General features: G+C 37.6%; 3 protein-coding genes and 2 long non-coding RNA genes across 14 annotated transcripts; 2 read left to right on the top strand and 3 right to left on the bottom strand.

Moving 5' to 3' along the window:
- Positions 1–909: 909 nt before the first annotated feature.
- LOC6556163 (splicing factor 45) lies at positions 910–3,017 on the bottom strand. The gene is made up of 3 exons (XM_001982980.3): positions 2,999–3,017; positions 1,115–1,948; positions 910–1,057 (listed from the first exon to the last, which is right to left on the bottom strand). Exons 1-3 carry the CDS (start codon positions 3,015–3,017, stop codon positions 963–965), a joined length of 948 nt encoding a protein of 315 aa, XP_001983016.2. The 3' UTR covers positions 910–962.
- An 18,724-nt stretch (positions 3,018–21,741) lies between these two features.
- Positions 21,742–23,486, bottom strand: LOC6549207 (splicing factor 45). Of its 4 annotated transcripts, none has more exons than XM_001973831.3 (4): positions 23,385–23,486; positions 23,024–23,296; positions 21,947–22,967; positions 21,742–21,889 (listed from the first exon to the last, which is right to left on the bottom strand). In XM_001973831.3, the coding sequence occupies exons 2-4, from the start codon at positions 23,138–23,140 to the stop codon at positions 21,795–21,797; spliced, it is 1,233 nt and encodes a 410-aa protein (XP_001973867.3). In that variant the 5' UTR covers positions 23,141–23,296; positions 23,385–23,486; the 3' UTR covers positions 21,742–21,794. The 4 variants fall into 4 exon arrangements, with proteins under 4 accessions (XP_001973867.3, XP_026838663.1, XP_026838664.1 ...); XM_026982862.1 differs by having other exon boundaries at positions 23,024–23,169; positions 23,385–23,485; XM_026982863.1 differs by having other exon boundaries at positions 23,024–23,166; positions 23,385–23,477.
- A 2,420-nt stretch (positions 23,487–25,906) lies between these two features.
- Positions 25,907–117,334, top strand: LOC6549208 (nipped-B protein). Of its 5 annotated transcripts, XM_001973832.3 has the most exons (24): positions 25,927–26,365; positions 26,474–26,598; positions 26,681–26,852; positions 26,912–27,027; positions 27,079–27,238; positions 27,298–27,871; positions 27,944–28,184; positions 28,246–28,410; positions 45,629–45,807; positions 57,851–58,291; positions 69,388–70,062; positions 70,121–70,352; positions 87,586–87,907; positions 87,975–88,203; positions 88,257–88,451; positions 89,797–89,889; positions 89,950–90,443; positions 111,696–111,844; positions 111,894–112,181; positions 115,518–115,753; positions 115,808–115,965; positions 116,019–116,673; positions 116,723–116,890; positions 116,964–117,238. In XM_001973832.3, exons 2-24 carry the CDS (start codon positions 26,532–26,534, stop codon positions 117,114–117,116), a joined length of 6,162 nt encoding a protein of 2,053 aa, XP_001973868.3. In that variant the 5' UTR covers positions 25,927–26,365; positions 26,474–26,531; the 3' UTR covers positions 117,117–117,238. The 5 variants fall into 5 exon arrangements, with proteins under 5 accessions (XP_026838709.1, XP_026838708.1, XP_026838707.1 ...); XM_026982908.1 differs by having other exon boundaries at positions 25,907–26,128; positions 26,461–26,598; positions 27,298–28,184; positions 116,964–117,334; XM_026982907.1 differs by having other exon boundaries at positions 25,909–26,128; positions 27,298–28,184; positions 116,964–117,334.
- Positions 40,867–41,309, top strand: LOC113564622. Of its 2 annotated transcripts, none has more exons than XR_003408151.1 (2): positions 40,867–41,105; positions 41,203–41,309. It is a non-coding gene; the product is annotated as an uncharacterized LOC113564622 (long non-coding RNA). The 2 variants fall into 2 exon arrangements; XR_003408150.1 differs by having other exon boundaries at positions 41,104–41,136.
- Positions 117,335–119,403: 2,069 nt separating the features above from the next.
- LOC113564612 lies at positions 119,404–120,444 on the bottom strand. 2 transcript variants are annotated; one of them, XR_003408133.1, is made up of 2 exons: positions 119,879–120,444; positions 119,404–119,781 (listed from the first exon to the last, which is right to left on the bottom strand). It is a non-coding gene; the product is annotated as an uncharacterized LOC113564612 (long non-coding RNA). The 2 variants fall into 2 exon arrangements; XR_003408132.1 differs by having other exon boundaries at positions 119,848–119,880.
- Positions 120,445–136,148: the final 15,704 nt, after the last annotated feature.

The raw sequence follows: 136,148 nt of genomic DNA, 5'->3' as shown, positions 1-136,148 counted from the left end.
GCGCGATAAGAACCAGACTGTCATATGAATCCTCAAGATAAGGTTGAATGGAATAAACACACAGGATGTACCTGAAACAAATCACCCACTAGTAGACTAAAAATATATTTCCTAATCTAAACATTTCTTCTCTAAACCCTCACACAATTGTCATGTTCCCACGCTCAAATTTCGGGCTCGCAAACTCGAAGACAGAATTTTTAGATTTCAATAAAATCGTAAGAATCGTGCCTATAATCAGTAGCGAATGCACTTGAATCCAAGAGAAATGCAAAAACACTCAGAATTAGTAACTCCAAAGCTCTCTCTAAACCCTAAAATCCGAAGTCCATATTTTAAAAGCTCGAGACCGAGGCTTGAACGTCAATTACTTTAGTTCAGTTTGAGACCTAAATTAAGAAAAATAAAAATTATATTTTTTTAACTTATGAATATTGCAAGCTTATAATTATGTATATTCTTGATCGAAATGCTTAAATGTCCACGCCCACTGTGACCACACTTTTGGAAAATGTTTTATGAATGAATGGACGTTTTATAAACTTCATTTTCATATCAGCCATTGATAGTGCCTCTGTCACAGGCATTACCCAATTGGACGTTTCGGACGATAAGACTAATCTGGAAATCTCATTAAATGTCATTTAGAAAATGCCGAAATACTAGACGTCCTAAAAGCTGATTACTAGCAAGATTCTTTCTCTATATCCTCAGATGACTGATCATGTCTGGACACCCTTTAACGCAATGATGCAGTATCCATGGCTTATAACACCGTTTACTCGCTCTTAGAAAAAATGATCCAGTAACTAATCTTCAATCCTCGAATACCTCATCATAATCATATCGTTATTTGAAAATTATTGAGTTCAAATTGTTCAAGCGCTACAGTAAAACAGGATTGCAATCTGATTTCTGTTACACAGTCAGAACGCCGCTTCTTAATTGTACGAATATAAGTGCTAATACAATTGAAAACGTTTAAATTTATCATAGTTGTAAAACCCCGCTCGTACTTGACGTCCTCCAAAAAAGCGCCCGTTCAGGTCCACTACAGCTGCAAAGTAAAATATAAGCTAATTATTTACCATACAAAGCATATATGTATAACAACCTTTAATGGCACTTTCGATACGTCTAAACTCCACGAATATTTTAACCGCATCTTCTGGCACAGTTCCGAACGATTCGTGAATAATGACGCTGTTTACTTCGCCGTACTTTGTGTTGCATTCGTCTTTTACCTCGGGTTCCAATTCTTCGTCAACGTCCCCAGGTCCTACCATATTACGTAGAAGAACAACCTTGCTTGGTGATTTCATAATCTCCGTGATGCTGGATCCGGTCTCGCCACTCTCAGCCGCCTTGCCTGCCACCTGGGGAAGAAGCATGGCCTTATGACTGGGACTTGGTCCTATTTGAAAGCCCATCGAAGGTGGCGACAATGCCAGAGGTGGCAAAAAAGAGTCTTTTTCGTGTATGATCCGTCCACCACGTTTCGAGGTTTTCTCTACTTGAAGGGCTATGGCCATACCTTGCTCCGATTTTCCGAGGCCTTGACCATCCTTAAAGCCATATTTAGCCATAATTTTGGCGGCTACCGAACTGGCAGAATACGGCATTGTATTAGAGACTTCGCAGCCACTATCAATTGATATTTCTTGGAGGGACGGAGGGGGAGCGATTGTGGCTCCTCCCTGCTTAGCTACAGATCCCGCGGATGGCAAGTATATGTCATCATCATTTTGGCGCTGTCCAAACCCGCTGAATTTCAAATTAGGAGCTAAGACATCGTCTCTGTGAACTTCTCGACGACCGACACGTCCACGTTTCCTATCTTTTTCCTTGTCATTATCTCTATCTTCTCGATCACATCCATCTGCGCCGACACCAACAAAAGACCGAGTTTTGTCACTGCCATTAGTTTTCTCCTTGAGTCTATAGAAGACTCCAACGCTCCAGTAAATTATTACAATTAATTGGTTTTTATTTTGTAGATCACAAGCGACCGTTTATTGTAATTGTTCGTTTGAAACTGAAACTAGGATACAAAATATTTCCCTAAGTCCCTAGCAATCAAGTGTGGGCGTCGCAGCAGGCGTCGGCAGCGAAGCAGTGGTCGTCAGCGGCCACGCGGCGGAGAAGTGCAGATGATCGAACTTTTAGCTGGTTGTTGACACCGGAAGGAATGCAGACCTTTGGTCAGCATTTTGGGCACTTGTGTTTACCCAGAAATGTTGTTGAAATTTAAGATGTGGGACAATAACTTATAGGGCAATAACTTATACAGATAGTATGAACGAAAAGGGAAAATAGGGAAAATAAATATTCTACCAAATTAAAAATTTGTATACATACCCTGGATACTTTTTCACAGTATCCTATATCCATAGTGACATATCCATAAGTCCCTTAGACTTAAGAACATGCCTACTTATTTACACACAACCAACAAGCATACCCCATACTACCCTTTATGTACTCAGCCCATAGATAAGAATAAAACTTTCACCAAATCCCAGAACCAAGGCCAAGTAGAAAAAACCCCAAGTCATACGAATACAGGATCTTATTTAGACAAATCACCCAATGGTAGACTAAACATTCTTTGCCAAAACCCCAAATAATTGTCACGTTCCCACGTTCAAAGTTCGGACTCGCAAACTCGAAAACAAAAGTTTTAAATTTCAAATAAACAAAATCTTAAGAATCCAAGAGCGAATGCACTTGAATCCAAGAGAAAAGCAGATAACTCCAAAGTTCTCTAAAATTCTAAAATCCAAAGTCCATATTTGAAAAGCTCGAACCCGAGGCTTGAACGTCAATCAATCTAGATTAATAAGTTGAGTTCAGTTTGAGACCTAATGCACATCGGTCGGTGTTCTTCACTAAACAATCGTAATACTTAGGTCAAATAAAATTATATTTTTTTGACATACGAATATTATGAACGTGTAATTATATATATATTCCTACATTTTTATATACATATACATACCCTGGATACCCTTCTTCATAATAACCATATATTTATTCTCTCGAAAACATAAACCGTATTCTTATATCACATAACCCACTCTGGTTTATATGTAAATATATAATCGAATGCGCAAATCACGGGTAAATCCCTAAAATCTCCAGAATCCTAAAATTCCTTAAGAGAAAAAAAAAAAAACAAAAGGAAAAACCTACGAACAAATTTCATACGAACAAACAGCACTTATACTTTCGCGAACTCGGGAAATTATATAATCCTCACTGGCAAATAAAAATCTTTCCGGTTAGCAATCTTACAAATGTCAAAAAAAAATAATCGTTGACAAGACAAGGTCCAGGCTAGGTCTTAGGAGCAGTAGTAGCTTACCAGAGATAAGGGAAGAAGAAATAGTAAGAATGGATAGGACTACTAGCCCTTCGCCCAATGCAAACAACATGGCCAACGCTAGTACCCTACCGAACACGTCCAGAGTTCGGGCTAGTTCGTTTGGAATAATAATATATATCTATAAACACAACACTACTGAAAGATCTCCGGCGGATATAATTTAGTATGCAGGAAGTCCAGACTTTAATGTCCAAAAGAATAAAATTTACAAAGTCAACAAACACGAAATATAGACAGACCCCACTTGTAAAAATCAAGGTAACAAATCCATTCAAGAAAACAGGACGAATTGAACAATTGGATGAAAAACATTTTGAAGAGACAAATCGCGGTATAAAAATCGTACACTTCAAATTTAAAAAGCATAAGAAAATTATTAAAAGTAAATACAATAATTCCAGACCAGACCAAGAGAGTTAAGCGATGTCACATACTTCCCAAATTACTTATCTCATACAGATAAGTAATATGGGAAGTATGACCATATGTCACCAATGTCCAATGAAGTAAATATTGAAGTAAACCTACTCAGTGCTAAGAATACCTTATACTCTAAAGAGGAACAATGGAAATACCGATAAGCTACGAATGTCATTATTTAAGTATAAATATAACAAGAACAATGATTATGTTCGATAACCTGTAGAAGTAGCAAACAATTTTCCCGATGTATCCCAAATTCAATATTTAGTTGAGAAATTAAAGCGGGAAATTAATGGATTGAGAATTAATAAACTAGTAAACTAGGTTAAAATTAAAAAAATTAAATTTTTAAAGTTAAAGTTAAATTTTAAAATTAAAAATTTAAAAGTTAAATGTAGTAGGAAAGTCATAAATATTTATTTGGCACCTTATAACTATACTATCAAGACGATAGGATTGATTTGGAAGAAAACATTAATAAATCTTCAAAAAGTTCCGTGGAAAACAACGACGTAAACATGGTTATAACGTAATCAGTAAATACGTAATCAGTTAATAACAAGCTCAGGAGAAAGAATAGAACAGATCGCGATTTTGATATTCAATTTACAACAATTCACATTATGTATAGAGGATATCAAATTGGGTATGCAGTTAACTAAGCTAGATATCTTTAACCAGAAACTGTTAAAACAAGATTACTTGAAACAAGTAAACTCGGAGAAAATGTTATGGATAAAAACATCAACTTGGCTCAAAACAGAAACGAACGAAATTTTAATTATTTCCATTTTCCAAGCGAAATCACAAAAGTTCCGATTAAGTTCAAGTAATTCCTTACCCAGATGAACATGGATTCTAACTGAGGAAATATTTGATAAGTCAATAATCATTTGATTTTCAATAATCAAGTATACCATAAGGATACATAAAATGGAATATTTGACAAGTTTAGAGTTGGATTAATCAAGCAGGAGCAAACTCAGTGTAAATACACTATAATTCAAAAAATGTTCAAATCAATTACATAGAACCGAATATACTTATTAGCTGGAATCTACCAGAAACAGTTATAAATCAAAATTGCACTAATAACAAAATTGTAATATCAGGAAATAACATAGTAGGGATTAAAAATTGTGCAATCCGAATTGATGAATTCATAACTTCAAAAAATCTAGCGGATTTTACACAAACGATTTATATTACTAATAATGTTACAAGTTAACAAACAAATAAGATAAACTCTCATGTAAAGCACTACAGCACTATTGCATTCCAAATTATTTGCGTTGATATATTCGTTATTATGATTATCAGCTTAACCAAAGACACTAGAATAATAAGATGCGTAACGCCATACGATTTTTTTTGTACACGATTTTTTTGTGCTGGATCCAGAGCTGGCTCCAGACTCTCGAATTTTTGTTCAAGAGCCAGATAGAGAGCGCTCTAGAGCCAGCAGCTCTCTTGTACGCATACAGCGACAGTCGATCACTGTATGTGTGCACACGTATGCTCATGTATCGTAAATTTGACAAAATATGCCCTTCACTTCAGAAGTTTATGGACTTTCAACCTATATTATTTGTAATCGATTGCTACCATGTAAAAACTCAAATTTAACATAATTATTTAAATAGATCATAAGAAGAGTAATAGGTGAATAAATGTATATAATAATACCTAATTAATTTAATTATTTTATTACTTTATACAAGAAAATGTGTCGCTAGAGTATTCAGCTTGCGACGTGGAAAATATATTTGTAGTTAGTGATTAATAGGTGCGCTGGTCCTGGCTCAAGAATTCAATTTTGCAATAAACAGGTTGCTTATGAAGTTTTTTAACTCTTTAGTATAGTTATTAGTACAAATTAATAGTATACAAGTAAAAAAATATGCATACTTGTGCAATTTTCAGTATTTAAAATGAAATTATGTAATTTAGGGTGGGTGGCGCGCCAAATTTATTGTTTCTTCTTTTAATTCCTCCTAATCCGTTCGCCTAAAGCTGACAAATACATAGAGCTCATCGTTTGCTAAGTTTTTTTTTCAAATTTTAATAATACGTAAATCCGCATTTGCATATATTCAATAAAAGTTGATATGTAAAGTTCTAACGAAAACTAACGAGTGTAACAAAATAATAGTCACGGCATAAATTTTTAAATAATACTTTATTAGATCATATTACAACGAAATTGACCAAAACAATAATCAAATTCGTTTCGTTGATTTCGGACCGAAAATCGTCTTCTAGCACAACTACGCACACATGCACACTTTTTTGCTTACTGTTTTTATTAACACAAGCAAGTGATTTCTTTTTTTAGATTTTTATGGTATCGATTTGATGCGAGCGGGGAGAGAGCAATTATTGCCGCCACCAAAAAAAAAGGTTTATGGCCGTTACGCATCTTATTATTCTAGTGTCTTTGGCTTAACCCTGTATCTAGCATATAAGTTCAAGAATATTCCTAAGAATATTATTGTAAAATATTCTAAACAAAATGAAGAACATTCGAACCTAAATAGCAATGTAAAGGATCACATTCAACCCGAAAACAATATGATGATATAACCAAATTTAACGACCTGAGGACAAGCCAAAGTCAATGGTTGGGGAGTGACATATCCACAAGTCCCTTAGACTTAAGCATATGCCTACTTAGCATAAACACAATTGTAACCAACACACCCTACACTACCTTTATGTACCCAATCAATGCGCGATAAGAACCAGACTGTCATATGAATCCTCAAGATAAGGTTGAATGGAATAAGCACACAGGATGTACCTGAAACAAATCACCCACTAGTAGACTAAAAATATATTGCCTAATCTAAACATTTCTTCTCTAAACCCTCACACAATTGTCATGTTCCCACGCTCAAATTTCGGGCTCGCAAACTCGAAGACAGAAGTTTTAGATTTCAATAAAATCGTAAGAATCGTGCCTATAATCAGTAGCGAATGCACTTGAATCCAAGAGAAATGCAAAAACAATCAGAATTAGTAACTCCAAAGCTCTCTCTAAACCCTAAAATCCGAAGTCCATATTTTAAAAGCTCGAGACCGAGGCTTGAACGTCAATTACTTTAGTTCAGTTTGAGACCTAAATTAAGAAAAATAAAAATTATATTTTTTTAACTTATGAATATTGCAAGCTTATAATTATGTATATTCTTGATCGAAATGCTTAAATGTCCACGCCCACTGTGACCACACTTTTGGAAAATGTTTTATGAATGAATGGACGTTTTATAAACTTCATTTTCATATCAGCCATTGATAGTGCCTCTGTCACAGGCATTACCCAATTGGACGTTTCGGACGATAAGACTAATCTGGAAATCTCATTAAATGTCATTTAGAAAATGCCGAAATACTAGACGTCCTAAAAGCTGATTACTAGCAAGATTCTTTCTCTATATCCTCAGATGACTGATCATGTCTGGACACCCTTTAACGCAATGATGCAGTATCCATGGCTTATAACACCGTTTACTCGCTCTTAGAAAAAATGATCCAGTAACTAATCTTCAATCCTCGAATACCTCATCATAATCATATCGTTATTTGAAAATTATTGAGTTCAAATTGTTCAAGCGCTACAGTAAAACAGGATTGCAATCTGATTTCTGTTACACAGTCAGAACGCCGCTTCTTAATTGTACGAATATAAGTGCTAATACAATTGAAAACGTTTAAATTTATCATAGTTGTAAAACCCCGCTCGTACTTGACGTCCTCCAAAAAAGCGCCCGTTCAGGTCCACTACAGCTGCAAAGTAAAATATAAGCTAATTATTTACCATACAAAGCATATATGTATAACAACCTTTAATGGCACTTTCGATGCGTCTAAACTCCACGAATATTTTAACCGCATCTTCTGGCACAGTTCCGAACGATTCGTGAATAATGACGCTTTTTACTTCGTCGTACTTTGTCTTGCATTCGTCTTTTACCTCGGGTTCCAATTCTTCGTCAACGTCCCCAGGTCCTACCATATTACGTAGAAGAACAACCTTGCTTGGTGATTTCATAATCTCCGTGATGCTGGATCCGGTCTCGCCACTCTCAGCCGCCTTGCCTGCCACCTGGGGAAGAAGCATGGCCTTATGACTGGGACTTGGTCCTATTTGAAAGCCCATCGAAGGTGGCGACAATGCCAGAGGTGGCAAAAAAGAGTCTTTTTCGTGTATGATCCGTCCACCACGTTTCGAGGTTTTCTCTACTTGAAGGGCTATGGCCATACCTTGCTCCGATTTTCCGAGGCCTTGACCATCCTTAAAGCCATATTTAGCCATAATTTTGGCGGCTACCGAACTGGCAGAATACGGCATTGTATTAGAGACTTCGCAGCCACTATCAATTGATATTTCTTGGAGGGACGGAGGGGGAGCGATTGTGGCTCCTCCCTGCTTAGCTACAGATCCCGCGGATGGCAAGTATATGTCATCATCATTTTGGCGCTGTCCAAACCCGCTGAATTTCAAATTAGGAGCTAAGACATCGTCTCTGTGAACTTCTCGACGACCGACACGTCCACGTTTCCTATCTTTTTCCTTGTCATTATCTCTATCTTCTCGATCACATCCATCTGCGCCGACACCAACAAAAGACCGAGTTTTGTCACTGCCATTAGTTTTCTCCTTGAGTCTATAGAAGACTCCAACGCTCCAGTAAATTATTACAATTAATTGGTTTTTATTTTGTAGATCACAAGCGACCGTTTATTGTAATTGTTCGTTTGAAACTGAAACTAGGATACAAAATATTTCCCTAAGTCCCTAGCAATCAAGTGTGGGCGTCGCAGCAGGCGTCGGCAGCGAAGCAGTGGTCGTCAGCGGCCACGCGGCGGAGAAGTGCAGATGATCGAACTTTTAGCTGGTTGTTGACAGCGGAAGGAATGCAGACCTTTGGTCAGCATTTTGGGCACTTGTGTTTACCCAGAAATGTTGTTGAAATTTAAGATGTGGGACAATAACTTATAGGGCAATAACTTATACAGATAGTATGAACGAAAAGGGAAAATAGGGAAAATAAATATTCTACCAAATTAAAAATTTGTATACATACCCTGGATACTTTTTCACAGTATCCTATATCCATAGTGACATATCCATAAGTCCCTTAGACTTAAGAACATGCCTACTTATTTACACACAACCAACAAGCATACCCCATACTACCCTTTATGTACTCAGCCCATAGATAAGAATAAAACTTTCACCAAATCCCAGAACCAAGGCCAAGTAGAAAAAACCCCAAGTCATACGAATACAGGATCTTATTTAGACAAATCACCCACTGGTAGACTAAACATTCTTTGCCAAAACCCCAAATAATTGTCACGTTCCCACGTTCAAAGTTCGAAAACAAAAGTTTTAAATTTCAAATAAACAAAATCTTAAGAATCCAAGAGCGAATGCACTTGAATCCAAGAGAAAAGCAGATAACTCCAAAGTTCTCTAAAATTCTAAAATCCAAAGTCCATATTTGAAAAGCTCGAACCCGAGGCTTGAACGTCAATCAATCTAAATTAATAAGTTGAGTTCAGTTTGAGACCTAATACACATCGGTCGGTGTTCTTCACTAAACAATCGTAATACTTAGGTCAAATAAAATTATATTTTTTTGACATACGAATATTATGAACGTGTAATTATATATATATTCCTACATTTTTATATACATATACATACCCTGGATACCCTTCTTCATAATAACCATATATTTATTCTCTCGAAAACATAAACCGTATTCTTATATCACATAACCCACTCTGGTTTATATGTAAATATATAATCGAATGCGCAAATCACGGGTAAATCCCTAAAATCTCCAGAATCCTAAAATTCCTTAAGAGAAAAAAAAAAACAAAAGGAAAAACCTACGAACAAATTTCATACGAACAAACAGCACTTATACTTTCGCGAACTCGGGAAATTATATAATCCTCACTGGCAAATAAAAATCTTTCCGGTTAGCAATCTTACAAATGTCAAAAAAAAATAATCGTTGACAAGACAAGGTCCAGGCTAGGTCTTAGGAGCAGTAGTAGCTTACCAGAGATAAGGGAAGAAGAAATAGTAAGAATGGATAGGACTACTAGCCCTTCGCCCAATGCAAACAACATGGCCAACGCTAGTACCCTACCGAACACGTCCAGAGTTCGGGCTAGTTCGTTTGGAATAATAATATAAGTTAACTAAGTTAACCGGACTGATCGTCCGCACACCAGCACCGGTCAAATTGCTGACCAAGCATTTGGCCGGAAGCTCATGCATAGCCGGCAGAAGCTCTGCGCATTGGCAGAGGCCGCTATGAAGTTTTTCCTTTGTTAGCTTATAAGCAGTTCGTTTTTGACATTCAAAGAATAAAGAGCAATTGCTCATAAAACTTACTCCGGCAACTGTCGTTATCATTATAAATTACCATAGCTATCTGAGTCCCTAGGCCAGAAGCCAAAAGGAAGACAGTCATCTTCCCAACATAATCAGCATAACTCTTCAAGTGAACTTACTACCTCCTACTCCCGTACGAGGAGCACCTGAAGATAATCAGCCAACCGGCAACATACCAGTGACAGCGGCGAGGGATCCCCTCTACGGCTCTTCACACTTACCTTGACTTACCAGTGACCCAGTGACTGCGGCGAGGGATCCCCTCTGCGGCACCCCACACTTATATTAATTGGCACCCAACTCCAGGAACCCACACCACTACCCTGAATCATGTAAGTGGGATTCTCAACTTAAACACTACTCCAAACTGCGTCTAGAGTTTTAAAATATTTAAAATATTTGTGCGAGTTACATAAATAAATTAAGAAAATCGGCATTTCCACTACAATAAACGTTTATATGTGTTGCGAATTAAAATTATGTTACTGTTATGAAGTTTAAATATCGAATTTTAATTTGTGGTTGACTTTGCAATTCATATTGTGTGCATTTCGTTCCGCCTTCGCACATCCGCGGGACACTGTCGTTTCATTCGAAATTTAATTCGCTACATTGGCTTCACAGCCCTTTCAAGCTTTGTTGTTGTTGCCCACTCCACTTTGTGCGCATTTCGTTCCATTTTTGTACATCAGCGGGACACTGTCGTTTCATTTAAACTCAAGCTCACTACATTGGCTCCGCAGCCCTCCCAAGCTTTGTTGTTTTTGACCCACTCCACTTCGCTACCCGATACCGGCGCATACATTGCTGTGACAATTTTGTGCCTTTTATTTATCTCTTTGTCTTTGCTGTGGCAATTTTTGTCTTTGAATATTTGTTTGCCTTATTGGAGACCCGCTCCCCGCAGGCCCTTCACCTTATCGTTACTTAGCTAGGCAGTGGCTCTGCTCATTGAGTCTTCGTCCAATGCCTTCAAAGCGGCGACTCAGCCCCCGCGACCCCCTTGCCGTACTGTTTGGCCCCACGGGCACAACGGCCTGAGTATTCACATACATAGCTACCCATGAGCGAGTCATTCCGACAGTATAGGAATTCTAAAAAGTGCGCTAGCGACTCAGAGTCCGAAAGCGACGATTCGACAAAAAACTCTGTACGTAAAAACACCCCAACTAACGCATTTACTGCATATAAAATGTCTCTCGAAACAGAACAAATTAAAGCTCTCATAAGGGCATTACAAGAGCAAGCCTTAGAGAGTCAACGCAGGGAGGCTGACTTGCGTAAAACAATTCAAGATCTGGCCGGCCAGGTCGCGGCCATACAGATTGCCCCTGCCCAGGCAGAAGCTCCCCCAATTAAGGTTTACAAACCAGTAGAAATCACCGGACTGGTCCCTTGTGGGGAAACATTGGATGCCGTTAAATGTCTTCCAGACTTTATGGGGACACAGGAGACATACGTCTCCTGGCGGCAAGCGGCAAATGCCGCTTACCATATGTTCAGAAAATATGAGGATAGTTCGCGGCACTATCAAGCTGTGGTCATCATCAGGAGCAAAGTTAAAGGCCCTGCTGATGCAGTTCTGTCGTCCTTTGGGACTATACTGAATTTCGATGCGATCATAAGTCGCCTCGATTTCACGTACAGTGACAAACGCCCGATACACGTTATCGAGCAGGAGCTAGGCACCCTCAGACAGGGAAGCCTGACGCTCCTCCAGTATTATGATGAGGTCGAGAAAAAACTCACCTTACTCACCAATAAGGCGACTATGTCTTATGAAGCGTCGGCAGCAACGGTGCTGTGTGAGAAGTTCCGAGATGATGCTTTGAGAGTTTTTGTCTCGGGGCTCAGGCGCAACCTCACGGACGTGCTATTCGCGGCAAAGCCTAAGGACATGCCGTCAGCGCTCGCCCTGGCGCAAGAAGTAGAGTCCAATCATGAGCACGAAGCCAAGAGGATAGGGACCGCAAGCAATATCCCAAAGTGCAGGAGCGCCAACAGGCCCCCCCACAAGCCGGCTCGCAGGGAAGTGCTGGGAAGAACCCGCACTTTACTATGCAGCATAGAGCACAGGTGCACTCCGCTCCACGTAGCGACCGAATGGCCCGAGGGAACACGCCAGAACCCATGGACGTTGACCCGTCGTTGTCCAGGATGCAGCCATCTCACGCCCCGGCTTACCCGAAATCGAAGCCGGCCGCGTCTGGCCGTTCGGTCCCACCAAAAAGGCAAAGGGTCAACCATGTTGCCCAGGCCTCTGATGATTCGGACAAGGTTTATGACACCGCAGCCTCCAGTGCAGCAGCTAAAGTCGACGACGATTCCATCCTAGAGTATGACTCGGATACCATTAATTTTTTAGGGGAAAGTCCCTGCTACCCGTCATCAGACGAAGAGTAGCGGGGATCGACATGAAACTACTGGTTGATACGGGCGCGGCAAGAAATTTTATCCGACCATTTAAGGGGTTGAAAGGCGTCCGCCCGGTGGAGTCCCCATTTACAATCCATTCGATTCATGGTGTGACTACAATAACTAAGAAATGTTTTGTGTCCATTTTTAATCTTAAAGCTACCTTTTTTTTATTACCAGACTTGACCTCCTTTGACGCGATCGTTGGCCTAGACCTGTTAAAACAGGCCGGCGCGTCGCTTTGCCTAGCTTCCGGCCAGCTCAAATGGGGCTCCGGAGCAGAGCAAATTGACTTTCATACTTGCCCCGATGTCAATTTCACCAAAGTAGATTGCTCGGACGCACCGCCCTTAATTAAGGGTGCTTTTTTAAAAATGCTCGGGAATAGGAAAAAAGCTTTTGCTGATCCTAATGAGGCTCTTCCTTATAATACGTCGGTGGTAGCAACCATCCGGACGGTTGACGAGGAGCCCATTTATGCCAAATTATACCCATATCCCATGGGAGCAGCTGACTTCGTCAACGGCGAAATTCAGGAACTGCTTAAAAATGGCATAATCCAAAAGTCAAAGTCCCCCTACAATAACCCAATATAGGTCGTAGACAAAAAGGGCACTGACGATGCGGGCAATAAAAAAATGCGCTTGGTACTGGACTTTCGAAAACTTAACGAAAGGACGGTACCAGACAGATACCCCATGCCAAATATCTCTATGATATTGGGGAATCTCGGCAAGGCCAAATACTTCACGACCCTCGATCTGAAGTCTGGCTACCACCAAATCACGCTCGCAGAACGCGACCGTGAAAAGACATCGTTCTCAGTAAACGGAGGGAAGTATGAGTTCCGAAGGCTGCCATTCGGACTCAGGAATGCTGCAAGCATCTTCCAAAGAACAATTGACGATATTCTGCGAGAGCAGATCGGAAAGTTCTGCTACGTTTACGTCGATGACGTCATCATCTTTTCGGAAGATGAAAACGCCCATGTCAAGCATGTAGATTGGGTTCTGAAGAGCCTGTACGATGCTAACATAAGAATATCGGCAGAAAAGTCACGTTTTTTTAAGAAAAGCGTGAGCTTCCTGGGGTTCATCGTCACCAACAATGGGGCGGCGACTGACCCAGAAAAGGTTAAGGCCATAAAGGAATTTCCGGAACCCAAAAACGTATTTGAGGTAAGGTCATTCTTGGGCTTAGCCAGCTATTATCGTTGCTTTATCAAAGACTTCGCATCAATAGCTAGGCCCATTTCAGACATACTGAGGGGCGAGAACGGTAGTGTTAGCCGACACAGGTCCAGGAGTATCCAGGTAGAATTTTCCGAAGCTCAACAACGTGCCTTCGAAAAGCTACGCAATATCCTGGCGTCTGAGGACGTCATCCTGAGATACCCTGATTACAAAAAAGCGTTTGATCTAACGACAGACGCTTCGGCCTACGGCATTGGCGCAGTTCTGTCCCAAGAGGGACGTCCCATTACAATGATCTCAAGGACATTGTCTGACAGAGAGGTTAACTATGCTACCAACGAAAGGGAGCTGTTAGCCATAGTCTGGGCACTGGCTAAGTTGCGGCACTACCTGTATGCGGTTAAAGAGATAAACATCTTTACCGATCACCAACCTCTGACATTCGCGGTATCGGAGTCCAATCCGAACGCCAAAATTAAGAGATGGAAAGCACGCATCGATGAGTCCGGCGCACGAATTTTTTACAAGGCTGGGAAAAACAACCTCGTTGCAGATGCCCTCTCGAGACAACAACTCAACGTTGTTGAAGAGCAAGAACCGGAGTCGTGCGCGGCCACGATTCACAGCGAACTTTCGCTTACGCACACGATCGAGTCCACGGACAAACCCGTGAATTGCTTCCAGAACCAGATAATTTTGGAAGAGGCGCGCTCCCATTGGAAACGCACTTTTATATTATTTGGGAATAAGAGGCGGCACTCGATCAATTTCTCGTGCAAACAAGCTTTGCTGGAGGAACTCGCCAACATCATTATCCCTAATGGTGTAAACGCCTTCCACTGTGATCTTCACACGCTGGCGCTAATCCAGGACGACGTGGTTCGACAATTTCCAGCCACGAAGTTCTGGCATTGTAAGAATAGGGTCACCGACATTTTCGCGATGCAGGAGAGAAAAGAAATCCTCACCGTCGAGCACAACAGAGCTCACAGGTCGGCCCAAGAAAACGTGAAACAAGTACTCTCCGAGTACTACTTCCCGAAAATGACCAAATTGGCGAGCGAAATAGCAGCCAATTGCAAAACTTGCGCAAAGGCGAAGTATGACAGACATCCGAAGAAGCAGGAGCTCGGTGAGACACCAGTCGCGACCCATGTAGGAGAAACATTGCACATCGATATTTTCTCAACGGATAAAAAATACTTTCTCACCTGCGTTGACAAGTTTTCTAAATTCGCCATGGTACAGCCGATTCTGTCTAGAACCATAGAGGATTTGAAAGCACCCCTTTTACAACTTATGAATGTTTTCCCCAAAGCCAAAACCATCTACTGCGACAATGAACCATCATTGAAATCGCAGACAATAGTGGCTATGCTGGAAAACCATTTTGGCGTCAGCATTTCGAATGCACCGCCCCTACATAGCGTCTCAAACGGACAGGTGGAACGATTCCACAGCACGTTAATTGAGCTCGCCAGATGCCTAAAAATCGACAAAGGCATAAGTGACACAGTGGAATTGATCTTGCTGGCCACAGCCAGATATAACAAGTCCATCCACTCTGTCATCAATAAAAAACCGGCCGAAGTCATGCGGGCAGATCCGGACGATCCACATACCGATGTCCAAGAAAAAATCAAAAACGCCCAGATTTTGACAAGAAAACGAGAGAACGCTTCTCGGCAGAACAGAGTGTTCCAGGTCGGCGACAAAGTCCTAGTAAAGTCAAACAGACGATTAGGCAACAAACTTACTCCTTTATGTGAGGAGAAGACCATCGAGGCAGACTTGGGGACCACAGTCCTTATTAAAGGGAGGGTGGTCCATAAAGACAACCTCAAGTGACCCAAGCAGAGCCTAGCCGCGGCTCCCTCGGAGGCACACTTTTATTCTTCCAATTTGTAGCCACTCGGCATAAGTTTTTCATTGTTTTTATAGCCGCTTGGCATAAGTTTTTTATTTGTAGCCACTTGGCATATTTTTTATATATTTTCGCTATTATTGGTGGTGGGCAACTCCATTCCGAACAAGTATTAATTTATCACACACGTTACAGGTCGCTCCCAACGCTTCTTCTTTGTTTCCTGGCCACGACATCGGCCCACATTACTGACTATTCCCGAGCGAATTACATTCCCGTCATTGACGGTAAAGTCTTAGTCTGGGAGGAATTCGCCTATGTCAGACACTCGGCTAACCTCTCCGAGTATAGGCGGGTAATTGACGAAACCGACAGCATGCTCGGTATGTTCCCCCAGTCCCATATGAAGAAGCTCCTGAGCGTTGATATCGCTCACCTCCGTGACATGCTTGATTCTTTGAGCATCCATCACAGAGTGGCAAGGAGCCTAGACTTCTTGGGAACTGCGTTAAAGGTTGTCGCAGGGTCACCTGACGCGGAAGACTTCGAGAAAGTCAAGTTCACTGAAGCGCGGCTTGTTGATGCACACAATAGCCAAATCGAAATAAACACCAAAACACAAATTCGAATTAACGAACTCACTGATACCATAAATAAACTTTTAAAAATTTCCAAAAGCGCTCAGATTGATACATGTCACCTGTATGAAACGCTTTCTACTCGCAACAGAATCATTGTAATGGAATTGCAAAACTTAATGCTCACTATAACCCTCGCTAAAATTAACGTAGTGAGTCCAAACTTCTTGGACCACGCAGATCTGGAGAGTGTTTGGGGCGAGGAGCCCACCAACACCCCCATAAGGGAGATTTTGTCCGTTGCGTCTGTAAAAGTCCTACAATCCCTTAATTATTTACACTTTATTATTAAATTCCCCAAGATTATTATGGCGTGCAACAAAGTCACTATCCTTCCAGTGGTACACCACGATACGGTGTTAAGGCTGAAAGATAATGTGGTAGCAGAGTGCAACAGAGAAATACGCACAGTAAAGAATTTCTCCATAACACCAGGGGCAACATTTTGCCAGTTATCTTCAGTGAGCTCGTGTGCCCAGGAGCTCCACGCTGGGGTCGTAGCACATTGCGACACACAGCAGAGTGATCTACATCCGATCACCTACGTCGACGAAGGAATAATCGTCATCAATGACAGACCAGCACTCGTGCGTGTGGACAATGGAACGGCCATCCACATTAGAGGCACGCACCTCATAACATTCATTGAGAGTGCCATGGTCAACGAGACCGTCTTCTTTAATCATGACATGGTCCAGAATAGGGCGCCGGGAGTGGCTAATTCCCCAGTCCTTAATATCTCGATGAAACACGAGATCCTGAGCCTCCCATACCTTCACCGTTTAAGTGAAAAGAACTTGGAGCAAATCAGGAACTTCGAGAAAGACGTCGACGGATACCGACTAAGTCAGATAGCGCTAGTTGCAGGAGCAATTTTCTGCGCTCTTATCTGCATCGGTTTAACCTGGCAGCGAACCACTAGGGCCAAGAAATCTACAGCCCAACTGAAGGAAGTTCTCGCCCAAATAGGGTCAGCCGAGGGCGGCCTTAATCTTGAGGAGGGAATAGTTAACTAAGTTAACCGGACTGATCGTCCGCACACCAGCACCGGTCAAATTGCTGACCAAGCATTTGGCCGGAAGCTCATGCATAGCCGGCAGAAGCTCTGCGCATTGGCAGAGGCCGCTATGAAGTTTTTCCTTTGTTAGCTTATAAGCAGTTCGTTTTTGACATTCAAAGAATAAAGAGCAATTGCTCATAAAACTTACTCCGGCAACTGTCGTTATCATTATAAATTACCATAGCTATCTGAGTCCCTAGGCCAGAAGCCAAAAGGAAGACAGTCATCTTCCCAACATAATCAGCATAACTCTTCAAGTGAACTTACTACCTCCTACTCCCGTACGAGGAGCACCTGAAGATAATCAGCCAACCGGCAACATACCAGTGACAGCGGCGAGGGATCCCCTCTACGGCTCTTCACACTTACCTTGACTTACCAGTGACCCAGTGACTGCGGCGAGGGATCCCCTCTGCGGCACCCCACACTTATATTAATTTATATATCTATAAACACAACACTACTGAAAGATCTCCGGCGGATATAATTTAGTATGCAGGAAGTCCAGACTTTAATGTCCAAAAGAATAAAATTTACAAAGTCAACAAACACGAAATATAGACAGACCCCACTTGTAAAAATCAAGGTAACAAATCCATTCAAGAAAACAGGACGAATTGAACAATTGGATGAAAAACATTTTGAAGAGACAAATCGCGGTATAAAAATCGTACACTTCAAATTTAAAAAGCATAAGAAAATTATTAAAAGTAAATACAATAATTCCAGACCAGACCAAGAGAGTTCCCAAATTACTTATCTCATACAGATAAGTAATATGGGAAGTATGACCATATGTCACCAATGTCCAATGAAGTAAATATAGAAGTAAACCTACTCAGTGCTAAGAATACCTTATACTCTAAAGAGGAACAATGGAAATACCGATAAGCTACGAATGTCATTATTTAAGTATAAATATAACAAGAACAATGATTATGTTCGATAACCTGTAGAAGTAGCAAACGATTTTCCCGATGTATCCCAAATTCAATATTTAGTTGAGAAATTAAAGCGGGAAATTAATGGATTGAGAATTAGTAAACTAGTAAACTAGGTTAAAATTAAAAAAGAATTAAATTTTTAAAGTTAAAGTTAAATTTTAAAATTAAAAATTTAAAAGTTAAATGTAGTAGGAAAGTCATAAATATTTATTTGGCACCTTATAACTATACTATCAAGACGATAGGATTGATTTGGAAGAAAACATTAATAAATCTTCAAAAAGTTCCGTGGAAAACAACGACGTAAACATGGTTATAACGTAATCAGTAAATACGTAATCAGTTAATAACAAGCTCAGGAGAAAGAATAGAACAGATCGCGATTTTGATATTCAATTTACAACAATTCACATTATGTATAGAGGATATCAAATTGGGTATGCAGTTAACTAAGCTAGATATCTTTAACCAGAAACTGTTAAAACAAGATTACTTGAAACAAGTAAACTCGGAGAAAATGTTATGGATAAAAACATCAACTTGGCTCAAAACAGAAACGAACGAAATTTTAATTATTTCCATTTTCCAAGCGAAATCACAAAAGTTCCGATTAAGTTCAAGTAATTCCTTACCCAGATGAACATGGATTCTAACTGAGGAAATATTTGATAAGTCAATAATCATTTGATTTTCAATAATCAAGTATACCATAAGGATACATAAAATGGAATATTTGACAAGTTTAGAGTTGGATTAATCAAGCAGGAGCAAACTCAGTGTAAATACACTATAATTCAAAAAATGTTCAAATCAATTACATAGAACCGAATATACTTATTAGCTGGAATCTACCAGAAACAGTTATAAATCAAAATTGCACTAATAACAAAATTGTAATATCAGGAAATAACATAGTAGGGATTAAAAATTGTGCAATCCGAATTGATGAATTCATAACTTCAAAAAATCTAGCGGATTTTACACAAACGATTTATATTACTAATAATGTTACAAGTTAACAAACAAATAAGATAAACTCTCATGTAAAGCACTACAGCACTATTGCATTCCAAATTATTTGCGTTGATATATTCGTTATTATGATTATCAGCTTAACCAAAGACACTAGAATAATAAGATGCGTAACGCCATACGATTTTTTTTGTACACGATTTTTTTGTGCTGGATCCAGAGCTGGCTCCAGACTCTCGAATTTTTGTTCAAGAGCCAGATAGAGAGCGCTCTAGAGCCAGCAGCTCTCTTGTACGCATACAGCGACAGTCGATCACTGTATGTGTGCACACGTATGCTCATGTATCGTAAATTTGACAAAATATGCCCTTCACTTCAGAAGTTTATGGACTTTCAACCTATATTATTTGTAATCGATTGCTACCATGTAAAAACTCAAATTTAACATAATTATTTAAATAGATCATAAGAAGAGTAATAGGTGAATAAATGTATATAATAATACCTAATTAATTTAATTATTTTATTACTTTATACAAGAAAATGTGTCGCTAGAGTATTCAGCTTGCGACGTGGAAAATATATTTGTAGTTAGTGATTAATAGGTGCGCTGGTCCTGGCTCAAGAATTCAATTTTGCAATAAACAGGTTGCTTATGAAGTTTTTTAACTCTTTAGTATAGTTATTAGTACAAATTAATAGTATACAAGTAAAAAAATATGCATACTTGTGCAATTTTCAGTATTTAAAATGAAATTATGTAATTTAGGGTGGGTGGCGCGCCAAATTTATTGTTTCTTCTTTTAATTCCTCCTAATCCGTTCGCCTAAAGCTGACAAATACATAGAGCTCATCGTTTGCTAAGTTTTTTTTTCAAATTTTAATAATACGTAAATCCGCATTTGCATATATTCAATAAAAGTTGATATGTAAAGTTCTAACGAAAACTAACGAGTGTAACAAAATAATAGTCACAGCATAAATTTTTAAATAATACTTTATTAGATCATATTACAACGAAATTGACCAAAACAATAATCAAATTCGTGTCGTTGATTTCGGACCGAAAATCGTCTTCTAGCACAACTACGCACACATGCACACTTTTTTGCTTACTGTTTTTATTAACACAAGCAAGTGATTTCTTTTTTTAGATTTTTATGGTATCAATTTGATGCGAGCGGGGAGAGAGCAATTATTGCCGCCACCAAAAAAAAAGGTTTATGGCCGTTACGCATCTTATTATTCTAGTGTCTTTGGCTTAACCCTGTATCTAGCATATAAGTTCAAGAATATTCCTAAGAATATTATTGTAAAATATTCTAAACAAAATGAAGAACATTCGAACCTAAATAGCAATGTAAAGGATCACATTCAACCCGAAAACAATATGATGATATAACCAAATTTAACGACCTGAGGACAAGCCAAAGTCAATGGTTGGGGAGTGACATATCCACAAGTCCCTTAGACTTAAGCATATGCCTACTTAGCATAAACACAATTGTAACCAACACACCCTACACTACCTTTATGTACCCAATCAATGCGCGATAAGAACCAGACTGTCATATGAATCCTCAAGATAAGGTTGAATGGAATAAACACACAGGATGTACCTGAAACAAATCACCCACTAGTAGACTAAAAATATATTGCCTAATCTAAACATTTCTTCTCTAAACCCTCACACAATTGTCATGTTCCCACGCTCAAATTTCGGGCTCGCAAACTCGAAGACAGAAGTTTTAGATTTCAATAAAATCGTAAGAATCGTGCCTATAATCAGTAGCGAATGCACTTGAATCCAAGAGAAATGCAAAAACAATCAGAATTAGTAACTCCAAAGCTCTCTCTAAACCCTAAAATCCGAAGTCCATATTTTAAAAGCTCGAGACCGAGGCTTGAACGTCAATTACTTTAGTTCAGTTTGAGACCTAAATTAAGAAAAATAAAAATTATATTTTTTTAACTTATGAATATTGCAAGCTTATAATTATGTATATTCTTGATCGAAATGCTTAAATGTCCACGCCCACTGTGACCACACTTTTGGAAAATGTTTTATGAATGAATGGACGTTTTATAAACTTCATTTTCATATCAGCCATTGATAGTGCCTCTGTCACAGGCATTACCCAATTGGACGTTTCGGACGATAAGACTAATCTGGAAATCTCATTAAATGTCATTTAGAAAATGCCGAAATACTAGACGTCCTAAAAGCTGATTACTAGCAAGATTCTTTCTCTATATCCTCAGATGACTGATCATGTCTGGACACCCTTTAACGCAATGATGCAGTATCCATGGCTTATAACACCGTTTACTCGCTCTTAGAAAAAATGATCCAGTAACTAATCTTCATATCGTTATTTGAAAATTATTGAGTTCAAATTGTTCAAGCGCTACAGTAAAACAGGATTGCAATCTGATTTCTGTTACACAGTCAGAACGCCGCTTCTTAATTGTACGAATATAAGTGCTAATACAATTGAAAACGTTTAAATTTATCATAGTTGTAAAACCCCGCTCGTACTTGACGTCCTCCAAAAAAGCGCCCGTTCAGGTCCACTACAGCTGCAAAGTAAAATATAAGCTAATTATTTACCATACAAAGCATATATGTATAACAACCTTTAATGGCACTTTCGATACGTCTAAACTCCACGAATATTTTAACCGCATCTTCTGGCACAGTTCCGAACGATTCGTGAATAATGACGCTGTTTACTTCGCCGTACTTTGTGTTGCATTCGTCTTTTACCTCGGGTTCCAATTCTTCGTCAACGTCCCCAGGTCCTACCATATTACGTAGAAGAACAACCTTGCTTGGTGATTTCATAATCTCCGTGATGCTGGTTCCGGTCTCGCCACTCTCAGCCGCCTTGCCTGCCACCTGGGGAAGAAGCATGGCCTTATGACTGGGACTTGGTCCTATTTGAAAGCCCATCGAAGGTGGCGACAATGCCAGAGGTGGCAAAAAAGAGTCTTTTTCGTGTATGATCCGTCCACCACGTTTCGAGGTTTTCTCTACTTGAAGGGCTATGGCCATACCTTGCTCCGATTTTCCGAGGCCTTGACCATCCTTAAAGCCATATTTAGCCATAATTTTGGCGGCTACCGAACTGGCAGAATACGGCATTGTATTAGAGACTTCGCAGCCACTATCAATTGATATTTCTTGGAGGGACGGAGGGGGAGCGATTGTGGCTCCTCCCTGCTTAGCTACAGATCCCGCGGATGGCAAGTATATGTCATCATCATTTTGGCGCTGTCCAAACCCGCTGAATTTCAAATTAGGAGCTAAGACATCGTCTCTGTGAACTTCTCGACGACCGACACGTCCACGTTTCCTATCTTTTTCCTTGTCATTATCTCTATCTTCTCGATCACATCCATCTGCGCCGACACCAACAAAAGACCGAGTTTTGTCACTGCCATTAGTTTTCTCCTTGAGTTTTTCGTATTCATTTGGCCATTGCGGGTCGTATTCATCAGTAACGTCCCAGTCGCCATTGTTTACTCTTTCCAGTATGGGCGGAAGAGCTTTGCCAGTTAATAAAGTCTTGGATACAACCGTAGTCATTGGAGCTAAACATGTAACTTCTGGATCTGCGAGGCGTTTGGCTCTTAGATTGACTACTGGCGTCATGAGCTGAATAGAGTGTATTCATAAAAGTATGATTTATATCAACCGATGCTATTACTCACTGGTTTTTTTACAGCCATTTTTACTGCCAGTTGGGTCTGCAACATTTTTATTCCCGAAGACCATCCATCGATCTGGCTTGAACGCGCCCTCGTATCAATGCCGTCATACAGATCCATTTACAAAAGTATCAGCAACGGTAGCTCTACTTTAAAACAATGATGACAACAAGCTTCAGTAATGTTTTTAATTTATTTTCAAAGGCCGATAAATTTCATGACTATCAACTGTGTCTGTCTTTTTGTGTGTTGTCTTTTCAGGCAAAAACAGATAATCTACAACAAAATACAAAAAAAACAAATACACTGTTCACTTAAGCAAATGTGCCATTTTGCAAATGTATTTAAAAATATTTCAATATACCTGAAAATTACAGTTGTGTGTTTTATGTTAGTACTAGGGATGTGAAAAGTATATCAATATAACGATATTTTTGGAAAAAACTAAATAAATATCGTGATATTTTTTCACGATATATCGATTAAAGCGTTTTTGTAATTTCCTATTGGTCCCACTAATGAAAGTGATAGGAGACTTAAGGGAAACGGAAGGAAAAGGAAGCGGCAGTACATCCAACCTCTTATCACAATTGGAAAAATAAGCATCAATATGCCTACTAAAAGTAAGTGCGAACATTCAAAATAGCATTACCCGCAAAATGTTTAGCTTAAGATTAAATTAAAATACATGTTAAAAATTTGTTTCATTAGATACTTAAACCGAGAATAAAAATTAAAACAGTCTAAAGCGATGGTTTCTATAAAATTTCTGGAAATTTAAAAAACTATGTTCAAGATAAGATAGTTGTAATTAATTTATTTTTATAAGTACAATAAAAATAAATCTTAAGCTCTAACCCAAACGCGCTATTGACGGAGTGGGAAACAATAACATAATTATTTTAAAAATATCAATACTCAATATTTAGATTTTTCTGATGATAAATATTTTATCATATAGACAATTATTTTAAAAAGTTTTCACAATATTTTTACAAAAAATGTTCACAATAATTTTCTAAAATGTATTGCGAATTTTGGATGTCAATCCATTTACTAATAACATGGAGTATATATCAGAAGACAGCTTTAATCGCTACTAAACAGTCACGATATTAAAGGCACCGATTAAAAACTTCGTTTTGCTCCAATCGAAGACATGAAAAATGTAAATCCCAGTTAAACAGACCCTTACGCATTGTGCAGCCGAAATAAATACCACCAGGTATTACCTGAACGCTAAACATTTGCAGAGCTCATCACCGAGCTTATTAGTTCGAAAAAACTAATGGGTTTCCTTAGAAGTGCATATTGAAAAAGGTTAACTCAGTTCTGATTGATGTGTTTTACGCACTCAAATTATAGGATGTCAAGCCAATAAATTGGCTGGCTTGGCTTGATAATCGTAAAAGCTTCTAACAGTTGCGCTGTCAAACCTTTTTTTTTGATTTAAGTTCGAGAACTTAAGATCAATTTCTTAAAAACACCATCAGCATTTTACCACCATTAATTTTTAGAAAAAATTATGCTCGAGATAGTTGGTTAGAGCGTCGGCTGTTTAGACGAAGCAGTCGGTTATTTGGCGATATTTCTGATTAAATGCTGTCGGATTGCCTTGGAATTCATTTTTGAATATCGTACCAGGTGGCCCTTTCAGCATATGGAGTAATGCAGTAGAACATTTTTCGGGTTTTTCAGTTGGGGTTCGGATCATTGCATCTGAAAATATAATATTAAAAAAGAGAAAATATGTCACATTTTTCAAAAGTGTGGCCGTGACAGTTTTGGGCGTTGGAGTGGGTGTGGCAAAAAAGTTTTTGGCAAATCTATAGAAATTTACAAGAAAAATATGAAAAAAATTAAATGTGGCCGTGATAGTTTTGTGCGGTTTGTGAGCGTTAGAGTGGGCGTGGCAACATTTGGAAACAAACTCGCGCTGCGTCTTTGTAACTTGAAGCTGCATTGTTAATCTTAACAGCTTTTGTAGTTCACGATATGATATGATATTTTTGGTCATTAGAAAAAACTGGCAAAAATGCCAAAATCATAGAATATTAAAACCGTGACAGTTTTGTGAGACTTCTTTCATATAAGAAAGGCAATTATATTTTCCAATACGCCAATTTGTTGTAATATTACGAATAATAACAAAACATGGCTGTCTCTTTTCTTACACTTCAACGCAATCAAATTAAGTGAGTGCCTGATTCATTGCAGAAAAGCCAACATTGTAAGATAAATAGAAGCCCTTTTAGTATCGTGTTAAAGCAAAGACATGGAATAATAAGATGCATAGCGTCCATACATTGGTTTTGCACTATGCAGAAACTTTTTTGGTGGCGGTAATAATTGCTCTCTCTGCTTGCGTAAAATTGGGAGCATAAGAATCTAAAAATAGAATTCACTTGCTTGTGTGAGTGAAAACAGTAAGCAAAAAAGTGTGCATGTTGTGCTAGAAGACGATTTTCGGTCCGAAATCAATTTTGATCTAAGAAACGAATTTGATTAATTAGTCATTTACATAAGTTTGCATATTTTTTTTACTTGTATACTAATAGTTTGTACTAATAAATATACTAAATAGTTAAAAAACTTCATATGCAACCCGTTTATTGCAAAATTGAATTGTTGATTTCTAAGAATCACTAAGATCAAATATATTTTCCACATCGCAAGATGAATACTCTAACGACATATATTTATAAAGTAATTTAATTCCTAATTAATTTCATTTAATTCTGATAGTCGTTTTTTGAGCTTTTCCTGTATTGCACAATACTTTTTCTCGTGTAGGCGGGATTTCCATATCATTTTCCATAATGAAAAACTGAATTTTAGAAATTAAGCCATGTTTACACAATTAATAATTACTGTTGTAATCGGGACGGCAGAAGTAGCTTCAACTCGATACTTCCCTAATATGCAATTATTTCGCTTTTATGTGTATCTTTCAAGCCTATGATATTTCTACTGTTGTTTGGCCTTCTTTGAAAACAACGTTGATCATAACATAGTGTGATAAGGCACTTAAACTAAATATGTATTGTTAACGTTATGGTCTGAATAGGAAATTTTTTTTTAATTCAGCGCGGCCACACTATCTTGCAGGTCGGCCATATTCTTCGAACTCGCTATTTCTCAAACCTATTATATTAAAACTATTAAAGTAAATGCATAACGTGCTATTTAATTGTAAAGCAAAGAAGCACTGGAGTAATTTCATTTTATTATTCCAATTCGTAAATTATATTTGCTTGTAATAGGTTAATGGTACATGGTAATGTACCTTACCATGTACCATGGTAATTATAAATTAAAAAAAACGGATATATTTTTACTACAAAAGTGAGCTACTAAATCTAGTATATACAGTGTCTCATAAAACCGCTATTCTATATGTTCATGTAAACATTGTTTAACATGTTTATGTTCTATAAAAGATATTTTTTATAGTCCTTAGAATCGGAGTTCGGAAAAAAATACATTCTGTCGGTTTATACTTTCATTTAAAATGGGGGACCGTGACAACCCAACCGTACCTGTAACAACATTAGCTGGTTTAACCAGCACTTCTGATTGTAAGTAATTTCTGTGAAAAATATTATAACACGTATGTAAATGATTAAAAATTTATATTTATTTTCCTCATTTAAATCCAAGTGCTAAGCGAGCTACCAGTGGCGGATTCTTTGCAGAGTGCAGCGTCCTTAAATAAATCTTTATTGTTCCACGCTTTGGTAGCTAACGAAGCAAACAATTTACTTTCTATGCGGAATGAAAATCTAGTTCGACAATTGGTAACTGCCATTGAAAGAACAAACTCTGATAATATGTTAGTTTGTTTAATTGGTTGTATATTTCGCTTTATTAAAAAAAAAACATGTATTTTAGAGAGTTAATAAATTGCCCAGTTGAAGAAGCAACAACTAACTGTAGTACTTATCCCGAGCTTCTACAGGGAATATATCATTTTCGACCTGCGGTTTTTAACACTTCCATAAAAATAGGTATGTTTTAATAAAACAATCATTTGTGTATTACATAAATTTTATCCACAGGCTCTCCGAATCAACATCCTGCTAATCTCCGATTCGAAGCAAAGAAAATGCAAATTGATTCCTATTCAATACCGGAATGTTATAAATCACCAACAAATTTGTCGATTTCAAATGAAGATCGTTTGCAAAGCTCTCAAGCATGTATCAATCATCTTAATAGGTGGGGTCTATACTTTGTTATAATACAAGTTTAATGTTTAATGCATTTTTCTATTTTAGTATGACCTCAAAAGAAATCTTAGAAGAATTTTCACAAATAAATTTTCCAACAGAGAAAAATAAAATTGATGACGAAATTCAAAACTCAGATTTAAATGTGACTAAGATACTTACACCAAATACTCCAAAAAAAAAGTCTAATACACCAGAAAGAAGTACGATGCAATCAATACAAGAACAATTTTGTATTCATCAACAAGAAACCAATTTTAATTTAAAACATGATTTCAATCAAGTATCAGCAAATGTTGGTAAAAGTCAAAATATTTATCCTACTTTTCCCCATGTCTTAGACCCGTCAAATTTTAATTTAAATTCTGTAAATATTCCAAACGTGTTATATGTACAAAGTCCGCCTTTCACTGAAACAGAAACCACTCAAACACACAACTCTTCAATTGAATATTTAAAAAAAAAAACGCAAACTCATGACGTCAGCATTTTAAATCCGCAACATTTGTTAGAAAGTACCAACTTACACATGATTAATAAAAGTTCAACGTACCAAACAAACCCAAATGTATCAACAACTACATCGACATCTACATCCTCAAGTGGCAAGTCCCAGGTCCGGGTATGTATAAATCGCCTTAGTATTGAGGATTCTCGCCTTATGCAACAGAGTATTAAAAAGTTTGTACAAAAGTCACCAGAATTGGCTAGAAGTATGGGGTTACTACAAGAAACGTGTCAGCAGCAACATGAAAACTTGAGTAGTCTGCCTATGACTGCGGAAGAATGTGTATCATTGAGGTGTGCTTCCACTACAAATAATACAGTCAAAATCCCTATTGATACATTTTCTACTATAAAAGCCGATGAAAAACGATTCTCTGCGAAAAGAAAACTTGCCATATCAATTGGTGACATCCCACCAGAACAAATATGTAAGTAATAATTCTTAAATAATATCTATAAATACGAAATTATCAAAATTGTATAATGTAGTTTCAAAGCCAAAAATGCGTCGCGTCGAAAGAATAACACCTCATTCGAACACAAAGTGTGTGAAGGAAGAAGTCACTCGATCGCAAACATATCAACAATTTATTCGAAACATGGATCATATTATTGAAATATTAGACGATAGTGAATCTCCTAACTTCGACTCAGGTATGTAAAATTTCTGTGTTAAAACTGGAAAATGTTTATTAAACTGTAAGACTGTAATTATGAATCATTCAGATTTTATTGACCTTTTAAGTTGTTCAATATATGCAAATTAATCATTAAATTATTTTTACCTTTTGTACGTACCCGCTACTCGTAATGTAAAAGGGTTAAAAAGTTAAAGGAGAGTTTCCGTATGTATATATTTTCCTGAACAGGATTACTATTCGAGTCGATGTAGCCATGTTCTTGTGACTGCCTATATGAGCGCCACGAAAGTAAGTTGCAAATTAAATTATTTTGTAATTACATCGCTCACTCCGGCTGTGGTTATTTTTATTTAATGTGTATTGCGTGGGATCGCCTACTCAGCATATTCGTATATATTCGTACAGTACTAGATATGTGAATATGTCACTATATATCTATTCCAATTTAATTCAATTGGTACACCATGGTACAAAATTCATCCATATTTTGGTCAAAGTACCTCTCATTGCCTTGTAAAATTTCTTAAAATGAAATATTCTTGCTTGTTATTTTCCTTTTTTTTTATGGCAAGGCTGATATATACATAATTGAATCGAACTCTATCGAACTCAGCATAACATCATCATCTGATTCGTAATTCGACTTTTGTAAAAATTTAGAATTGTGTTTGGCAATTATTGTATTAAATTCGTTAACTGGAGGATTTCTACAGTTACCACCTTTTGCTCGAACGCACGCAAATATATTTTCAAGGGGATCTTGGTTAACTCTACAAATTAAAAAATAAAAGTGATCTGCGTGGTCCTTAAATACATATATCTTTGACGAATCCAAATGTAGCTTCAGTAGTTTGGATCAAACCATCAAGACAATATATACTATTCATGTGATATTTAATGTTCCTTAGGTATTTTTATTACATGGTGGCAATCGATCAAAAATAATATAGATTGAAAGTCCAAAAACTTTAAGGGCATATTTGTCAAATTTACAATACATGAGCATAAGTGTGCATCCATACAGTGATCGACTGTCGGTGTATGCGTGCAAGAAAGCTGCTGGCTCTAGAGCGCTCTCTCTGGCTTTTGAACACAAATTCGAGAGAGCCAGCTTAGAGCCAGCACAAACAAATCATGGGGAGATATGCGAAGCTATTGCAGTTTTTATCTAGGTTTTATTGTTACGGGGATTAGTATCAGTCCAGTCAACAGGCAGAAGAAAGCGTTTCCTACCATATAAGGTATGTACATATATTCTTCATCAGGATCAATAGACGAGTCGAACTGACCATGTCCGTCTGTCGAGGTCTCAGGAACTATAAAAGCTAGAAGGTTGAGATAAGGCATGAAGATTAGAGAGATAGTCACAGCCCACGTTTATTAATTTATGTTGTTCCGCCTACAAACCACGCAAAACTGCCACGCCTATAATTATGAAAATTGTGTAGATATTTTTGTATTGGTCTTAAAAATTTGTATCGAATTGCCAAAAAAACTTTTTGGCGCGCCCACAAACCGCCCAAAACTGTCACGCCCACTTGGATGGTATTTCGAACTTGCTAACTTTTTTAATCCACTTAATCAATGTCCATAACCGCAATTTTAACTACGCACCTTATTTATCATTCTCCCCAGGAGCTGATATGGTTGTAGATTCTATTCTTTCTCGGTCTCTAACAAGGCTTTTTATTAATGTTTTGATCAGTCCTTAGATTTATAAAAAAAAAGAAATAAAGAAAAAAAGATAAATAAATCGAAATATTCTTAAAAAATGGAAAACTGTTCAAAAGCCAATCATTGGTATTATAAATTAAGCATCTAGCAACAAGATCTCTTCCTCTAAAGTGCCATTATTCCATAATATGATTTGACTTTTTGAAAGCCTTTCCCTTATTAGTTGTCTCAGTCATCGTATTCCTATATTCTCTCATAATAATAAATTCAATTGGGATTCCAAAAATAAGCTTATGCTTGCATCTAAATGGAATAACCGCCCCCGCTAATAAAGGCAGCTTCCGGTGACTTCTACGCTGCACAATTTTTAATCAGATGGTTAGCACGCCAACTCTGCAGTCACGCGCACATTTTGGAAAAATGTGTTAAATGTTATACTAAAAATATTTCCCACTTTATCCGCAAACCAACCAAAACTGTCACGCCCAACTCTTTTTCAAATTATCTAAATTTTTTTTTCAATTTTTTTTCGATGTTCCAGAAAATGTTGATATTTCTCGTTCACAATTCCACTAGCTGATTAATGGTTATCTGTTAGTCGGAGAACTCGACTATAACATTCTATATTGTAACCCTTTTTAGGTACTAACTGTATTCTCGTTTTCCAGCGTTTCTCGTTTCGGCTGTTGCGCACAGGTTGTTGGGGCGATTTCCTACAATATGTTTTGGTGAGGGTAGCGCTGCGATTCCCAATCTATATTATTTAATAACCGCAGACGGCTATGCTGTTTTCCGCACAATTCAGAATGATGTTGTGCTGGGTAGTTTTATTTTCTTACATGCTACATAGGCTGGGCTTAGTATTTTTATACTCGTAGAGTAAAAGGGTAAACTAGATTCGTCAGTTTCCTTCATAGGAAATAAAGGAGCGAGAATATAAGGATAGCGAGTACTGCCTCGGTGAGGAATGAGGCTTGCAGTTATCCGTCCATGTTGGACATCTTCTCCAGGTTTCCCATGCTGGGTGTTGTGTGGCTTAGTACGTCCAGTATTGCCATGAGATGAGATGATGGCCGTCGACTATTATCGTCCTGTTGTCAAATTGTACGATGAAAGTGACCGACCAAGTGATCGTTTCTCGAAATTGTCGTCAGCGTTCCGTTGAAGTTGGTCAGGTAAAGCATTCCATTATCGATTTGCTTAACCATTCGCTGGTTATTTCTTTGATATGAGCAGCCGGCCTGACCGCCTATCAGTAACCGGGGAATGCAACTAGTCTCCTGCAGTTTCTGTAGCTCCTCCTCCCGGCAAACAGTAGTATTGCGAATGGGGAGGCAGTCTCCCAAAATCGCATAAGTCTCACTTTCCTCAGCCAGTCTATTCATCTTTGCAAGGTCAACGAGGTGCGCCATACATCGCCGTGTTGCAAAGGTATTACAGGCGTGATTACGTGGGCTGGAGTGATGCATACAGAAATAGTGTATACAAAAGGACAATTTGTAGAGATTTAATCGTTTGGTTTGTTCTTAGTCTAATATATGTGCACGGTTGTGTCTATTGTTTGTGAATGGTACATTTTACATTTTGTTTTTTTTGTTACTTTTCCTTATACTTTTATGGCCTTGGCCCTTTTTTTTGTTTTTTTTTTTTTGTTTATATTTAATATAATCTTAATATAAGTATTTTATATGTTTTTTGTCTTGAAAGATTTTATTGAATAGGTGAAAGATTTCATTAACCTGCCACTATGTAGGATTGTGCAATGAACTTGTTTTTATTATTATTTTATTTTTTCTTTAACGAAAAGCCATGTCTGAATTCCTCAGATCAAATTTGTGTTCCCTGATCTGGTTTTAATTGTTACATTATTATCCTGCTGCATCTTTTCGTATCTGGTTTCTGCTTTGTTTTTATTTGCTAATTTTATTGCTAATAAGCAACAAAAATTTCATCCCCTAAGTCATAAGATTTGTGCTCGCTCCTAGTTTTATTTCGTGCCGAGTTTGTTTTAACTTGAATGAGACCCCTTATGCCCTCTAAAGTTTGTCGTCGGAAATCCGTCAAACCCTATTAGTTTATTCTCGACGAGCGGTCGAAAAAATTAAGTGTTATAGCGGTCCACTGTTATCGGAACCAGTTCGATGAGTTTGAAGGTGGGGTGCTCACTTTTAAGGCAACGATAAATTTCTAAGAATGTGTAATGGAGTCTCTCGACTTGGCCATTTACTTCGTTTTTGAGTGCAAGTTGAAAAGTTTGGCAAACTTGCGGAATTTGTCTATGCAACTCAAGTAGAGTTTTTTCCAAATGTGAAGATGTCTATGCGTAGGTTGTAAGTTTGGCTTATTAGGGTGTCTCTCATATTTGTAGAGCTTGCAACACTGGCATGGCGCACTTTGCAAACGAATCGTTCTGGAAATCATACTGGGAAGTAATACCTTTCTAGAAGTTGGAGGTGAATGTTCTTTCTCGATTATTTCACAAATTTCTTCTGCGTCAGTCACATCCACCACCAATCGCTGTGTTATTCGAATTTTGTATGAAACAAAGCTCGCTAAGCAAATGGAATGGAAAAGTTGCAAATACGCTTCTGAAATGTTGACACTGTTAATCATTACGGGTCGCAAGTATGATTGTAGGGAGCTGCTTAAATCGGCCAGTGACCCAACTTTGAAAGGAATCAAATGGCGAGTATAGCCTGTGTGCGGGTGTTCGCATAGGTAGTCTGACCTTGTTGTGTCTAAAATTAATTGTTAGGCGAAAAAATGCCTTATTATTCTAAACGAATGTGAGACGGTAGCTTCGGTTTATTTGGTATAAGATTTTATTGTATTTTTATGTTTCTTTTTGTGTTTTTAATTTGTAATGTGTGGCAGGAAGATTAAATGAAATATTTCACTTACCCTGGTATGTTCTTTATGTGTCGACGTTGTTGCAATTTGTACCCTTACAATATGAGAGTTCTGTCGGGATAAGAGAAGAATGCAACTTTAGTATCTTATTGTTTTTTCTTTTTTTATTTATTTTACTTAATTTATTATTAACAAATTTTACTTAGTTTATTTCATTTGTTCAATTTATTTATTTATAAAATGTTATACTGATTTGATATACTGAATTTATTTATTTTCACAATAATTTGTTTAATTTACTTGATTTATTTTTTTTATTTCGTGTGTGTGACGTGACGAGGTGATGTCCGTTGAGGAATTTTTATTTGAAAGAAAAGGAAATTTCCGTTTCACTATTGGCCCGGTATTTGTCACTTTTGGCGTGTGCCTACTAAGGTACGGCACACCATCCACCAAGCAGCTCTTTGATGGATGCCTTTCCTTTGATATAAGCGAACTTTTTGTATATGATTTGTTTTTGTCACGTCTCATTTCGACATAAGCACCCATTGCACTCGCAGATAGACCCACGTGAGTAAGTAAAATGCCGCAGTGTGCAGCTGACATAGTCGCGATATACTTTTTTTGTACTTCATTTTATTTGTGTTCAAATTTTCCTTAGAATACACACGCATCACAACACAACACAACGCTTACCAGTTACTTTTAGTGTCAAAGAGAATACTATACTATATATAAATACTATATTAGTCGAGAGTATGTAACAGGTAAAAGGAAGTGTTTCGACTTACTTATAGGTACAATAAATCATAAATGATAGCTAGCCCTATACCCTACAAATTCTGATCCAGCTTGATTCGTTCAGATTGCCAAATTGAGTCATTCTAGATATAATAGGTCGTTTTTCAAGCCCCTCTTCCAATTTGCTAAGATAGCGGAAGTTTTCCATAGTTGGCTTTTGCAAGTACAGCAAGCTCAATATTTCCTCGTGGTCAGTTATGTTAAGGAGCGTTGATGTAGCTGGCGCTGGAGATGTTGACGGTGTTCTTTAAGTTCCGAAATATCGGATCGTTCGCCTTTATTTCCTCGTCGAATGTAACGTATTGTAACCTGTTACCAGTTGCCCGTAGATTGTAGCCGTTTAATCATTGATGATGATAACGCCGTCGTCCATGACCGTCAAGGGCTCAAGGTGGCTCGGGCGGGTAGTACAGTGTTGTTTGGGGCGATTTCCTTCAATATGTTGTAGTGAGGGTAGCGCTGCAATTTCCAATCGATATAATCTGGCTACCGCAGTCGCATATTTATATGGTTCAGAATTAATAATCCATTTTCTTGTATCCATTTTTGTAATGCTTTGTTTTGTTTTTGCATTTTCCATTAAAATCCTTCCTGTGTTTGCCCAATGCGTTTATTTGTTCTTGGGTCTTTGTGTTAATATTTATCTGTTTGTTTTCCGATTCTTTAGCTCCTTTGAAAAAAATTTCATATTCTCGAAGTTGTCGAAACCGGGGGTACCCGCTACAAATTTTAATGCGGTGCCTAACAAATTTATACTTCTAGAATATCAATGATAAATATTAGTTTGGCAAATATCTCCCTTCCGCCCTTTTGTCTTTTGAATTTCGCGGCTATGTACAAAGCGCTACAGAGCTCGTATCTGGCAATACATACATAATTTGAAAGGTCTTGACATAACCTACAAAACGACGCTTTTTTTTGATTAGTTTGGATATTGCGTTCAACAGTTATAGACGTGTAAACATGGAATTCACTAACGCCGAAATTCGCGCTATTTTAAAGTTTTCCTTCGTTAAAGGCAAATCCGCCAGAGAAACGTTCCGTGAGATTAATGGTGTTTTGGGGTATGGTACTCTATCACTTCGAACCGCGGAGGAATGGTTTCGACGATTCAGAGCCGGTGAAAACGACACCATGGATAAGCCAGTCGGCGGAAGACCTGTTACGACAAATACCGATAAAATCATGGAATACATCGAGTTAGTCCGGCATGTGGCATCTCGTGACATCGCCCAGGAGATGGGAGTTAGTCACCAAACCATTTTAAACCATCTGCAGAAGGCTGGATACAAAAAAAGCTTGATGTTTGGGTGCCGCATGATTTGACGCAAAAAAACCTTCTGGACCGAATCAACGCCTGCGATATGCTGCTGAAACGGAACGAACTCGACCCATTCTTGAAGCGGATGGTGACTGGCGACGAAAAATGGATCACATACGACAATATCAAGCGAAAACGGTCGTGGTCGAAGGCCGGTGAATCGTCCCAAACAGTGGCCAAGCCGGGATTGACGGCCAGGAAGGTTTTGCTGTGTGTTTGGTGGGATTGGAAGGGAATCATCCACTATGAGCTGCTCCCATATGGCCAGACGCTTAATTCTACCATCTACTGCGAACAACTGGACCGCTTGAAGCAGGCGATCGACCAGAAGCGTCCAGAATTGGCCAACAGGAAGGGTGTAGTGTTCCACCAGGACAACGCCAGACCACACACTTCGTTGATGACTCGTCAGAAGCTAAGGGAGCTCGGATGGGAGGTTTTATCGCATCCACCATATAGCCCGGACATAGCGCCAAGTGATTACCACCTGTTCCTGTCCATGGCGAATGCCCTTGGTGGTGTAAAGTTGAACTCAAAAGAGGCTTGTGAAAAGTGGCTGTCCGAGTTCTTCGCAAATAAGGAGGGGGGCTTCTACGAGGGAGGTATTATGAAGTTGCCATCTAGATGGAAACAGATTATCGAACAAAACGGCGCATATTTGAACTAAATCCGATAACTGTAACACTTTTAAAGAGCAAAAAAGCGGAAGGGAGATATTTTCCAACCTATTATTTACTGTTCCTATGAGGGTTTGCATATGTCGCAAGTCCGAGTCTAGTATTTGTCTCATATTGTATGTCGTAGTTGTTCTGTTTCTGCTCCTATTGCAGAGTAAGTAGTAAGGTTTCTTAAGTGTTTTAAATATTGAAAGCCCTTCCAAATAGTTGCGTCACTGTCCATGATCGGTGCTTAGTTCGAACCAGTTAGTCCGTTATTGGTATGGAGAGAAGAAGTATTGTGCAAATCCCGGTGCAATGATAAAGAAAAATAAAGATACAAAATAATAAAAAAAAGATAAAAAATAAAAATAAAAAAAAAAGATAAAGAAATAAAGATAGGTTATACTGTTACCTTAACCTTACCTTACCTTACCACCCCCTTACCCTTACACTGATCGGGCTTGCTATGTATGCAAAGTCTTTACTAAAACACTTATAGAGCTCGCTAAGCCCAGGAGCCGAGCCAGTCTTTCCTTGACCGCAAACTTTAAACTCAATTTTCTGGAAACCATGTTTTTCGCATTTGTGTAAGTGATAATTAAACAACTACTGAACCGTTTTTCATGATTCACTCATTTTAAACAGCGTTTTATATAGACTAAAGATTTTAAAAATAAAAAATTTTAGACTCTTTTTGGCAACAATTTTTGGGGAAAATCCCGAATTTTGTCTTTCGGAGCCGGTTTGACAGGGTTCATTTTTGAATTTAGAAAAAGATCTTAGTTCATCGAGAACAAAAAACCGTCTCAACTAAGAAAAAGGTTGGTTTGTTTATTTCTAACTAAAGTTGTGGCCACCATATGGGTTCTTACAAGATCCTTCTAAAATTTGTTAAAATACAAATTTCACTTTTGTACAAATGTTTTTTTTTTTATTACGTTATCACTCTTAATACATTTTGTATGGACTTAAAAAGAATTATCTTCATTTCACTACAAAGGGCTGCAAAAAATACCTATTTTTCGGCCTCTAAAGGTAGCTCCCTCTAAATAGTGTGTTTGGCTGTTTATAGTTACGATTGCATCTAACATTTTGGGGCATGTTCGTATGCCGCCACGTGAAACTATAAAACCAAATAATTAAACACTTTTTTACAAAAAAAAATCGATTATTCGCGTGAAAACCTTATATTGGCTACATTGTACCTATGACGTATGTTATGTGTTTGATATGATGGCTTTTTGAAAAATACTGGGTGCGTTCTTTAAGCCAAAAGGAAGTCTGCAAAATTCGTAATTGTCATTTTCTACCGAGAATGCCGTTTTCTGTCAGTCGTTTTTACCGTTTTTCACTAGTATCTTGTGAAAATCGATGGACTTAAAATCTATGGTGGTAAAGAATTGTGTCTTGCTTAATATGAAATTGAACACTGAATTGGTATAGGATATTCGTCATCGATTGTTTTTAAATTAAGTTTTCTAAAATCGATTACAAAACGCTTTTTGATATTCTCCTGCTTATCAGTTCCTTTTTTATGTACAACCCAAATGGGGTTGTGATATGGAGATAATTTCCGATAGTTGCCTGTGTTTCTGAGTTTACAAAGTCGTAGACACCCATCGGGTGTCTTTGAATATATGGGGTCCTCGTTTTATGTCCGGTTAGTAGCAATGTCTTTATTATTGTATGGTAGAGCTGGTATGGTATGGTAGAGGATTATCGTTTTTAGATCAAGAGTAACATCGTATTGCTTAAGTAATTCAAGTCCAATTATTTGTGAATTTGGTAATACGAGAAAAGTTTATATGTATTAAAAAGGTTAAACACGCACTGTTTATACCCTTTACTCGTATAGAAAAAAAGGGGAATAGTTGATTCGTTGAAAAGTATGTAACAGGCAGAAGGAAGCGTGCCCGACCTTATAAAGTATATATATTCTTGATCAGGATCAATAGCCGAGCAAACTCCGTCCGTATGAACGTCGCGACTAGACGTCTCAGGAACTAGAAAAGCTAAAACATAAAGATTAGGCATGCAGATTCCAGAGACATAGACGAACATTTTTCAAATGTTGCCACGCCCACTTTAACACACTTTTAAAATTTTTTAAGTTATTTTTCATTTTATTATTTTTTGTTCCCCAATTTCAACCGATATTTCAGAAAATCAGATATTTCTCGTTCGCACTTCCACTAGCTGAGTAACGGGTATCTGATAGAGGGGGAACTCGACTGTAGCATTCTCTCTTGTTTTCTGTTTTAACGTATCAAGTCGAAGATTGTCTTTGGTTAAAACGGTTGAGGGTCTTTCGAACACGTTTGGGCGCCAATTAACAAATTTCGGAGTAGATTTAGTTAGGAGGTTACAACCATCGCGTTTTATTTCCAAAATCAAACTAACTGCTAAGTACAATATATTTTAAAACTATAGCTACTCCTACACCCTAGAACTGCTGATGCAGCGCCTCGTACAGATGACCAAATATCAGATGAGGCGAGAACTGGAAAGAAAGTTGAGCTGGAAACGCGGATGAATAACATGCGCTGACTTAGCATTAGTGGCCCGACGCTTGGAACCCTTTTGGGCAACGTCCGCTGGTTAGGCTGACATTGCATTCGTGGCCCAGAGCGGTGTTGGGCAACGTCTGTGGGTTGTCTCTCATCTACCCGAGTCGATCTAGCTCTGTATTTCTTCTTTGCACTCCTACTCTCAGCTAGTGGTATTGTTGATGGCTTCGCTTCAATGTCCAAGACTATGGTATCATTAATGAGTTTCTCAGCTTGTTTAAGTTCAGGGCTCAAATTTAAGGTCGAATACTTTAATCTTTATAAATACAAACCAAATGTACCCATTATTTGTAGAGGAAATACCTTGAATATTGGAGCTCTCGCTTATAAATTTCTCTACGTTGATATGAAAATATTTGTTTAATGTGCGATCGTCATCTCTTGGGTTTTTTTTTTATAATATATACAAAAAATATAAGCCAAAAAAGTAATGTAGTGAATCATTACTGTGCGACTATAAATTCTAACTATAAATTGCATAGAACGGGAGGCATGTCGGCATCTCTCGATCCAGACCTGACATTCCTTACAATTAACTTTTTTACCCTTTCCTTATTCTTACCCTTCGTTATTAAAAAACAACTGCACTTCGTTTGCGATGGCGAAATTAAGTACTTCTTGTTTAAAAAACTAACCTCCAAGCTTCCATATGTTTGGAACTGAAGGTATTAATCTCCACCAATAACGTCTCCCTTACCGTGCACAACTCCTTAAACTCCATCAACGATTTAAGATTTACCAAAATCTATAATCTTTCAATTAACCTTTCTGGGGTCAATAGCCCAAAGATATTACGAGGTTTTAAATAAATCCAGCTTTACTTGGTATCCGAACCTTTGACACTTGGTTTTCCTCGTCGTCTACTTCATCGCCGTCTCGACCTTTTGGCCGGTGGCTAAAGTAGCGGAAAAGGGATGTCGTCCGTAAGGTTGAGCCAGAGCTCTCCCCAGAAAACAACCGCTGCAGGTCACGCGGACGGCGCACATCTGTTATAGCCGCGTTTGTCACAGCACACAAACAGGGACTCCCCAATCCCGTTTCGCAGCAGTGCCTTGTTGCTTTCTCCTGTGGCATACTAATCGCATAGTGGTTGTTATTCACTGACGTGACTTCTTTACGGTCTTTTTCTTCGGACTGGTCTACTTCACTGTCTTGCCCCGGGGGCTACATATCGACTTTTGGTCCTCACTTTCAGAATCTAAATGCGCCACACGTATTTCGCTTGTTAAAGACGGTCCGTTCGGATCCAACGTTCAACGATGTCTTGTTACTTCAGAGTACGGCCTCCTTGTGCTCATCCAAAGTCCACACACTTACCTCCAGTGCGGCATCGTTATTCCACGTCCAATGCACTTGTCCTTATTAACCATAACTCTAGTTTTAACTAACCCCTCCCCAACCCAAATATAGAAATTATAACTAAATAAAAACAAGTTAGTCGATTTCTTATATACATAAATACATAAAAATTTTTCAAAAATGTATCTTATAAAACTAAAACTTCGCTTAATAATTACCTTAAACACACACAAAAAAAAAATAAAACATTTAAAAAAAATTATTTGCCTCATAATAGTCATCCATACCGCAATTTAATAAAAACTAGCAATGCTATAAAACTAAAACTTCGCTTAATAATCTTTAATACATTTTTTTGTTTAAATTGATTTGCTAAATTATAGTCATCTGTACCGCTCTTTAAAAAAAAAAAAAACAATGCAATTTAAATTTACCAAAAGTATGTAAATAATCTGCGAAAAACCCCCTTATTCATAATTTGCTTCTTTCCCTGATGCATGTGCAGCACATTCTGCACAATGGTGATGTAGCTTTAGAATTTTTGCGATTTTTTTTTTTAATAATGCTTTGAGTTAGGTATACTGATTTATATGAAGTTTTAAAGTACGTTAACACTATTTCTCCTTCGTCTGTTTGCTTTATGTATGTACCATACACACTTAGGTTAAATTTATTGCCTATTATTTATTGCAATTATTATGTAAGTAATTCAGCTCATCAATAAAATATATTTATAGATATACCGATTTATATATCGTTTCAACTGTTACTCCTTCATCTGTTTGCCTTATGGGCTAAAATTACCCCAGAACTCACACAAAAATTAGTGGATTCGATGCCGAAAAGGCTTAAAATGGTTGTTAACAACAAGGGAGGTCACACAAAATTTTTAAAATTTTTTTATAGTTTTAAGTATAAGAAAAAATACTAATTTTACAAACTGGTTGAAATAAACTTTTGGATTGTTTTGAGGTACATTTTCATTATTAATTCTTAAAAAAATACTACAAAAATTATTAAAAATAAAATAAGTTAGTAAATAATATCTTGAAACATATAAGAAATATGTTGCGTTTAAATTTTTTTTTGATAACATTTTTAGTTCGCCTTTAACAGACAGTTGATGACAGATATAGAAGGTGGTTGAAATAAGCTGTGAGCCACTGTATGTACCTTACGTTAAATGGAATCTCTCTGTAATCTATCATACAATGCTCTAAAATTACAATTATATTTTTTGACATTGCTGATTAACTTCATTTAATTGAAATACAGTGGTGGGAAAATTATGGAAACAAGAATCGCTCCTGCATGTAAAACAAAATTACTAATTATGTACGAAGTGTGTGTGGATAAACCGTTAGCACATAAGCCACTCATAAGGGTACTTTATTGTGCTCTTCTTTTTGAGTTGATTTCGCTCTTGTTATTTGCGGTACATAGCGATATTTGAAGTGGTCACGTGTTTGAGCTGGAAAAAATAATAGAAACAAGCTACGATTTTGCGATTTGTTTGAGTTTTTCCCCTGTTAATTTTGTAAGTAAATCAATATATTAAATACTTTCAGGTATGTTTGCCTCATAATAAGTGATTTTGTAAAAAAAAAATGGTTAATTTCGGCTTTTATATTCAGAATGGGGCGCGGAGTGCACTGTTCACCTGTAGAACGAGATATTATAAAAAAACTAAAAAACGAAGGAAAAAAAATAAGGGAAATTGCTGAACTAATGCACTGCTCTGCAAAAATAGTGTTTTCCGCGATTCATTATAAAGATACGAAGGAGAAACGGGGCAGGAAGCGAGCCTCATCCCAAAAGTTCGACGACCTTTTGAACATCCAAAAAAAATCCTTTTATGTCGTCGACGGACCTGAAAAATACATTCCAGACATCAGTGTCAAGTCGAACAATAAGAAATAGACTAATTGGAAAGAATTTGAAGGCACATTCGGCTAGGAAAGTTCCACTGCTTAGTAAAAAAAATATCACTAAAAGACTGTCTTTTGCAAAGCGACACCTAGACCGTAAAAACTGGAATAATATTGTGTGGTCTGATGAAACTAAAATTAATTTGTTCGGATCTGATGGTAAAAATTATGTAAGACGTCCAAAAAATACAGCATTTGATCCAAAGCACACAAAAAAAAAAAACAGTAAAACCTGGTGGAGGTAACATCATGATATGGGGATGCTTTTCCGCGTCTGGAGTTGGTCCGATATTCCGGATAAAAGATAGGATGTGAGCTCCCGACTACTTTAACATATTGGAGAATGTTATGAAACCATATGCTGAGGAGCAAATGCCCTTAAAATGGGAGTTCATGCAGGATAATGATCCGAAACATTCGTCAACCCTGGCTAAGAAATGGTTTCGGGACCAAAACATTAATGTTATGGAGTGGCCTGCCTAATCCCCTGACTTAAACCCCATAGAACATTTATGGGGAATATTAAAAAGAGGAATTGGAGGTTTTAAATCAAAAAATAAGGAAGAGCTGTGGGAAAAAGTTAAGTCAGAGTGGTATGCCATTAACCCCGAAATTTGCGCCAATTTAGTGAATTCAATACCCCGTCGATGCTCAGCAGTTATAAAAAATAAAGGAAATACCACTAAATATTAATATTACAACTATTCTTATAAGATAATTCATAAAAATTACGTTTTTCTTAGTTTTATTATTTTTGCTATTATGGCTATTATTTTTTCCAAGCGCCAAAAATTAAGTTAATTATTTTTAGTTAATATAAAGATGAAAAAAATATTTTTGTTCCTTAATGTGAAATATACTTATATATGAATTTAAAAAAATAAAGATTAAAAAATATTACTTTCGTTCTGAGCACAACATTTAAAATCAATGATTCAACCAACGTGTTTCTATTATTTTTTCCTCCACTGTATATTTTTGAATTCACAATCAATTCTCAGATGCTAACAATTTTATATTAGTAGCAGATGTTAGTAGTTCAAAAAACATATTTATTAATTATTTATTACCAACTTTGGATACACAATAAAGCATTTCGGCACCTCAGCTGTGCGATATTCTTTCCTTACCCACAGAGAACGGCTCGCGCTTTCGGTAACGTTTTAAAGTCGCTTTGCAATTAAGTCGCACATTTTTATCGCTTTCATAACCCATGCATGCCCGCGTCGTTATCAAATTTCTCTCTAACAAATAAAATAATATTCGTTCGATTCAACGATTCTATTCAAAATCGTTCTAAATCGCTACATATAAATTGTCTTTTCATTTCGTAAAAAATATCTAATAAGAAAGATTATAAGCTCAGTAATTATATTAATATTCTTCTCAACATTCCTGGCCGATGCATTTTTTTTTGAATATCTGTCAAAATATGTTGACGTTCGCTGGATGCCTTTCTCCGCAAGTAGGACATAGAAGTTTGATTGGATATTTCCTTATCCTCTTCAATTCTCAACCGCTTTAAAGCCTTAGCTGAAGTCGGATTCTTGATACTTGATATACTATACTTGATCGGTTTTGTAGTTCATCCTGTTTTCCTCCAGTCATTATAATACTGAATGTAATTATGGATCCGTCACAGTTTTGGTAATTTCGATACTATTGTTGAACGAATGACAAGCCACAGATTATTCAATTTTTGTGGTTTTTATACCCGTCTCACGTCTGGAAAGGATTTTATTATTTGTTTTATTGTTTGTTAATTTCTACCGCTAGGCCAAAAACATATTGACCCACAAACCGTTAAAAACGTATGTCCCACTTTTAAGTAATTTTGACTTCTTTGTAGGGAGTATAGTGATATTGCGTTTGAAAAGTAAAAACGGAAACATATACAATATACATATAATATACAATTATATTCGAAAATTGCAATCGGTTACGTATTTTTGTAATGTTGCCAACTAATAGATCTATTTGGCCCATTTGAATGCCTTATTTACTCAATATATTTTTTAGAATATTTTACAACGAAATTGCTGGAGATTTGAATTTCAATGAATTATTTTCTTAGATCTGCTCGCGAGCGAAGAGATAGAGCAATTTTTGCCGGCACCAAAACAGTGGTTTCATAGTGGAAAACCAAAATATGGCCGATGAATGGTCATTTCGTCGTATTTGGCCTTTGCCTCTGTCTGTGTGCAAGTGCATATATGCACTTCATGACCATTTCTACGTTCTTTATAATATTTATAATGACCTCAGTAATGTATTATCCTTTAATGTTTTGTCTTGATCTAACTATAACAAATAATATAACTCTCTGGGTGTAACCATAACAAATGGTAGAACTTCCTGTCCAGTTCTTATTTGTAATATCTTTTTACCTACCATTCAGTAAAAAGTGTCAATGGTTTACCTAATAAATCTTTCTTTTTCGAAGTAATGTATTACTATGCTAAATTTACAAGGAGATCAATACTTGCAAACATTAAATTCCTTTGAGTACTGAGTTGCTTCTACGACTGACACAGCAGTCCAATTTGTTTATGAAATAAGGTCCCTAAAATCAAATTTTAGGATGGAATATCCATCATAATTTCCCACAATTTCTAATCCAAATCGTGTCTGATACGACTCCGAAACTTTACCAAGAACTTTGCAGTGCGTCATCCCATTATATTGTCCAAAAAGCAATCAACTACGTCAGCTCTTATAAAGCACTTACATTAAATGCACGGTCACAGTATCAAAAAACAGTTGTTTATGTTATTCGGAAATGTGTCAGCTGCTATGCGAAGCTTCATAATATTAATTTAACGGATTTTAACGGAATATTTCTGTATAAATCCAATAACCATAACCGACAACGTCATAACAACGTATAAAATAATATATGAGCATTTTATAAGCGTTACAACTAAATCTGTGCACACTGATCTTGAAAATGAACTCTACACAAGCATTTCAACTTGTATTTGTATGTAATTGCAGAGCAACTGATCAATTATTACATCCGAGCTTTGCTGGATGCATTACTAAAACTAAGTGAGAGATTTCACCGACAAACTTGATTCCGACTTGGCAGCCGTTTTTGAAATAGTTGGAACAGAGCTTTCAGTCAATGGCAATGAAAATTGTTGTTGCTATGTGGACTCACTCCTAAAGCAGCCCGGTTGGATAAAGTTAAAAAGGAACCACTTATAACAATGCTTTGATTTTTTTTATTTGTTTTGTAAATTGCAAATAAAAACTTTTTGCCACGCCTACCCTAACACCTACAAACCGTCCAAAATTGCCACGCACAGACTTTTAAACAATGTTTCTTGTTTCTTCTAATGCATCCAAACCCCCCAAAACTGTCACTATTTTTATGTTCCTTGGGAATTTTTATTGATATGCTAATAAGGCATGTCGGTGCTGGAAAGATATTAGGACAGGAATGAATGTACAAGACTGACTTGGAAACGAACTTGCGTATTTGATTCTTTCGTTTTATATCGTTCTAATTGCAATGCTCCCTTTTATTTTATAAGTAAACTAAGGGATGTGCTATGATTTACTTATTATTTAATTTATTAGAAGGATGCTTAAATTCGCTGTTAAAAAAACAACTAGGTTATTATACCCCTAAGTTCGCTGCTAAAAAAACAACAGTTTTGAGCGGTTTGTGGGCGTGGCAAAAAGTTGTTTGGCAATCTATAGAAATTTACAAGATGTATTCAAAAATGAAAAAATATCACATTTTTCAAAATTGTGGGCGTGACAAAAAGTTTTTTGGTAAATCTGTAGAAATTTAGGAAATATATAAAAAAAAAGAAAAAATAGCGCAACATTTTACAATGTGGGCGGTTTGTGGGCGTTAGAGTGAGCGTGGCAGCATTTGCAAACGAACTTGCGCTGTGTCTAAGTCTCTGAAAGCTTAATCTCATCATTTTAGCTTTTGTAGTTCCTGAGATCGAGGCGTTCATAGAGACAGACGGACATGCCCAGATCGACTCGGCTATTGATCCTGATCAAGAATATATATACTTTATATGGTCGGAAACGATCCGAACTATTCGTCTGTTGAATACATATACACATCATCGCTCCCTAAATATTAATATATGCTTACATTTTTTTATTTCAGAGGATGTAGACGAAACTATTGAATGTATTTCTTCAAAACTTTTGAATTCAATGAGCACTGATGTTGCCAAGTTAAAAGCTAAGCAGGCTTTAGACTCCATACCAAAAAATAAGTTAACCCTACTTATTAATTATGCAATGCGCAACGTTTACTTAGCACGGAATTATTTTGCTGGAACGGTAAATATTATGATCACTTGTTTATCCTCTACCCTATCCTTGTTTAAGAAACTACACTGCCTTAACATTGTATTATTATTACCATATATTACCAAAAAAGTTGGTCGTTACAGTACATTTTTCAAATCCGTGGCCGTATGCAAATAAAGCCCTTTTTTGGTGGCGGCAATAATTGCACTCTCCCTGCTCCCGTAAAATTAAAATCATAAATATCTAAAAACAGTAAGCAAGAAAGTAGGTACACGTATGTGTGCGTACTTGTGCTAGAAGACCCTTTTTGGTCTGAAATGAAATTTGATCTAAGGAAAGAATTTGATTAATGTCAATTTCGTTGTAATAATACATATATGTAAGGCATTATAGCCTGTTTATTAATATAGTTATGTTGGATATATCAAGAATTGCAGTATGACAAACAAATGGAAAGGCGACTTCTCGACTCTGCTGACTTGACGACTTGACCTACGATTGACTCTCCGACACACCAATTTCTATGCTCGGACTTGATCCCTCGACGACTTCTTTTACTACTTGACTCTATATTCACGATCCCAATTTACCTCTCTTCCTACTCCTTGCACTCACTATATATTCTTCGATGCTAGTCCCACCTCTTCATTTGTTCTGGTGATGTAACTTCCTTAAAATATCGTATACTATCGCTTAGCAGGCACGTTGATAACTATCGATGCTACTTAACATTCGGTCATCCTGATATTCAGAGTCTAACCCAGACGATGCAGCATCTTCGATTTCCACTACATATTTCCAAAGCTTTATGTTTTAAACGTTGGTAGAAGTATGCGCTGGTTCTTCACCGAATGCTGCCTTTTTTTACATCGTAACGACCATTTCGCTTCACCTTGCTTACTGTGTATGGACCGATAAACGAACAGGCCAATTTTTCCCAGCCACAAATTGAGTTTGCTTAATAACAACCAGGTCACCTTCTTTGTAGAGCCTTTCCATGACTCGGTTCTTGTCGTAGTTCCTCTTGTACGTTTTTCGAGTTTCTTGAATTTGTCTTCGTGCCTCCATTTTCATCTGGTTTCTTTCTTCATCGAAACCATTGGCTATTTCTTCCTCCAGCAACGACAACACATTATCGCAAACTTTGTTGTGCATTTGTACTCCAAATAGTAACGGGAACGGAGTCTTCTTTGTGGAGCAGTAGACATGGCAATTTATAGCTCGTTATATGCTCTTGGAATTGATTTGACGTAAACGCGACTCCTCTATCGCTTATGAGACCAAAGACAGCCAAAGACAGCTGACCATTCGTGCAACTTCTGCTCGACCCCATCGCTTCCAGTGCTTTTGGTTGGGAATAACCACACAAACGTTTTAAATGCATCGGTTGCAAAGATAAACCGATACTGTTTAGAAGTTGCATCAATTGGTCCGAGATGATGAACATGAGGAGAATGCAATGGCTTATCTCCCTTGTCATTACAAAACAACTGACCAATCTTTCTGTCCAATCTATTTGTTCATCAGAATACATTTCACGCATGTGTTGAATGTGATTTGACCTACTTTTTTTCTCCATATGGGGAATAAAAAAATGTTTGTGCAAGGAATACATAGTTTTCTGCAGAGCAAAAAGGCCAATATGTGCTTCTAATATTATATTATTTTATTATTATATTTCGTTCTCCATTGATTTAGGGAGGACTATGACCTCATTACTATCCACTACATTGAAAAGTAATCTTCCTTTTAACTGGTAGTCCTTGTAAGGTTGCGACTTGAGAACTTCGAGAACTGCTGAGATATATTTATCTTTCTGTTGAGCTGCCTTTGGCCGCTTCCATAGCTGAATACCGACTTGGTTGGTGATGAAATGGTTTTATTTGTTCGTCCGGTACGATCCTCATCTGTACAGGACACTCGATTGGAGATTCAGATGTCTTGTAATTGACCAACGTCTGAATTATCGGCTTGAACTGTTCAGAAACGCTTAAGCTATTTTCGGTGTCGGCAATATTGTATATACTTAGCTCATTATGTTCAGCGCTGTCTGGTTGCGCTGACACCTTGGTGAAAGGAAACCCCTCCAAAACCAAGCAGGGCGTCATCTTCAATATTCCTATCCGGAAAAACAACAACAATTTTTTATTTCTACCTCAGCTCCATCGACACACACGGCTCCCGTAAATGTACCCAGCGGCATTGTTTTTACATTTCCTAGGCCTCGCAACACAGTGAAACATTTTTCCTGTTTTACGTCGGTCAGTATCTTAAAAGCTGAGTTGCAAACGATTGACACATCCGCTCCAGTGTCCACCAGACAATTTATTTCAACTCCGTTCACGTTTATCGCTTTATGTCGTTTTGAAGACTGAACCACCTGCACAGATCTGGATACTTGTTAACACTCCCTTGCATTATGTCCCACGCCTTTACATTTAAAGTATTTTGTATCTGTCTTGCAATCCTTTCTCAAGTGCTCAGCTGATTCGTAATTAAAGCAACGAGTATCTCGGTGGCTGGCATTGTATGTGTTTTTCTTGCCACCACTGTACGACTCTTCGTCGATCGATCCCTGTGCTGCTATGTGCTTCATAATCAAAATAAACTCGTGGAAGCTCTCATCTTAATTTTTATTTCGTTGTTTTCAATTGAAATTGTTGCTTTATTCCGCTTTCTGTCAGTGGCTTTGTCCGCTTGAATTTTCAGCGTTAGTAACTGAATTATTTGTTTTTAGTATAAAATAATTTTTATAAATTATTTATGTATTATTGTGTACATATATGCAGCTATTTATATTTCTATGCTGCATTCGAATAATTATCATGCTAAGGGAATGCAACAATTTTTACATGGTGGCCATCGGCTAAAAATAATATAGATTTAAAGTCTATAATTGTAATGTGAAGAAGAGAAAACTTTTGTTTTGTCTTGTATATAAGACAGTACTTGCGATGATGTATGACCAGGGGAAATTTGTTTATTTAGTTAGGTGTTTTGGCACTGCAGATTGTGTTTCTATAGAACCAACTTGCACCGGTAGTCCGGACTCAATATTCCCTTTTGGGGGTAAACTAATCGGGACTGGTAAAATCAGTAGTTGAGAAACCTGTGCAGACACAGCGGTATCTGTAGCAGTCCCAAAGTGGACTTTCTCCACAACGGAGTGATCGGACTGCTCCAAATCCTTTTTAGCTGCCCATCCAAGCAACAGACAGACAGAGCCTGTTGGGCGTTTCCCTTAGGCAGTCTACAACCAGCGGTTTTTTGCGATTTGGGGGCTTCTCTTAGCTTAAGGCTATCAACCTGAAAATCTCGCGCGAAAGCAGATCATTAAGACATTAAAACAAATAAAAATTCAGACCGCAGAAAAAACCGACAGTTCGAAATTCAAAGCAAAGATCGTACAAATTTCCACCAGTCTCCGTTTCGACACTACATCTGCCTTAAATGATTTAGATAGAGCAAACCTATAATTTTTTAAGTCCACCTATAAATCCATAACAACTTCGTAAAACTTCCATAATATTCTTATGCCTGTCATTAGTGAGCAGAAATTTTCAAACCCCTATTTCAATAATGTCGTCTTTCCAAATTTCTATACATTTGCCAAAAAAAATTTTTTGCCACGCCAAATCTAACGCCCACAAATCATCCAAAACTGCCGCTACCGATATTCCAGATATTCCACTTGCTGAGTAACGGTTATAGGATAGTCGGGGAACTCGACTGTCTTGTTTAATAATATGATTAACGAAATTATTGTTATCGATACTATACTTTTCTTCACTAAGAGCATTATAACAAGATATAATGCTATAGTCGACTTCCCCGTCAGATACCTGTTACTGAACTAGTGGAAGTGCAAACGAGAAATTTCAAAATTTTCTGGAATACCCGTAGAAATTAGAAAAAAAAAAATAATTAAAAAAAAAAACTTAAAAATATTTTAAAAGTGTGGGCGTGAGAGTTTTGTGCGATTTTTGGGCGTAAGAGTGGTAGTGGCAAACGTATTTTGCAAATCTATAAAAATTTACAATATATATAAAAAAGAGAAAAAATATCACATGTTTCAAAAATGTGGGCGTGACAGCTTTGGGCGGATTGGTGTTGGAGTGGCGTGGCAAAAAGTTTTTGGCAAATAAATAGAAATTTACAAGATATATAAAAATGAGAAAAAATATCACATTTTTCAAGTGTTTGGGCGTGGCAGTTTTATGCGGTTTGTGGGCGTTAGAATGGTCGTGGCAACATTTAGAAAAAAAATTGCGCTGCGTCTATGTCTCTGGAAGCTGCATCCTTAATCTCAACATTCTAGCTTTTGTAGTTCCTAAGATCAAGGCGTTCATACGGACAGACGGTTATGGACAGTTCAACTTGGCTTTAACTTTGTATAACCAATAGAAATTTTCTTAAGTTATAAGCACAGAAGGTAAGAATGTAATATACACATATAGGAACCCTATAATTAGTTTGTATTACTTTTCAAAATATTTTTTCCACCACTAAGGGCTATAACACACTCAGCAGACCTAATAAAAAATAAACATTACTCCTGCGATGTCATTAAGTTTTCATGAATATATATGTTCAACATGTATGCTTTAAAAATAACATTAACGTTAGGCAGGAGTACGTACGGCACCGTACAAGGAATATAAAATCGGGTCATGCACCTCAGCAGTACTATATGTACATACAAACACAGTATATAAATACATTCATAAATACAGATCATAAATTAAATATAAGGAATATATAACCCTATACCCAATGACTAAACATTAACAGCTAGACGAAGCCATCAACCACAGCTGCATTGTTTATTCCACATCCAATGCACATCTTATATGCACTTATATTCCTGATCAGGGTAATAGCCGAGTCGATCTGGCCATGTCCGTCCGTCCGTCTGTCCGCATGAACGCCTCGATCTCAGGAACTACAAAAGCTAGAATGTTGAGACTAAGCAGTTGTTGCAGCATAGACGCAGCGCAAGTTTGTTTCCAAATGTTGCCACGCCCACCCTAACGCCCACAAACCGCCCAACCGATATTTTTTCTTTTTAATATATGTTCTAAATTTCTAAAGATTTACTAAAAAACTTTTTGTCACTCCCACTCCAACGTCCACACACTGAACAAAACTCTTACGCCCAAACTTTTAAAAATTGTTTAAGTTTATTTTTCATTTTATTATTTTTTCCATAATTTCTACCGATATTCCAGAAAATTTTGAAATTTTTCGGTAGCACTTCCACTAGCTGAGTAAAGCGTATCTGATAGTCGGGGAACTCGACTATAGCATTCTATATTGTTTTTATTAATTACAAACCTGTAGACTTACCTATTTATGCCGTTATTAATAATTAAAACCCTTAAGTAGATTTTTTCGACTATCAGATACCGGATACTAAGCTAGTAAAATAATATTTGTTCCTTATTAGGTCAGAAACGCTTCCTTCCACATGTTGAATATTTTTCAACGAATACTATTCTCTCTTACTCTACGAGTATCTGATTCATCGTGATTCACTCGTGGAGTAGGACCTATAATAGGTCGGTTTTCAAGCCCCTTATCCAATTTGCCAAGATAGCGGAAGCTTTCCATAGTTGGCTTTTGCAAGTACAGCAAGCTCAATATTTCCTCGTGGTCAGTTATGTTAAGGAGCGTTGATGTAGCTGGCGCTGGAGATGTTGACGGTGTTCTTTAAGTTCCGAAATATCGGATCGTTCGCCTTTATTTTCTCGTCGAATGTAACCAGAAAGGTTCCTGTTACCAGTTGCCCGTTGATTATAGTCGTTTCATCATAGATGAAGCCATCATCGATGTCCGTCAAGGGCTCAAGCTGGCTCGGGCGGGTAGTACAGTACGGTGCCTCCTGAGTGCAGCTGTTACGCACAAGTTGACTTCCGCAGTCGGCTATGATGTTGCTGTTTTCCGCACAATTCAGAATGGTGTTGTTGTGCTGGATAGTATTATTTTTGTACATGCTAGGCTGGGCTAAGGCTATTTTATTATGAAATGAAGAAAATTATTGTTTAGTAAAACTTTAATTTGAGCTACTCCTATTAGTTCGGTAATAGTAATTTTTGTAGTGTTCATTAATTATGTTTTGTAAATCGAGTCTAAAATTGCGGAATTTATTATTCCAACTTTGTTAGTGTAGCCGATAACATTAGGACTTTGAGTTTAGAACTAATAATCCAATTTTTTTAAAGTAAGGTTTCGTATTGGTGTTCTGTATTGTTTTTTTGATAATTACTGTGTTTTACAAAGCATTTATTTCTTTGTTTTAATAATAATTGTGTTTTACAAAGCATTTATTTCTTCTTGGGTCTTTGTGTTAATATTTATGTGTTTGTTTTCTGATTCTATTAGCACTTTTGAATGCGGTGCCTAACAAATTGATACTTCTAGAATCTCAACGATTAATATTTACTGTTCCTATGAGGGAGGTGTATATATCGCAAGTCCGAGTCTAGTATTTGTCTCGTATTGTATATCGTAGTTGTTCAGAGTAAGTAGTAAGGTTTCTTGATTGTTCTATATGATTGTTTTATTGTTCTATATTGTTTGATATTAAAAACAAAACGTTTTAGATTTTTTCTGGCAAAATTTTTGTGAAAATCCCGAATTTTGTTTTTCGGAGCCGGTTAATTTTTGAATTTCGAAACAGATTTTAGTTCATCGACGACAAAAACGTATCAACTAGGAAAATGTTTGGTTTGTTTATTTCTGACTAAAGTTGTGGCCACCATATGGGTTCTTACAAGATCCTTCTAAAATTTGTTAAAATACAAATTTCACTTTTGTACAAATGTTTTTTTTTTATTACGTTATCACTCTTAATACATTTTGTATGGACTTAAAAAGAATTATCTTCATTTCACTACAAAGGGCTGCAAAAAATACCTATTTTTCGGCCTCTAAAGGTAGCTCCCTCTAAATAGTGTGTTTGGCTGTTTATAGTTACGATTGCATCTAACATTTTGGGGCATGTTCGTATGCCGCCACGTGAAACTATAAAACCAAATAATAAAAACACTTTCTTTAAAAAAAATAGATTTTTCGCGCGAAACCCTCAATTTGGCTTCGTACATTGTATCCAAGACGCATGTTATGTTATGATCGCTCTTGCTTTCTGAAAAGATAATTAAGTCATCGACGTGATAATTTCCCTATTTGTTCCCTGAGTATATAATATCAAAAGACGTTTGTCGTAATTTCAACGTCTCTATATGTCTCTACCTAAGGTGTGCCGATACTTATACTACCTAACCGTTATTTAATATCTTGAATTTTTTGGTTAAATCGTTGCTCTATGATAACTAGTGCGACTGCGGCCTCAATGAAGGCGTTAAATTGTTTGTTGGTCATTGCCATGTTAAGAGAGCACTGGTTTTCTGAGCTTCTAAGTTTCCTGAATTTATCTAGTAGGTCTTCTAACTCGTTATAAGACATATGTCTTAACACAAAGAAAAAATAATTTTTGCTTCGTTTTTATGTTCGGATTTATCTTTGAACTTTATAAGAACTTTCCCTATGATCATGCTTCTAATATTTGGTTTACACACTATTTTTGGAATATACTTTAAATATTTTTATTCAGAAAGGATTTACATAAAATAATCGAGTGATGAAATTTACAATGAACACTCCACGAACATGATTATAAAATCATGAAATAAATTGCGCTGCTGCCACCGGTTGGTGCTCTTCGTTTTTGGTGGTTTGTTGCTGCCAGTTAATGTATTTAGTTGTTGCTGCCACCGGTTTGTTTTTTTTTGTTGCGCTGTTGCCGCTGTCTCTTATATTGTGTGTTATGCTAAATTCTTTTGCTAGGCCAATAATATATTGGCTCACAAACCGCCTAAAACTTAACCAATGTTTTTAATGTTTTATTTACATCCTTGCAAAGGGTTTTTAAAAAGTAAAAATGCAGACATCTGCGATCATATGAAATATATATTTATTGATCTCTATCAACTGCCGAGTTTTAGCAATGCCCGTCTATCTGTACGTCTTTTCTACTCAAACTTGTCTCTCAGTTTTAAACCTACCAGAGGAAGTGCACCAATGGATTATTTTATAGCAGACGCCTGAAAAGTTTGTGGATGTGTTTTTCAATTTTTGTCATAAATTATTAAATGAAAGTAGTCACAACAAGCAAGAAACCTTATTTGCTTTGGAAGAGATATAATGGAAGTTGAAGAATTATAGGTGATTAAAAATAGGATGACTGATGTGGGGGAATCTTGCGGGATGCCCTTTTTAAAATAAAGCTGTTACATACGTTTCTGTTTGTCATAACACTAGAAAAGTATTTAATTTCCATTCCTGTAGTTGGTGGATAAGGGAATGGGTACCTTTTGAGCTAATCCCATAATATTATTGAAAGGTGGCGTTTTAGAGAGAGATAACTCTAGTGGTTAACGTATAATAGACTGCCTAGATCAAATTTTAAACCCAAACTCATAAATGTGAATGAGTTTGTTTGTTTAATCAAATATCACAAACGTTTGGCAATAATTTTATATAGGACTTTTGTAGAGGGTAGTTTAATGATTTCAATAAAAGTATCTTGTCATTCTGAAATTACTGAACAGCTGTCGTCAGCTTCTTGGGACCATGGGACGCCGATTTTTAATAGAACATATAAATGTATTAAAAAGTCGATCAACCAACTTTAATACGTTGAGTTAAAGATGAAGGAAAATTAACATGTATAAATTAATAAAGTCGGGGTGCCGCAGGTGAAGGTCCAACGCTGCAGTCACTGTCACAATAGCCGGCTGGCTGATGTGGTCTTCACGAAAGTTGGCTGCGTCTAGGCAACTATTCTCCTCTCCAGAGTGTTCCTCGCAGCTGTCTTCTCACAGTGGCGGGGAAAGTGATCCAATAAATCCAATTGTAGATTTATGAAGATTATGATGGCTTCTGGCCTAGGGAGTAATAAAAGATATAACGGCGGATGGCCGGAGTTGTTATATGGAGAATTTGTGGTATTTTTTCTGTGAATATCCAAAACGAACTGAACTTAAAGGCTAAAAAAAACAGCTTTGCAGCGGCCTCTGCAAACTTGCAGAGCTAGCCAGCTGCGCTCGAGCTTCCGACCAGACGCTGTGTCAGCAATTTGGCCGGAGCTGGTCATCAGACGATCGGTCTCTCCCGTCGCTCGGTTAACTTAGTTAACTTATACATTCGCGTTTGTATGGACTACAATCCATTTGAGTAGCAACACTTTGTTGCCCAGACTGAGCTTGCTCGTTCTGTTGAGCAGCAGCCAGTTCAGTTTTCTAAGCATAGCAATATCAAGTACTGTGCATAGGATGTGTTCTCCCAATATGAAATTAAAGTGTTGCAATTCTCTTCCATTTATAGAAATATAAAAGATGTTAGCTATTTCAGATGGACATGAGTTTGTTGTTTGGGTGAGGGTAGTACTGTAAATTAACCTAATCCGCAATCATTTTACGGACCTGTTGACATAGAAAATCCTTGATAACTTCCCAAAATTTCGCCGCAATTACCAACACAAATGGTATACTCCAAAAATCCATTCTTGGTAATAAAAGCTGTAAGTATCTTCATTTCCCCTTATATGTATATTAGGCCGGGCAATGAACAACCACGCCAAACTATACTAAATCCTTGCCATTGAACCGACTGCAAACTCCAGAAACAAACCAGTCTAACGTGCTTTTTGAATTGACGCACACCAGTTCGTAAAAGAGACGCGCGCCAATCAATAGATTTATGCGGTAAAAACGATGATAATCTGGGTCCGAGACCTTAAGATTTTGGGGTTTTTTCATGAAATGTCAATGTTCAATCTGGGGTGACATACTGTAATATTGGAAGTTATAACATCAGTGATGTCGGTGAAGTATTTATACGTTGTAGATTGAAGTAGATTGTGTGTTGAATAGTGTGTGGGGGATTTGTCGTTTAATAGAATAAGGTGTGAATTGTCAAAGAATCTTTGGGTTATTTTTCCAAGTTTTTGGGGAGCCCCAGGACGGGTGCCATCCATTGAAGTCTCCCGTGATTATTGAGGGTGTTTGTTGTATATATTAAATGTGTTTTAGAGTGTCGGTTAGTCATGTTTCTGGTTGGGGAAATGTATGTGGAAAATATGTTTAATTTTAGTTTTAGATTATATATTTATGGCTATTGCTTCGTGATCGTTTGTGATGTTGAGGATAGTGTATTGGACTGACTTATGAACGATGTGTGCTACGCCATAAATCTGTTGGTAGCTATATTTGTTAACAGCTTGTAGTTAATTGGGGTTGGTATGTTTTTGTGTATTGTATGTAGTTTTCTTGAGGGAAATTTTCTGTGGAGAGTATTTTTTAATGAGAATAATGAGTTGGTTGTAGTTGTTTACATATCCTGTTAGATTCCTTTGAATTGAACTAGAGACATTTTTGGTAAATGGGGGCTTAAAACTTGACTTAGAGGAGGTGTTGATGGTTTGGTTTAAGTTTTACGCTTAATTGGGTGCTTTTTTGGGTTCGGCTATTTTTGCATATGACGTGGGTTGATGGGTGTGCCGGGTGATGGTGGCTTCTTTAAAATCCATTCACTCAATGACTTTAAGAGCTGTGATCTCTTTTTGTTTGAGGAAGGCTGGGCATGGTTTGTCTACCGGAATGTGGTTGTGCTGGTCGTTGACATCATTTCTGCAGGTAATGAAGAATTTATTATTTGTGCATTCGCTGTTGTCGGTGCTGTGATCAGCAGTTGGAACAGTTGGAACCAAGTTTTGGGCTTTAACAGGCTTTTGTGATGTGTCCAAGTCAGTGGAAATTACGGCACATAAGAGGTAAGGGGATGTATGGTCCAACCTTAGCACTATCGTAGCCAATTTTCAGGGTCGCTGGGAGGCTTGTGGTATCAAAGGTAAACTTTATCACACCTGTTTCTGATGGTTTGTTGTCAGAAAACCTTGAGTATCTTCTCCACTTTAATGACTTTTTGGGGAGCAAGTTCCTTTAGTATTTCGTCTTCCGGAATGCGCGTGGGTCGTTTGAATAAACTACGCCTTGGGTGGAGTTCAATCTGTTGTGCTGGAATACGTTTACTAAAAAATTATGGAATGTCTTCATGTTCATTAACCTTGCATTTTTACTAGTAATGTCACAGCGCGAGTTTTTTGGCAAGGCACTACATCACTTCCGCATGTAAAGTCTAATACTTTTTTAATCACGAATGGTGAAACTTTGTCAAAACTTTCCCCATCTGTTCTGTATATTACGATCAATTTCGGTTCGTAAATTGTGGGTTGGTTGCACTGTGCCGAGTAGTTCAAGTCCGGCGGTCGATTCATTGCAGCAGTCTCAGGCTCGTTGCGGCCTTCGGAGGTATACTTTTGCAACGGTTTACGTGTAGAATTTGTTTTTGCTTTCTTCTGAAGATTTGTTTTGATTCTTGTTTGCTTTTTAATAAGAAGATTTTGGTTGATGCAGTCACTTGCATCTCCGCGGAGGGTAAACGTCGACTGAGTGAATGAAGGTATTTTGTTTAAGTTCGTTACCTCGATAGTTGAGTATCAATTCACATATGCATAGGTTACGAAATCGAATGACCAGAAATACCCCATAGGTGTCTTTTATAACAAAGGTTAACTGAATTTTAACAAGGAATTATTCTTACTTGTACAGTTTTTGTTTATAATTATTAAGTATCCTTTTTTTTTCTTTAAAATAAATGTTTGGGTAGATTGTGGTTTAAGAGGTAGGCAGCCGTGTTGTTTGGAACGGAGAGACCGTGCTAATTGTACACCGATTTTGCTGTCATGTTAACTATCTTGACAATCGCGATTTACTATATCATTTTTCCACCTTATTCAATTTTTCTCATTTGATAGATTGTTGCCTCCGTCTGCGATATTCCTCAGGGGTTTTTTCTTTTTGCTTTAATAAGGCACCTATAAGAAGAAAAATTTGTTAATTATTTGTAATGTACGATTTAAGTTTTTGTATAAGTATTTTCTATAAGTATTCAGATAGGTATCAATTATACATTATCCATTAGCCTTAATAAATAAAATATTTTATTTTTTCAGGAGGACGAAGAGGAATTTGTAGATGATGAAGTTATTGAAAAATTACTTAACGCAATGGATGCTTGCTTGCTTATATGTAACATTTATTCTACTGTAAGCGATCTTCAGTTTTTACAAGAAGATAACGTATCACACATAATAAAATTTACGCAATTTCAATTGCGTGAAACAATATTTCCTCTTCATGACCCGGTTTACACTGCAAAAAGTGTAAAGAGGACAAATCATCGTAAAAAAATAAAATCACACCAAGCTCAAAGTCGAAGTTTGCAGCTATTCTACTCGAAAACTGTAGAGCTGCTAAAGGTTTTTGTAACACTTTTTGACAAATGTGTATTCGTTGATACTATAGTTTTACCATTGTCAACGCTGGCTATTGAACCATTTTTTGTTGACAACATAGAGACGTTGCAATTTGTATGTTTGGAACTCGTTACCACAGTAAGTAAAAACTATCTAAGTGTTACCACAGAGTCCTTTCTTATTTTAGACCAGAAGTAAGTTTTAATTATTATTATACCCGTTACACGAAAGTAAATAAATTCTTTCTTTTCGCCCTTATGCTAGCTTAATATCGGGTATTCGATAGCCGGGAAATTCGCCAAAACCCTTTTCTTTTTCGTTCTTTCAAGATTTCCAAAGAAAAGTAAAACTGAAAAAACGCTAGCAAGGCTCACCAATTACCAATGCCTACTGGCTATAACTTGTTATTTGTGATCTTGTTGCGTAGGCAAACGATTTCGCTTAGAGCTCGTGATGCAGATGCAAACGTTTTCTTCAATCTTAATTATCAATTCACCAAATCGCAACAGTGCAATTAATAAGAACTATGGCGTCAAACGTTTTTGCGTTTGCCCCTTCACAGTGTTGTGGAAGTAAAAACAAGAGAGAATGCTATAGTTGAGTTCCCCGACTGTCAGAGTACTCGTACTACTCGTATAGTAAAAGGATATACTAGATTCCTTGAAAAGTATGTAACAGGCAGAAGGAAGCATTCCCGACCATATAAAGAATATATATTATAAAAATATAATAAAAATTGACGAGTGTCAAATTTGACACATTTGACAATTTGACACGAAAATTTACCAATCGAAACGTAACGGAAAAACTAAAAGGCAAGCAACTCCGCAAGCTTCAATAAAAAAAGCATGAGAATTAAAAAAAAAATTTAGATAAAGACTGCTAAAAATAATTTTGCTTAAAAAAATTGCTATCTAAACTTTTGTGTGGTGAGGTTCAATCAGCACTAGTTATACCCGTTACTCGTAGAGTAAAATGGTATACTAGATTCGTTGAAAAGTATGGACTACGGTAAAACTGTGGACCTTGGGCCTTGAGACTGGGCACGTCAAGGATGAACGGCTCGGCCAGCGAGAAGCAAAACAGAGGAGAAGAATCGGAACGCAAGTAAAGAACGTGAAGAAAGTAAAAAATAAGGGAGATATGTACGTGAATGCCAGCAAGGAGCTACGTCGACACGTTGGAGACCAAGCATCTCACTGAATTGAGACTCGATTAGCTGAGGTCCTCGAAGATAGAACTAAATTAGATTGAGACGCCTCAGTACAACAGGAATAGAGATCAGACCCTGGAGTTGATCTTCAGAGTCCCATAGTGCTGGAACAGTTAAAAACAATCCCAGCAAGAAGCAGTGTGCGTGGCAGGATTGTGGTGACGACCAGTTCGACTGCTGACTTGATCTTTTACCTAAGACTCCTTCAGCCTTCGTCATTTGATATGCCATTAAAATTGTCGTGCCTTTAATTATCGTGGCGATATTAACATCGGGAATATTGTGTTATATTGAATATCCGATAAGAAATTTATGTTCTAATTTTTTCGCTGAAAGTTTGTAGCTAAAAGAGACAGTTCAGTGGCCAGTGCTATAAACCAAAAAAACTAATTGAATCGCGTGAGGTCGCTAGATGTTTCTGCAAAATAGTTTTCTATTGACTTTAACCGCTTTCAGTTTGAGTCCTCATCCCCCTTAATAATGATGGATATAATATATAATTATAATTATATAATATTATAATAATAATAATGAGTTACTACGTGATTTTGCGAATGTTTTCCGATTGTAGATGCGCCTCGATATGTTTAAAATGCTGCTAGTTGTACATGTTTCCTGTTCAGGGAATTGTGTACACAAGTGGCCAATTTGTGTCCCATGGAAAATGTACTTATAACTTTCCAATAAGGCTTTAAATTATAATAAACTATATTGGTCCATTCCGTTGTAGCAAGCTGACTACTTCCTACTTTCGAAGAATATTCCTGGCTTTAAGTCAAATTGAGTAATAATAGAAGCATTACAATCATTTCTATTGTTAAAGGTGGCATTGTTGATTGTTTTGGCATTTTGGCTTGCCTTTCATTAGTTGTTATGTTACCCTTTATCTTCGGTTAATGGGTGTTTATAGACAGGCTCCTCTTCTGAAAAGAAAGGGGCAAAGTGTTGAATATCTCGCTTGAATATTTTGACTTCCACAACTCCTGCAAAATTGTCTTTTCCCTGGATTGCTTTTAAAACTCGACCCATTGGCCATTGCAGAACTAGGTTGTTATCTTCTTTTATCAGTATCTTTAATATTGGCTGATGACCTTCTCCACTTTTGGCAATGTTGAAGTTGTTAAAGATAATCATTTGACCACTGTGTCCAGAAAGAGTGCTTGAGTTTTAAAACTGATTGCTATCTTCGTCTCAATGATTGTGGATCACTGGTATGGATCACTGTCTGCCAAGCGGTTAGAGTTTCTCCTGGAGTAAGTGCTGTTACGGCAATTGGATTGTTTGACATCGGACTGAGAGGTCGAGAATTCAATATGGCTTCAATATCAACTATTATAGTCCCTAATTCTTCATAGGTAAGATTTTCTGTTGAGATATTTTTAGTAATAAATGCTTAGATGCTTTCCAAAGTCCTTCAAAGTGAGGCGCTCTTAAAGGAATAAACTTAAAGTTTACTCCTTTATTGTAGCACTGTTCAATGATTGAACCGAAAATATAGCATTTTTCAATTTCTGTAATTTGTTCCTGGCTCCAACGAAATTCGTAGCAAACAGTGCAATGTCTGACATTTGTCGAGGACGACGATGAATCGACGAAGCACAGAAAAAATTTCTTCCGTTGTCAGATCGCTAACTAAAAGAATATCGCAATGTAGGCTGAATGTATTCCTTCCACGAATTTTGAAAATGGATTTGAAATGGCCCGCAATAGTCGACACCAGAATTAAGGGACGGTCTGGCTGGCTTGTTTGACACTCTGGTACATTTTACATAATTAAGAACTACATTTCCTGCTATTGTAACTTAACTGGTAGTTGTCCCATTATTTGCTCCATTTATTTTGCGTTAGCTCTGGTACATTTTACATTTTTAAAAACTACATTTCGTGCTATTGTATTTCCTTTTATTGCCCAATATATCTTGCGAGATATTGCCAGCAGAGCTGGCATATTTTCTTTGTGGGATTTTTTAAAAATAATTTTACTATTGAGTAATAGTATTGGATGTTTTGCATCATATGAAAGATCACATGCTTCCAATCTGCCGCCAACTCGAAATGTAGCATCCTGATCTAGAAATAGTGTCAGGGCGCTCAGACTGCTTCCCTTTTCAACGTCTCGGGATTTCTTTAATTCTTCAATATCTGTGCAAAAATTGTTTTGCAAAAGTGTGATAGAATTTACTGGAGCCAAACGTGATTTCAAATTGGGAATTGTGTACACAATTTTTGTGGTTCCCATGAAAAAAGTACTCATATCTTTCCAATAGGGCCTTAAATTATAATAAACTATAATTGTCCATTCCGTTGTAGCAATCTGACTCCTTCCAATTTTTAAGGCATCATTTGATTCGTAGCCAGATATTGCAAGCATTTTGTTTTGTTAAAATTTTAAATTTTCTGAAGGGTCGTTTCTAAATATAATCAATTGGTAATGTTGATCCTTGGGATTTATCCAAATATGTCTGAACATTTTTCCTGATTTTCTAAATTGTGGGTCGGCCATTGACTTTGAATTTTTCAATCCTGAGGATGAATTAGGATAAGTCTGCCGACTATGTGAGGCAACACCATTGCTCCTAACCTTGAGGTAAAATCTCAATATTTTGATTTAATAAGAACATTTACCCTTGCGTTTAAAGTCTGCGCCTTTAAAATGCCCTTAATGTCACCAATGCCTTTAATTTTACAGATTTAATTTGTAGTTTTTAACGAAAGCACTTAAATAGCTCTTTCTCAAATCACATTGATTAATATTGATTGATTGATTGAATATATGGATCCGGGATCAAACAGCGATCCACATTCAGCCGTTTGAACATTATTTCCTTGTGTAATGGCTTGTGACTCAGCACCAGTCAAAGCAAAAAAGTTGCTTCAAAAGTGAGAAATCTTTTTTCCAAAAAAATTTGGAAAATCGTTTAAAGGCTGTATTTACATTGTTTTTTGAAATCATTGTTCATATACCAAGTGCTTTGTCGATCCACTTTTTTTGTTAGAAGATAGAGTAGAAGTGGATCCCATTTATCTGTCTCTATACCAACTATACCAAAATTATTATGCATTGTTTTAATTGATTTGAATTGTGCGTAATGTGGCTGGTTGATCCAAAATGTTTTGAATTAAAGTATTACTCAGTACCGTTTTATTGCTGAAGCGGGCTTCAAACATTTTCCATGATGTTAAATAGTTGCCTTCTGTTAGGAATAAATGGTTTTGATTCTACCGTAACATAGGTTTTTAAATACCACATTTTTTGTATAATGGGTATTTCTTAATTTTTTTTTGTACGCGTGAGTGCTACACTTCGCGCCCAACCGACCGACGAGCGCTGCCGTGTATTCTTGATTCACGAGAAGGTAGACGCTATATAGAAAATATTAAAGTAACGAGGAAATATATCTATAAGTAAATATTAGTAAGATGTAATTATGTGTTAAAAAAGTTAGTACTGATCGCTTTAAGAGCGGCAGAGGGTCAGGATTAGAGATTATAGGATAAAGTCCATTATAGTCAGAACATAATACTCTGTAGGAGTCAATCAACTCATAGTTGGGACTATTAACTTCACCACGAATCAGATTACAAATAAATACTGTTCCAAGCATTGTTTTTACGGTTATCAAGGGAAGGTAAATTAATTAACATTAACATCTCCTGGAATAAGGAGGTAATATAAAGTTGCATCCCAATTTAGTCGTAGTAAGGCATACAGTAAAAAGTTTTTTTTACTGTATTCAATACGGTCCGAGTGAACTCCTTAGTGTGGACTCCAAACAGGAGTATCGGACGGGCTAGGGAAATGAATAAGGTTTTGGTCATGTAAGTTTCATTAAATTCCTTTGACCATATTTTTATAGAACCAAGCACACACAAGCGAGGTAAATGAATAAGGTTTTGGTCATGTAAGTTTCATTAAAATTTCTTTGACCACATTTTTTTAGAACCAAGCACACCCCTGGCCTTATTGACAATAGACGAAATATGGTCGTAAAATTTCAGTTTAGGGTCTAGAAGAACACCAAGATCAGTAACACGTGTTATTTTTTCCAAAGGGTACCCACTTAGAGTGTAAGTCGCGTGTCTTGGGCTGAGACTACAAAAGGTCATAACTTTACATTTAAGCCTTTTAAGTTTAGTACGTTATCACGGGACCATTTTTGAAATCTATTTAGATCGGATTGTAAGTCCGAATGGCGAGAAATGTCCTTATATTGCAGACATAAGGTCTTCGCTTAGTGTAAACGGAACACAAGAGTTAATATCATTTCATTGCGGTATAATAAATATTTATGGCATCCGCCAATATGTTGCAGGAGTAAAGATCGGACCAATTAAAGCCAGATATAAAATTATTTAGCCTCAGAACGTTTTCCTTCCGAAAACAGTGAATTCGTCTGGTTTACTTTTCTGATTTTTCTTTTAGTGCGGTGCCTGTGTCGATTGTCACCTGAAAAGTGGGATGATATGGATCTTCAGGTGGGTAAGGGGTGGTACTCTGAACAGTAACACACTTTCAGGACTTGTTACAAGTCCTTACAAAAGTCCTTAAGTCCATACAATAATCGACCAAGAGAGATTCGAATATAATTAACTTGCGACAACGATAGGTTGAGCAAGCCGTCAATAAAGTCGTTTTGTGCTATAGGAACTACGGACAACGCATAAAAGAGAGTTACAGAACAGAGAGTTACAGATCGAAAGAGATTTACTCGCGAAGCGAACGGAGTTTTAATAATTATGTGTATAAAATATAATTATTAAAGAACTTTTTAAACTTTTTAAGCTCGTTTTGGCAAAACCAAAAAAAAAAAAATTCGGAAAAAAACGACCGTTCGCTTTGAAGTCAAAAGATGGTGTAAAGACGATTCATGAATAATTTGTTTTAAGATATTATGAAATTGCTGCCATTTTAAATAACCTCCATTAAATTTGGGTACTGCAACCTTTGAAAATTGTAACGCGCCATTTATTGGAAAACTATTAGAATTATCCTTCTTTACGTACGTTTCTGTTTGTACTTTAATGACTGCATCTGCAGCCATATAAATGTGCTTTCGTCATATCCAAGTTTTTTTGGTTCCCCGAACTTTTTATAAATTTGGATATGAATATTTTTTATTTTATTCCAATATTGTAAATGGCTTGAGAAAAACATTGTTGAGTTTCAGTTGAGTTTTATGATGCGCTCTAAAATATCAAGCAGCCGCTTTGTTCGCTGAACTTCGATTCTATTCCGATATCTTCTTGTGTTGAGGCATCACCCTCCAGTAAAAATAACTGTGAATTACTAAATAAATAGTAAATAGTAAACAAATTTAGTTAATACTGAATATGTTAATTGATTGAAGAAGTCATTTTTTGAAAAATCGTAATCCAATGTTGATCCTTTTAAAATTTTTGTTTTCGTTATTTTCTCCTGCGTCAAATTAAGTCCACATATCTTTTGAATTGGACAGGCGCTCTTTATAATTGGCTAGCTTGTTTTTTCCTATCTGCAAGATCCTTTTTATAAGTTCTTATGATGGCATGAATTAATGCTTGTTATTGGTGCCATTTTTACATTTAATATTTTATAGAGAGTTTGAGTTTTTACAGTTGTTTTTTATGATGTGCGTCGACTCAGACCGATTATTCATTTATTATATGTTATCACCACCTCTTTTTTATTAGTTTTTTTTCATTCTCCCGCTTTTTTGTTCGACTTGTTGGCCGTTTAAAGACTGCTCGTTTAGCTGTTTATTGCCAACTTGATAGCAGCAATAAAAAAGTGTTCTCCATTTGGTTTCATTTGAAATTGCTATTTCACGCCTAGTTTACCGATAAATAATAATCAAAATCATGTAAATTTTTTTTTTTGTTTTTAATATTTTTGGATTATCCTAAATTGAACAAGGTTGTGTTTTTTTTTTTTTGTTTAAATTGTAGTCCCAGCTTAAACAATGTTGCGGTTCAAAGTCTCCGGTCACCGACTTTTTACCGAAATTGTAGTGCTGAAATATGTTACTTTTTTGCGTGCGCAGGTTCAGAACCAGTGGCAATAGTCGCCGCATAAGTACAGAACGAATTGGGCTGCGGAAAGTAAATACGTCAAGATTTCTTTTCATACGGATTTTAATAGGTATAACTTCGTGTTTATATACATCTATGGGATTAAAAGGGTATTTAATTAGGTTAAAATTCAATGCAATATCTAACATAGGTGATTTATTGGCTTAGGTCAAGTGTTATCAGGCAGATAGTGTGAATAGTGTATCAGTGTTGAATCGTGTCCCACAGCCGGACACTTCTGGTTCGACGGTGCCTGCGTTATCACATGTAGATAGATTGCAGGCAGATCACTATGTCGATATAAGTAGCAGTGGATAACAGAAGTAAACGAATTATCGCTTGGTAAAATTCGTACAGAGCTCATAGCATGAGAACAGTTACGCTACCCTAAGCCCAACAACCAATCTCATCCTCCCCACTCCCACTAAGTGCGCTGCTTTTAGCGGCCGAACAAGCGGCTTACCGTGCCAGAATCCCAGATTAATAGCCGCAGGAACCACCTCGCAAATTCCGGTAACTGATCAACAGGTACCCGTAGCTGTCTATTGCAGAAAACCATTAAAAAGTTGCTCAGATCGGCAGCTAAGAAGGATACAGAGCAATGTCATCAATCAGTGGTGGAGGGAATGCAACTTGGGAGTTTTCCAGTTTTGTCTGCACTGGCTTAACATTTAATCTTTTAATATAACTTTCCCGAACAAGCGATTTTTCAATTTTTTTTTGTATAACAGGGATAGCTTTTATTTCGAATCTGTCTTAGGTGGACAATAATTAAATGTTAACTTAAGGGATAAATTGGTATTTTGGGGGAACATTCATTTGAATGAGAGTGGTGTGTCTTGTTCAGCCTGCGGTGAGTTTAAGTGGGTGTCTAACTTGTTCTGCCGGTATTGAGGTCAAGTTGGTATCTTTATTGTTCAGCCTGTGGTGAGGTCGAGTGCATGTGTTCTTCTCCGGCGTCTGACGGTTCGAATGTTGTTCAGTAGGTTGATTGCCATGTGTTTTTGGGTGGTTTTCCAGCCTGCGTACCTTTCGCTGAGCCTTTTCATCTCATCTAGTACTGGTGGGATGCCTAGTTCCATGCGGATAGTGGTATTCTTGTGATACGGGTGTGCGTCAGAGACAATTCTTAGGCATTTGTTCTGGAACCGCTGTATTTTTAGACGGTTTGAAACACTTACTTAAGAATTTCGTTGTATGCAATTTGGGCCTGGTGATTTGCTGCCCTTTAGTGTTGATATCTCCTGACCCACCTCCTCAGGTTCAACTGGTTGTAACGGGGGACCATGACCACTTGAACTGTTGATGTACTCAAGAGTAGCAGCTCGCTCTTCACTCGCGTTCTTATCGAACGGGATGAATGTGTTTTGCAGATGATCTGCGATAGCTTCTGCTCTCTTGGCTTCTGTACGGCACCGGGAATCATCCTCTTTGCGAACCGGGGAAGCCTATTTTGCAGGTCTCTTAATGTGCCGAGTGACATGCCAGAGAATGTACTATAGGTCAACTGGTTTTAGTTCCTCCAGGAAGCTATAGAAACAGTCCTGCCGAAGAATGCAGAGCCTTTTCTTGAGCTCTTTGGTGGCACGATTAAAGGCTGTTTAGTCCCTGAGGTTGCGTGTGGACATCCATGTTCTCCTAATGCGTCTTTTTTCATCCACGAGGGCCACAACTTCTATAGACCAGATAGTATGGGGTGAAAGATCTCGAAACTAAATTCGAAAAATATGGCAAAAAAGGGCCTGTGGGAATTAAACTGCTCTTAAGTGTTTCCAGGTTTGTACACTATATATAGGCACGAACGTCCCTCCAGAATAGGAGGTGGAGACTTAATTGCAATCACGACAGAGGAGGTAATATTCGATGAGTTCCGTAACATAGAATTCACATACGTAACTTTCACTTTCATATATTTTGTATATCTTTTGGTTTTACATTATGCGTGTTCTAGATTACCAATACACTTGAATTTCTTGTCCGCTATATTTAAAATTTAAATGATTTTAATATACTTGGTTCAAGAAAAATCAAATATCTTTCTCCCTATAGCACAAGATGACTTTATTGTTCGTTAGTTAGTCATTTCTCTTCTCAATTTCCCTTGTTCAATTACTAAACCTATGCTTTGTAACAAATTCTGAAAGTGTGTTTCTGTCCAGAGTAGCACCGCTTACTCAACCTGACACAGGAACCGAAAAATCAGAGAAGTCAATCAAACGCATACATTGTTTTCGCAAGCTATAAAAGGGTATATTAAATTCGTTGAAAAGTATGTAATAGGCAGAAGAAAGCGTTTCCGACCATATAAAGTATATATATTCTGATCAGGATCAATAGTCGAGTCGAACTGGTCATGTCCGTCTGTCCGAATGAACGCCTCGTTCTACAAAAACAGATTTCAGAGACATAGACGCAGCGCAAGTTTGTTTCCAAATGTTGCCACATCCACTCTAACGACCACAAAACGCCCAAAACTGTCACGCCCACACTATTTGAAAAAATTTTTAATTTTTGTTTTATTTGTTTCTTCTATTCGCATTTTTTACCGATATTCCAGAAAATTAAGAATTTTCTGGTTCGCACTTCCACCAGCTGAGTAACTTGTATCTGATAGTAGGGGAACTCGATATAGCATTCTATATTGTTTTTATATGGCAATAATATAATTTGTATACTAGATTCGTTGAAAAGTATGTAACAGGCAGAAGGAAACGTGTCCGACCATATAAAGTATATATATTTTTGATCAGGATCAATAGCCGAGTCGATCTGTCCATGGCCTTGATCTCAGGAACTACAAAAGCTAGAATGTTGAAATTAAGCATGCAGCTTCCAGAGACATAGACGCAGTGCAAGTTTATTTCCAAATATTACCACGCCCACTGTAACGCCTACAAACCCAAAAAAACTGACACGGTCACAATTTTGAAAAATGGTTTGATATTTTTTCATTTTGAATATATCTTGTAAATTTCTCTATAGAAATTCTGTCTTTGGCAAATCTATATTTGCCAAAACAGTTTGTGTCACGCGCACTCTAACGCCCACAAACCGCCAAAATCTGTCACGCCCACACTTGAAAAATTGAATATTTTTTCTTTTTTTTATATGTATGTATATATTGTAAATTTCAATAGATTTGCCAAAAAAAAAAACGTTTTGCCACGCCCACTCCAAGGCCCACAAACCGCCCAAAACTGTTACGCCCAAACTATTGAAAAATGTTCAAGTTATTTTTCATTTAATTATTTTTTTCCCAATTTCTTCCGATATTCCAAAAAATTTTGAAATTTTTCTTTTGCACTTCCACTAGCTGAGTAACGGGTATCTGATAGTCGGGAAACTGGACTATAGCATTCTATCTTGTTTATCTTTTGTGTTTCGAAGTATTATCCGTCTATCTCTAATAAACCTCCGTGGCTTATAACGAGTTATAAAGAAATATAAAGACTTTATATAAAATTTAACGATACCTGTTCTAAGTTTTATTTTTCTAACTGTTTAAGTGCTCGGTTAAATCGTTTATATTATTATTAATTTTTGAAACTACTACGGCAACATCGAATCAGGCAGTAGCTGCTATATTTGCCCAGACAGATGTTATCTACACTGACTTTAGTGAGGCATTTGACTCTGTAAACCATTCACTCTTGGTAAGGAAGCTTAATTTTATGGTTCTCCGCTTGATCATTTATATTAAACTATAAGAGTCCTGCTAAGGGTCCTCTTTAAAAATGTAAAATGGGGTGTAATATGGTTCGTGGTGAAGTGGATAATACCGAAGTTGTAGTCCTGAAGTAGTATATATTCCGATATCGTGTCTATCTTCTCGCGAATCAAGCCGTACGATATACGGCAGTGCCTCTCGGTTGGCAATTCAAAAACCCAAATAATAATGAATTTACTTTAATATCTTTAATGAACACAGTTTTTGTTTTAACAATTATATATTTATATCTTTATTACATTTCAGATTTTTCGCAAGGAAAGATACGATAAAATAAGAAACAGTATCCTAGGAGACATATTGACATCTATTGATCGGTTACCTTCTTCAAAAAAAAACCTTCGCCCATATAAACTTACAAACAGTGGAGGAAATATTCAAATGGTTACAGCCCTTGTGTTGCAGTTAATTCAATGCGCCACCATTTTACCAGATTCCCTATGTGATAATGGAAAATGTAGTAACAAACCGCAAGACGGGAATACTTTTGATGAAGAAGGAAAGAAAATGCTCCAACCTAGTCAGGATCTACTGATTTTACAAAAGTATGATGTAGCTGTCAGCATTGGTGGAAATTTCTTAACAACGTTCCTCAATAAATGCAAATCTCGGTCTAATGAAACTGATTTTCGACCTCTTTTTGAAAATTTTATTCATGACTTACTGGCCACGGTAAATAAACCTGAATGGCCCGCATCTGAATTGTTGCTTTCTCTTTTGGGAACTATGCTGGTTCGCTACGTGTCTGATAAGGGTATAGAACAAAGCATTCGCTTAGTATCGTTGGATTACCTGGGCATAGTCGCTGCTCGATTGCGAAAAGACACAGTACAATCTCGCTGTAGGGTTAACATTATTGATTCAATGATTAAATCCATCAAATTAGAGCAAGAAAAGGAGGGAGATGTAACATCAAACAGTGTAAGTAACAAAATCGTATTTACTGTTTACAAAAATATCTTACATTCGTACATTGCAGGATCAATTTGAACTAGAGCCCGAGGAGCAGCGAACAGATTTTTTACAAAAAATTCTTCTCGATTTTCTAGCTGTAAATGCTCAAGAAGAAAACTTAATCTGGGACTATGCTAGACATTTTTATTTGGCACAATGGTACCGTGATGTCATTTATCAAAGACGTAGGATCAGTGATAGCAAAAAAGGGTTGACTTTCAGGAAGTCTAAAATTCGGAATAATCGGAGGACTAATGGTATGCTAACTAAATATAATGCTTACAATTTTTTAATATGGATCTTTTTAATTATATAAAAAGGTCCATATTTTTTTGTTCATATGCACTAAACCGATGATATAGCATAATATTTTCCAATTATATGTAACAACCTACGACTATCTGGTCACATCCACATTATTGTCTTGTAAGAAATGTATTTTCTTGTACGAAAATAATAGTTTTTTTCTGTTTAAATTTTTAATAGACCAAGCCTGGTCTGCCGCTGTATCCTTTTCCTATTACAAGCTCATAATTAGACATTTTGTTAAAATGCCAATTTTAGCCATTGTTTCGATTCGTAAAGTCACCCAAATTCTTCCCTGATAGTGACGTCTCCATCCATCTCCGGTATTTAGTCTGAACGGCAATCATAAAAAAGATCATAATCAGAATAAAAGTCCCTATCCTCAACCTTAAATACAAAATAGAGCTGTAGAGATTTTATTATTATTCTATAAATAACGTTTTAGTGCTCTTATTTTAAATTGTCTTACTGGGAGGTTTTTTCTTGGTTATGTTTTTGTACTAATATAATTCTCAAACTCTGCTGATCTAGATTGTATCTAGTTAGTTTTTAGTTAGTTCCATTGTATCTAGTTGTATATAGTAGTACAATATATCCATAGTGTAGCTTATATGTTGTTCAATTTGTATCAAGAGTATTAAGAAATCATTCGATCTGACCGTTCGAGGTAATATGTTAAAGGGTGCACTTAAAATTTTCACAGTAAATTATTTATGTGTTAGGAAAAAAGTTTACAATATTTAAAATTGGGGATTTTACATAGCTCTTGATGCGATTGGCTGTACATTTTCAAAACGAAGTATTTTGGGAAAAATAGTCTCGTAAAATCTATTACAGATTTTAAAATTTTTTTGCCAGTTTCCATCGATTTCACAAAACAATGTGGAAATCATTTTCGCAATTTCACTAGCTGTGTAACAGGCATCTGATAGCCGATAGCGTTCTCTCTTGTTAAATGTAAATTGCTAAGGGCTCTTTTGAAAAGTTACTTCATGGATCTAGCGATTTGTTCCATTGTGGGCATATAATATAAATTTCAGTTACATTTATCCGACAGTTAAAAAAGCATTGAAACGGAACCTCACCACAGGGAAATACCCTTATCCCCAGTTGCTATGGAGCAAATGGTTTTTAACGTATTGTCCCGCAGTACAGTGGTGTGCTGTTTAATCCCTGTACAGTATTTTGGTGTGTAGTTTACTTACCGCTATGGGGAATTTGACCTGTTTTGTTGGCATAAAGGAATATCTCGTAAACTATTTAAGATACGATGATAATTTTTTTTCTAGTCTTTATACACCTTAACAATTATTTTGGCAAAGTAGGCGTGTGGCTATCGCACAACACGTCCGCCACCCCCCTCGAAAAAAAATTTTTTTTGTACTCCATATATTTTTTAGTATCTATTTTAACGTTACAAAATAAGTCATTTTTATATATGAAGATCATTCAAACATGCGTATGCATGCTCAAATTCGCACGATAATAATTCTTCTCGGGCCTTCTCGCGGTAGAGGAAGTCGCTTATGTTTTTGAATGCGACTACCGAAATTTAGAGATGATACTATGGGGTCTGAAATTTTCAATCCTCTGTAAAGCACATCAGTAAAGTGAAATTCAACTTTGCTTGAATTTCCAAGTAAGTTCAAGTTAAGATTGCCTTCCGTCCATGCCGGGTATATTTGTGCAACCTTGCATGCTTTCTGTTGCATATTTTCCATTTATGCAATAAATTCACATAAAGTTCACATAATTAATACATTAATTTCAAAAATGCTGTCGTCGATATGCCCACAAATATTTGAATATTGCATTCAGTTTTTCACGAGCTAGCGTGCGCCACACACTTCTACTATGGCCGCATTGCTAATCGAGAGTTTGATACCTAAAAATTGAATTTTTGACGAAAAGGCGCAAAAAGTCGCAAATTATGACTATACAGGGTGCGTTATGAAAGTAATGCGCATGGTTTCATTGTCACGTAACTACCTGTCGTAGCACGCTCGGACCTGTCTGAACATTTGGGGCGGAGTCTCTCCTTTCCAACGCGCTCGGTCTCAGTTCGCTCTGAGCAATAGAAGTGGTAGGACGTGTCATTTTTTCATTTCGAGATCTCAGTGTGGATCTCCTACATAAATTGTTAAGTTTACACGCACAAAATAAGCAACATATTAGTAAAAACACGTTGTACACATTTGAAGAATCAAATTTGACGACTTTAGGCCTAGTGGTTGAAAAGATATACATTTTATGCATGTGCCTTATGTCTGCAACAGCTGTCTTTACAGCTGTTATTTTTTAACATTGGAGTGCTAACCTGGAGTGAAAACCCTTGATCAATTCTAAATCCGTTAAAAATTTTTTTTCACAATTTGCAAAATTTTTAAAAACACATTTTGGCAAACAAATCATGTAAAATTCCCCATTGTGCTTACTGCACAGCAGTGGTGTTTACACAAAAATAATAAAACGGAGCCTTGCATTTGTGTGCACGGCCGTTTGTATAAATTCAGTATTTCAGTATGAATTCCTTGTATTGGAATACTTTAAAGTATTTTAGTATATTAGAGTATTTAAAACATAGTAATTTATTTAAGTTATTATAAAAACAAGAGGGAATGCTATAGTCGAGTTCCCCGACTATCAGATACCCGTTACTCAGCTAGTGGAAGTGCAATCGAAAAATATCAAAATTTTCTGGATAATTGGTAAAATTTGGGAAAGAAATAAAATGAAAAAAAAACTTACATTTTTTAAAAGTATGGGCGTGACACTTTTGGGCGGTTTGTGGGCGTTGGAGTGGAGCAAAAAGTTTTTTATCAAATCTATAGAAATTTACAAAATATATAAAAAAAATGAAAAAATAAACTTTTTTAAACGTGTGGGCGTTGAAGTGGGTGTGTCAAAAAATTATTTGGCATACTTATAAAAAATTAAAATATATCTGTTACGAGGACTGACTGGTTTGACATCCCTTTTTAATCATTAATATCAAATTAGTACAAACGATATTGTATAATTCTTATTTAATTTATTAACGATTTGGTTGGTTATACATACAGCATTAGTTAAGTGCGCTTGGTATGTAAGTGTCGCGAGAGACCGATTAGAACAAAACGAAGAGCGACTTACGACTGACTTGAAGAGTCCAAAGCAAAAGCGTAAGAAGCTGAGCACGCGCAAAAGCTCGTTAAAGAAGAAAGCGATAATAACATATTGAGATAATTGAAAGCTAATATGTGCAAGAAGTGACCGATTACAGTGGGCAAGAAAGATTATTTGAAAATGTGATTTACGTTAAAGTTTAAATTGGCAAAAGTATAAATGTTTTAGAGAAATTAAATAGATCGCTAGTTCTGCTCCCTACATGCTCCCCCCGTTGGAAGAGGCATCCTTTCAACCGAAGTGGTATCGACGGGCAGAACAGCAATCTTGTTGACGGCTCTCTTGATTAGTCCAGTAGAAGTGCGTATTATGGCAACACGCACGCTTCCATCTTCGCCAGGAATGGTTTCTTCAATTCTTCCCAATCGCCATTGAAGTGGAGGAAGGTTGTCTTCTTTGATGACGACAATGTTGTTTGGCTCCAGATTTCGAACGGCCTTGCACCACTTGCCACGCTCTTGAAGAAGAGAGAGGTAATTGGAGCTCCACTTTCGCCAAAAGTTTTGCTGAATTTGGCAGACGCGTTGCCATCGACCAAGACGATTAAGGTCCAAATGCGTGACGTCAGGCTCATCGAAGGTAGCAAAGGTTGACCCAATCAAAAAGTGACCAGGAGTCAAAACATCTAAGTCGCTAGGATTTTCTGTAATTAGACAGAGAGGTCGTGAGTTTAGCATAGCAGAGATCTCACAAACAAGAGTGCGCAGTTCATGAAATGTCAGGATCGTTTTTCCAACAACTCGATAAAAATGAAATTTGGCCGATTTTACAGCCGCCTCCCATAATCCACCAAAGTGAGGAGAGCGAGGTGGGATAAAATGCCATTTTACACCGATTGAGGAAAGGGCGTTGTTGAAATCCTTGGTTTGCGGATCACTGAGGAAGAGTTGACGAAGTTCCTTGAGCTCATTCTTTGCACCAACAAAGTTTGTTGCGTTGTCTGACCAAATTGTATTTGGTTTTCCTCTGATACTAACGAATCGTTTAAGAGCAGCGATGAATGATGACGTAGAGAGGTCTTCAACCACTTCCAAATGTGTTGCCTTAGTGGTGAAGCAAACAAAAATTGAGATGTAGCATTTGGATGCAGGCCTGTTTCTCACTTCAGATTTGCAATAAAATGGGCCACAAAAATCGACTCCTGTGATGAGAAATGGGCGATTTGGCTGCACACGATCGGCTGGCAATGGAGCCATGATATGCTCGCACAACTTTGGCTTCAGACGAAAACATCGTACGCACTTGCTGACAATGGCTGCAACTGTTTTTCGTCCACCGATTGGCCAAAATCTTTGCCGAATCGTAGCAAGAAGACTTTGTGGTCCAGCGTGTAGGAACTTGTGATGGTAGAACAAAATCATTGATGAAGTCACGGCATGTCGTTTTGGAAGCAGTATGGGATGTCGCTCGTTGAAGTCCAAAAGTGAATTTTGCAGTCGACCGCCAACTCGTATTAATCCAGTCTCGTCGATAAATGGATGCAAGGAAAGTAGATCGCTTTTGGATGAGAGTTCCTTTTTCGAGTGCAAAGCCTTAAACTCGTCAGCAAAATGAATCAATTGTATGCCTTTGATGAGTAAATAAGTGCCACTTCGAATGTCTTGAACCGTAAGTTCACCCTTTGAGCGAGGGCGATCTTTGAATCGAAGTTCCAAAAAGCGATGAATGTAAGCGAAGACTCGCTGCAGTTTGCCAAATGAGTTTTGATATTTGCAGCTAAACGATATATCAAGTTGATGAGCTGCAACTAAAACTTGACGACGACGTTCGGGAAGCTCTGCTATAGGTGGCACGATTGCAGGCCAATTGTTTGACTCTGAGCGTAGAAAGGCAGGCCCTTCACACCACTGGCTCGATGTGACTAGCTCAAGAGGCGAACATCCACGAGATAATATGTCGGCTGGGTTCATCTGCGTTGGCACATGTCTCCATGTCATGTTTTTGGTATTATCTTGTATTTGAGCCACCCTGTTAGAAACAAATATGTTGAAATTGGATGGGGCTTCACGAATCCAGGAGAGCGCTATAGTTGAATCCGACCAACAATAAAAGCTGCAAGAAAATGGAACGATTTTAGAGATGTTGTATATGAGGTCAGAAAGTAGGTGTGCTGCAGCCAATTCCAATTTGGGGATTGTGAGTGTTTTTAAAGGAGCAACTCTTGATTTAGCACAAAGTAAATGCGAAGTAATAGATCCTTGACTTTCTGAGCGAACATATATACAGGCACCATAAGCGGATATGCTGGCATCGCAGAATCCATGTATTTCCAAAGACGCAGAAGGAAGCAAGACGAAACGAGGAAATTTGAGATATCTGGCAGTTGAGAATTGCGATTTATGCTCCAACCATGATGTATGAAGATTTAAAGGCAAGCTTTCATCCCAATCGAGCTTGTCTTTATGCAACAACTGCATGAATATTTTGAGTTTTGTAACTATGGGAGATATTAATCCAAGAGGATCATAAAATTTAGCGATGGTTGACAGGATGGATCTTTTTGTTGCTTTTTCGACAGCGAGATCTGCTGAGAAATTAAAGATCAAATGATCGCGACTTGGGTCCCAAACAAGACCAAGAGTTTTTGTAATGTCAGTTCCGTCGTGAAACTGAAGCAGCTTTTCTAAATCCTCTTCAGATTCGCCTTCGAGAGCGGCAGCTTCATTGGAATACCATTTCCTTATTGGGAAGTGACCACGTCGTAACAGCTCTTTGACCTGCATCCGAATTTGTGTTACTTCTTCAACAGAATCGCCTCCCGAAATTAAGTCATCTACATAAAAGTCTCGGCGAATGATATTTGCTGCAAGTGGTAGATCAGCCTCCTCGTCCTGAGCTATTTGCTGCATAGCTCGAATTGCTAAGAAAGCAGCCGGCTTAGTTCCGTAGGTCACCGTATCCAAAGTGTATACCTTGACCTCGTCATCAGGATTGTCGCGCCACAAAATGCACTGCAGATATTGATCAGGATGTGTCATGCGGACACAACGGTACATCTTGCAAATATCGCCACACAAGGCAATCCTGAAAAATCGGAATCGAAGTAACGTGGTGAATAGCTGGGGTTGAATTGATGGTCCAGCCAAAAGAAGATCATTCAATGATTGGTTTGTGGTTGATTTTGCTGACCCATCAAATACAACACGCAATTTTGTTGTTGTACTATCCGTTTTGCGAACGCAGTGATGTGGCAAATAGAATTGAGGCAAAGTAGACTGCTTGTTAGAAAGCGACATGTGTTTCAAATCGAGGTATTCCTTAAGAAAGGCTGAGTATTGCAACTTTAAATCCAAGTCTTTAGCAAATTTGTTTTCGAGAGACTTAAGACGGCGTAATGCACGCTCATAAGAGTCTCCAAGAGAGTTCAAAGGAAATTTAGCTGGCAAACGAACTGAGTATTGTCCAGAGCTGAGTCGAGAATATCCCTTTTGAAATAGCTGCTCACACAGCAAATCATCGTCCGATATGGAAGATGCAGATCCAACGCAATGATCTATCTCCCAAAATCTTTTCAAAATGTTAGGTAAATCTTCAACTTCTGGAGAATGGGATGCTTCTAAGTTTGATACAGCCAATGCTGAAAGGCTTCTTGATGAGGGAGCAACAATTCCACCTACGATCCAACCGAGTCGTGTCTTTTGAAGATAGGGCAAATTTTCTGCAATTTTAATTTGGCCCGCGCAAAGTAATCCATAATATAGACCACCTCCAATTAAAAGGTCTATTCGTTGGCTTTTATTAAAAAGTGGATCCGCAAGATGAATGTTCAGAGGAATATTCCAATCAGAAGATTTAATGTCAAAATGCGGATGATAGCCGGGGATTGTGTTTTGTACGGCAGAAGTAAGCGATGTGTGATACGATGAATCACGAGATTTAAGCTCAACGTCGATTGAACTATTTGATGAGAGAGAAGTTTCTCCAACTCCCGAAATCCGTATGCCAGTTCGATGGGATTTCAGCCGAAGTTGGTTGGCGAGGCGAGTGGTGATTAAATTTAGTTGAGCTGCATTATCTAATAGAGCTCGACAAGGAACAAAAACTCCAGAGCGATTTTTGAGATAAACTACAGCTGTGGCTAGCATCACGTATTCGGTCTGATTTTCATTTTTGGGCTTAGGTGATGCAATCGATGTAGATTTAGATACAAGAATAGAAGATGAATTGGGCTGAGAATCAAGAGGAGATTGCCTAACGACAGTGCTGGTGCTCAAATCCATGTGAAGCAATGAGTGGTGTTTGGATTTGCAATGCTTGCAATGCCCAGACTTGCACTGTTGTAAGCTGTGCCCTTTATGAAGGCAGTTTAGGCAAAGATGAAGACGCTTTGCCTCCTTGTAACGCATCGTTGGAATCAAACTCAAGAATTTAGGGCACTTAAACAAATTATGGTCTTTGGCGTTGCACAATGGGCAAGAGGGGCCAGACGAAGAGATGTGGGCATTTCGATACGGTTTTAATTTTCCCACCTGAGCGCTGGATGTTTGGGTTACCACAGCGTTTTCCAAATTTTCCATCATTCGGCATCTCTTCTCTAAAAACGTTGACATCTCGGTCCATTTCGGAAGCTTGTACGTTGGCAAAGACTCTTCCCATTTTTCGCGTGTAGATGGATCCAATTTTGAAGCGATGAGATGAATGAGCATTCCATCAGCAATTTCCTGCGATGATGCTATTGTGCTCAAAGCCTGTAAATGTGAATTAATTTTGTCGCTCAATTCACGTAGACTGCTTGCAGAACCTCTCTCAACACCTTTGAACCCAAAAATTGACCGTACGTGTGCCTGAAAGTGTAATAATTTGTTATCAAAACGTTTCAATAATAAATCCAATGCGATATCATAATTTTCACTTGTCAGCTCCAGGGATCGTATAGTGTCCAACGCAGCGCCATCTAAGCAAGATCTTAGATGCTGAAATTTCTCCACTTTGCTCAGATCCTCGAGTTTTCCAACTGCGTTCTTGAACATGGAGTAAAAATCTGGCCAATCCATGTAAGAACCGGAGAAACGCGGTAATTTGAATTCAGGGAGTCGAGAGCTGCTAGCTGAACACCGAAAAGTACTTTGATCCTCGATCACATTTCGAATTACCGTGGAATTAGCAATTACGGATTTTTGTAAGCGATTGAGTTCACGATTTAATTTTGATCTGACACTGCAATACACTTGGTTAAATTCGGTTCGCGCGTCAGAAGTCAACTCCAATAAGTCGAGCTTCTCTAGAGCGGTCTGAGATGCGTCAAAGTCTGATTGCATTCGAGCAGAAATTTCAATGCGCACCTCAAGATCCGACTCATCAAAATTATTTAGCTCTTCTTGAGTTAAAAAGTTGTTTAAAGCCACGATTTGCCGAAATATTGAAGACGATTTAGCCTTATAAAAATCAATGTCCCTTGATGCCACAGTAGGGTTAGGAGATCCCGTAATCTCCGAATTCATTTTTATAATTTTTCGAAAAGTCTAAAAACTGCACAAAATGTATATAAGGTCCGAATGTATATACTCTTAAAGGTTAGTGAACCTTTGAAACAGCTATTTGGTCACTTCGAAATATCACGCGATAGAAAAGAACGAAAATGTATGTGTTTGTATGTATATATATGTATGTATGTATGTTATATATATACCGAAAGCGCGGCACTTGAAACTAGCTGTATGGTATGCAAACCAAGCATATGTGATCCACTATGCACTTCTCAAAATTTTGTATTAAACTTTTGAAACACGTGTACAAAAGAATTTTTTAAAAATGTTTTTTGTTCGTTTAGAGCCTTTACACCGAATATGCACAAAGCGTTTTTTAATAATTATTAAAAACGATATTTTAATAATTAACCCAACCGAAAATTAGTGGTGTATCACGTCGGGGTCACCAATGTTACGAGGACTGACTGGTTTGACAGCCCTTTTTAATCATTAATATCAAATTAGTACAAACGATATTGTATAATTCTTATTTAATTTATTAACGATTTGGTTGGTTATACATACAGCATTAGTTAAGTGCGCTTGGTATGTAAGTGTCGCGAGAGACCGATTAGAACAAAACGAAGAGCGACTTACGACTGACTTGAAGAGTCCAAAGCAAAAGCGTAAGAAGCTGAGCATGCGCAAAAGCTCGTTAAAGAGGAAAGCGATAATAACATAGTGAGATAATTGAAAGCTAATATGTGCAAGAAGTGACCGATTACAGTGGGCAAGAAAGATTATTTGAAAATGTGATTTACGTTAAAGTTTAAATTGGCAAAAGTATAAATGTTTTAGAGAAATTAAATAGATCGCTAGTTCTGCTCCCGACAATATCAAATTTTTTAAAAGTGTGGGCGTGAAAGTTTTATATGACTTGTGGGCGTTAGAATGGCGCGGCAACATTTGGAAATAAACTGGCGCTGCGTCTTCGTCTCTGGAAGCTGCATGCTTTATCTCAACATTCTAGCTTTGTAGTTCCTGAGATCGAGGCGTTCATACGGTCAGACGGACATGGACAGATCGACTCGGCTATTGATCCTGATCAAGAATAAATTGATCATGAATAAATATATACTTTATATGGTCGGAAACGCTTCTTTCTGCCTGTTACATACTTTTCAACGGATCTAGTATACCCTTTTACTCTATGAGTAACTGGTATAAAAAGAGTTCAATCAAAATTTATATATATAAATAGAAGTATGTGATTACAGAAATATTTTAGATTTTTATAATTTTATTTATTTATTATTTTAAGCTGAAAATATTTAAATTATTATTATTTGAATAAAACACATTATTTCGGTAACCATATCCTATTGCTGGTAATTTTTCATGGCGCTTCGTTTTCTTGTCCGTCCATGTCCATGTTAACTGCAGTCAATTGTAGAGTTGTAAAAATCATACACTCGTGTTGAAAAATATATAGTGTTCGCACGGACGATACAAGTGGTTGTAGTGTACTCACTCTAAGTAAGAATAGTAAAAATGTTGTGCAATTTTTATATTAAGTGCTTTATATTATGTGTTGGGCAGGTATATTGAATATTTTGTACAGTATAGTACATTCATGCAGAGTTAATCTAAATAGGTCCAAAAATACCCCATCATTAATTTTCTTGTTGTTTGGTTTTGAGTTTAAATCACCTAGTGTATCATAACTTAAGTGGCACACTACATTGTTCCAAAATGTTTGTCGTTTGAAATTTCAGCTTCAGCATTTTTCCACAAATTATTCTTAAATGTATTAAGGATGCTATAAATTAAATGAGGATTTATAATTGCTTGTATTCGAAAAAAAATTCAATTTATATAATTTAATTACTCTCCGGAATCCGTTTGTATTGTGTTTGTTAAGAAATACACCGCTGACTTAGTGCCCAGTGCATTTCTGTATACCTAAGCGACTCAGGTTTTATTTTTCATCCGTTATACTACTGATGGCTTTCGCTCTTCCGATGCTTTTGGGTTATTCTTGATCAGCATAAACAACAATATCGATCGATCCAATTTTAAGTAATCTGGATACGGGGATACGATTCCTGATCACCCTATTGTTGAGTAAAAGGATATGCTATATTTGTTAAATAAGCGGAAAGATCCGACTGCATACACAACAACGTGGAGATCTCGTAAAGCGTACGCAGTGAACGTTTGGTTTGAGTCACAACCATCTTCACGATCATAAAGATAAACGGAACCAAAACTTTTGCCTAGCTCGTGCTGGGTCTTCACAGAAAAAGATATAGGATCCTAGAATAACGTTTTGTTAGTTTGCTCCACCAAAATTTGTAATTTTGAAAAATTCCATAAAACTTTTTTTGTAATAAAGTGTAATTCAGCGCGTATTTTTAACAAACATTTTTGAATTTTCTTACTACTCAACATAGCGAATCCGCTCTCATTTTAGACTTCTTCATACCTACCTTTTTTTCTCCTGAACCATATAATTTTTAAAGTGGTGGACACTAATTTAGCACACTATGTATGGTCGATTTTCTTTTCTTATTTTTCTTTATTTTATATTTCTCTAGCTTTTGTCTTCTTTCTTTGCCATTCGTTTTTATAAAGGCACCCCCAAAATTGGCTGGACACGAATTTAGCACACTTGAGCACTTTGATCTTTATTCTTACAGTTGTTGGAAGCAAGTGAATTTTTTCGATCTTAAATTAATAAATTGTGCTTTATTACTTCGGTAAATACAAAAAACTTCGGTTTAAAATGGCTAAAGGTCGCTGGTGTACTGAAGCAATCAATGTCATCCATTTCAAAGGATCTTGGCTGCTCTCGAAAAATGGTTTATAACGCTTTGAAGCATATTAAAAATAATGGTAATGCAAAAATGCAAAAACAAAGACGGCGATCCCGTAAAACCGCGGCATTATTCAGAAAGCGTCGAGAGCTGATCCCTTCATAAGTGCGATTAGAAATGAAATTTCATTAACCCAAGGAGTAAATGTGTTTTCCAGGATAATAGGAGATGTCTTAATGAAAAAAATCCACGTGGATGTATAGCGTCCGTATGAGCGTTGAGATCTCAGGAACTATAAAAGTTAGAATGTTGAGATTAGGCATGCTTATTCCAGAGTCATAGACTCTGTTAAATTATGTTGTCACGCACATACCTCGTATATAAATTTATTTTCAGTGGTCAATTATTCAAATATTTTTATAATACAATATAATATAATACATACCTCGTATATAAATTTATTTTCAGTGGTTAATTATTCAAATATTTTTTAACATGTAGGCTCATTCATTTATGAGATAGAATGCTGAGCTTAGCTTACTTTTTTTCAGGGGTCAATTATTCAAATATTTTTTAACATGTAGGCTTTATCACAAATTTTGTTCATTTATGAGATAGAATGCTGGGTTTAGCTTGCATTTTTGTCTATCAGCTATCTATTATCAGCTGTCTATTTTGTCTATCACAGTCCACTTGCAATGCTTAAAAGGTAAACTTTTTATAAGTTTGTTTAAGAGATCAATTTTATGCACATATCATTCATTATTTGAGTGAAACCATAATAAGAAATCGCTACTTACATTTGTGCACTTAATGCATTGCTCTGGAACACAGTTTTTTTTTTATTATTTTTAAAAATATTTTCAAAAATGTACGCAAATATATAGATTTTAAAAAGAAATAAATAAATATATTTTATGAAAATAATTCATATTTATAAAATAAATGCAAAGGTCGGTTGGGCGCGAGGTGTAGCACTCACGCGTACAAAAAAAAAATGAAGAAATTGCCATTATACAAAAAATATGGTATTTAAAAACATATGTTACGGGAGAAGCAAAACGTCTAATTCCCCATTTATCCCTAACAGAAGCCAACTATTTAACAGCATGGTAAATGCTTAAAGCACGCCTTAGCAAGGAAAGAGTGCTGAGTAATACTTTAATTCAAAACATTTTGGATCAACCATCCACATTACACACACGAATTCAAATCATTTAAAACAATGCATAATAATGTTAGTATAGTTGATAAGTTGGTATAGAGACAGATAAATGGGATCCACTTCTACTCTGTCTTCTAACAAAAAAAGTGGATCGACAAAGCACTTGTTATATGAACAATGATTTCAAAAAACAATGTAAATACAGCCTTTAAACGATTTTCCAAATTTTGGGAAAAAAGATTTCTCACTTTTGAAGCAACTTTTGTTGAATTCTCGACCTCTCAGTCCGATGTCAAACAATCCAATTGCCGTAACAGCACTTACTCCAGGACATTTTCTCATTGGAGAAACCGCTCAGGCAGACAGTGATCCATACCAGCAACCACAATCATTGAGACGAAGATAGCAATCAGTTTTAAAACTCAAGCACGCTTTCTGGACACAGTGGTCAAATAATTATCTTTAACAACTTCAACATCGCCAAAAATTAAGAAAGTCATCAGCCAATATAATAGATACTGATAAAAGAAGATAACAACCTAGTTCTGCAATGGGTCGAGAATAAAAAGTAAAGACCAGGGAAAAGACAATTTTGCAGGAGTTGTGGAAGTCAAAACAGCTAAAGGAATATTCAAGCGAGATACTCAACACTTTGCCCCTTTGTATTCAGAAGAGGAGCCTGTCTATAAACACCCATTACCCGAAGATAAAGGGTAACATGAAAGGCAAGCCAGTCTATTAACGTTACTCAATTTGACTTAAAGCCGGGAATATTCTTTGAAAGTAGGAAGTAGTCAGCTTGCTACAACGGAATGAACCAATATAGTTTATTATAATTTAAAGCCTTATTGGAAAGTTATAAGTACATTTTCCATGGGACACAAATTGGACACTTGTGTACACAATTCCCTGAAAAGGAAACATGTACAACTAGCAGCATTTCAAACATATCGAGGCGCATCTCATTATTATTATTATAATATTATATAATTATAATTATATATTATATCTCTCATTATTAAGGGGGATGAGGACTCAAACTGAAAGCGGTTAAAGTCAATAGAAAACTATTTTGCAGAAACAACTAGCGACCTCACGCGATTCAATTAGTTTTTTTGGCTTATAACACTGGCCACTGAACTGTCCCTTTTAGCTACAAACTTTCAGCGAATAAAAAATTAGAACATAAATGTCTTGTCGGATATATAACACAATATTCCCGATGTTAATATCGCCACGATAATTAAAGGCACGACAATTTTAATGGCATATCAAATGACGAAGGCTGAAGGAGTCTTAGGTAAAAGATCAAGTCATCATCAATGTAAATTTTCCCTTGGTCTCCACTCAAAGTTTATACATATACAGGCTAAAACCGTTTTCCATTCTTATCTCCATATGGAATTAGTATGTTTAAAAAAAACACGCCGTATATTGGAATAAACAATAATCGAGATGAGTATATTGAATGTCTGAGAGTGAATTAAACTCATGTCAAAAGAAAAGAAAAGACGATCTTATATGAACGATCTTACAAGAAATGTTTTCTTCAGAGACAAGCTCTCAACTGCAAATAATAGGTTGGAAAATATCTCCCTTCCGCTTTTTTGCTCTTTATTCAATGCCTTATAAAAAGTGTTACAGTGATCGGATTTAGTTCAAATATGCGCCGTTTTGTTCGATAATCTGTTTCCATCTAGACGGCAACTTCATAATACCTCCCTCGTAGAAGCCCCCCTCCTTATTTGCGAAGAACTCGGACAGCCACTTTGCACAAGCCAATTTTGAGTTCAACTTTACACCACCAAGGGCATTCGCCATGGACAGGAACAGGTGGTAATCACTTGGCGCTATGTCCGGGCTATATGGTGGATGCGATAAAACCTCCCATCCGAGCTCCCGTAGCTTCTGACGAGTCATCAACAAAGTGTGTGGTCTGGCGTTGTCCTGGTGGAACACCCTTCCTGTTAGCCAATTCTGGACGCTTCTGGTCGATCGCCTGCTTCAAGCGGTCCAGTTGTTCGCAGTAGATGGTAGAATTAAGCGTCTGGCCATATGGGAGCAGCTCATAGTGGATGATTCCCTTCCAATCCCACCAAACACACAGCAAAACCTTCCTGGCCGTCAATCCCGGCTTGGCCACTGTTTGGGACGATTCACCGGCCTTCGACCACGACCGTTTTCGCTGGATATTGTCGTATGTGATCCATTTTTCGTCGCCAGTCACCATCCGCTTCAAGAATGGGTCGAGTTCGTTCCGTTTCAGCAGCATATCGCAGGTTTTGATTCGGTCCAGAAGGTTTTTTTGCGTCAAATCATGCGGCACCCAAACATCAAGCTTTTTTTTGTATCCAGCCTTCTGCAGATGGTTTAAAATGGTTTGGTGACTAACTCCCATCTCCTGGGCGATGTCACGAGATGCCACATGCCGGACTAACTCGATGTATTCCATGATTTGATCGGTATTTGTCGTCACAGGTCTTCCGCCGGCTGGCTTATCCATGGTGTCGTTTTCACCGGCTCTGAATCGTCGAAACCATTCCTCCGCGGTTCGAAGTGATAGAGTACCATCCTCCAAAACACCATTAATCTCACGGAACGTTTCTCTAGCGGATTTGCCTTTAACGAAGGAAAACTTTAAAATAGCGCGAATTTCGGCGTTAGTGAATTCCATGTTTACACGTCTATAACTGTTGAACGCAATATCCAAACTAATCATGCATAGCGTCGTTTTGTAGGTTATGTGAAGACCTTTCAAATTATGTATAGTATTGCCAGATACGAGCTCTGTAGCGCTTTGTACATAGCCGCGAAATTCAAAAGACAAAAAGGTGGATATTTGCCAACCTTATATTTCACAATAAAACGGTTTCTTTATGTAAATTAATAAATACGGAAAGTCCATTTATTTGGTTGCGGACCCATGCCAGAAATTAATGGATTTTTGCAACCAAAACTGCAATTAAACTATCAGCGGTTTGCTTGGATATAACTTCAAATATATTATAATGTTCAAAGGTTCCGGATTGTTGGTTGTAAAATTCTGCAATTCTGGATGCACCATTCGATAATGACCATCACAATTCAAAGTATTATGGAAACAATTCTGCAAGCATCATATGAGCGTTATGGTGATTGCGATTTCAACGAAACCTTATCGAAGATATATAAACAAACAGCTCCAAATGACAATCAAACTTTGAATTCTAACGAGCTATACCAACGGGAAAAAAGGAACTCATAATACGTAATAAATTCAAGTTACCACACAACCCTGAGACCATTAAGCATCATCAAATCGCCATGTATATTGAATTTTTGCTAGGATCATTGGAATTACTTACAATATACTTACAAATTACTTACTTACAATAAACCAATATAATCACTATAATCAATATAATCAATATTATCAATATAATCAATATTATCAATATAATCAATATAATCAATAGTATCAATATAATCAATATAATCATATAATCAATATAATCAATATAATCTTGACGTATTCACTTTTCCGCAGCCCAGTTTGTTTATGCTTATTGCGACGTTCTAAGTAGCTATCGCGCACTCCAGTAGCCAGCGTAGCTGGTTTCTGGGCACTTGCTCAAAGAATTGCTGTTGTAGCCTGACTCAAGGTAGCGAACGCCTCTGTTATCCAGGCTACACAGCTTCTCAGTTTTGACCGTTTACGCCAAGCAATCCCCGAAGCAGTCGAATGCCTTGCTGGCATTCACGTCCATATCTTCCTAATTTTTTTCTTTCTTCACGTTCTTCACTTGCGTTCCGATTCTCGTCCACTGTCCAGCTACTAGCTGGCCGACACTGATTATATAGGCCTCCTTTAACTGTTCATCCTGGACGTGTCCAGTCTCAACGCCCAATGTCCACGGTTTTCCCGTAGTCCAGCTTTGTATCTATGTTTGCTTAATTTCCTTCCTCTTAAGTTTTAAAAATTGTGGGGGACAGTTTTGTTCGGTTTGTGTACGTTAGAGTAGGTGTGGCAACATTTGGAAACAAATTAACATGTATAAAAATGATATGCTTTTTCCATTTTATTTTTTCACCCCCAATTTCTACCGATATTCCAGAAAATGATTAAATTTCTCGTTCGCACTTCCACTAGCTGACTATAGCATTCTCTCTTCTTTTATTTTACATTTTTTTTTTAAGCCAGTGTTATATTTGTGATAACAACTTATCGATTTTTGAAAGAAAAATAAATAAAGCTATATTGTTGAATTTTTTAATTAGTTTAATAAAATATTCCTGAGAACTTGGGACAAGAACAATTAATTTATACGGCGGCGAGGAAAAGGAATGCATGTATTTTTGACGATTTCAATTTTCAACATAACTTCTATTTCACACCATGGCACCATGTTAACAAAGATTGGCGAAGGTGGGGCGAATTCGCAAATAGCGAGAGAGAGCTTTATTATGCCTTCGCCCTAAACTTACTTACACTAGACCTAAAATGTTGTTTCCTTGTTCATACATAGACAAAAAAAACAATAACCAACAAATAGCCAACAATTGTACCACTAGACTACACTAAATTGTTTATTAACAATAAATTAAGCTTATTTTATATATAATTATATTTTTTTTATTTTATTTGTTCAAGGTGAATATCTAGATACGTCGGATTCTGGATCGTGCGATGAAAGTGAAACCGACCCAAAAAAAAAAGGAATTCACTGTATGGAAAGCAATAATTTTGAACTAAATATAAACATTTTTAAGGCTTTAGAAGCAAGAAAGCAATATTTTATCAACAAAATTAAGCCATTTTCAGTTTTTGGCGAGCAAAACCACTCGTCAAATCAGCACATCAAAACATACATAGATTATAATAACGCACAGTTAATAGCGCAATATTTGGCCACCAAGAGGCCCTTCAGTCAATCTTTTGATGGATGCCTCAAGAAAATTATTTTAGTCGTGAAGTGAGTATTTATTGACTGCTGTCCTCTTTTGAAGTTCTACTAATTTTACATTCTTGGTATAACACAGTGAACCGTCAATAGCAGTAAGGACACGTGCAATGAAATGTCTTGCCAACATTGTGGAAGTCGATCCATTGGTCCTAAAACGAAAAGATATGCAAATGGGAGTTAATCAGAAATTCCTAGACACAGCCATTTCGGTACGAGAAGCTGCAGTAGATTTGGTTGGAAAATTTGTTCTTAGTAATCAAGATCTAATCGATCAGTATTACGATATGCTGTCTACTCGTATTTTGGTAATATACGAAAAAAAAGTTTTCATAACGTAAAAAAAAATAATTTCTTCTAGGATACTGGTGTCTCGGTACGAAAAAGGGTCATTAAAATTTTGCGAGACATTTGTTTAGAATATCCAGATTTTGCAAAAATTCCGGAAATTTGCGTTAAAATGATACGACGTGTTCATGACGAAGAAGGTATTCAAAAACTTGTTACTGAAGTTTTTATGAAAATGTGGTTTACACCATGTATTAAAAATGACAAAGTGAGTACCAATATTTACTTTGCACATTCATTTAAATAAATATACTACTTTAACTTCTAAGTATTTGAACAAATGTATTTAACAAAAGAGAACGCTATTACACAGCTAAAGCAAACTGGAAAGCGACTGCTCTAATTTATAGTTCCCGAGATTTTTATATTTATAAAACAGACGGACGTTGGTAAAACGAACCAGATTGTCATTCTCATCAAATTATAAAAGCTCAAAAGGGTCAGAAATGCTAGATCGTACATTTAATTTACTATATCAGTATACCGTTTTAATCTTTACCAGTCTTGGTTTGAATTCGGTGGTATAGTTTTCTTTTTTGCTATGTTAGATATACATAATACACAACATTAAGCGGTTTATTACAAGAAATTCCAAGTTTGAAGTTACATGGCAGGTGCATGAAAGCCCCCACCCACTAAATCGAAAATAAAGAAAATTGAAGGTGAACTAGGCGATATTGCACTCGGTAAAATGGCTTTAGGTAAAACAGTCCTAAGATCAGGAAATTAATTTTTTTTTAAATAAACTTTTCTTATATAAAAAATTAAAATTTAATGTAATTGAGGGCGAACCTTGGATATACCCCTTCACATTATTCAGCAATTTATGTTAATTTAAACTCAAATGGATACGTTAGTTACTTAGTTCTTGAAATGAGCAGCGCAAGTTTTTGTCATACATTTTCAACCCCTAGTAAAGCTATTACTAATTTTTAAATTCTTATATCCGTTACTTGTAGAGTTAAATGGTTCGTTGAAAAGTACGTAACAGATGGATGTAAGCGTTTCCGACCCTATAAAGTATTGTTAGTCCGTATAAACGTCGAGATCTCGGTTGAGAATATGCATACAAATTCTAAAGAAGTAGACGTAGCGCAAGTTTGTTGAGCCATTTGGGCACGCCCACTCTAAAGCCCACCAACCGCCCAGAACGGGCACGGCCACACTTTTGAGAAATATTTTAATATTTTTTCATTTTTTCTTAGTGTTGTAAATTTTCATCTCTATTTCACTCTAACACCCACAAACCGCCTCGCTTTAAAAATGTATCTGTACTTCTTCGTTTTGTCAATTCTTAATCTTGCCAATTTCTACCAGAGTTTTGAGTGGTCTTACCAATTTCTATCGATCTGTCAAAAGCATTCTCAAACTAACTATTTAACTATAGCGTTTGGTCCTGCTTACAGTTATAATACCTTATAATATAAAAGTTCAATCAAGATTATTATTAATTAATCGTTTTAAATAATTCTTACGTAATAACTTGATGTTTAGATTGGAATATTATTAATAAATCATTTTAAATAATTCTTACGTAATAACTTGATGTTTAGATTGGAATACAAAGGAAAATAAATCATATAATTGACGTGGTTAATACTGCGCATGATACTGGAACTACTTGGTTAGAAGGCCTTCTAATGAGTGTAAGTAAAACAAAAAAGAAATCAAAAAACCTCCAATAATTCATATTTACTTTAATATAGATATTTAGGCCAAGAGATAATATGCTAAAGTCGGAAGGATGCACGCAAGAATTTATTAAAAAGAACACAGAGCCACCAATGGATATTGTGATAGCTTGTCAACAATTAGCTGACGGTCTAGTTGACAGACTAATTGAATTGGAAGATACAGATAATTCGCGAATGCTAGGTTGTATTACCACACTTCATTTACTAGCTAAAGTGCGGCCGCAACTGCTTGTTAAGCATGCTATAACAATTGAGCCATATCTCAATATAAAATGTCATTCTGCCACAGCCGCAAAGTTTATATGTGCAGTTGCAGATATTCTCGAAAAAGTAGTTCCTCTGGTTAATAATGCCAGTGAATCCTTTTTAGCATCGTTGGAAGAGCATTTAATGTTATTGGTTGTTTCACGAAATCAAGCTGAAGTCACTAGCTGTGTTTCTTGCTTGGGAGCACTTGTGAATAAGATTACACATAACTTTAAATTAATCCGTGACTGTTTTCAAAAGTACGTATTAATCTTTATAACTTTTTACATTTGATTTTTAAAAATATTTAACTGTGCTTGTCAATCCTATTTTACCCCAAACAGTTGTAAAGCTAGCTAACAATTTTTTGCGGGCCGGGTATTATGAATATAAATTATTACCTCAAAAATGGTTAAAAGAAAACATCACTAGCGTGTCATAACTAAATCTTACTGACCTACGTTCTTAATGCAACCAGTGAGTCCTGGTTGTGAGTCCTGGTTGTATAAAGAACGTAGGTCAATAAGATTTAGTAATGACACCCTAGTGATGTTTTCAACATGAAATGTTGAATGTAGTGAATTTCAACATAATTAAATTAGTATTTCAGCATATACGAATTTCTTTCTTGTGAGAGGCAATGTCTATCACTGTCCATAACGCGTCTCGGCACTAAAAGAGTTATCATAATACGGTAACCTCGAATCCGTTAATCTTTCCTTGGGTAGTAAGCCTTTACAAATGGCTTACCAATAGAAACTATTTTTGTAACAAAATGTTGTATCGGCATTATATCCCCGAAGGAAAGACCGGTAGGTCTTTCTATACATCAATTTATAAACATTTTCTCTATCTCAAAATATTCTATACCCCTGGTTATGGATTACCCCATCCGTCCATCTGTCCGTCCATCCGTCTTGTGACACTTTTTGACGAGATCAGCCGGAATCCCAGCTCAATTCTCACAACCGAATTCACAACCACCCGGTCGTTCAAACAGTTTGGCTATAATATTTTTGGAAACACATTTCATTCCTGAGAAAGACAAAGATAGATTTCTCTCTTTTGGGATCCTCTTGCGCAGTGAAAAACCTGCACTTCCGAGGATTAGATGAAGTTTATTCATGCCTAGAACCGCCTAGAGTGATGGACCTTACATTTCCAACATACAAACATGAAAGTTATTGCCCTATAAATCGTTGTCCCGCATCCCATGTTTCGACATTGCTTCTGGGTAAACACAAGTGCCCAAAATGCTGACCAGAGGTCTGCATTGTTTCCGCTGCCATCAAACGTCAACGACCAGCTAAAGTGCGATTATCAGCACTTCTCCGCCGCGTAGCTGCGGACGCCCACTGCTTCGCTGCCGACGCTCACACTTGATTGCTAGGGACTTAGGGAAATATTTTGTCTCTTAGTTTTAGTTTCAAATAATCAATTCAAGTAAAAGGTCGCTTGCGAACCATCAAAAAGGAAAACATTTAAAGCAAACTGTACAGAGAACAGAATAGAAAGAAATAAATAAAGAAAACGAAAATAATTACAGTTTTTACGCCAGTAAATGGCGCCCGAACAGGGACCAGCGAATAAACGCGAACGAGAGACTAAATTCTAAGTCGCGGAGCAAAATAAAAATTTGCTAGGAAAAAATTCGTTGGTTAAAATAGTGCCGAAGAAACTCCCGAGAGTTAATGAAAAAAATTCGCGGTCGGCAATAAAATAAAAAAAAAAACTGTTTGAAAAGAAAACGATTTTCAGGAAGAGGAAAATACCCAACGGCAAAACATTCCCCATCTGTGGATGGACCTGGATCCCCAGTAACACAAGACAGGCAAAAAGGATGACCTCCACCCGCCCAGGAGGAATGACCACAACAATTTTATTATGAGCTAAGGAAAAAAAAAAAGATAAATATATTTTGCAGAAAATTTTTAATTTTGAAATTTAAAATTTAATACACTTGTACTTTAGCATTTAATCGACCCCAGAACTGGTTCGACATTACATTTTAAAAAAAGATTATAACACATTTCCTTTTGATTAATTGTGGTTGTGATCAAGATAATTCGAGCTCGAATAGTTTGAGTGGTTTCAATCACCAAGACCACAACGCTCGTGCCCTTTTTTGTTTTGTTTGGATTCGTTTTTTGTAAGCGTTGTCCGAGTTAAAAGCAAACATGGCAAACCCCAATAATCTATTAAGACCACCAATTCTGAGTTCAAATGAGAGACCGGTACCTGCGTAGATATGAGTATTAAACAGTTGACAGGCTTAATCGGCCAAACGGTGGCCCAAATTTTTCCTGGACCTGAACAAATTAACAACGACACACTTGACTTCACTGATGTGAGCGATCAGGTCGTCGAGCCTCAATACAGAAACAATTTAGGGGACTTTGACAGGGTACCTGATATCGTAAAATCGATCAGGGAATTATCTGGAAACCCAGCAGAATTTGTCTCTTGGAAAAAAAGCGTTGATAGAATCATGGAGACTTATACCCCATTTGTGGGTACTCCAAAATATTATGGTATATTCATACCATAAGAAACAAAATTGTCGGAAGTGCCGATGTAGCACTCGAGTCCTAGAGCATTCCGCTGGATTGGAATGCCATGTCAAGATGTCGCACTCTGCATTACGCAGATAAACGAGACATAACTACATTAGAATACCAAATGTCAATTTTAGTCCAAGGTCACCAGCAGTCGGTGGAAGACATCCACCAAGACGTTTACAAAAATCTCTCACTTTAAATAAGGTTGGCTGCATGCAAATGAGCCGAGAAACCGAGCATTTCGTTACAAAAATGTATAGAGATAAAGCTCTGGACACTTTTATTAGAGGCCTTCGAGGAGACTTACCTCGCCTCTTGGCTTTAAAGGAGCCAGCCGATCTCCCTTCAGCTTTGCATTATTGCTTAAAACTTGAAAACCAAACATACAGATCCAACCATGCGGCAAATAAGGGGCAACAGTCGAGCTTCAGGGTAAACGAAAAACCCATACCGGCACCCCGCAATTTTCAGCCGTCGAATGCCTTTAGCCATCGACAGGCTCCACCGGTCAAAACCTCATGAGGGGACCACCACAACACTTAGGCCAGCCATTCGCTGCGCCTTAGCGTGTTGTTGTGTGTTGTCTTAACAACACATGCTCAATTTCAGTAATGCACCGTTCGCCGCACCCCGACAAAATTATCAACAACAATGGCAACAATATAATGCCCCACCCCGTCATTCCGCGGCCAAACCGCAACCAAGACCAGAACCAATGGACGTGGACCGCAGTATACAGACGAGAAATGTCAATTATATGAACAGACCACATTTTGACGCCGGCAAACGACCGAGCGGTCATATTTCAGACATACATAAACAAAAGACAAAGAAACTATAACATCCAAACAATGGACATGGGGCAGCCAAGTGTCGAAATAGCTGGGCCCAGTCCAAGCATGACAGACTACCAACGGTCGATGCAAGAATATGAAACCCAGAACGACGTAAATGGCACCATTAACGAATATTGCAACGAATTGACAGACAACTTGAATTACGACGAGTGTATAACAAGTATAACGAGTAATAACAAGTGTTGCATTTTTTAGATTAAAAGACTCCTCACTGCCATACTTCGAATGTAGAGTGAGGAGTGGAAAGGTTCTAAAAGTGTTGATCGACACGGGCTCTAACAAAAACTATATTCAGCCCAAACTGGTGTCGAATGCAATACCAAACAACAAGCCTTTCACAGCTGCTACTCCGCGGGCGGCAATATAAAAATAACACATCATTAGAAAGCAAACCTTTTTGACTGGGAGATAAAATTTTTCCTATTAACATCTCTTACGACATTTTACGGAATTCTCGGTAAAGACACTCTGAAAGAAATGGGAGCACAGATAGATCTGGGAAATTTGACCGTGACACTGGGAAACGGAAGAAGGATTCCTATCAAGGAACAAAGATTCGATGCTGTTAGCACGATCAGCCCCAGAATAGATCACTTGGAACAAGAACAAAGGGAAAGATTGAATCGGGTAATTGATAACTATCCAGGTCTCTTCGCAGACTCAAACCAAAAACTGACCTACACAACAAATGTGAAGGCAGCAATTCGAACCACATCGGATACACCTGTGTATTCGAAATTCTATCAATACCCCATGTCCCTAAAGGATGAGGTAAATAAGCAAATAGCGGAGCTTTTGCGTGACGGTATAATCCGACCATCAAGGTCACCCTACAATTCACCCGCGTGGATTGTGCCAACAAAAATATGACTCCTCTGGTGAAAAGAAATACAGAGTCGTGATCGATTACCGAAAGCTTAATATGGTGACAGTGGCGGATAGGTACCCTATCCCCGATATTAACGAGGTATTAGCCCAACTTGGCGACAACAAAGTTTTCTCAGTGCTTGACCTTAGAAGTGGGTTTCATCAGATTCCACTAAAAGACTCCGATATCGAGAAGACCGCCTTCTCCATAAATCATGGAAAATACGAGTTCACACGACTCCCATTCGGTCTGAAAAATGCATCATCAATATTCCAACGCGCACTCGACGATATTCTTCATGAGCATATTGGCAAAATATGTTTTATTTATATCGACGATATCATCATCTTTAGCAAAGATGATGAAACCCATTAAAAAACCTGGACATGATTCTCAGGACCTTGCAACAAGCCAACATGAAATGTCAGTTGGATAAATGCGAGTTTATGAAGAGGAAGGTAGAATTCCTGGGTTTCGTCGTGTCCGACAAGGGCATAGAAACCAATCCAATTAGAGTACAGGCAATTTCGGACTTTCCAACTCCAAGAACACTCAAAGAACTGAGATCATTCGTGGGATTATCCGGATATTACAGGAGATTTATTCCTAACTACGCTAAGTTAGCAAAATCACTTAGCTCGCTTTTGAGAGGGGAGGATGGACGAATTTCCAAGACATTATCGTCAAAAAAATCCGTCTCCCTTAATAGCGAAGCAATGGAAGCCATCAAGAAATTAAAGAGCAGTTTGATTTCCCCAGACGTGGTACTCCATTACCCGGATTTTAAAAAAGAATTCCACCTAACAACGGACGCTTCCAATTTGGCAGTACTTGTTGTTCTTTCACAAGAAAACAGACCCATCTCATTTTTATCGAGAACACTCTCGAAGGCGGAAGAAAAAACGCCACAAATGAGAAAGAAATGCTAGTCATTATCTGGGCTCTAAAAAAGCTCAAAATTTACCTTTACGGTAAAGCAAAGATGGAAATATTTACGGACCATCAGCCTCTGACGCATTCCCTCAGCAGCTGGAATGGAAATGAGAGGATCAAAAGATGGAAATCATACCTCGAGGAATATGACTATGAGATTCTTTATGATGTGGCCGATGTGTCCAGAGGACCGACAGTCGCGCAAATAAACTCAGTAGCCTCAACAATGCACAGCTCTGACAGTTCGAGCCATGGGTTGATAACTAGCGTTGAAGCCCCAATAAATGCATTTAAAAATCAAATTTTCTTCAGGAAATCTGAGTCAGAGAATTACTCATTTTACTTTCCATTCCAGAGGCATTTAGTGGATCGTAAATTGTTCACACCTGGTAGCCTCTTGTCGGATCTGAAGAAATATCTTAACCCATCCGTGATACTCGTGATACATACAAGTTCTCTACCCCATCCATTTTAAGGTTTTCAAGATTAGATTCTCTCAAACTAAGGTTAAAGACCTTGTTAACGAAACCGAACAGGAAGAAGAAATACTTAGGACACACAACAGAGCACACAGAAATGCTGTGGAAAGTAAAGCTCAGTTGTCCGAAAGAGTATACTTACCTAAAATGAGGAAAAAAGTTTCGGCTATCGTGAGTCAGTGTTTGGTGTGTCAGACCTCTAAATAGGACAGACATCCCACACATCCGGAGATTAAAGAAACTCACTTGCCAGAATACCCCGGATAAATTATCCATATTGACATATACTCGACAGAACGACATCTGGTGCTCACAGCAATCGACAAATTTTCCAAGCTGTCTCTGGGAAGAGTCATTAAATCGAAAGCTGTAGAGGACATTAGGAAACCTCCAAGAAATATCGTATTTTATTATGGAGTGCCTAAACTAATGGTAATGGACAATAAAAAGTCCCTCAACTCAGCCTCTGTCAAATTCATGTTGACAAACCAGCTGGGCATTGAGCTCTATAAAGCACCTCCATACAAGAATGCGGTAAATGGACAGATAGAAAGATTTCACTCCACACTCTCTGAAATAATGAGATGTTTGAAAAGAGATGGAACACATAGAGGCTTCGAAGAACTTCTCGATAGAGCTATTTATGAATATAACTACACTGTCCATTCGGTCACAAAAAAACTACCCCTAGAGGTGTTCTTCGGTAGGGTAGCTACCAGAACAATACGAACAAGCTAGACTGGACAATATAGACCGTCTTAAGAAGAAACAAAAAACTGACATTAAACACTACAACCGGACAAGAAAGCCCATAAAAACCTACATCAAGGGGCAAGAAATTTTCGTTAAGGTTAATACCAGATTATGGTCTAAGCTATCAAATAGATTTTGGAAAGAAATAGGTAAGCAAGATAGAAGTACTACAATACTAACAGAATCAGGAAAAATAGTGCACAAAAGCAACATCAGATCATGATTACTTTCAGGATGCTTGCTGTGGTCGCCTCGACAAACGGACTCATTGAAATAACTAACTACACCGACGCACAGACTGTGACGATTTACAACGGGATAGGACAGATAGAGATAGGAACAACGAGAATTGTCCATATCATTGACTTGGACCACGTACAACTGACCATGGGAAAACTAACAGACTACATCGATCAGGACTTCAACGATGACAAGTCATATCACTTACTGAACTACGAACTGACACAGACGAAGAACTTGCTCGACACTGTGATCCTGGCAAAGACAAGGAAAACTAGATCGATAAATCTTATAGGGACGGCCTGGAAGTATGTTGCCGGTAGCCCGGATCACGATGACCTTGTATCTCTGACCGACGGGATAAACGACTTGACGGATAAGAACAATAGACAGGTAATAATCAATAGACAGCTAGAAAATAGAATGAACCTACTAACTGATGTGACCTCGAAAATACAAAACTCAATCAGAAAAGATTCTACCTTAAAGGATGAGTTGGCCATAAGGCTACAGAACCAGATTAGGCTCGTAAAAGAAGAGATAGTCAACATTAAATTTGCCATTCAATGGGCAAGGCTGGGTGTTATGAACACATTCCTGCTAAACGAGTTCGAGTTGAAAGAGATCGACAGCCTATTGAAAATCAATAATACGCCGACTTCTGCCTTAACGGTCGAAGAAATGTTAAAACTCTCAGACGTTTCCGTTTTGCATAACGGAACTACAATTTTGTATATTATCAAAATCCCAATTTTAAAACCAACTAATTTCCTAAATTACCAAATAAGATCAGTAAAGGAAAACAATAATATTATTAACTTACCAACTAAAGAAAAGTTCAAATTTAAAGACGAAATATACGGAATTAATGCCTTTTGCAAAAGTTCGAACGGTTTAAAAATATGTACAAATAAATTCATTAGTAATTTTAGCAAAGACCATTGTCTACCAGAACTTCTAAATGGAAAGCAGTCAACAGAACAGAACAGAATAGAAAGAAAGAAATAAAGAAAACGAAAATAATTACAGTGATTTACTTGTACAAAGGTACTGAGACAGAAGATATTCTGTTATTGGGATTCTTCGCATCTTATTAGTTATATTTTTAATATTTATATTTTATTTAATTTCGACATACCCGTTATTCGTAGAGTAAAAGGTATACTAGATTCGTTGAAAAGTATGTAAGAGGTAGAAAGAAGCGTTTCCAACTCCATAAAGTAAATATACATTAATTAAAGCCTGAAATCCTATAGATTGGGTATCCAAATCGTTTGATTTCCGGCAGTTCCGAATCATCAGTCCGTTAATAACGAGCCTGGCGATTATGCGGGAGTGGCGACTATGTTTCGCCAAGGGCGCGTTCTTCTTGATTTCACACGCAGCTGTCTTTTCAAGGTACAAATCAAATTGTACAATTAGGATGATTAGGACGACTTCTGGCCTAGAGACTCAGATAGCGTGATAAAAAATTTTTGTAAACAAACTGACTTTAAAGCTTACATAAAGAAGCTTAAAAGCGTCCTCTGCCAACATGCAGAGCTTGCCGGCTATGTAAAAGCTTCCGGTCAAACGCTGTGTCAGCAATTTGGCGGGAGCTGGTCATCGGACGAATAACTTAGTTAACTACTCCACCCTCAGAATTAAGGTCACCCTCGCTATTGGGGCAACCACTTCCTTTAACTGGGCCGCGGAACTTCTGGCCCTTTTGGCTCGCTGGCAGGTTAGGCCGATGCAGATAAGAGCGAATTGCTCCTGCAATTAGCGTCATCTGGCTTACTTACTAGCCGTCGACGTCCTCTTCGAATTTCCTGATTTGCTCCAGATTGCGTTCACACAAGCAGTAAAGATATGGGAGACTCAGGATTTCGTGTTTCATCGAAATATTCAGGACAGGAGAGCTAGCTACTCCCGGTTTTCATGGTTTATAAAGACAGTCTCATTGACCATAGCACTCTCAATAAATGTTATAAGGTGCGTGCCTTTAATGTGGATGTTCGTTCCATCGTTCACACGTACGAGTGCTGTTTATCATTAATTACGATAATTCCTTCGTCGACATAAGTGAATGAGTGAAAATCGCTATGCTGTGTATCGCAATGCGCCATGACTCCAGCGTGGAGTTTTGGGGCGAATATAATTGACAGAAAGGGTGATATGGAGCAGTTCTTGACGGTGCGGACTTCTCCGTTACACTCATCCTCTTACCTTAACACCGTATCATGGTGTGCCACCGGAATAATGGTGATCTTGTGGTAATCTTGATAAATTTTACTACAAAGTGCAACATGTCAGGGGATTGTAAAACCTTTACGGACGCAACGGACAAAATATCCCCAGTGTGGAAGGTGGCACAAGGCCTTCAAGGAGGGTCGAGAGGAGGTCACCGACGATCCACGTTCCGGACGTCCAACAACAGCACGAATTGATGAAAACGTTCGCCGTGTGCGAGAAACTTTGAGTTCAGACCGTCGGTTAAGCATCCGGGCAATCGCTGACATCCTAAGCTTGTCAACATTTGCGGTACATGGAATAGTGACGGAGGATTTGCAAATGCGAAAGGTCTGTGCGAAGCTTGTGCCGAAGGTGTTGACGGAGGAGTAGAAAAACGTTCGAGTTTTGCGCTGTGAAGAATTGTTGGCCTTGTGCCACCTTCCACACTGAGATCTCGAAATTCACTCCTCCTTAAAGGCCTCTCGAAGCATTTGATAAGTTTCCGATGCATTTTTGCCAAGTCGCACATAAAACTTTATGGCGTACCACTGTTCCAGCGAACGCTCCATCGCACCGTGACACAACAGAAAAAATGACTTCGCTCTACGACACGTCCTACCACTTCTATTGCTCAGAGCGAACTGAGACCGAGCGCGTTGGAAAGGAGAGACTCCACCCGAAATTTTCAGACAGGTCCGAGCGTGCTACGACAGGTAGTTACGTGACAATGAAACCATGCGCATTATTTTCATAACGCACCCTGTATTTTGGGCGCTTGTAATTTTTTAATTTTTTTTTAAACCTCTGCCGGTTTTTTATTAATGACAGAGTGGATATATTTGTTATATCTGTCGGTGGCCAGCAAGGACAATTCCACCGTGTCACTTATGCCTTTGTCAATTTTTAGGCATCTAGTAAGTTCAACCAACGTGCTATGGAAACGTTCCACTTGTCCGTTGGAGACGCTGTGGAGGGGCGGTGCATTCGAAATGCTGACGCCAAAATGGTTCTCCAGCATGAATACTTTCGTATGCGATTTCAATGACGGTTCATTGTCGCAATAGGTGACCCTGGCTTTTATGGAAAAAATTAATGAGTTGTAGCAGGGGTGGATTCAGATCCTCTACGGTTCTAGACGAAATCGGCTGTACCAAAACTTGTCAAAAACTTGTCTATGCAGGGAGGAAGTATTTTTTATCCGTTGGGAAAATATCGATATGCAATATTTCCTCTACATGGGGCAGGACTGGTGTCTCACCGAGCTCCTGTTTTCTCGGATGTCTGTCACACTTGACACAAGTTTTGCAATTAGTGCCTATCTCGCTCGCCTATTTTGTCATCTTTTGGATGGCAAAAATGCCGCCATAGCCAATTACCAATGATTACCAATTAATGAGCATTCTGAACTGGTTAGGATAGGACTCGGATGTGGGAAACTTGCGACCTCACCGATCTGGGGCTTCGGTTGAACTGATCCAAGCGCCCGACTCGGCTCATCCATGATGACTTCAACATGGTTTTCACGCCGATTGACCACGTTAATTGTCATTGGCTTACGGCTTGCAGTGGTGCCGATATATAGGCAGATAGATATATATATGGTTGATATATTTGATGGTTGGTTACCTGCCACAGGGGCGTACTTCTTGCGGGGATTGAGGGCAAAATCACAAACTCATTATTGAGACGTTCAGATGCGGCTGACAGTTCAATAATATCGTACCACACTTTGAAAAATGTGAACATAAATTTGTAATTGTATTACACAAATTTAAGGCACAATTTGTTTATCAAATAAATCTCGAGGAGTTAAGGGTCAGAACCAAACACTGATGCCTCTATATTATAGTCTATATACAGATTGGCCATATATAACTCAACTTTAACTAGATCATCATTAAAGTTAACTCAAACTAGCATGTAATATTTTGTATGAAAGCGTTGACAGAAATCCACTCTTTATTGAATATTTACTTGTTAAATTAAATAAAGTGTAATATCAATTTCATGTCACATACTATCATAATGCTGTAATAATATAGGAATATAGCATTGGATTAACAATTGATGCTCTATGGCGTTGCCCTCATAAGTGGTACTCGAAGGGGACCTGCTTTACGTTTTTTTGTTTCCGACCTGGGAGCTCTGTTGTGCTCACCGGTGAGGAATTCATTTTTCTCCTCGGCCGCGAAAATTTCGGTGATCCTATTTTTACAATACCAAAACTTTGTGGCTGAAAATTTTCGAACCACATCGTCCTGGATTAGTGCCAGCGTTTGAGTATCACAGTCGAAGGCATTTAGAAATGACGGTTTGCACGAAAAATTTATAGAATGACGCCTCTTATTTCCAAACAGTATAAAAGTGCGTTTCCAAAGGGAGCGCGCCTATTCTAAAATTATCTGGTTTTAGAGCCAGTTCACGGATTTGTCCGTAGACTCAATCGTGTGAGTGAGCGAAAGCTCGCTGTCTGGCTGCACACGATTATGGTTCCTGGTCTCCAATAACGTTGAGGTCATTTTTGTAAAAAATTCGAGCGGCGGACTCATCGATGCGTGCTCTCCACCTTTTGGTCTTGGCGTTCGGATTGGATTCCGATACCGCAAATGTCAAGATTGGTGGTCGGTAAAAATGTCTCTTTCTTTGACCGCGTAAAGCTAGTGCCCAGACTATGGCTAACAGCTCCATTTCATTGGTAGCATAGTTAACCTCTCTGTCGCTCCATGTCCTAGAGATCATTGTAATTGGACGACAGTTCTGGGAGAGCACGCGCCAATGCCATAGGCCGAAACGTATGTCGTTGAATCGAACGCTTTTCTATAGTCAGGTAATCTAAGGATGACATCCTCAGATGCCAGGATATTACGTAGTTTCTCAAAGGCACTTTGCTGTGCTTCGGAAAATTGAACTTGAATATTCCTGGACATGTGTCTACTGACACTCCCATTTTCGCCCTTCAGAATGTCTGAAATGGACCTTGCTAATGATGCAAAATCTTTGTTGAAGCATCTCTAGTAGCTGGCCAGCCTAAGAATGACCCTACCTAAAATACGTTTTTGGGTTCTGGAAATTCTTTTATGGCCAGGACCTTCTCTGGGTGAGTCGCCGCACCATTGTCGGTGACGATGAACCCTAAGAAGCTCACGCTTTTCTTAAAAAAAGCGTGACTTTTCTGAAGATATCCTCATGTTCGCATCATATACACTGTTTAGAGTCTAACATGGCAATTTTCACCTTCTGAAATCATCGACGTAAACGTAGCAAAACTTGCCGATCTGCTCTCGCAGAATATCGTCAATTGTTCTCTGGAATATGCTTGCAGCATTTCTGAGTCCGAATGGAAGTCTTCGGAACTCATACTTCCCCCGAGAACGAGAACGATGTCTTCTCAAGGTCGCGTTCAGCTAGCGTGATTTGGTGATAGCCAGACTTCAGATTAAGTGTAGTGAAGTATTTGGCATTTCGGAGATTCCGCAATATATTTGAGATATTTGGCATGGGGTATCTGTCGAGTACCGTCCTTTCGTTCAGTTTGCAAATGTCCAGTACTTTCCTTAAGATGTATGTGCTTATTAAAGGCGCATAACAATCTCCTAATCAGGTTAAAAAATCGCTATCACAGTAAAATAAAGATTAACAGATTACACCCTTTTGCCTATATTTTACAGTAACTCAGTATTTTGTATTAATTATTTTATATCTCTATTTAATAATAAATATATTTTACATATTTAAGTAAGATAGTACAGTTGTAAAATTTTTAAAATCTGCAAGTGTTTTAAGGCTTTGGATACCCGATGATAGTTCCTCTATCTGGATAAATAATTAAGATATTGTTACGCCGCCATATTAGTGCCCTTGTCCTGGAATACGACTCAGGCACAGGGAAAGGCATCCAATGTTCAGGCACCAGATTGCAAGCATAACCTCACCATATTTTGGTCGTGGGATCTCAAACATAACAAGAATAAATATAAGATGTGCATGAAAAATAATTATTATCGTACCGTTCGTCAGTCATCAGTCCTCACTGCCCCACAAGCTTATCTGTCGCTTGATTGTGAAACGATCGGCCAATGTTTCGACCACCATATCTCCTATTCACACGCCCGTGTGCCAAATGGATCGCCGCAGGCCGCGTAATACGACCCCCTTCTCCGTCACAAGTTATGACAACATTTTTGACCTACTTTTTGCTTCCCCATCGCCTTGGAAAATGTATTCACCTACTCATATCGTAGTTGCATTCTTATTATATTTTTATTGCTGGCCAGTGCCATTTGCAATAAACAAAATAAGTTTTAATATACAAATGCTACATTAGTTGACAATAATTTGTATAGCGGAGAGTATCGAATTTACCACCGGGAAACAGTTCTGACTATTAACGACTACAAACGTCGATCTGAGGGCTCTTGACTTCGTGCATACAAAAATGTATTATTGAACATTTAATTTTAAATGAGTTAAACTGAATTTCCTGACAGAACTTAAAAATAATATATTTTTAATGGCTAAAGACTTACACAGGTATGTTGTGTGTAAGTAGAAATGAAGTTGGCACGAGAATAGATGTATGTAAACATCAGGGAACTGTGTTCCGTCAAACTTACTCCATTCTAATCCTGTCCGCTAAGACGGCCTTGGGTCCTAGGTATTACTAGATATTAAGTTGAAATTATTCATGCATACATACGTGGTGCAACATATTATAGATAAGAACGTTATAAATAATATAAGGTAAATATTGTGTAACCATATATAGTTGTATGTATTTTATTTGAGTTCAATTGGCCGGTTTATAGTTACGTCACTGCACTGCTTATGTTTATTGAGCGGACTCCGTCTTTTAATGCTGCTTTGATATTAGAGATTTATTGTGGAAGCGCGATGCGGGGTGCTGGACACGATCTTGCTAACACCGCTGTACTGATCTTTTGTACGTCCTCACCAGTTTCAGTCCCCCTAAAAACACCACCACTATGGCGATATAATTAAGAGTGTGCTGCACGCCGTTCTCGTTCTCGTTCTCGTGGTCCACGGTTTTGATCACTTCCACGGGGTTGCACTATTGGGAATTTGACCTGTTTTTTTTGGCATAATTTTTTTTTTTTTTTTTTTTTTAAGTTTATTAATTACTATACATAAACAAAAATTTATAATATAATAACTAATTTAAAGTGCGGAGTAACTAGCTACTGTGGCCATCGACTCGACTACTTAATAGATAGGTAGTTATGTTAGATTAGGTGAATAGATTTACATTTGTTTAAGAAATATATTACAAGGTTAGGAATGTATGATGTTAGGTTTGCTTATAGATTTGATGGCGGCGTAAGACCGAAGAGGTTTGTTCTGAGGTTATGATGTGTTCGGCATGTATCTAGTATGTGTTTGAAATGATATGACATGATTGACGTGATAGTTCGTCCCCGCAGTAAAAGCAGCTCGGTCGCCTTTCGCCGTTGAGGAGGTGCTTATTTGTGAGGTTTATGTGTCCAGTTTTTAATCGAGTAAGGAGGGCGCATTCCCTTTTGTTGCACGTCGCAGGGAAATTGATAACTTTTTTGTCTGGGTTGAATTGTTTGTACCAGTGGTTAAAAGATGACCATTCCTCTAACTTGTTGTCGAGCAATATCTTTTTAATGTTTTTCCAGATGTCCTGTTGTACTCCAGGTATAATTGAATGGCACGAAGCCCGACTGACTAGCTTAGCGGCTTTGTCGGCTAACTCATTTCCATTAATTCCTATATGAGCTTCCTATAATAGCTTAATTTTGCAACTGCTTTTTATGATCAGGTAACGAATTTCGCATAAAAGGTTGTTGTTGTTATAGAAGATTTGGACTCCTTCCAGGGTCACTGCAGATAATATGTCTTCCCTTGACTTCGAGGGCAAATTTAATTGCCTTCATGATCGCTACGGCTTCAGCGGTAAAAACCGAGAAGTGGTGGGGTAGCTGATCCCATGAAACAATTGATCCGCATTCATCTAATCTTCATTCATCTGATCAAATGTGGTTGTTGCGTCGGACTTTGAGCCGTCTGTATACAGCCATTTCCGATCAGCGTATTTATGGCTAGTTTCTTCAAATAGCTGTTTAAACACTGTAGTAGGAGTCCCAGATTATTGAAAATCGTGAAGTGTAGTGTCGATGGCCGTGAAACGTAATTTCCAAGGGGGCGACGGGATGACTTTATTCCAACGATAGGGTGTTTCAATTTTGTAACTCTTCATAAATTGTATGCATCTTCATATCGGGGATTGGATTTTGATTTTTCGACGATGTTTCAAGGCAATTTTAAAGTCTTTCTGAAGGATGGAGTTCGTTGAGCACATGAGTTTTGGTATTAGTTTGATTGTTTGTTTGATAGTTTGGTTGTTTGGGCGACTCTGTCTTTAATGTTTGGTAGTCCTGCTTCAGCCAATAAGCATTTAAATGGGGTCGTTGGGAATGCACCAATGCTGTTTAAATGTGAGTCTCTTATCGATTATTATGCCGAGGATTTTAAGGGAAGGAACGCGTTCTATATCTATGTTATTAAAAGCTAATGGTGGGTATGTACAGCGTTGTTTCTTACAGATATGGAAAATTTTACATTTGTTTATAGCGAGGGTTGCACTGGAAGTGTTGCCCCAGATTTGAATTTCGTTCAGCATTTCTTTAAACTTATTATTTAGTGTTGTAGTGTTCTTACAGTTGCTAAAAATAATGGCATCGTCTGCGTATATTAAGAGTTTCATTTGTTTATATCTTAGAATAATGTTATTAAAGGACTGGAAGGCTGCAAAAGCGAATCAAGAGTGCTATGCTGTTGTTTAAATGCAGTTTGGTGGGGGCTGATAAGTTTATGTTTAGAAATAAACCACGTAAGCCTTTTGGCTAACATTTTTTCAAGTGTTTTGTTTAAACAAGGAAGTAGGGAAATAGGTCTAGAAGATGTAATTTTGTGTGTTGGCATATTAGGTTTTAGAATTGGTATAATAATGGCGGATTTCCACACATGGGGGTAGGAGCCCCGAGGGAGCATTGAAAGGTAGCTGCTTAAGCATTGGATAGGAAATACGGTCAAAACCGGGTGTTTTCCCTTTCGCATACTGAAGGGCATATTCAAGCTCACTAATGGTGAAGTTGCAGTCGAGGTCTACAGCTTCAGCGGACAGCTTAGTGGGATTGTATTCCTGAGACAGGAATTTTTCTTAAGGGTGTGTATTGGTGGGAAAAATTGTCGTCCTTAGAATAGTCCGACCAAAAGTCCCCAAAAGCATCGCCAATGTCTACAGAGTGATGTAGCTCTACATTTTTATACTTCATAGTTCTGAGGGAATTCGAGGAGTTACCTATTAGGCGATTTAGGTCGGCCCAAGTCTTCTTTATAGATGCTTGGGGGCTTATGTTCCTTGTGAATTTTTCGAAGGCTTTCCTTTTAGCTAATTTTGATCTGTTCTTGAATAGGGCATTGGATTTTCTGTAGGAGATCGGAGCAGCGGTGCATCGAGTTTGTTTGTATGCATGCCAAAGGGATTGCTTTTGTTGCCTAAGATCTTGGAGCCTTTGGCTCCACCCAGCAACACTTCTCGGACGTAGAGATTGTTTGGTTTGCGGAATTGCTACATTGGCTGTCGCTTTTATACCTTTTATTATTTTGGCGGCGAACAGATTTAAGTCGTTGGTTGTAGAAAAATTTAAGCTATCTTTACAAAGGGTACGGTACAGATCCCAATCGGCTTTATCCATCTTACATTTTGGTGGTGGGGGTAGGGTTTTACTATTTATTCGCAAATAGATATCTGTAATTATGGGATAGTGATCACTCCCATACAGGGAGTCTTTTACGGACCACGTACAGAAAGGAAGCAGTGATGCGGAGGCAAATGTAAGATCAATAGACGTGAAAGAGTTGTGAGTGGAATGGTGGGTGGCGGAGCCGTCATTGAGGAGAGTTAAGATTGAATTGTTTATGACTTCTTCAATTTGATGCCCTTTAGAGTTATATGAGGGGGACCCCCACATTGGACTCCAGGCATTGAAATCACCAACATATACGATTGGTTTGGTAGTGAGATCCACTATATTAAGAATTTCGCTGGCTGCAACGAATTGAAATGGAGGTATGTATGTATTAAAAATACAGATATTGGGTAGAGCTAGGATTTCAATACCTAAAGAGCATGTACTACCATTTATAGTTATAGGTCTGTGTGGAATGTCTTTACGGACGAGTATGCTGACACCTTGCTTGGCATAGGTATTTGAAATAAAGTTATAGAAATATCCAGTAAATTGCTTAGGGGAAGCTATATTCGTTAGGAAAGCATAAAGATGAGTTTCCTGCAGACAAATATCATCTGGGTTGGTATGGTTAATCAAGAGTTGTAGCTCGTGGTAATTGTTAAAGTAACCATTCATATTCCATTGAACTAGTGTAATGGAGTGTAATGAGCGGGAAGATAAGGCGGATATTATTTTGTTAGACTTGAGGTAATTTGGTAATTTGGTAATTTACGAAATTATGAATCGCTCATGGATTCGTTGAAAGGTTCATTGTTCGGTTTTTGGGTATTTAAAATATTTTTATGCAATGTTGATTTATTTTGAATAGATGTTGATGGGCTGTTTGTATCATGTTCTGCATGAATTTTTTGATATAGTTCAAATGATACAGGGGACAGGTGATATTTGTTTAGACTCGATTGTTTAGATTGGTAGGGGGTACTGGGAATAGCGGACTGGGGAATGGTGGAAGGGGAAGGGGAAAGGGGAATACGGGGCTACGTCGATAGACGCGTTAATAATTTTGTCATTTTTGTTTTGGTTTGCGTTATCGCTGCGTTGATGTGTTGTTTTGGCTAGTGAGTATGAAGCGGTGATAACCGGAGTGTGTGATGTTGTCTTGAATATTGTTTTCGCTTCACGCATAGTGTATTTTTTAACGGTTTTAATTCTTAGAATTTCTTTTGTTCTTGGTACTTTGGGCATTGTCGGGAAGAGGCCGAATGCTCACCAGAACAATTGTTGGAGTGTGTGGTGTGTGGAAGGGAGCAATCCGAGCAGCGGGGAGAATTTTTGCAATGCTTGGCCGTGTTGCCGAGCAATTGGCAAGACTTGCAACGCATAGGGTTTGGTTTATACTCGCGAACTTTAACAGAGTGCCAAGAGATTTGATTTTCGATGGGAGATTATATAGTTCGAAGGTCAGTAGGGTAACTCCACTCGGATTGGACACACCATCGTAAGATTTCATAAATTTGTACACGTCAGTCACTCTTTGTGACTTAAGTTCATTGACAATTTCGTTTTCGGGGATGTCGCAAAGATATGGAGCATAAACAGTCCCTTTTACAAAATTAAGGGCCTCATGAAGGTTGTATTTTATTTTGCAATACCACTAAGGTCGGCGGTGTTAATGAATTTATCGGCATCGGCTTGGGTTTTAAATAGCATTAGTAAATTTCCGTCTCTGAGGTTCGAAATTGACACGATGTTTTCAGAGATAATATTTAAGGCACGATGGACGGCAAAGCATGAAAATTGGGTCTTTTCCATGTTGATGGAGGCAATTATGATATACTTAGGGTTGTCGACTGAGGTTGGTTGAAGGTCAGGAAATGCAATATCCAGATTTTGGGGTTGTCTTCTTTTTTGCGATGGGGGGCTGATGGCAAGCGGTGTAAACCGGTTGTCGCCCAGGTTTGGTGCCCCAGGGGCCAGGTTTGGGGCTTCTGGATTTTTATAACTTTGAGTATTTTTTTACGCAGTGTTTTGAAAAATCAATGCAAAAACTTTAGAAGTAGAGGTATGAAAATTAGGGACCACGTGGGTCAGATAAGAACAGAGACCGATCGCTAACTGCTGTTGGGAGATAAGAGACGTCCGGTCGCAACAAGAGATAGTCGAAGACTGTTTTTGGCATAAATTAATATCTCGTGAACTTTTTATGATATGAAGACTCACACCTTTACAATTATTTTAACAAAGTAGGCGTGTCGGAAGTGTGATTGTCACAAAACGTTGCCTGACGAATCTAAAAGGCGCAAAGGCGTTACTGTCGTTGCAAAAAGGGATGAATCGTCTTCATCTGAATGGCAGTCAGTGTACGCCTGGATGTATTGAGATTGTCTCGTGCAGCCATCAAAACCATAACTTAAAATCAACTTAGCGGATAAGAAATTCGATTGCTGATTTTTCATTGCCATTATAATAGCCTCCTCTTGATAATTTGCTATTCATGCTACTGTATGATCTAAAAGATCTTGTAGGCTTACTTTCGCTACGGTATCTGTAAAATGAATATTGACTGGACGGCAGCATTTTTTTTTCAGCCACTGCCTTATAATTCGGATAAATTGGACCCTTCTTTTCATTGCGTCCTCCTGAATTGCACAGTACGTGTCCTTTGTAAGCCCATAATCCAGAATTAAGGCCAAAGCCTCTTCAGCGGTAGAGCGCACAGGATGTTGTCCGGGCTTGCTTATCCACTTCCTAATGATCTTCGCTTTAGCTGGGTTAAAGGCTAGTATTTTTAGTACTGCAGCCAGATCGTTGAATTTTTACGTGCAACTATACTCGACGCTTGCGACAATAATCCAGGGCTATGTTGTTTCTGGAGCCTTGAGAGGTTGCTTTCTCTGTCCTCTTGCTCCTTTCAATACGAATGTTATTTTTGGACGACTAGCTTGATGTCTTTTAGGCTCAACTTTGCTTGAATTTCCAAGTAAGCTCAAGCTAGGATAGCCTTCCGACCAAGCCGGGTATTTTGCTGCATTTTCCATTTCCACATTTCCATTTTCCAGTTTCTCACAAGCTAGCCTTTGCGTGCACCACACTTCTAGAAGGGCCGCATTGCTAATTGAGAGGTTGCTACCTAAAAATTTAATTTTCGCGTATTAACTAGTATTAACTAAAAATAGAGGCTCATCGATGGCACGTACTTTATGTTTGCAACACCTGAAACAAATATTTAGTAGAAATCTCAAAGGGATTGAAGAACTGGATTTTGACGAAATTGAAAGTAATCTGAGTGAGAAGTTTGTTGGCATTATCGTGACTCTTGAATCCTTAGTTCTGGCGGAGATTTCCAGGTAATTCGCAAATGCAACCGCACTCAACCATTGCTGATAACATCTATTCATATGATTGTGGTCATCAGCAGCGCCCAATCAGGAATAGGGCACCGACGCTGCCCCAAAATTCGTTGGAGGCTATGCTAATTGGCAAGATTTTTATTCTATGTTTACTACGATCATAGATAGCCATCCTGACCTCACAAACATAGAAAAGCTGCAGCATCTACCATCATGTCTGAGGGACACTGAGGAAAACATTCGCTCACTGAAAACATCGGATGGCATCTATGCTACAGCGTCGGAATTTTTACAAAACAGATTTGCCAATCGGCGATTCGTTTTTCAGGCTCATGTTACTATGATTCTGAGGCTAAGGGCAGTGCAGAGTGGTTCCGTTTCGATGCTTCGTGAATTACCGAATAAGTTCAACGCTCATACTCCCACTTTAAATGGATTGGGAATTCAATTCCAACGTGGAAATCTATGGCACCGTTTTTGGAGCAGGGATGTAGGACTGTGGAGACTGGATTTCGTCAGGGCAAGCTATGCGCTATGCGCTTCTTGTACAGGATCTTAGTAAGGATGTTGTGCCACTGCCACCGTACTAGAGAAAACCCGTTCAGGATCACTTGTTCCTTGTCGTGCTCTTCTCGACTCTGGATTTCAACTTATCTTTGCTTAAACTTAACTGCTTAAACATTGACATTTATAGCCCCAAAAACATAAGCTCGCGGATTTTCATCGTTCTCAAAGCATTTACTAATTGGCGCCAGTAATGGCGCACAGTAACTACTGTGCGTGGGGAAGTCAAGCTTCTGCTAGGATTTCCGCTAATGCGGAAATCGGTTAGACTGGGTTGTTTCTGGAGATTGCAGTCGCTTGGATGGCACAGACCTCATAACTGTTTGGCCACCTACGGCATTGACGGGGAAACCTGAACTGAAATTTCATTAAAGAGTCTTTCCTGGAAAATCTTCGTACACTAAAGGATTAGCACAGCCATCTAGCTCACGTGTCTCGCTTACACCCTTTGTGCAGTGAATGTGCTGCGTGTGCTGCCCCTTAAGGATTCTATGGAAAAACACACGGTGCGGTCAGCATTGACGAAATTTATGTTTTTGTTTTGTTTTGTCAACCTCTACGGCACCTCAGCTGTGCGATTATCTTTCCTTATCTAAGCACGTATCTCTTCTACTTTCTCTATCTTGAACTCTCGCGCTTGGACATTTGGCTTAGCGATCTGCTGTTCGCTCTGCATTTAAGTCACTCTCATTAATCGATTTTGTAACTTATGCATATGCGCATCGATGCAGACTGTCGCTCTAACAACACAATTAAATCTATTCGTTTGAAATCGCTAAAAAGAATTTTCCTTTTTGTAAAAATTAGCTTATATAAAAGCTTATTAGCTCAACAATGTGTTGATAAGATAAATAAATGTAAGAAAAAATTAATCTTATTATAAAATTAAAAAGTACCAGTTTGCCTTCTGGGTTTATAAAAAATATTAAACATTTTTACATATTAATTTATTTTGTATAGGTTTTATCGAGTTCTTGATGTGTCTCGAAGTCAAGTAATACAAGGAAACAACAGCGTAGATAATATTTACACTCCTAGCTTTCGGCGAAGTTTATTTACGATCGGAATACTAATGAGATACTTTGACTTTAAATCTCCTATTGCGTTGGGTATGTACTTTTTTTGATTGGTTTTGGATAATTTCATATATATTTTTAGGTGAAACAAATGAAGGACTGCCTGTTTCGATATGTGAAGATGTATTCCATTGCCTAATGTTCTTCTGCCGTTGTACTAATCAAGAAATTCGAAAGCAAGCACTTATCTCGCTTGGATCATTTTGTGTACTAAACGATGGCTACCTCACTAGATCCGAACTTAAAAATTTGTATTGCGAAATTCTAAGCTCAATCGCCAACGATGCCGGCTTTAAAATAATATGCATGCGAAACATTTGGATTTATCTAACGGAATCTGAAATGTTTATGCACAATAAGGAAAAAGAGTGTTAGTATATCCAGTTTATTAATTTAATTTATTGGCTGACACATGACTAGGACTTTTTGATTTTACGTCTCATATAGTTATCCTAAATAAACTGAAAAATTATACCCTTTACTTGTAGAGTACAAGGAAATACTAGAATCATTAAAATGTAACAAAAAGAAAAGTGTTTCCGAGCATTTCTCTAAGAAAAATATATATTTTCAGAATCCTTAGACATCGACTCATCCCTTGCTTGTTTTTTAGTTTATTATCTATCTTTTCGGTTTCTAACGCATTGCCAACAACATTTTTGAAATATTTTCCTAATACTCCTTATAGCTGAGTAGCCGGCATCCGTTTCAATTTATGCGCTAAGAGTAGATTCTAATAGCGAATTTATGAATAAATTATTTACGAATTTATTTATAATAAAATGTTATTGTGATATTCACTAATAGAATGTTATTAGTTCTCGTGTCCTTAGCCAGTTGTAGAAGAGAGTTGTATGGTAGACTATCTCTAAGATTTTCCTAAAAAAAACAATTTGGTGGGAATGAGATACACAAACACAAAGATTGTCAAGAAGAAACGGTCTAGTCTAGTTGACTGTTATGTAGCAGTTACTAAGATTAAAATAAAATAGGTTTGCTGCATTGCTGCGTAATAAGAGTCTAAGAATTGGCATATCAACTCATAATGTACCCAAACTAAATCGTTTATACAGACATAAAAACGCGGAAAGCCGCCAAGTGATCCTGATTAAAAATGATTGCAAATTATTGAAATTTAAGATTTTTTAATTAGTGCAAGATTTCGACTAGCTGCATTGAAACTATGCTAAGTCTATCGGCCCTGTTTCTCTTTCGAAAAATTCAACCAACATAAATGCTTTTAAATGCTTTGATTTAACTTTACATGCAAATAATAATTTCCATTTTTTTCAATGAAATAACTAATAGTTACTTTATTTCCCTACTTTGGCAACTTAAATGCCGTAGCACTTTACAGCCACTTTAAAAGCAGCCATCACTAAAACGAAAATTTCAAACATTAAACGAAATTTAAAAAACAAATTTAGAAAAACTTATACTTTTTATAGGGATACTGGCTGAAACACGAAAATGCAGTTCAGGACGATATATAGATTATAATAATATTTCTAAAAATATCTTCATACATAAGAATCCAATCAAAAACAAACGCAAATGTCCTTTTCAACTCTTAAGTGTTATTTAAAATGTGGTTTTGAAATAAATAGATTATCATAATATTATAGATAAATTAGATAAAGTAGTTATGTATACATACGCTCAGATTACATACGCTCATAAAAAGACTTACGCGGCGTGGTCTTTCTTTTAAAATTCTGTCGCCGGAGCTCATCGTCTTGCGGTTGGTAGTCAGATTCTAGAGTTGGCGAGGCACTCTTATTTGCCTTCGCGCCACAATATTAGTGGTTTTTTATTTCATTAATTTAAAATCAATTTATCAATTTACAATTTTTTTTATAAATAAAAAAAAAAATTATGTATTTTTCTGCAACTTATAGATGTTGGTAAACAAACAACCCGTAGAAACAACCTTCAGAAAAAAGACACAATCGGATTTCCTTATAACCGTGAAAATTTTTAGCGATTTTTTTTTTTTAAACGCAGTTGTCTTACTGGCGATTTCTATGGTACCCAAATAAATCTCGTAAAAAAATTCAACAGATCTCTCAGAACTCCAAAATTTGTTTAACTTTTAAAGTTAAACGTTGCAAAAATCGTGTTTTTATCTAACCCTTGGATATTACATTGTTTACTTTTATTTATTTTCGCGAAAACAATCAACAATTTTATAAAATTTAAATAAAGTATTGTCAATCAAATACTTGCGTGTTAATCCAATAACCATTCAGTCGATATAGAAATGATTCGTAAAACAGCTTAAAACTCAACATTTTTTCGATGTAGAACACCAGCAATGGCTTTGGCTGAATTGTATTTTTGCTTAGTTGAACCCCCATGCTTTTTACGGAGCACCCTTGAATGAAAACTAATTAAAAAAATACAAATACAATTATTTAAATTTGAATTGTGGCATGAAAAGAATTAAAAGTGACTCGGCTAGTATGGCATCTGGCGGCCAACAATTATGGCTATTCTCTAATGGAGTGGAAGTGTTTTTTTGCGTTTTTTTTTTAACCATATCTTGAGCCAAAGGTTTAGAAAATACACACAGTTCGAAACACAAGCGTTATTTGGTAGCTTGTAAGTATTTTTAGTCGTTAAATAAGCACAAAAAAATATCGCTGATAATTTGTAGAAGCAGTACTATAATTACGACTTTCTGGCTTATATTGTAATGGAAAAACGAAATTGAATATATTATAGAATACCCCTTATAATCACGAAGCCCTTTGTACGGATTCAATTTATTTTGCTTATTTTTTTTAGCAAGGTTTAAAACAAAAATTTTCTTAAAAATAACGAAAATGTTATTTTCAATTATGACTGGTAAATTTATAAATATTTAGGAACAAATGGATTTGATGGTTTTGCCGCTACAATGTTCATCGACTTCAGAAATGACATTCTTAGCACAATCGACTTAAAGTTTTGTTTACTGTAAAATCCAAAATGAAAGGGCATTTAATTTACTTCTTTCATAAATAAAATTATAAATTATTGTAGCAAAAAACCCCCGCGAATTATACGATGCCTTCAGTAGAAAAAAGACTGTTGGAAATCATTCATATTCACACCTTTAGAACAAAGGGACTATTTGGCGTAGAGACGGATGGACGGACCATACTTTATAAGGTCGCAAATATCAAATGACTAATATAAAAAAAAACTGCAAAGAATTGCAAAATTTTTATTTGCATAGCGATCGAAATATTAAACAGTAAAAAAATAAATCAATTAAAATTTTTTAAAAATGATAAATTAAAAATTAAAATTAAAAATTTTTGGCGTGGCGTCAAACAAATAACAAAACTTCTAAAGGAGTGGGCGTAAAAAAGTTGTCGGCGGGAAACAATTGACATCATGCTTTCAAGCTTTTTTAGTTATCGAGATAAAAGCCTATATCCGGATACGGACATGACTAGAATGAATCGCCTTTTGATCCTGATTAAGAATATACGTCCATACATTCAATGAATCTAGAATACTCTTTTAGTTATGAGTAACGGCTATAGTTAGAAAAAATAAAATCGTACAATCCCCAATCGGAGTTCCCCGCTATTAAGAACAATATTATATTAAAAATGTTGTATATAAATAAAAATAGGATGTCTTACTTCCTTAATATGTGAAACATATTTGGGAAAAAATATTTAAGCTCGAACTTTTGTTTTGTTAATGATTACAGGGGAAAAACAATCAAAACACGAAGATCTTAAGGAAATGAACGACGTTTCGTCTGGTATGGCAAGTCGAATAATTCAACTATATTTAGAAGAAATTCTTGAATGCTTTCTTAATCGGGATGACACAGTTCGTTTGTGGGCAGTTAAAGTAATACAGATTGTCCTTCGTCAAGGTTTGGTTCATCCTGTTAGAATGGTTCCATATTTAATTTGCCTTAGCACTGATCATAGGATAGAGGTAAGTACGAAATAAAGTCTGCTTAACTTGAAAATCCTAAATAAATATTTTTAGTCCGCCCATCGAGCTGATGCCCTGTTAAAAGATATTGATAAAACATACTCTGGATTTGTTAATATGAAAGTTCAATTCGGGCTACAACTTTGCTTTAAGCTACAAAAAGTTTTACAAATAAACGACAGAGGAAAAATGGAAATAATTAGAGGATATGCGTGAGTTTTATTTCTGATTCTGTATACTTATATTAATTAATTTACAATTTAAGGAACCGCGGACCAGATAATACAACTACCGCTCTAAACGACTTTCTTTATACACTTCTGCGCACTACTAAACCGCAAAGGCGTGCTTTAGTGCAAACAGTTACTAAACAATTTGACGATCAGAAAACATCATTACAACAAATGTTATATATTGCTGATAACCTGGCCTATTTTCCATATGTAGTTCAAGATGAACCTCTATATCTAATCCATCAAATAGATCTCTTAATTTCAATGGCTGGAACACATTTACTTGCTACGTTCAAGGAACATATAAAACCGAGTGACAAGGAAGGAGATGTATTAGAAGATGATGACGATGTAGAAGACCCACAGGTGTTGTTTAATAGATTGCCAGAAGATATGACGGAAATAATAAAATGTATAACATCTGCTCAAGCATGTATGCTTCTTTTAATACTAAAAGATCATCTAAAGGAAATGTATGCTATTACTGACAGTAAAATTTCAAGATATTCCCCTTCCGAACAAAAATTATATGAAAAAGCTGTAACACGTAAAAGTGTTACTGATTTTAATCCGAAAACGACTATTGATGTTATAAAGAAACAAATGTCGCAAGAAAAATTGATTACGGACATTAATTTTACATTTACTAAAGAAGAGAAATTGGACCTTGTTGTCAAGTACCTTGATGTAGGTATCAATACACATATTTTTCCAATATTTTCTAATTTGTTTTTAGTTTAAGCAACTGATGTTAAAACTGGATCCGGATGACGGAGACTCTGATGCTGATGAATCCCGCGACAAAACAATTTTAAATATCTCTGCTCCTTCTGATGGGGCGGGGCTCACCAATTCAACAAAAAATTCCCACACCGCTGGTGATGGATGCTCATTAAACGTCACGGTAAGTTCCAAATTTGAAAATTGTGTTTAATTTATTATAAAATATAATGCCTACAATATCACGGGATTTTCAGGATGTGGTCGATGTGTCAATGTCTAATATTGCGAAGTCATCCATTTTGCCTTCAAAAACTAGTGGACGCAAAACAAATCATGTGCGATCTAAAAAAAAAAGAAAAAAAATTGATTCTACGGATGATGAAAACAGTGATGCGGAATATGCCTAAACAAACCATTATAATTTTGTGTATTGAATAATATTTTAAAATAATTAAATGTTTCTTTTTAGTATTCAAGAAAGAAAAAGTCGAAACTTAACACCACTAAAATTACATGTATATTACAAGACAAAAACAATATTAACATGCAAATAAAATGCATATTATAAGATAAAAAGTAATTGTATTAGTTCTTAATTACTTGATGAATAAAATAATTAATCATATTTCTATTTCTTTATATTTAATGCCACACAATATGTTTTTATACTAATATAAGAAAAAATGTAGATATATTTATATACAATCACATAAATTAAAAAAAAATTGGTTTTGGATGCATTATTTAACTTTAATAAATTACCATAGGTGTATATTTAGCGCAGCCGTAAAATGTGCTTTGTGCACCAAATTTTTTGTTAGTCCTGCAATTAGAATTATTTTAACGAAAAGATACCAACGCATTAGAAGACTTTAATAAAATTTGAATGCGATATTGGATATAAATATGATCTATGATCTTCGATTGCGAAAATGATAAGGTTCGTATGGAATCAAAAATATATTTCGGTATGGCCATGTCTCTATCTTGGACGGTTATATGACGGTTATGTTTAGGTGAAAGTGGTGTGATGTCTAGGCCAAGAAATACAATTGAAAAGCTACTAAAACCTTTTGATTAAGTTTGCGCCCCATTCTGCGTCGACAACGTCATACAAATTTTTGCCTGTGTGTTTTCTCGAAAATAAATAAAAGTAAAAAATTTGATATCGCTTACTCAGGTTGCGATAATTAGATTCTAATAAACTGAAGCGAAATAAAATAAATTAGCTATTTGTGCGGATGACCGCCACTAAGAATCTATTTCTAAAATCAATTAGTTATCAGAAAATGATGCAAAATCAAAGCAAAAAACACGATTTTTTCAGCGTTTAATTTTAAAAGTTAACAAAATTTTGAAATTCTGTGAGTTCTCTTGAATTTTTTTACGAGATTTATTTTTGTTCCATAGACATCGCCAGTAAAACAGCTGGGTTAAAAAAAAATCTCTTTCTTTTTTTCAGAGGGTTGTCTCCTACGGGTTTGTTTACCAACTTTCATAAGTTGCAGAAAAGTAGATAATTATTTTTTTTATTTATAAAAAAAATTGTAAATTGATAAATTGATTTTAAATTAAGGAAATAAAAAACCACTTATATTGTGACGCGAAGACAAGAGTGTCTCGCCGACTCTAGAATCTGACTACCATCGCAAGACGATGAGCTCCGGCGACTGAAACTTAAAAGAAAGACCACGCCGCGTAAGGCTTCTAATGAGCTTATTTGTGAAGGCAGATGATAGATACATATTTACATACATAACTACTTGTCTAATTTATCTATAATATTATAATTATCTATTTATTTGAAAACCACATTTTAAATAACATTGAAACATAACATAAATAACATTGAATAGGACATTTGTATTTGCTTTTGTTTGGAGTCTTATGTATGATCTTCATTTAGTTCAGCCTTGAACATTTTATAATACCTAAAAAACCTAGGTGGTTATACAGTGGTGGAAAAAATAATAGAAACACGTTGGTTGAATCATTGATTTTAAATTTTGTGCTCAGAACGAAAGTAACATTTTGTAATCTTTATTTTTTTAAATTCATATATAAGTATATTTTACATTAAGGAACAAAAATATTTTTTTCATCTTTATATTAACTGAAAATAATTAACTTCAATTTTGGCGCTTGGAAAAAATAATAGAAACAAAACTCTTAAAACTAAGAAAAACGTAATTTTTATCAATTATCTTATAAAAATAGGTGTAATATTAATATTTAGTGGTATTTCCTTTATTTTTATAACTGCTGAGCATCGACGGGGCATTGAATTCACTAAATTGGTGCAAATTTCGGGGTTAATGGCATACCACTCTGACTTTACTATTTGCCACAGCTCTTCCTTATTTTTTGATTTCAAACCTCAAATTCCTCTTTTTAATATTCCCCATAAATTTTCTATGGGGTTTAAGTCCGGGGATTGAGCAGGCCACTCCATAACATTAATTTTTTGGTCCTGAAACCATTTCTAGGCAAGGGTTGACGAATGTTTCGGATCATTATCCTGCATGAACTCCCATTTTAAGGGCATTTCCTCCTCAGCTTATGGTTTCATAACATTCTCCAATATGTTAAAGTAGTCGGGAGCACACATCCTATCTTTTATCCGGAATATCGGACCAACTCCAGACGTGGAATAGCATCCCCATATCATGCTGTTAGCTCCACCATGTTTTACTGTTTTTTTTTGTGTGCTTTGGATCAAATGTGGTATTTTTTGGACGTCTGGACGTATTTTGCCATCAGATACGAACAAATTAATTTTAGTTTCATCAGACCATAGAACATTATTCCAGTTTTTACGGTCTAGGTGTCGCTTTGGAAAAGACAGTCTTTTAGCGATATTTTTTTTACTAAGCAGTGGAACTTTCCTAGCCGAGTGTGCCTTCATTTTCTTTCCCGTTTCTCCTTCGTATCTTTATAATGAATCGCGGAAAACACTTTTTTTTTGCAGAGCAGTGCATTAGTTCAGCAATTTCCCTTATTTTTTTTCCTTCGTTTTTTAGTTTTTTTATAATATCTCGTTCTACAGGTGAACAGTGCACTCCGCGCCCCATTCTGAATATAAAAGCCGAAATTAACCATTTTTTTTTTACAAAATCACTTATTATGAGGCAAACATACCTGAAAGTATTTAATATATTGATTTACTTACAAAATTAACAGGGGAAAAACTCAAACAAATCGCAAAAACGTAGCTTGTTTCTATTATTTTTTCCAGCTCAAACACGTGACCACTTCAAATATCGCTATGTACCGCAAATAACAAGAGCGAAATCAACTCAAAAAGAAGAGCACAATAAAGTACCCTTATGAGTGGCTTATGTGCTAACGGTTTATCCACACACACTTCGTACATAATTAGTAATTTTGTTTTACATGCAGGAGCGATTCTTGTATTCTTGATTCTTGATTCTTGTTTCCATTATTTTTTCCACCACTGTATATATATTTTTTTGGCTAACATTATTTAATATTTTGACTAAATAAGGTAACATCTGTGACTCTAATTCCGAGAAAGTAAATGAAATAGGTGGCAGGATTGGCGTTAGTGTTTTGGCGATCTCTTAACTTTGGAGAAAGTCAGTCAGTGTTCTATTACTAACTGCTATTGGGAGTGTTGCCAAATTGCAGAAAAAGTGTATTCTGTGATTATTTTTATTAATTATATTATATAATAACGGTTTAGATAAAAAGCTTTAAGAGGAATTCCCTTTTATTTACGTGACATTTTTTTAAAACCAAATTTTTAATGCACCTGATCTCCAACAGCTATTAACTACATTTTAAATAAATTAATAAATTACATTATCTTACTATACGACAAGAAGAAAAAATTATTTAATACATCTTTATAAATTTATATCGAATCAATTTATATCGAATCAGCCATAACAAAGTAATCAATCAATAATATTAATCAATATGATAAACAAATAATCTATTTGATTCTTATATTTCAGAAGTCCAATCGCATAAGAAGAGGATTGACTGCTACGAAAATATGTGTAAATTCTCCATTTTATAGAAGTTTTTTAATAACTTGTTTTTTTTTCGTAAAAATCGAAATTGCAGGATTAACAAAAAATAATGTTTACAAAGAACATTCGGCGGCTTATAATTATTTTTATATTATTTATAATTACTACTTATTTATTATAATTTTATATGCTAAATATAATCAGAAAGCGTCGTCTTAAACAGTAAAAACGCAGGGAAACGGCATCAATTCGAGAAGTTTAAAATTCCAATTAAGTATATATATATATTCCAATTAACTGTATTTGAATATTTTTAAAAAATTACCAAGCCAACAGCGCCAGAAATTTTGTTCCATTTTGCAAATATTAAAAAAGTTTTTTCAGATTTTTCACGTCACATAATAATTTTATGTAAAAAGAATGACAAGTTTTAATGTACAGATGAATATCAATATTTCGTTGAATACTTAAAAGTTAAATTTATGAAACCAAAGTAATTACAATACACTGAAATAAAAAAAAATTATGTATAACGAAAGATACAAGCAAACATGTTGTATATTTCATAATGGAAATCCGATGGTTTTGGCGCTAGTAAGTTCATCGACTTCAGAAATGACATTCTTAAGGCATAAGTGCGTATCTTTCATAAATAAAATTATAAATTATCGTGGCAAAAAAACCCCCGCGAATTATACGATGCCTTCAGTAGAAAACTGACCTTCATACTGACACCTTTAGAACTAAGGGACTATTTTGCGTAGAGACGGACGGACGAACGGACCATAACAAGTTGGGAATTGTTTAATATTTTTAAGCACCAGTTTCTAATTACAATTACCGATGACATGGTCTAGAGTTTAGAATTTAGATTTTCTACTTTCTGGATGTACATTGTTTATCTGCGCACCGCATGAAACCACTTTTCGTGCACCAACACAAACATGAACACATTTTTGAACTGAATTAACGGCACTTCCTGTCCATTAGTTTATAGGCTGTTAGAGGGAATGTATAAAGAAATATAAGCCATAACAAGTTGGGAATTGTTTAATATTTTTAAGCACTATGGGCACCAGTTTCTAAATACAATTACCGATGACTTGGTCTAGAGTTTAGAATTTCGATTTTCTACTTTCTGGATGTACATTGTTTATCTGCGCATTACATGAAACCACTTTTCGTGCACCAACACAAACATGAAAACATTTATTAACTGAAAATGTCAAATGACTGAAATAAAAAAAACGGCAAGGAATTGCAAAATTTTTATTTGCATATCGATAGAGATATTAAATAGTAAAAAAAAAACAAATCACAAATTTAAAAAAATTATGTATAATTTTGGGCGTGTCATCAAACATATAACACAAAACTCTTAAAGGAGTGGGCGTGAAAGCGTTGTCGGCGGGGAAAGAAACTGACAGCATGCTTAGTTTCAGCTTTCAAGCTTTTATAGTTCTCGAAATTAAAGCCTGTATAGGATACGAACATGACTAGAATGAATCGCCTTGTGATCCTGATCAGGAGTATACGTATACAACTTTGCTTTAAGCTACAAAAAGTTTTACAAAAAAAACGACAGAGGAAAACTGGAAATAATTAGAGGATATTAATTAATTTACAATTTAAGGAATCGCGGACCAGATTATACAACTACCGCTCTAAACGACTTTTTTTATACACTTCTGCGCACTACTAAGCCGCAAAGGCGTGCTTTAGTGCAAACAGTTACTAAACAATTTGACGATCAGAAAACTTCATTACAACAAATGTTATATATTGCTGATACCCTGGCCTATTTTCCATATGTAGTTCAAGATGAACCTCTATATCTAATACATCAAATAGAAACCTTCATTTCAATGGCTGGAACACATTTACTTGCTACATTCAAGGAACATATAAAACCGAGTGACAAGAAAGGAGATGCATTAGAAGATGCTGATGATGTAGAAGACCAACAGGTGTTGATTAATAGATTGTCAGAAATAATATGTATGTATGTATGGCAAATGTATGTTTTTTTTTTTTCATTTGGCATTACACATCGCGATTGTGTTGGCAATGTGTTCGCGTAATGTCTAGCGTCAACCCCAGATACTTGGCTTTTCGTGGCTGCTCCAGTGGTGTATTATTTATGTAGATTCCTGGAGGAATTCCTTGCTTTAAGGCGAAGCATACGTTTGCACTCTTTTGAGCGTTGATTCCCAGGTTCCACCTTTTGGCCCATTGCTCCAATAGTTCTAGGTACTGTTGAATACCGTCAGCAGACACATATTCACTGGGCGAGATGTATAGTACACAAACATCGAACGGATAATAATGAACTATTAGGATCGCATTGAAGATCAATGTGATCAAAAGAAGTGCTCGCTTCGGGAGTATTTTTATTATGCCATTTGGAATCAGATCCTTCCCAGGAGCTTTCTTGACTTTAAGAGCTTTCACTGCTATTTGCAACTCTTCAAGTCGGACAGGTCTGATAGTTGGAGAAATCATTAGTGGGCGACGCAATATTTCCTCGATAGCAGATGTTCAAATTGGGCTTCCGTAACTCAACTAGGGCCTCGCGCAACTCACTCGTATTCCTGAGCCAATGCGCCTTATCAAAAAGATGGAGGGTTTGAAGATACCGCCGACAAAGTGCACGTTTGCTTTCCAGCAGTCCCAAAATTGCTGGAGGTGGGCGGTAAGGACGGCGCTACGAGTTACTACCTGCCCCGTTGCGACTAGTAACTTGCTCGATGGCCATGCTCGTTGGCAGCCTCGCGTACTTTTTCGTTGAACATGTTCTCTGCTTCGTCTATTTCAGCTGCTGAGTTAATTTCTTTATTCAGCTCGATGGACCTACTTTGGCCTTCTTTAAAATGGGCAATGTTTGCGTGCTTGTCCAATAGATGCGGGCAATTTTTCTGGTTGCCTGTGCGTTGGGAGACAGAATGAGTGACAGGTGATCAGACTCCAGGTCCCAGCTTTCCTGTATTTTGAGTTAAAGACTGGGTATTCCATGGTACACTGCGAAATCTATATGGAAAGGTGTTGGACCTTCAGCGCTCAAGAAGTATGTGGGAGATCCAGTCGCCAGGACATTAGCATTGACAGCGACAACGCTAGTGGCTAGAACGCTTCCTCTGGGACTGATATCTCGTGATTCTCACCAAGAGTGCTTCGCGTTCCAGTCTCCCCAAATTAGATATTTTGTGTAATTGGCGGCAAAAAAGATGTTGTCGATGACCCGGGGGGCAGTAGATCGCTCCAAGAACAATCTCACCTAAATGAGCTATAGCTCCAGATGTTGGTTACTATAGGCTCGATAGGAACGCGCTTGATCTTCGTGCTGATGAAAATAGCGGCACCACAGTGATTAGCAGTATACACTTCGAAGCCGTGAAGTCTTAACTGCGAGTTTTTGTTTCAGAGAGCATTATTATGTCTACTCCTTCTCTCTCGGCAAACTGGCCAATCTCGAAAAGTTTCCTGGAAGCTTCACGTGCATTCCAGATCAAGGCTTTTAGGGTAGTCATTTTAGGGCTCAGCAATTCGAGCATTTGGACTTGCATAAGGGCTTGGAGTGCTTCCACAGCTTTGATGAGGAATGCGAGCATCCTCTGTCTTTTCATCCATATTGTTTTCTACAGTTTTCTTCACGCTGTAGTTATTGACTCTACTGCCGCTGTCGTTGCTGCTGCTGTTGCACTGCCTCTTGCAACCCCTGAGACAGGTGATCTTGCCTTTTGGGCTGTGATCAGGTACGCGGCCACTGGTGACTGGAGCATATGCAACTCCGTAGTTTTGACTAGGGTTAGTTGGCGCATCCTGGGGTGCTAAAGTTTTGAATTTGGGCCTGTTTCTTTTTTCATAGTTTTTGTACGAAATTAGCTGGATGGCTTCCCTTACACTGGCTACAAGTTGCTGGATCTTCCTTGCTTCTGGTGCACTCAGAAGACTTGTGGTTTTCACCACATGATGCACAACAGAATACACATGTTACTCTTGACACCGTCGACACTGGACTAGATCGTTCGATTTTCTTGCTGTTTCTACTCGAACCCGCTGATGGCATAGTGAGCGGATTTGAAGGATCTCTTTGTTGTTATCTTTTAAATCCTGACAGTCTCACCCATAGAGGATTTAATCTGCACGTTGTTAAGACTACAGACTTCTTATATGCATGAGGGTGTCTCTCAGTACAAAAGGTGGGTTTTTGGCTGCGCCTTCTGAGTATATACTGGAAGCGATGACTTTGCTGTAGCCGCTCGATTCAAGGTGGGGCCAGCAGTATTGGCTTGGCTTTTCTGCTTGTTGTCTCTGACCGCTATGCGAAGACGAGCAGCAGCTGCTGCAGATGGATTTTCATCCATCTGTTCGGGTCCTTGGTTGTACCAGGGAGTTCAGTTGGGGGTAACCTCACACACCCATTAGGCGACGGGGCTGTTGAGCAGACGCTTAGGCAGAATTCCGTAGACGGTGCTGTCGTGGTAGCGGCATACATTGCCGTGGTCGCTGTAGTAATAGAGCAGGAGACACTAGTTGCACTGCTTGTAGTTATAGCAATGTCCATGGATGTAATGCGCAGGGCCTCCTTCTTTAGCATGGCTCGAATCTCTGCACCTGATTTACCTCCAGCTATGTCCTTCATAGCAGCTCTTTTCTCAATCAGAGACATATTATGCGCTTTTTGTTTTGGTATAAAGGTAATGCTTGCCCAATGGGTCCACTGCAAGCGCTCCGCTGATACGATACCACTTAAATGTTCTTATTATTATATGTTTACGCGGACACCGCACGGACCGCGGATCACACGAAAGTAATAGTGGATGCTGATAGTTGATTTGCGCAAGCGACTGTTTACTCTTTACGAACAAAAATTATATGAAAAAGCTGTAACACGTAAAAGTGCTACTGATTTTAATCCGAGCACGTTTATTGATGTTATAAAGATAGAAATGTCGCAAGAAAAATTGAGTACGAACATTAATTTTAAATTTACTAAAGAAGATAAATTGGACCTTGTTGTAGGTATCACAACTGATGCTAAAACTGGATCCGGATGACGCAGACTCTGATGCTGATGAATCCCGCGACAAAACAATTTTAAATATCTCTGCTCCTTCTGATGGGGCGGGGCTCACCAATTCAACAAAAAATTCCCACACCGCTGGTGATGGATGCTCATTAAACGTCACGGTAAGTTCCAATTATGAAAATTATGTTTAATTTAATTTAAAATATAATGCCTACAATATCACGCGATTTTCAGGACATTTTTTAAAAACCAATTTTTTAATGCACCTGATATCCAAAACCTAAGAACTACATTTTAAATATATTAATGGGTTACATTATTTTACTATACGTCAAGAAGAAAAACTTATTAAATACATATTTATAAAGTATATATCGAATCAACCATAACAAAGTAATCAATCAAGAATCTTATTTCACAAGTCCAATCGCATAAGAGGATTGAATGCTATAAAAGGTGTGTAAATTCTCCATTTTATAGAAGATTTTTAATAACTTGTTTTTTTTTCGTAAAAATAATCGATATTGCAGGATTAACAAAAAATGATGTTTACAAAGAACATTCGACGGCTTTATAATTATTTGTATTATTATTATATAATTATTTATAATTACTACTTATTTATTATAATTTCATATGCTAAATATAATCAGAAAGCGTCGTCTTTACCAGCAAAAACGCCAAGCAAACAATGCAAGCAAACGTGCAAGTGGAGGTGTTCTAAGCGATCATAATGGAAATCCGATGGTTTTGGCGCTAGAAAGTTCATCGACTTCAGAAATGACATTCTTAGGGCATAAGGACATATCATGACATCAATGATAGGGCATATAATTTACTTCTTTCTTAAATAAAATTATAAATTATTGTGACAAAAAACCCGCGAATTATACGATGCCTTCAGTAGAAAAAAGACTTTTGGAAATCATTTATACTCACACCTTTAGAACTAAGGGACTATTTTGCGTAGAGACGGACGGACAGACTTTATAAGGTCGCAAATGTCAAATAACTGAAATAAAAAAAAAAACTCAGCAAAGAATTGCAATATTTTTCTTGGCATATCGATAGAATTATTTAATAGTACAAAAATAAAACAATTAAACAATTTTTTTAAAAATGATGTATGATTTTTGGCGTGGTATCAAACAAATAACACAAAACTTCTAAGGGATTGGGCGTGAAAACGTTGTCGGCGGGGAAACAAACTGACAGCATGCTTAGTCTCAGCTTTCAAGCTTTTATACTTCTCGAAATCAAAGCGTTTATACGGATACGGACATAACTATAATGAATCGCCTTGTGATCCTGATTAAGAATATACGTACATACTTTCATCGAATCTAGAATACTGTTTTAGTTATGAGTAACGGCTATAGTTAGAGAAAATAAAATCGTACATTCCCCAATTGGAGTTCCCCGCTATTAAGAACAATATTATATTAAAAATGTTTTATATAAATAAAAATAAGAAATCTTAAGCTCGAACTTTGGTTTTTTTAATGATTACAGGGGAAAAACAATCAAAACATGAAGATCTTAAAGAAATGAACGACGTTTCGTCTGGCATAGCAAGTCGAATAATTCAACTATATTTAGAAGAAATTCTTGAATGCTTTCTTATCGGGATGACACAGTTCGTTTGTGGGCAGTTAAAGTAATACAGATTGTCCTTCGTCAAGGTTTGGTTCATCCTGTTGGAATGGTTTCGTATTTAATTTGCCTTACCACTGATCATAGGATAGAGGTAAGTGCGAAATAAAGTCTGCTTAACTTTAAAATCCTAAATAAATATTTTTAGTCCGCCCATCGAGCTGATGCCCTGTTAAAATATATTGATAAAACATAAGATGAGATAACATAAGATAAAAATATGATTAGATTTGTTAATATGAAAGTTAAATTCCGAGTACAACTTTGCTTTAAGCTACAAAAAGTTTTAAAAGTAAACGACAGAGGAAAACTGGAAATAATTAGAGGATATGCCTGATACAATGGAACTTATATTACTTATATTAATTAAATTACAATTTAAGGAATCGCGGACCAGATAAAACAACTACCGCTCTGAACAACTTTCTTGATACACTTCTTCGCACTACTGTTGCATTCTGGCGGTGATCGATAGCCGCGGCGAAACAAATATCGCCCGGAATGAGACGTGGCTCGTAAATGAGGAAGTGGGTTGGCAGTGCCGAAGGGGAAATTTGAAAACCCAGTAGATGAGGTTGGCAGTCCCACAAGGAGAGGGAAAAGGAGAAGGCGACCAGAGCGCCCCCTACCGTCCACACCCCAAAGGAAAGGGGAAGTGTGGATGGTATGTGCGATCAGGAGGGGTAAAACATGGATGGAGTGCATCCACGCACACTAAGATAGGACCAGAACGCCGGGCTTGGAGTCGGTTCTCGACCTATGGGAGAGGAATAAAAAGCAGGAAAGGGAACCGGCAAAACCGAGCCCATATATAGGGCAAGGTGATCGCCATGTTCACGAGAGCAAATATACACGGGCGTGAGAAATTCCTCGCGGGGCCCAAAAGAAAAAGACTTGTGAGCTCGCTGCGTTAGGGGAGGTGAAGCTCTTATCTTCAGTTTTTTTTTTTTTTGATCCGGTTACCCACGTCAATCCCAACCTAAACCCAATCCCACAGCAAAACCAAGCCAACAAAATTGATGCGGCAATATTCAATTAGTATTTAACAAATACATATATTTATTAGCCCACTTACATCCATTTACATATTTAGTAATTTGTCGGCCCTATTCAACTAGATATTTATTGATCATGCTTATTTATTTATTTATTTTGTTATTTATTCAATGTGACAGTGCTAAATTAATCTTGAAATTCTGTGAAATATCTGTACGTGTGTGTAATTATTTATTTATTTATTAATCTTTATTTACAATATGTCATAAAAACATACACACAAAACAAAAAAAAAAGACAACAGAGTTTACAGAGAGAGCACTTAAACGATATATTATACAATAAAAACTTAACTATCCAAAAAAAAAAAAAAAACCCGAAAATCACAACTAAAAGCAAAATGCAAAACAAATCGCATGGAGTCCAAGCTACAAAATTAATCTTAAAAATCTAATTTATACTATACAACATTTATATGTATCCGCGAGAAGATGTGAGGGGGGTATGAGTATTGATCAGTCTCAGCTCATGATCCTTATTGGAGCTGCAGTAAGGCAGAAAACTCTGAAACGAAAGTGAAGGTTGATTTATTCCATTAATATATTTACATATATTCGCATAACCGTACAATATTTTCGTGTCCTCATCGTCGTTTTCCTGATTTTTGCGTCGTTTTTGATTAAATTTTTGTTTCGGCCCAGGGCGATAAAATCCTGAAATGATGATGATGATGAGAAGATGATTCGGTAGCCAGGAAAAGTGTGACCAGGGGTCAGTACCAGCCAAGACCCGAGCCTGCGTCATCTGGGCATCTGGGGAAAAAGTTTCCCTGAAGATGACTGACCTTGCTCTACCGAAAAGCAGGCCGTAACATAATGGCGTCCAAGCTAAAACAGGAGTGGGGTGGAGAAGGTCCTCTAAAAGGGACAAAAAATATAAATAATAAATTCAGTTGGGGGCTGAAATCCTAGTGGAACAGGCAGACCAGGTTGGAACGCGTGTGCTGGTTTATGTCGGCAATCAAAAGCCGAACCTAATTGCTCGCCGCGGAAAGTCCTGGGATGCTGGAATAAAATAAACCACGAATTGGTCTTATTTGTTTTTATGTTTGTGTTCGACTCGCATAAGAGCAGAGATCCTCCAAGAAAAGGGTATGTCACTAGCGGCAACAACCGCCAGCTAGTATACGACCTCTTTGGTGCCTGGCGGCAAACGGAGGACTCACGATGGGATAAGTCAGACAGAAAGACTTCTGCTGGTTACGACGTGGAAGCGTGCGGGGAAATGTCTGGTCTTCGGGTGGCCCATGGCCAAAGAACTCGCATGTGCATCTGCGGCATAACTGGACAGAAAGCAGGTTCGGTACGTGAGCACCCTCGATGACCTATTTTCCATGAAGAAGATATAGGATCCGATGGAGCTCGCGAAGACACATATCAATCTAGGATGTATGTAGACGACGCAGAAAAGCATTGGGAAGTTGGCTCAGGTTCCCTCCCTATTGTTGACCAATTTAGTGTTTTTTTCGGTTTTGTTGTTTTTGCTAGAAATAATAAAAGTAAAAGCGTGTTTTGTGTTAGGAAAAATAGTTAAACAAGTAGAATTTGGATCCCCCGAAGGTTTCTCGAAATGATGAGCATGATCAACGGGGTGAGCCAGCCGTTGAAGCAAACGACAACCGCCATATAAATGTTACAACAGCAGTCGATGCAAGGCGGGGACAACGGTGGCCACGGACATGGAGGAGCGAACGAACGCCAGGAGGCGACAGGAGCATACCTCAAGGCCAAGCCAGAGGGGGAGCCTAAAAAGGGATTTCTCTACCCAAACCGCCGAGGGCACGCGACGGATTCTCGGAGATGGATTTCGCGCAGGAGCGGCGGAAAGCAGCACCGATTCCAGGCTTTTTTTACGGGATTCGGAATGTCACCACGGAGGGTCTTCGAGGTCCTGTAAGGAGAAAAGATGCGGTGAGAGGCGTCAGGATTGATATTCTTCGACGGCGACCTGAACAAACTCGCCGTAGAGGATTTTGTCTTCCGGGTAGAATACCTGCAGCGGGCAGTTTCGGTGTTCCTGGGACCAGGTGCTGGGTAGCTTCCACCCACTGATGCCCGGACAGGCCGCCGGGTGGTACTGGCACTACGTCCGCGAGAGCCCTCCGCAGACGTGGGAGGACCTCAAAGAGAGCCTGATGACGAGGCCTCGCCGATTCGCTTATGCGCTGAGGGGGTACAGCGTGGAGCAGCTGCGGGAGGAGTGCCTCGAAGTGGAGGAGGCCTTCAAAAAGCGGGACAGCCAAGCCACATACCGCAGGGCGGCAAAGTTCCAAACGAGCGGACGGCATGTGGGAGAGGCGACCTTCACCCGATGGCGAAGCGGGAGTGGTGGATCCGTGCATCGAAGAAGTTTATCGGCCTAGGTTGTGCTGCTGGAACTGTATGGAACTGGATTTCGTAACTGCGCCTCGCCGGAGCTGACAATCTTTTGATACCGCTGAGGGAAGCCGGAGGTAGTAACTTCTAACTGCCCGGTATGTGCGGGAAACGGATGGACGAGCGCCGGGAAAATGGAAGACCCGCGCTCGAAATAAAGCCCCAATTCCTCCGTCGAAGCTACCAACATTTGCACCTAGATTAGGGAATAATAAGATAATCAATAATATTTATGTAAGGAGCAATATTTTAAGATATTTACCAGCAGAGGAACGGACGGAGAGGTACCTCGAGGTTCGGAACCGGATTTTTCGAGTGACCAAGTAGACGGGATGCAGAGCGTCAGCTGGAGGCTTCTGAAAGCCAGATCCCTCTTTCGGCAGAGGCACCAGACTCGACGTGCCACGGTTGAAGCCGTCCGCAAATGGCAAGCCCATTTCCGGTTTGCTGGACACAGGCAGTGTCTTGGGAAAGTCAATGTCTTGGGAAAAGGCAGCCGCGAATTGCTGGAGGAGATCGGCGTCAGCATGGACAAATACACGTCGATCATGAAGACTGCTGCGGGAGAAGACCGATCAATTATAGGTCGAGTACATGTTCCGGTGGAATTGAAGGCAGTGGAAGGAGAAGGATTGGAAAGGTACTTACTTTTTACGTTTTATGCCCGTACCTGAAACAAGCACTTTATCTCGGGGTAGACCTCTGGAAGCGATTCGCTCAGTAGCAAAACCGAAGGCAAACGTAAAGGAAGTATGGGATGCAAAAAATCCGTGGCTGGAGGGCAAAGCCGTTAAAAAGTCCGTGAACGAGGAGTGGGCCCTACAAGACAAAGAAAAGGAACATTTAGAGGAGGTGAAGAAGGAGTTCCAAGCTTTCGAGGACGTCGGTTTTGGGCATGACATCGGTGGAGACACATCGTATCCAGCTCTTAGAAGGACCAAAATTTAAGGATCGGCATTATCCGCAGTCGCCAGCGATGCTGGAGATTTTGTGGGCCGAAGTCGATAAGATTTTGGAGCTTGGCGTGAACGAGGTCAGCGAGAGTCCGTGGAGTAACCGCACGACAGTGGTGCGAAGGCCGGACATAAATAGGTTCTGCTTGGACGCACGGAAGCTAAACAACCTTACCGTGAATGACGCTTATCAGATGCCATGCATCGAGGGAAGCCTTGAAATTAGCATTCTGGCTAATCTGGACCTGGACCCCGAAAGCCGACCCTACACGGCGTATACGGTTGCCGGGAGGGCTTTGTACCAATTCGCAATGATGCCGTTCGGCCTGTGCAATGCGGCGCAGAGGCTCTATCGCCTGATGGACGAGGTGATTCCCGCGCAGTTGAGATCGAACGTCTTTGCCTACCTCAACGATCTGCTCATCATCGCGCCGGACTTCGAAACCCATCTGAAGTACCTCCGGTTGGTAACGGCATGCCTGAAAAAAGCAAATCTGACGATAGGTGTTAAGAAGTCAACATTTTTCTATAAGGCGTTAAAATACCTCGGATTCATAATCGGTGGAGGTACACTTCGGATGGACGTGGACAGGATCATCGCAATCCAGAAGATTAACGAACCGGAGTCGGTATCGCCGGTTCATAAAGGACTTCGCAGCCATGGCGGCACCACTCACCGATGCCCTGAAAAACGGAACGAAATCCCGGTTAGTGCTGAGTGAAGAGGCCAAGGACGCGATATTAGCGTTGAAGACGGCTCCCTTATCTCGGACCCTGTATTGGTCCATGCCGATTTTAGACTGCCGTTTTATGTCCAGTGTCAGGCGTCTCACTATGGAGTTGGAGCCGTCCTGTTCCAGTATGACGATGAGAAGAACGAGCGTCCGATTGCCTTGCTCTCTGCAAAATTGAATAAACATCCAATTAATTATTCTGTTACGGAGAAGGAGTGCTTGGCAGCGCTAGTTGCCATCAAGAAATTTCGGCCGTATGTGAAACTAATGCAGCTCACCGACTACGCCAGTCTCAACTGATGACCATGAAATACCTTACTGGTCGACTGGCACGATGGTTATTAAGGCTGCTTCGATTTCCAGATTGAGCACCGGATGGGATCCGAAAATGTGGTGGCCGTTACGCTGACCAGATGCGTAGAGGAGCAGAAGCTGGACGCCGACGATGCTTTTGGGTTCGCCACGACGGAGTTCGAATCTGACGAGTATAAAGAGATGCCGGATGAGATACTGGAAAATCAGGATCCACTACCGGATGTCCGAGTGGAGGGTAGTCTTATCTTCAAACGCAGCTGATTTGACAGGTTGGAGGATAAAGTCGAAGGAGGGACGTGGAAGCTGTGGATCCCAGCCTCGCTCACAGCCTGGTTGATCACGACGGCCCACGACGAACCGACGGCAGGACACGCAGGCGTAAAGAAGATACTGCAGCGAGTCCAGCGGCAGTACTACTGGCCGGGGATGAAGACCCAATTCCGAGACTTCGTGGGGCGATGCATCAAATGCAACGAGTCGAATTATCGAGGCCATTCCAGAAACTCTATATTGATTTCCTGGGAAAATACCCGCGATCTTAGCGAGGGAAGGCCTGGATATTTGTGGTCGTGGACCATTTCTCCAAGTTTACCTTCCTGAAGTCCATGAAGGAAGCCACCACGCCCAATGTCGTCGAGTTCCTGGTGCAGAAGGTATTTTTCAAGTTTGGTGTGCCGGAAGTCATCCACTCCGACAATGGAACACAGATTACCGCAAAAGCCTTTCAGGAGATGATGGGGGGGTACGGGGTAGAGCACATGCGGACGGGTGTATACTCTCCGCAAGCCAACGCTGCAGAGAGGGTCAACCGGACAGTACTGCCCGCGATTCGGACGTATTTGGAGCAGGACCACTGAGACTGGGACTCATATCTGCTCGAGATCAAAGTCGCGATACGTAACTCCGTCCACGAAGCGACAGGCGTGACGCCTTTCTTCGCGGTATTCGGGCAGTACCTCCACGGCAGCTTCTATAAATTGGCCAGGAAACTGCGGTCAATGACGGGTCACGAGGTAGCTACCTCGAACTGCCAGTTGTAACGAACTGTTTTCCTTAGTTTTGCTCGCTACGAATTGCAACGACTAGCTTAGAGAGTTTGCGTGTTCGTCCCACCAAATTTATGATTTGTGTGATTGCCCGACCAAAGAGAAGACAGAGTTTAGGTTAGAACAGCTTTATTTGCAGACTTCTTCAATGACAGATTCCTATGGTCCTCGCCATCTTCCCCGGACCACCTTGACCGACCAATAACTCCACTGGCACTTCTGACCGTGCTAGGTTCCTGTGCGCTGCCGATGCCCTTCGTTGTCCTGCGGCGTCCTCGACCGTGGAAACAGTTAAAAAATTTTTTCAATAAAACCCGTTTGCGTACATTTTAAAAATAGTTATTATCAGTTGCCCACCTCTTAAAACTACAAATTTTACTAAAAATCGTTTTCCGAACCATTAAAAAAAAGTTTTTTGTCGATTCCCCACCGTTACAATTAAATATTTTTCCTTACTTACCTCCTAAAACTAAATTTTTACAATAAAAAACTTTGCGTACCTCCTAAAATAGTTTTTTTTTCGGTAGCCCAACTCTGAAAACTAATTATTATCAATAAAAAACTTTTGCCCACCCATTAAAAGTACTCTTTGTCGTTTGCCTACCCTTAAAATAAAATATTTTCTTTAGTCCACCTCCTTAGACTGTTTTTTTCAATAAAACCCGTTTTCGAACCTTTTAAAAATAGTTTTTAGCGGTTGACCGTTGACCACCTCTTAAAACTAATTATTTTCAATAAAAACCGTTTTTTATTAAAAAAACGTTTTTGTCGTTTGCTTACCCTTAAAATTAAATATTATCGTTAGTCCACCTCCTTAAACTACAATTTATCAATAGAAACCGTTTTCGTAGCTTTTAAAAATAGTTTTTATCGGTTGCCCACCTCCTAAATCTAATTATTTTCAATCAAAAAAACGTTTGCCCACCCATTAGTTTTTGTTGTTTTCCTAACCTTAAACAAAATATATTTGGGTTTGTCCACCTCCTTAAATTAATTTATTTCTATAAGAACCGTTTGCGTACCTTTCAAAATTAGTTTTTATAGTTATATTTTCGTTTGTCCACCTCCTTAAACTACATTTTTTCAATAAAAACCGTTTGCGTACCTTTTTAAAATAGTTTTCGTAGTTCGGTAGTCGACCTCTTAAAAATAAATATTTTCAATAAAATACGTTTTTCCCACTTATTAAAAATAGTTTATGTCGATTGCCTACCCTTTAAAATAAATATTTACCGATCTTTACAATAAAATATTTTTCCTAACTCACCTCCTAAAACTAAATTTTTTCAATAAAAACCGTTTGCCCACCCATTAGGAATAGTTTTAGTCGTTTGCCCACACTTAAAAATAAATATTTTCGTTAGTCCACCTCTTTAGACTACATTTTTTCAATTAAAACTGTTTTCGTATGTTCAAAAATAAATTTTATCGGTTGCCCACCTCTTAAAACTAATTATTTTCAATAAAAACCGTTTGCCCACCTATTAACAATAGTTTTTTTCGTTTGCTTACCCTTAAAATTAAATATTTTCCTTAGTCCACATTCTTAGATTACATTTTTACAATAAAAAACGTTTGCTTACATTTTAAAAATAATTTTTATCGGTCGCCCACCTCTTACAACTAATTAATATCAATAAAAAACGTTTGCCCAACCATTAAAAATAGTTTATGTCGTTTTCCTATTCTTACAATTAAATATTTTTCCTAACCAACCTCCCCTAAAATTAAATTTTTCCGATAAAAAACCTTTGCATACATTTTAAAAATAGTTTTGATCTGTTGCCCACCAATTATTTTCAACAAAAAAAAAACCCTTGCCCACCCATTAAAATAGTTTTTTTCGTTTGCCTACCCTTACAATTAAATATTTTCGTTAATTCACCTCCTTAAACTAAATTATTTCAATATAAAACCTTTGCGTACATTTTAAAAACGTGTTTAAGTTTGCCAAAAAACTTTATGTCACGCCCACTTTACCGGTCAAAACTGTCACTTTTGAAAAAATATAATTTTGTTCTATTTTTAATTTTCTTTTTTCGCAAATTTTACCGATATCTCATTCGCACTTCCACTAGCTGAGTAACGGGTATCTGATAGTCGGGGAACTCGACTATAGCATTCTTGTAAAATCTTGTTCGTAAATCATAAATCATAGATGTGTGTTGTTTTTTTAGGCCCATCAAGCATATAGTTTGCTTTCAAACTATACTTAATTTCCTTAGCTCGTTAGCGTCGTTATTGTAGATAACTTTATATTACCTACACTATCAAACGGTTTTG

This window comes from Drosophila erecta, unplaced genomic scaffold (assembly GCF_003286155.1).
Source record: "Drosophila erecta strain 14021-0224.00,06,07 unplaced genomic scaffold, DereRS2 tig00000246-arrow-arrow-pilon, whole genome shotgun sequence".
Taxonomy (NCBI): Eukaryota; Metazoa; Arthropoda; class Insecta; order Diptera; family Drosophilidae; genus Drosophila; species Drosophila erecta.
This window is presented reverse-complemented; position numbering and strand designations above follow the sequence as displayed.

What these genes read in the sequence shown, in the direction of transcription:
- LOC6549207 (XM_001973831.3), bottom strand. Translation starts at nt 23,140, where the DNA reads ATGGATCTGTATGACGGCATTGATACGAGGGCGCGTTCAAGCCAGATC. An exon ending in AAATGGCTGTAAAAAAACCA is followed by an intron (nt 22,968 to 23,023) that starts GTGAGTAATAGC and finishes CACTCTATTCAG; the next exon opens with CTCATGACGCCAGTAGTCAA. An exon ending in TATCGAAAGTGCCATTAAAG is followed by an intron (nt 21,890 to 21,946) that starts GTTGTTATACAT and finishes TTTACTTTGCAG; the next exon opens with CTGTAGTGGACCTGAACGGG.
- LOC6549208 (XM_026982908.1), top strand. Translation starts at nt 26,532, where the DNA reads ATGGGGGACCGTGACAACCCAACCGTACCTGTAACAACATTAGCTGGT. An exon ending in TAACACTTCCATAAAAATAG is followed by an intron (nt 27,028 to 27,078) that starts GTATGTTTTAAT and finishes TTTTATCCACAG; the next exon opens with GCTCTCCGAATCAACATCCT. An exon ending in GCACTGATCATAGGATAGAG is followed by an intron (nt 115,754 to 115,807) that starts GTAAGTACGAAA and finishes AAATATTTTTAG; the next exon opens with TCCGCCCATCGAGCTGATGC.
- LOC6556163 (XM_001982980.3), bottom strand. An exon ending in TATCGAAAGTGCCATTAAAG is followed by an intron (nt 1,058 to 1,114) that starts GTTGTTATACAT and finishes TTTACTTTGCAG; the next exon opens with CTGTAGTGGACCTGAACGGG.